The sequence below is a fragment of the Magnolia sinica genome, chromosome 5 (genome assembly GCF_029962835.1).
Source record: "Magnolia sinica isolate HGM2019 chromosome 5, MsV1, whole genome shotgun sequence".
NCBI classification, from domain to species: Eukaryota; Viridiplantae; Streptophyta; class Magnoliopsida; order Magnoliales; family Magnoliaceae; genus Magnolia; species Magnolia sinica.
In genome coordinates this window covers 90,257,690-90,401,868 of record NC_080577.1, presented here as the reverse complement: position 1 = coordinate 90,401,868, position 144,179 = coordinate 90,257,690, and the positions used below count along the sequence as shown (strand labels likewise).

Genomic DNA, 144,179 nt, shown 5'->3' with positions numbered 1-144,179 from the left:
GGACAGATAACGGCTCTGTCGATGCCATCGAAAGGTCTTCGATGCCATCGAGGTGATCTTCGATATCATCAAGAAAATCAAATAATATAATATATTTCTTACCGAACATATCTGAGTTACCTTTCGATGTCATTGAGTGGTTTTTGATGCTATCGAAGTGAAAGCTTCGATGTCATCGAATGAGACCACGATAACATCAAGAAAATTAGATAAAATGATTATTTCTTATTAGACATATCTAACTTTATGTTCGATGCCATTGAAGATGTAATACCCCGAACTTTTCAATACCCGAGTATTGAAAGTTTTCGAGTGTTATAATAAAATTTAACTTATTATATACATATGTACGATACCAATCCAGCTATGCTAACCTTATTTCTATTCTCCAACGTGATTCTGACCATTAGGAATAATCTCCATTCAAAGATCAAGCCATCTGACCTATCTGACCATTGATTTTAAGATAGGATCATCATATACCTAAAAATTCTCACTTGTCTATCATAACCAACTGCTCAGTCAAATATGCACTGCTAGATAGAGACATAATTGTCCACTTTGATTTTGGATCACCCGATCATAGTCAACTAACTACTTGATCTCTACATCTACTCATGGACACATCAAGTTGATATTATGATCCATTCATCTTCTTCATTACTTATGAATATGCTTAACCCACCATTAAAACTACAATCTGAAAAACTTACAAATGTGAACAAGACACTCGAATCTAACAATATACATGTTTTACCCCCTAATCACTCTAGAAACCCACCTTGTATTCTTCTGTTTACAAAATTGATTGTACATATACCTATATACATTGTTAAAGTACCAATAATCAAGTTTTCTTATTCTAAAAATGTCATCTAACCATCTATTATGCGGTTTGATATATGTACATTCTCTAATTAATTTAATGAATAACTCTTTATTCATAATGATTTAGATATAAGTCCTTTTATAATAATTACTTAGAAACGTGTATATAAACATGTAAAACCATTAGATTTTTTAAAACTCTCATGTCAGCAATAATTACGAAAATGCCATTAACCTAGACCCCTGAATTCTACATCATGTGGTTCCCATGATCTGTTTGATGTGAAATTTTATACCATACCTATGTATTATAAATTAACCATACATGTCAAATTTTGGACCTTAGATCATTGTAAAAGTTACCTAATTAACAAATCAACCCCTTAATCATTGATTTTGGTATCCATCGAGTGAAGAAATCTCGTGAGTAGTCGTAGTAGGATATTTTCCTTCATATGAACAACTTGGATTACCCATAATATGAACTAAGTACAAAATATGAAGACCCCACTTTGGTAGGCTTTTTCTTAGGCGCGAAGTTATCCTTTTAAGGCCTATCAACTCTTTATAAATCTGGACCTTCTGATTTAACCACTTCCTTCTGTTCATCGCAACTCAAATTTATACCACACTATGGTCTCTTATGACTATGAGGTATATAAAATTTAGACCCCGATTTATGATCTTGCACCGTTAAACACTAAAGCCAATTCTTTCATTTTATTACAAAAGGTGATATTTTAGATCTAGGCCTTTTCCACCATCGATCAACCACCAATTTTTTTCCAACCGTTTACCTATCCCGACTACACATTTCCTCCAAAATTAGGCCCTGATCATTAAGTGTGGATCATTAATTGAGATCAAGTTTATTTTGGCACCCGTTAGGAAAAATTTCAAGATTGGCCAACCTAAATTTCAAATCACCGAGAAAATCATATACCCCAACCCTATTCGATGACCTTGACACAAGAAATGAATTAGATTTAAAGAAATATTATCAAAAGAGGAAAAATTGAAAAAACCCAATCCAAGTGTGATGTGAAGTACGCCCCTCACACACCCACTCCTTTTTTAAAAGGGGGCGTGTGTTCCCCTCTCCATTCACACACCCACATTTTAAACGTCAGAGGAGAGAGAGAGAGAGAGAGAGAGAGAGAGAGAGAGAGAGAGAGAAGAAAAGAAAAGAAAAGGAAAGAGAAAGAAAAGAAAAGAAAAGAAAAAAGAAATAGAAAGAAAAGAAAAGAAAAGAAAGAGAGAAAGAGAAGAAGAAAATGTGAAGGCCAGGATAGTTACACGCCGAGCTATCACCGAGGCTGGTTTCCTAACTTTCTTATCTTTCTATCCTCCTCTTCCCTTTTCAAATTTGATCTATCCCTCAACAATAGAATTCCATTTTCGAGTCAATGATAAGAAGGGCCTAAACACAATAAGTTAAAAACTTATCAGCTTAAGCAACATGTAAACCTGTCTAAGGAATTGTTTAGGTCGAGTTTTCCTCAACTCTAATATGACATCTAAATCAATTCAAACTAGGCGGATTATAGTATAACCTAATTGTACGCCTCTAATCACTTAACTTAGTAAGAGTCTACATCACTACCCAAGGTAGGGGATTCTTTTAAGTTTATATTAATTTGAGTTGGTATGATTTATTTTGTTCCCTCACATGCATGCTTTGAATCCTCCCTGCAAATATTTAATTTACTACCATCAATTATTTATCCTTTGAAAATAATGGTTAAAGTGTGATGTTAATTATACATAACCTTTCTGAATTTATGTGAGGATTTTTCCTTTAAGCTACTTTAATTTAAGTTGGTATGGTTTAATTTTCTTTTCTTATATTTTTATGTTATTATGTTTTTCTCCCTGCGATCGTATAATTTTACCACCATCAATTGTCTATCCTTTGAAAATTATGATATGACTTTAATATATGTGATCCTTATGAATTTATATGGGGCGGTAGATGCAAGCCTTGCCTTTGCCTTGTCAATTTTGTTGAGTTAGTCCTTGCTACTCTTTTCATTTGAGTTGGCCATTGCCACTCTCCCTTTTACTAAGTTAGCCATTGCTACTCTCCTTATTATTGAGTTGGCCATTACAATTTTCTTCTTTGTTGAGCTAGCTATTGCTACTCTCTTCTATATTTTATTAGCCTTATGCTATCTACCTTTATGGCTTAGGCATGTGTCTTGATATTCCAAAACTCCCACGATTCAATTTACAATCTTTTAATGCAAGTGATGTGTTGAAGGTATCACAACTAGTGATTCAATTATTATATCATGGACGTAATACGCTCTGGGCAAAGACCCTCTTGGTCGACGCGTAATTCCCTGGGTTTTTGGGTGGTGATGCACAAATCAATGTAAGTAATTCACAATGCGTGTTAATCACTTCCAGGATTGGATGCCACGAATAGTCATTCCATGAACCAATCATGTCACGTAATTCATCTGAATCATGTGTTGTGCCGCCTCGAGGTGTTCACGTAAATCCACGGTAGCGTTGGACATGCCGGCGAATCTCCGTAGTGTAATAATACTGGGCTAGCCAGGTTTTCTATGAATTATATTCCACATTATAATGATTACTATATATGATAAGCCGCACACACTTTGTTAGGCAACACTTTGCTAGGCATGCATTCATGTAAATTGGTTACGCATGCTGATACCTCTCGTAGTGGTGGAATACGAGATGTATCAGAACCCTTACATTACTTTTATGAATCTCTTGAATTATTGTTAATCTTAAAGGATAACCATCACTATGAATAGGGCACTGACCCTCTCAAACCGTACAGATGATGCACAGATCGAAGACCTAGAGGACCATCTCCCTATGAAAGATTATATGAAAGAAAAAGAAGATAGTTTTATGATTTAGTTTTATACTTTCACTGCGAACTTAATAATGTAATAAGCTCTCATTGAGAGGGCATTTGACTATTTATTGAATTCTTTTACTCTGATGAAATAATTAATACTGTCAATTTTATTCTCGTGAATGTTACCTTTATGAATGTATTTGTATGTGATTATGATGAAAAAAATATATAAGGTACGATTTTTAAAGCATCCAAATTATATATGATTAACACCCGGCTTTCTCGAGCACGAGTCTAAACTCGGACCGTGAAAATTCAGGATGTTATGGAAGACCCCTAAGGTTTGCTCGATGGGATTGAGCATTACTCGAAAACTATTATTTTGGGCGTATGTTTTCATAGTAGATTCGCACATCTTCTAACCTTACTTATCACGTTCCAATTAAGTTCCTAAGGCTAATGAATTATTAACAAGGTTTATCTATTAAGCCAAGATCATGTAGAGGTTCAAGGGTTGTTTTGGGTCAAGGGTTAGGGTTAGCAAGGCACCTCATTTACATGTTCTTTGCTCTTTGACGCACTTGTCATCTTGTGTCTTTGGTCTTCAGCTTCCAAATGCTCAACCAACTATATGTGACACATGGACTCACATGATTGAAAAACAAGATACACAAATCAGTACACTAACAAGGACCATTGTTAAGTTTAGGGATTATTGTTGAACTTAGTCCAAGAATCTCCGTTATGCATTTTCAACAAACGGTCACCATTGAGCTTAGTCTAAGTATTTCCTTTGTGCATTTTCCTCAGGTGATCATCATTGAGCTTGGTCCAAGGATCTCTGTAGTGCATTTTCAATAGGATTCCCATTATCTAAGAAGCTTCTTCCCGAACAGTTAACGTAGGTCCCACGAGATGAGAAAAGAATGCCAGAGGTTCGTCAAAGAGTCACCGAAGAGTGTGCTGACCCCACACAACTACCTTATAGCTGTCAAAGGGGTGGTGGTCCTCTCCTTTAAAAAACTCAAAAAAAGAAAAGAAAAAAGATGGGTTCGGACGACCTCTTAGCCTTAAAGCTATTTGAAAGTTCATCAAACTATCTTTCTAACAAGCATAAGATCATCTCACTTGGACATGTAGCGAGGGAGTTATGACAATTTTTGTGGGATCATTCTCACTCTCATTTTCAGGTATAATCTCTATGTCATGATGAAGTTTAGGCTCACTTTTGAGCTATTAAATGGTATCCAAATGAGATGATTAAATTTATTTGAAATTTCATCAAATTATCTTTTGTGGGAGTTATGACCGTTTTGTGAGATTACTTTTGCTCTCTTTTCTAGGTATGATTCATACCATGATGGACTTTGGGTCCACTTTTGAGTAGTCAAATACTATTCATTGGACTTATAATGAGGGAGTTATGACTGTTTTTTGGGATCGTATTTACTCTCTTTTCCAAGTATGATTCATACCATGATGGACTTTGGGCCCACTTTTGAGTAGTCAAATACTGTTCAAATGAGATGATTCTATCCATTTGAAATTACATCAAATTATCTTTTCAACAAGCATAAGATCACCCCAATCTGACTTGTAACAAGGAAGTTATGATCAGGTTTTTTCGATGGAACACCGTGGATTAGGATCACCGATGGGACATTGTGGATCATCGATGTGACATTGTGGATCATTCTCTATTTTAATATATTGATTTCTGTGCATCGATTTATCAATCTAAAGACTATCCTTTTTTTATGCATAGAGATTATAAATCTGTAGATCCATTATTTCGATTATAAATCTATGGATCCATTATTTAGTACTATATATAAACCATCCTTTATTTCTAATTAACAACCTATAGATCTATTATTTCAGATTGACCTACAGATCCATTATTTCTAATTATGAACCTACAAATACTTTATTTCATATTATAAACCTACAAATCCTTTATTTTGGATTATGAACCTACAGATCCTTTATTTTGGATTATAAATTTATAGATGCTTTATTTCATATTATAAACCTACAGATACATTATTTAATATTATAAACTTATAGATGCTTTATTTTGAATTATAAATTTACAGATCGTTTATTTCGTATTATAAACCTACAAATCCTTTAGTTGGAATTAGAAATCTGTAGATACTTTATTTCTTATGATAAACCTGCAGATCTATTATTTTGTATTATAAATCTACAGATCGTTTATTTTAACCCCACAGATCCATTATTTTCGTATTATAACCTACAAATGCTTTATTTTGAATTAACCTACAGATCTTTTTATAAACTCATAGATCTTTTATTTCAAATTATAAACCTACAAATATTTTGAATTATAAACCTAAAATTTTTTATTTTGTATTATAAACCTATAGATGTATTATTTCATTATTATAAACCTACAGATCCATTATTTTATATTATAAACTTACATATGCTTTATTTCGAATTATGAACTTGCAGATCGTTTGTTTCGTATTATAAACCTACAAATCCTTTATTTCGGATTATAAACCTACAGATCCATTAGTTTATATTATAAACCTACAGATGCTTTATTTTGTATTATAAACCGATCCATTATTACGAATTATAAACCTATAGATCCATTATTTCAAATTATAAGCCTATAAATTGTTTATTTTGTATTATAAATCTAGAGATTCATTATTTCGTATTATAAACCTACATATGCCAAATCCTTTATTTTGGATTATAAACCTACAGATACTTTATTTCGTATTATAAATCTACATATGATTTATTTCGAATTATAAATTTACAAATGTTTTATTTTGTACAAACCTACAAATTAATATAGATGCTTTATTTTGTATTATAAACCTTTATTCATTAGAAAGAAGATGATGATCTCTGTAAAGATCATTATTAATCAATTAAACATATATTTCAAGCCTTTTTACATATTCATTATCAGGTTCAATCAATTTATTCGATCTGACAAATCTATCACCTAATTAGATTGTCACTATTATTCAGCAATTACTAATTTAGACTGAGAAAGTAATTAATTTATAAAAAATGAGGTTTCCTTTTTGTGTCTAATGTGATAATTGATTTGTTTGATTGATTGAATTTTAAGATGCACGAAAAGAAAATTTTCTATTGAGAAAAGAGAAACTTCTTTACATCTAAAAGGCAGATACTAATCTAATGGAACCCTATTGGTCTTGGAACATAAAGAAATAGGAAGAAGATGATCTCTATAAAAATCATATTTTAAATTGCATAACAAACCATATGTTTGATATTTATTATGACCACAAATCATCTAAGGATCTTTGGAACGCTCTCACTAAAAAATACCATAATAAAGAGGTTGAATTTAAAAAATATGTGGTAAGTCATTTTAACTGATATATGATGGTTGATGGCAAATCTATTGTAGCGCAAATAGAAGAATTTCAACTCCTCTTTAATGAGGTATTACAAGAGGGCATTAAAGTCAATGGACAATGCTTGGTAGCATTAGTTATAGATAAGTTACCACATCTTTGTAAGGAATTCCAGAAGGACCTTAGGAAAACTAATGGTTTTACTATGGAAAAACTTATTGTGGACATACGAATTGAAGAGGCTCATCTTCAAGATTATAGAGGTGATGGTCATCCTAAGGTCCATAATGTTAATACCAAAATTCAACATCACATTCTTAACATTAAATCTTATTTTAAAAAACTACACAAAAATTTCAAAAAAGTTAATGCTAAGTTGGGATGTTGACACTCGAAAAAACCACACAAAAATTTCAAAAAAGTTAATGTTAAATTGGGTTGTTTTATGTATGGCACTCCGGGCTATTTTGCTAGAAATGCAGACATCGTAAAGGAAAAGTTTAACTCCGAGCCATATATAGTGGAAGCAGATAAAGCTAATAAAGCTAATGAAGATAAAAAATTGGTGGCTATGATCATAGAAACATACACTGTCGATGTAGGAGCTACAAGACATGTTGGGTCGGATCGGTCTTGGTTCAACACGTATGTACCATCTCAACATCACCAGATTATTCATATGGCTAAACACAACAACTGCTAAAGTCGCTAACAAATGTAACGTGACTCTTAAGTTTACCCATAGACGAGAACTAACCCTTAAAGATGCATGTCCCAAAATTGAGGAAGAATTTAATGTCTCATCACTTGCTAGATGAGGATATTATTAAAGTTGTTATCGAATGTAAGCAAGTTATTTTTTCTAAGAATGAAAAATTTGTAGAAAAATCTTATAAGGTAGATGGTATGTATAAACTATCCGTTGACTTGAATAAAGCTTCTTTATTTTTCTGCTTATTTTATTAGTGTACACAATGCGAATCTTTGATATGGTAGATTTGATGGGGTTTTCCTCCTCAGTTCAGAGGAAAGATAGAGCAGCTGGTTGTAAAAAATGGATATTTCACAGTGCTGCTTGATCGGTCGAAGGGTGTTGCTCGACTGGTCGAGGACTGCTCAACTCAAAGTCCAGCGACCGGGTTTTTTTATTGCTTGACCAATCGAGGGCCTGGCTCGACCAATCGAGGGTCCGCTCGACCAGTCAAGAACCCGGCTCAACTAGTCGAGGGTTACGTAGATTCAGTCTAGATTTGATGTGGACTGCGTAAATTTGAGGCAGTTTTCGCAGAGGTGCAGAAAGGGAGTTGCCTAAACTATAAATAGGGGTCTTTAGGGCTATTCTAGTGCATGTTAAGGCTTCTTAAAATGATTCTAGAGGAAGAGAGAAAGAGAGAGAGAGAGAGAGAGAGAGAGAGAGAGAGAGGAAGCTTATAGAAGGGAGGGTTCTGCTCGTAGAGGTGATCTACTAAGCAGTCGACGTCTCAGTGCTTCTACGTCCTCGTGATCGGTGAGATCTCTCTATTTTCTTTATTCTCTCATTATTCATCCACTCCTGCGTGAGTGAAGAAGGTTTGATCCAAACAGTAAGAGCTGTATCGTAGCCCGTACCATTCCTATGCCTTCGCGGTCCTCCCGGTCGAATTCCGGCAACCCGTGATCTGTTATCAGTGTTTGCGCGCAATCATGGGTCATGTCCTGTAAATCAGAGTCGGCTCGACCCAAGACTTATATCATTGTGACCACGCCATCACTGCGGTTCCAACGCCACGACTCGCGCACCGATCCGATACCCAGGTCAGAAGATGTGGGCCCGCGTTTAGTTTGAGGAAAACGCCACACGTTGCAAATACCGAGAGAATCTCTACGAAATGTCACATCAATCCATCAATCAAGTACAAGCAACCGAACCCATCCCTCTCTTACACAACCTTACCTAAAGTCAACTCTCTCCCTTACACAAATACACATCCATCACCCATCACACCCCATCACTCACACATCCTTCTCTCCCATCACCCCCCTCTCTCTCATTCTCTCTCTCCATTTTTCAAGCAACTCCATGAGAGTCCAACGTCCATGGCTTCCATGAGAGAGCTAGGGTGGCCCACCTTCCTACCTCTTATCTCCACTATCCAATGATCATCTCCACCGTTGAAATGCATCCCTCGGAGCTCTAAGATACGTTGATGGAAGAAGAGATCTAAGAAGATCAAAGGTGGGTGATCTTGTATTTACCTTTTTTGTGATTTAAGGGCCCACATTGGTGGGACCCATCTTAATGTATGCTTGTATTCAAGAGGGGCCCATAGTGGTGAGGCCCCTCCGTCATTGCTAATCTCTCTCTCCCTTCCTCTTTCTCTCCCTCTCTTTCTTTCTCTATGATTAATGGCCCACATATGATGTGTGTATTTTATCCACGACGTCTGACAAGTGGGCCACCTTGATTCCAGTTGGGGCCTACATGACCGGACAGTCACATAGGCCCGGATGAAAGGGAAAGACGAATATCAGCTTGACCGAAATCCCGTGGCCCACTGCGTGGGACCACCATGATGAAGGTGCATCATCCAGCACCGTCCAGCTTGGCTGGACACTCGACAGACGTTGTATATATATATATATATATATATATATATATATATATATACCCTTAACAGGGCTTACCCGTATGTGTGGGGCCCCCATGAGGTACCCACCCCTTCTTGGAATTTAAGGGCTGGCGTGTGCTGATCAGCAGCCACACCCAACCAGCGTACATGCGGATGCCGTCCATCCTATTCTGATTGGGCCGTCCATGTGTTGGATGGCCAGCAGCAGGACGCTGCCTTCTTAGCGTCAACAAGTCCCATGGGCCCCACGTGATGTATTTACACATCCAAGCCGTTCAGATGGTGGGACCCACTGGCTATTAACCACAGCAAGTTCTGTGGGTCCCACGTGTGGCTGTGTTCTATCTAAACCGTCTAACCATTGGCAAGCTCGTTTGAAGGCATGAGACTAGCTGAGGCAGACTCAAATCTCTGGTGGGCCACCACGTGGGCACCCACCCTGATGTATTATTTCATCCACACCGTCCAGTGATTTGGACGGTGGTCGCTGGACGTGGGTAGGCTGCTGATTATGTTGATATTATATATATATATATATATATACATCTGGCTTTCAATGGTGTTAATATATTATATAATATATCATATATATCATGTGGTGGCCCCACGTGAGACCCACCTGTTATGAAGTAGATTGGCTGATGGAACTCACACCAGCTATATACCTAATCCATGACGTCAGCCATTTCGTGGACCCCACGTTAATGTATGTACTATGTCCATAACATCTTGGACGGTGCAAATAGGCCACACGTGTGGGATCCACACCGTCCAGATGGGACCCACCTCTGATGCGTGTATTGCATATCCACACCGTCTGTCCATTTTGTCAGATCATGGGGACCACAGTGATGTATTTATTCTATATCCATTCCGTCCATCTGTCCAGGGCGGGTAGGGCCCACCTTGATATTTGTGTTTTATCTATGCCATCCATCTCCACATGGTAGGCCATGCACATGGACCCACCTAGATGTATGTGATGGACGGTGGAAAGCCACCTAGCATGTGCTGTCCATACGTGGGCACCACATGATATATGTGTTTTACCTACACTATCCGTTGATTGGGACAGTGGGCCCCACCGTGAGGCATGTGTTACATCCAAACCATCCATCTGGACAGGTGTGGGACACCACCATGATATTTGTGTTTCATTTCATGCTGCCCTGCAGCGTGTCCCCACACACGTGTGGAACCTACCATGTTGTATGTACCGTGTGGGGACGGCCTTGATGGACCGTCCAGATCATGGACTCCCCCATGACGTATGTATTATATACACACCATTTGTCCATTTATGGTGGGACCCACCCTGATGTAGTGTTGTATCCACTCCGTGCATCCATGGGTCCCATGTGAGGCCACCTTGATTTATGTATTCTATATCCCCACAATCCACTTAACTTGGATAGTGGGATGCCACACCATCATGTATTTGTTTCATCCGCACCGTCCAGATAGTGTTGGACGGTATTGGACAATGTTTGGATGGTGCCATGGGCTCCACTGCGATGTATGTTGTACCCACGTTGCCCATCCAGTTGGGGGCCCATTTGCTGTGTATGCGGGGCCCACCTGTCATGTATATAAAGCCCATTGGTGCGGCTCATGTAATGTGACCGACTTGATGTATGCGGCCCATTGGCACGGCCCATTGATGCGGCCCACTTGATGTATTTGAGGCCCGCATGGAGGGCCCACCTATTGTGTATTTATGGCTCAGCCCATTGTAACGTAATTCCAGCGCATATGTCATGGCCCATTGTGACATGTTTCTGGCCCATACGATTAGGCCCATTGTGATGTATTCGAGCCCATGGGACATAACCCATTATGATGTATTTCTAACCCATTTAGTAAGGCCTAATGATATGTTATTCCGGCCCATATATTGAGGCCCATTTGATGTATCTGGGGCCTTGGAGTTAGGCCCATGGTGATATTTATTAGGCCCTTGTGTGAGGCCATGGGCCCATTATACATTTGGCTCTATGTAGACCACTGCTTGGGAGCAATGTTTGATTAAATGGCCACATTGATGGGCAATGATAGTTTAATGTCCATATTGTGACCTTCCCTTAGGCCTTGTTCAGCCAATCATCGAGGCCGATTCCGATTGTTGAGGCTAATTTCGATTGTCGAGGTCGATTCCGATTGTCGAGGCCGATTGTATAGCCCGATTTCGATTGTCAATGCCGGTTGTATAAGCTGATTCAGATTGTCGAGGCCGAATATCAAGGCCGATCCCGATTTGTCGAGGCCGATTGTATAGGTCAATTTCGATTGTCGAGGCCGATTCTATAGGCCGATTCCAATTGTCGACGCCAATCCCGCTTTGTCGAGACCGATTGTAGAAGCCGATTCTAATTGTCGACGCCGAGTATTGAGGCCGATTCCAATTGTTGAGGCCGAATAATAAGGCTGATTCCGATTTGTTAAGGCCGATTGTATAGGCCAATCCAGATTGTCGAGGCTGAGTATTGAGACAGATTCCGATTATCGAGGCCGATTCTGATTTGTTGAAGCCGATTGTATAGGTCGATTCCAATTTATCGAGGTCGATTCTGATTGTATAGGCTGATTTCGAATGTCGAGGCCAAGTATCGAGACCGATTCCAAGTGTCGATTCTGATTGTTGAGGCTAATTTCAATTTTCAAGGCCGATTTTGATTGCCAATGCCGATTATCGAGACCTATATGATGTATATGTGACCCGTAGTTGAGGCCCATTGTGATGCATTTGAGGGCCAGACGATGGAGTCCATTGTGATGTATATTAGGCCCATCGTGATGCATATTAAGCTCTTGAGTGAGGCCCATGGTGTTGTATATTAGGTCCTTGTGTGAGGCTGTGGGGTCCACTATATGTTAGGCCCTATGTGGGCCATCCCTTGGGGGCAATGTTGGTTAAATGTCTACATTGTCGAGGCCGATTGTTGATGCCGGTTATTGATACTGATTATAAGTATGTGACAGCATAGCATCTTGATACATACCCATACTCATCATTTACATATTTGTTATGAGATGTAATTGACCATTGCATATGTCATTGGGCAGGTTGTTATGAGACTCCCTAATAGGCGGAGATTGTCTCAAATGAGCGCACGGTATGCGTAGGATTAATGCATGACCGAATTGTATGACTCATGCATCTTGCATTGTATTTTGTAAGTACTGTACGTCCTATCAATATCGGGGTCGTGGCCACCACAAGCATATCGTGGATGGCCAAATGGGACACCGAAAATATTTGGTTCTAGCATACGGGCGCCATAGATGTCCCTAGGTGAAAATCCCTAAACTCCGTGGCTAGGAGACGCCCAACGTTGAGAACAAGTGGATATATATGAGCGCATGAGGGCTGTATACCAGTAGGCCACGTCTCCCACTATGTCGTAGTCGGTTGGGAGGGGGTGTGACCTTACCCGCCTGAGTGAGAGGGTAATGTTTAGGTTGAGTTTGATCAGCTTGAGGAATAAGTCCATTATCGACGAGTCGGGCCCGATATTGGCAGGCGAATAGTGAGGTCTCTTCCACTTACCCAGTTGTACACTCGAATAGGGGCGGCAAGCTAGCGTAGAATGTAATAGACCCCGGTGATTATCCCAGAGAGGAACTGTACTGATTGTGGACTTATTGAGCAGGAGTTGCATGCTCATTCATTCACTATCCACTCGGGCTGGTGGTGCGCAACTATTTGTTATGTGTACCTTCACAAGGCCAGGATTTCGATTGGGCGTATGACTAACTGTAAGTGTTATGGTCTCATGCTCCTTTGGTTGTCAAATTTTGTTGTGTCAAAACTCTATTTGTGTCTTGTGTTTGTATGTTGTTATATATGTTTTAGACACTGCTTCACAAGTGCTTTAAGTTAAGTACAATGATCGACTTCAAGCCAAGTCAAGCAATGTACTGTAAACATCAATGTTCAGAGCTACATCAATAAAGAGTACAAGACTCAAGTACATTTTAAGACTCAAGAGTAACTCAAGTTGAAGTTTGATGTCAAGCTTTCGAAGATCTCGAGATCAAGCTACATCAAGTAGAGATCTCAAGCTTTGTAAAGTTCAAAGGTAAAAAATCATTTGATAGAATGGAGTTTCAATGTCCATAATTCATGTCCCAGGTATGATTAACCTTAGATTGACCTTAGGGTAGGTCATTTCGGATACATAATTCAAACTGTATGTTTATATATGAATTCAGTCTGTTCTAAGACTAGTCCTGGACCTTGTTCGACTAGTCCTAGCACTGGTTTGACCAGTCCAAGAAATTCCACGACCAGTCCTAAGTTGCCAAAGATTTTCAGAATTTTTTAGTTAGCCCACGACCTGTCCTGGAGGTCCTTCGACCGATCATAGGTGTGTTCATGAATCGAACTTCGACCAGTCGTGGGTCCTCGACTCAAACTACAGCAACCTACTCATGTGGTTTAAGACCAATCCTAGGTCATCTACGACCGGTTGTAGGTGGTCCACGACTAGTCGTATACACCCCACGATCAGTCGTAGAACAGTTTTCAAAGATTGCGCTTAAAAATTCAAAATGCTGTTGAAGTTACGACCAGTCGAAGTTTCCCTAAGACCAGTCGTAGACGTGATTTTTGCTTCTATAAATTGAGCATGAATCTCAGAATTTCATAACTCAATTCAAAGAAATTCAAGGCTCCACTCTGAGATAAGTTAGTGTTCATTTTAAGCCACTTTGTGCATAATTAATATTTCCTTTTGTTAACTTATTTTTATTTGATTTTGATCTACATTCCAATCTAATTTGAAAAGGGAAAATTCTGTAATTCCTTCTTCTTGGAATAAAAATCAAATAGAACTAGCCCATTTGATGTAATTTAAAATCAATTAGAACTTAGAACTATTTTAAGTGAGTATTGGACATTGAATGTTGATTCGAACTTCTACTCCGATTAGTTCTTCCGGGCTACTACGAAAGGAGAAATCCAAGTATTTTACGTTTATATAAAATTTCTATTCTTTTGGTTTTTGTTTAAGATTCGCCAGAAAAATCTCATTGTGTGGTTATCTAAGGAGAGCCAGAAAACTCAGTAAGTGTGGGTTTTTGGATTGTGTAAGCCCAAGTTAAAAAGACACAATTGTGAAGGTTTTAGGTGAACCTGTGAAACCTATTTTGTTAGTGAATGCTAATATCCCCTGTGTAAGGATATTAGGAGTGGAGTAGCATTCTGTGTGGCTGTTGTGACACAGTTGGTGTATACACAGGCGAACCACTATAATTCTTTGTCTTGTGGTTTGAATGCTTGCTTAAGTTTTATATCTTTTATCATTCAAGTTTGTGGGATGTATGTGTGGATGTGAATGTTGTAAAATTTACATTTCAAGCAAGTGTGTGGAATGTTGTAATAATTTAGATTTAAATTCCTGCAGTTTATTTCAATTCCTTGCTATTTATTTATTTCTCTTCAGATTGAGTTTTTGATACAAAAGACATTCTAGAAATAAGGTTGTCCTGCCATAAACCCTTGGTTTTTATGGTGTAAGGTTGTCCTTAGAACTGAATTTGTATCAACCTCTCAATACTTGTTTATTAAGGTTGATTTTATTTCAGCATTGTGAATTGATTTATTTTATTTGGCTATCTCTTTATTTTATTCCGCTGTTATAATTATAATTTGAAATAGTCCTATTCACCCCCCCCCCCTAGGATGTATAACTCGTTTTAAGTAATATCAGAGCCTAATAGCTCGCTCTTATTTCTTTTTATTTGGATTTATTTCCTGAGCTAATGATCTAAGCTATATAAAAGATGTCAAAGTTTGGTAGCCTATCAGTCACTAGGCTTCCACCCTTTGATGGATCCAACTATGCCTATTGGAAAGCTAGGATGAGGATCTTTCTCAAATCAATGGATGAGAGTGTATGACAGCCACAATGACTGAATGGAATTCTCCTACCACTGAAGTGACTAGAATCGATTGTTCAAAATCAATGAGAGTAATTCCTTATTTCTCTTCGACCACCCTTCAGAAAAATGAGAGTAGTGCCAATGCAAAAGTACTAAATGCAATCACTTGCGCACTATCACCAAATGAGTTCAAAAGAATCATATCATGTGATACTGCAAAGCAAGCTTGGAATATATTAGAAATGACACACGAGGGTACTACAATTGTCAAAAAATCTATAGTCCAACTCCTCGCAACCAAATTTAAAGAAATTCATATGGAGGAAAATGAAATGTTTATGGACTTTTATACAAGATTAAATGACATTGTAAACTCAATGTGGGGTCTTGGCGATAAAATCCCAGAAAGTAAAGTGTGTGCAAAGATACTATGCTCTCTTCCTGAACGGTTCAACTCTAAAGTAACCGCGATCCAGGAACTTTGTGATACGGACAATATGAGGGTAAAAAACTAGTTGGTTCTTTACAAACCTATGAATTAAACTTTAAAGCTCCTAAAAGTAAATCCATCGCTCTTAAATCTTCTAAAGGTATTTCTCAAGAAAACTTGGATTTAGAAAATTCTGAAGACGATATGGCTCTTTTAGCGAAAAAGTTTTACAAGATTTTCAAAAGCAAGAAAAGGATAGATTTTCAAAAATCAAATGATAAGAAGAGATCTAAACCTAAATCTAAAAATTGAAAGTCTTTGAAAGATAGTCAATGTTACAACTGCCAAGAGTACGGGCACTTAGCAAAAAAATGTCCTAAAAAGGACAAAACAATAAAGAAGGGTATGTTGGCTATTTGGGATAAAATGTCTGATCCTGAAGCTTCTTCTGAATCAAAAGATTCTGAAACTGAGTCGGGCAATGAAGTTAAAGCCCTTATGACTCTAGCCAAGTTCACTTTTTCAGATCATGATGATTCAACTAGTGAGGAAAATCTGAACGGTGAATGTGAAAATGAAGAGGATCTTCAAGATGCTTATAATGCCCTATACAAGGAAAGTTGTAAAATTGTTGTCAAACTTAAACTTCAAAAAGAAAAGTTTTTTAAAATCAAAGAATGTTTTGAATCACTTGTTTTAAAAAAATCCCAAATTACAGATTGTTTTGAAAAATCAAAATGCAATTTAGAATTCAAAACCTTCCTGATTGAAAATCTGAAATCTGAAAAATGAGAAACTTAAAAATGAAGTATTTTCTCTTCTGAGTTTAAAGGACAAATGGAGATATGCTCAAGGTGATCCAAAGTTAGAAAAACTATTATCCGGATCAAGAAAATGTGGCGATCAATTCGGGTTGGGCTATGATAAGAATATACCTCCTAAACAAAAGAATACTCATCCTAAGTTTGTGAAAGGAGAGACCTCAAACTCAAAAGAGAAAAGTATTTATCATGGTTTTTCTAAAAATACAAAAAAATTTCAAAAACCTAAAAGCAGCTATGTCAACTTTAAAAATCAGAACCAAAACCCACTAGCTGAAAAGATAGTTGATTTACTCAAGGAGCTCTTAAAATCTAACTCAGTAGGTCATTTTTACAACAACAGACAGAAGAAGAGCAACTATACTCCTAAACCCAAAACAGTTCTGAAATGGGTTTCTAAAGTTGTCTGCTTGGTTGCCCACACTGCTTTCAAAGCAACAAGCCATTCAAAGTGGTACCTAGATAGTGGATGCCCCAGGCATATGACAGGCGACAAGGCTTTATTCACCGATCTAAAAGATATGACTGATGGGTCAGTCACATTTGGTGATGGTAGCAATTGCAAGATTATTGGCAAAGGTACGGCCCAACTCTATAACCTCCCTTTATTTAAAGACATTTTATATGTTGAGAGGCTAAAACACAACCTGTTAAACATATCTCAAATATACGATAACAACCATAGTGTGAAATTTTTCAATCAAGGTTGTGAAATAATAAACAAAAAGGGTTCTATTATATTAACTAGTCGCAGAACTTTTGAAAACTGCTATATTGTAAGCGATGGTAGCTCATCTATTCAATCGTGCTACATGGTCCATACCGAGGAGACAGATTTATGGCATAAACGCCTTGGACCTGTACACTACTGGAATTTATACAGATTGAGCAAAGGAGAACTAATTAGAGGTCTACCAAAGTTGTAAAAAGTAGGTAAAATATGTGGTGAATGCCATTATGGTAAACAAACTAGGAGCTCTCACAAAAAGGTGAACTCCGATGCCACATTAAGACCATTCGAGCTGCTCCACATAGATCTTGTAGGACTAACCAGAATGGAGAGTTAAGGTGGCAAAAAATACATCTTGGTTATCGTAGATAATTATACCAGATTCATTTGGGTAACGTTTTTAAAGAATAAATCAGAAACCCTTGATAAAGTGAAAAAGATCATCAAACGAATCCAAATTGAAAAAGGTTCTCATGTCAGTAAGATCCGTAGTGATCATGGATCTAAATTCGAGAATATTAGTTTTGAGAAATTCTGTAGCGATCAGGGAATATCGCATGAATTCTTTGCGCCCAAAACACCATAACAAAATGGACTTGTGGAAAGAAAAAATAAGTGCTTCAAGAAATGGAAAACGTAATGTTAAATAGTATGAAGCTCCCTAGAAATCTTTGGGCTGAAGCAGTGACTACCACCTGCTATATTATTAACCGGGTTTATACTTGTAAATGACTTATGAACTTTGGTTTAATCAGAAGCCTACTGTTAAATACTTTCGAGTTTTTAGCAGCAAGTGTTATATTTTACGTGATCGTAAAAATTTGAGAAAGTTTAACACTAAGAGTGATGAAGGGATCTTTTTAGGATACTCTTTAAACAGTCGTGCATATCGTGTATTGAACAATAGGACTGGTGTGATTCAAGAGTCCATTAATGTGGTCATTAATGATCAATTGAATACACCTGCCCCTAGTCCAGATAATGATGAAGTTCTTTTAATTAACAAACCAGATAATTCATTAAATCAAGTTAATTCTGAATTAAGGACTGTTAAAGATCATCCAACTACTCAGATTCTTGGAAACCCTCTCACTGTATGCGCACTCGTAGACAATTAGAAGACATATGTAATTATATATGCTTTACATTCCAAATTGAACCTACTAACGTAAAAGAAGCTCTTTTTAACGAAAACTGAATAGTTGCCATACAGGAAGAACTTAATCAATTTGTTCGTACTCTGGTATCTCGTTCCTAGACCTAAAGATAAACACATTATCGGAACAAAGTGAATTTTCAAAAATAAGTTTGATGAACTTGAAAATATAATTCGAAACAAGGCAAGACTGGTTGTACAAGGGTACACTCAAATTGAAGGCATTGATTACGATGAAACCTTTGCCCCAGTTGCTCGCCTTGAATCAATCAGACTTTTTATATCTATTGCATGTTATAGAAAATTTAAGATTTATCAAATGGATGTAAAGAGTGCCTTTTTGAATGACGATTTACATAAAGAGGTATATGTTGAACAACCTATAGGGTTTGAAGACCCTAAGTTAACTTATCATGTATACCGTCTTTAAAAGGCTCTCTATGGTCTAAAACAAGCTCCTAGGGCATGGTATGAGAAATTGACTAAGTTTTTACTCAGTCATAATTTTCAAATGGGTAGTGTCAATAAGACGCTTTTTGTTAAGGAACACAATAATGATATTTTAATGGTTCAGATATATGTTGATGATATTATTTATGGATCAACTTGTACTAACATGACTATTGAGTTTGCAGATTTAATGAAATCTAAGTTCGAGATGAGCATGGTTGGGGAATTAAATTATTTCCTAGGATTGCAAGTAAAATAACAACCTGATGAAATTTTTATTTCTCAAACCAAGTATGCTTTGAACTTGATTAAAAGGTTCGGATTTGAGAATGGTAAGAATTTTGATACTCCCATGAGTACAACTTTAAGACTCTCAAAAGACTCTACAGGTAAAGATGTAGATCCTAAATTGTATCATAGCATAATTAGCAGTTTACTTTATTTAACTGCTAATAGACCTGATATTGCTTTTAGTGTTGGTATTTGCGCTAGATATCAGTCTAACCCTAAAGAATCTCATTTAATTGCTGTTAAGAGAATTATGCAATACGTCGCAAGTTCTGTTAATTTGGGTCTTTGGTATCCATATGATACTAGTGTTCAGTTGGCTGGGTACTTAGATGCTGATTGGGCTAGTAATATAGATGACAGAAAATCAACCAGTGATGGTTGTTTTTATATTAGAAATTATTTAGTTTCTTGGTTTAGCAATAAGCAAAGTTCTATATCGCTTTCCACTGCTGAGGCTGAATACATCGCAGCAAGAAATGCATGTACTCAGCTTGTTTGGATGAAACGTATGTTAAGCGATTATGGAATTGCACAGGTCTTCATAGTTTTATATTGGGATAATTTCAGTGCAATAAATATTTCTAAAAATTCAATCCAACATTCACGTACCAAGCACATTGACATTAGGTATTATTACATTCATGAATTAGTAGAAGAAAAAATAATATCTGTGGAATACATTCCAACCGAGACTTAACTTGCTGACATTTTCACTAAACCGCTCGACAAAAGTAGGTTTAATAAATTAAAGTTTGACCTCGGTATGTGCAATTTATATTAAATATTCTTGCATAATTGTAACATATTATATATATGTTTATATATTTTTGTAGTTAAATTTTTAAATTCGCTGAAAAATACAATTTTTGGCCAATACTCGACCAATCGTGGTCATACACGACCGGTCGTGTATTTCCCAAGACCGATCGTGGAGCGCGTTGACCTCTTTAATTTGGAGAAATCTCTCTTCTTCCTCATTTTCACTTTTCTCTCTAACAAGTCGAGCTACGACTAGTCAAACCCGAGTGTTCGATTCAACCAAGTCAGAACATTTTGCTTGCCTTTCTTGTAGATTATGGTTTATTTTCTTCAATTTCTTCATTAGAGTAGTTGATTTCAAGTTTGCCTTAAGCTTTTTGGAGTTTTCTTCTCCATTTGCTGATCTAGAAAAATCCATCTCTACTTCTTTGAGATTTCTTGTTTTTATTCAAGAATATGGACTCTAGAGGGAAAAAGAAAAATACTAGAGGTCCCTCGTCATCCAGATCAACTCCTATTGCAAAACGCCGTCTTCGGTCTCCTGAAGATGATCCAGCTTATGCGCGTGATTTGCATCTGCGCAATGTCATTATGGAAAAAGCCATTGATTTAGATCATATCGCTCGTTTCGGTCTCCTTCGTCTTCTCTAATCTGTAGGTTGGGATAACATCCTACGTTGGGGCGGAGCGGCATACCAATCCATTGCGCAGAGCATGTTTGCATACATATTTGAATTTTCTACTAAATAATTAATTTTCTCTATTGCTACTAGAGAAGAGCCTTTTCCTATTGATCGTCATTTAATTTCAAGCCTTATGGATATACCTATTAATGATAATGGTATTCCACCTAGCACTCTAGCTGAGAAAGTTTCTGAATCTAAAAAACGTATTTATACTAGAGCACTTTGTAACATGGATGCTTAATGGACTCAGAACGAGAATGCCCTCACAACCAAATATTTGTTACCCAGATAAAGAGTTTTGCATCGTATCTTTACTTCTAATCTGTATTCTCGTTCTGGTAACAAAACAGAACTAACTGTATTCATGTTTCGTATCTTGTATTCTATCATCACTGGTGCAAATGTTTGTCTACCCTCTTTAATATGTCATTCCATCATTCAGTTCTATATCCATTCAGGTCATAGTGATCTTCCTTTTGCTTACTTAATGACTATGTTAACTACTCACATGCTAGTCGTTATGCCTGTTGGAGAGGCTCTTATCCAACATCTTATTTTCAACAACTCCAACTTAAACAAAATGAAGTTGCGATTGGCTGAGGGCCAAGTAGATGTTGGAGAAGGTGGAGCAGCAGGTGTGAATGAAGAAGAGGGTGATAATCTTCCTCCAGATGATGTTAATATGGATGATATATTTGATGAAATAGAATCTGATTCTGAAAATGATCTTGACTTTGTGCCGTTTAGCTTTGATGAGAGATCGCGTTCTCTTAAGGAACAGGTGGCTGAAATACATGTAACCCAAACTTCTCAATTTGCTTGTATGCACAAGTATATACGGCGCGTTACTAAGGGTTTGCATAAAATTGATCCATCTATTCCTGCTCCTTCAGGATTTGACTGAATGTTTTTATTTGTTGGTCTGTAATAACTCATATACTATTTTGCTTTATCTCAGTTTGTATGACTGTTTTTATTTATCTTTGGACTTGATTGGTTTTTGATATTTGGATGTATGGACTTTATTTCATCTCTTGCTTACTTTACTCTCCTAATTATCATTATTATCCTTATGTTCTTCCTTTGTCATTTTGTGATAAAAGGGGGGAGAAGACTTTTTGAAGCTAATTGGTTATGGATTAAGTAGCATTTTTTTTATTTTGAATATCTATGTGTGCTACTCAGGGGGAGTACTAAGTATAAAGGAGTATAGAGGAGACTTGCCTCTTAATGAATGTGTGTGCGTGCTAGTTTATGATAACTGGTGCATGATTCTTTGTTGAACATGTTGTGCTTTTCTTATTCTCTTTGAGAGTGTTTTGTCACAAATTTGACAAATGGGGAGATTGTAAGTGCTATAGTCTCATGCTCCTTTGGTTGTCAAATTTTATTGTGCCAAAACTCTATTTGTGTCTTGTGTTTGTATGTTGTTATATATGTTCCAGACACTGCTTCACAAGTACTTCTAGTTAAGTACAATGATCGACTTCAAGCCAAGTCAAGCCATGTACTATAAACATCAATGTTCAGAGCTACATCAATAAAGAGTATAAGACTCAAGTACATTTCAAGACTCAAGAGCAACTCAAGTTGAAGTTTGATGTCAAGCTTTCGAAGATCTCAAGATCAAGCAACATCAAGTAGAGATCTCAAGCTTTGTAAAGTTCAAAGGTCAATAATCATTTGATAGAATGGAGTTTCAATGTCCATACTTCATATCCCAGGTATGATTGACCTTAGATTGACCTTAGGGTAGGTCATTTCAGATACATAATTCAAACTGTATGTTTATATATGAATTTGGTCTGTTTTAAGACTAGTCCTGGACCTTGTTCGACTAGTCCTAGCACTGGTTTGACCAGTCCAAGAAATTTCACGACCAGTCCTAAGTTGTTAAAGATTTTCAGAATTTTTTGGTTAGCCCATGACCAGTCCTGGAGGTCCTTCGACCGGTCGTAGGTGTGTTCACGACTTGAACTTCGACCAGTCGTGGGTCCTCAACTCAAATTATAGCGACCTACTCATGCAGTCTACGACCAGTCCTGGGTCATCTACGAACAGTCGTAGGTGGTTCACGACCAGTCGTAGACACCCTACGATCAATCGTAGAATAATTTTCAAAGATCGCGCTTAAAAATTCAAAATGTCGTTGAAGCTACGACCGGTTAAAGTTTCCCTAAGACCAGTCGTAGACGTGATTTCTGCTTCTATAAATTAAGCACGAATCTCAGAATTTCATAACTCAATTCAAAGAAATTCAATGCTCCACTCTGAAATAAATTAGTGTTCATTTTAAGTTACTTTGTGCATAATTAATATTTCCTTTTGTTAGCTTATTTTTATTTGATTTTGATCTACATTCCAATCTAATTTGAAAAGGAGAAATTTTGTAATTCCTTCTTCTTGGAATCAAAATCAAATAGAGCTAGCTCATTTGATGTAATTTAAAATCAATTAGAACTTAGAACCATTTTAAGTGAGTATTAGACATTGAATGTTGATTCAAACTTCTACTCCGATTGGTTCTTTTGGGCTGCTACAAAAGGAGAAATCCAGGTATTTTACGTTTATGTAAAATTTCTATTCTTTTAGTTTTTGTTTGAGATTCGTCAGAAAAATCTCATTGTGTGGTTACCTGAGGAGAACCAAAAAACTCAGAAAGTGTAGGTTTTTGGATTGTGTAAGCCCAAGTTAAAAAGACACAATTGTGAAGGTTTTAAATGAACCTGTGAAACCTATTTTGTTAGTGAACGCTAATATCCCCTGTGTGAGGATATTAGGAGTGGAGTAGCATTCTGTGTGACTGTTGTGAAACAGTTAGTGTACACACAGGTGAACCACTATAATTCTATCTTGTGGTTTGAATGCTTGCTTAAGTTTTATATCTTTTATCATTCAAGTTTGTGGGATGTATGTGTGGATGTGAATGTTGTAAAATTTACATTTCAAGCAAGTATGTAGAATGTTGTAATAATTTAGATTTAAATTCCTGGAATTTATTTCAATTCCTTGCTATTTATTTATTTCTCTTCAGATTGAGTTTTTGATACAAAAGACATTCTAGAAATAAGGTTGTCCTGCCATAAACCCTTGGTTTTTATGGTGTAAGGTTGTCCTTAGAACTGAATTTGTGTCAACCTCTCAATACTTGTTTATTAAGGTTGATTTTATTTCAGCATTGTGAATTGATTTATTTTATTTGGCTATCTCTTTATTTTATTCCGCTATTATAATTATAATTTGGCATAGTCCTATTCACCCTCCCCCTCTAAGACGTAAAGCTAGGCCGTTTCATGAACTTGAGATCAGGAGTTTACCACATTGAGTCTGACTATCCAAATTTAGGTATGGGACTGGTTTAGATAGAAGTCCCTTATGGTGGACCCCGTAGCCTGTGATACTACGTATTATCATCCCGACTTCACTCCAACTTGATTATTTCATTCGCACTACATATGACATTGTACCCGCAGCATTTAGCATTTTGAGTTACCATGTTTCTGCACTTATATGACCATTAGCATTCATTCCTTGCATCGCATAGCCTTGGTACGGCTAATGACACTCATGATCTTACCAGTATATTTTTGCTTACTTTGATATCGTATGACTCATGATCTTGTCAGTATTTCTGCTTACTCTGATAATTCATGATCTTGCTAGTATTTCCGACATTGTATTATTATGGCATTGTATTTATATGCTTAGCACTTACCTTGTGCACCCACTAAGCTTTTTATAAGCTTATGTACGATAGATGCATGCATGTGGCATTAGGTTGCAGCAACGTTGAGCTTAGAGCATGCAGCGGACCTTTGGAGTTTTGATTTTTGATATATGTATTTCCCTTTCAGCATTGTATTCAAATGATTATATTAGTGGATATGTGATGATGATGTTGTCTTTGTGATTTGGGTAAACTTGTGGTTATGCTTCTTACGTAATAAATATACATTGAAAAATCCTCCTTGTAGGATCCCATGATCGGAATCTGGCGTATGGGCGCTAGGAGCCGAGAATGGGGTACTACGGAGGCTGTAGGCATTGGATTCGACGATCAGGATTCCTGTGAATCCGATCTCCGGGTTTGAGCCGTGACACAAGCGGTGTGTGCTTGTGATCGGTTGTAACATTCTACTTCACAGTGAATTATTGGTCTAAACTAGGTCCTGTGGTTTTTACCTCTTCAAGGGTTTTCCACATAAAATCTCGTGTGGTGTGGTTTGTGCTTTGATTTATTTCATTGCTTTATTATATCTCATAATTCTAGTGTTTTTGGGAGGCAAGATCCTAAGGTTTTTGTACAACGCTCCCAACAAAGTGGTACCAGAGCGTTCAGGTTGGTTGAACAGAGTGGGATCAGTTTTGAATTATAGAAGGTGGCTCATCAAGGATGATCAGTCTCAATGGTTCTAATTGGTTCATATAGAAGGCTAAGATAGAGGACTTGCTTTATTACAAGGACTTATATAATCCAATTCTAGGCATATCAGTAAAGACAAAGGATATGTCAAATGATGATTGGAAGAAGTTGGACCGGAAGGCGATGGGGTTTATTAGACAATGGCTGGACGATTCTGTATTTCACTATGTGTCTACGAATACCTCAGCCGCTAGCCTAGGGCTGAAATTGCAAGGGTTGTATGAGAAGAAGACAGCCGGTAATAAGATTTTTCTGATAAGATGACTTGTGAATCTCAAGTTCAAAAATGGTGGTTCTTTGGCTAAGTACATGAATGAGGTCAGCAACATATTGAACCAACTCTCCGCTATGAAGATGGTCCTGGACAATGAACTACAGGCTTTATTATTGCTTAGCTCATTTCTTGACAGTTAGGAGACATTGGTGGTGTCTCTGAGTAACTCCGCACCAGACGGAAAGGTATCCATAGAACAGGTAACTAGTTGTCTCTTCAATGAGGAGACAAGGAGGAAGTCTCAGGGGTCTACTCAACAAGAGGCCCTTGTGACACAAGATCGGGGGAGAGAAAAGAACAGAAAAGGCAGGAAGGTCCGAGATAAATCAAGAGGCAAGTCGAGTATCAGGAAGGGTGCTGAATGCTGCAATTATGGTAAGAAGGGCCACTACAAGCATGAACGTTGTAAGAAGAAGAATGACAAGAAAGGAAAAGGAAAGGAGAAGGAAGATAAATCAGACTCCACTGTAGCCGCTTCAGATGGCGACATTATAATTATTTTTTAATAGATCGTAATGTTTGTCTCACGGCTATAAGTCAGGATACCGACTTGGAGATACACTCGGGAGCCTCGTTTCATGCGACTTCACGCAAAGATTTCTTCACAAGCTACAAGTCAGGTGACTTTAGAATCATGAAGATGAGAAATTTTGGTGTATCAAAGATCATAGGGGTCGGTGATATTTGTGTGAAGACTGATGTGGGCTGCACATTGGTTCTCAGAGATGTGAGGCACATTCCAGACCTTCGCCTCAACTTGATGTTGACGAGAAGGTTAGATGATGATGGCTATAAAAGCTGATTTATTAGTGGGCACTCGAAGCTCATCAAGGGCTTGTTGATCGCAGCTAGAAGGAAGAAGTGTTGCACCCTTTACAAGACAAGTGTCAGTATGTGCAAGGGTGAGTTAAATACAGCAAAAGATTCAGCTACTGACATGTGGCACAAGCATCTAAGCCACACGAGTGAAAAAATGGCTTCAACTACTAGCAAAGAAGCGGTTCCTCCTAGACGTCATAGGTATACCTCTCAAAACCTATATTGACTGTTTATCAGGGAAACAACATAGAGTTTTATTTGTTAAATATGCTTCCCATGTTAATAAAATGCATGCATTAGATTTGGTTTATTCTGATGTTTGTGGTCCTATGAGGACAAAAACCTTGGGTGGGGCATTGTATTTTGTCACTTTTATAGATGATGCATCTAGGAGGGTTTGAGTTTATGCTTTGAAATTCAAGAACGAGGTCTTTGGTATGTTTAAAATGTTTCATGCTATGGTTGAGAGAGAGATAAGTAGATCATTAAAGTGCATCTGCACCGACAATGGTGGTAAATACATTGGTGACTTCCATAAGTATTGTAAGTCCTTGGGTATACGGCATGAACAGATGGTTCCCAAGACCCCCTAGTATAATGGTATGGCTGAGTGAATGAATCGCACCATTGTAAAGAGAATCAGTTGCATGTTATCCCATGCAAAGTTGCCTAAGACGTTCTGGGGAGAAGCAATGCACACGACAGTGTATTTGATAAACAGGTCTCCATCAGCCCCATTGAATGGAGAAGTACCTGAGAAGGTGTGGACTGGACAAGATCCATCATACAGTCATTTCAGGGTATTTGGATGCAGGGCATCCGTTCACATACCAAAGGACGAGAGGTCCAAGCTCGATACGAAGACCAGGTAATGTGTGTTCTTGGGATACGGTGATGAAAAATTCAGCTACAGATTATGGGATCCGCCAAGAAGAAGCTCGTTAAGAGCAGAAATGTGGTTTTCTTTGAAGATCAATGTATAGAAGACATTTGTAAGCCAGAGAAGACCCAACTTAGTTCAGGTGAGCTAGAAGACATGGATCCAATTAAACCTCCTATGGTACCTGATAATGGGGGAGTACAGTAAGGTGTAGAGGATGAGAAAGTTCTTACAAAAGATGGACCAAGGGAGCAGCCCTCACTTGATCTACCTATTAAGCCACAGGTGAGGAGGTCATTTAAGGACAGACATCCATCCAAAAAGTACTCACAACATGAGTACATTATGCTCACTGATGGGGGAGAGCCAGAAGATTATTCTGAGGCCTTGGCCGATGAGCATAAGCGGGAGTGATTGAAAGCTATGCAAAAGGAGATAGAATCCTTGCATAAGAACCACACCTATGATATGATGAAATTGCCTAAGGGAAAGAAAGCTCTGAGCAACAAGTAAGTGTTCAGAAAGAAAATTGAGCAGAAGAATTCAAAAACGAAATTCAAGGCCAGACTTGTGGTGAAAGGATTTGTTCAGAGGAAATGTATAGACTTCGAGAAAATATTCTCACCAGTGGTGAAGATGACATCCATACGGGTGTTGCTTGGGTTGGCAGTTAGTATGGATCTGGAGATAAAGTAGTTAAATGTTAAAACCGTCTTTCTCCATAGTGACCTGAAAGAAGAGATCTACATGCACCAACTGAAGGAATTCGAAGTCAAGGGCAAAGAGCAGACGGTGTGTTGGCTAAGGAAGAGCTTGTGTGGGCTGAAACAAGTTCCAAAGTAATGGTACAAGAAGTTATACTCATTCATGTTCAAGCATGGATATGACAGAATGGAGTCGAACCACTGTGTGTTCACACGTAAGTTCTCATATGGTGATTTCTTAGTTCTGCTTTTATATATTGATGACATGCTCATCATGGGTAAAGACATCAAGAAGATTGACAGGCTAAAACAAGAGTTGGGAAAGTCATTTGCGATGAAAGACTTGAGCCCGGCTAAACAGATCTTAGGAATGGAGATAACCCGTGATAAAAGCAGCAGAAAGCTTTGGCTATCACAAGAGCGGTTTATTAAGAAAGTACTAGAGCGATTCAATATGAATGCAGCGAAGCTGGTCAGTACTCCACTGGATGGTCACTTCAAATTGAGCGACAAACAGTGTCCAAAGACAAAGGCAGAGGTGATGAGATGAGAAAGATACCCTACGGTCAGCAGTAGGAAGTTTAATATATGCTATGGTGTGTACACGCCCAGACATAGCATATGCTGTTGGTATTGTCAGTCGGTATCTTGCCAATCCGGGTAAAGAACATTGGGCAGTGGTAAAGTAGATATTGCGGTATCTAAGAGGCTCATCTAGGTTGACCCTATGCTATGGTGATGGAAAACCTGTGTTAGAAGGCTACACAGATGCAGATATGACAGGTGACATAGACTCCAAGAAGTCTACATCGGGGTTCATGTTCACGTTTGCAGGGGGAGCAGTCTCTTGGCAGAGCAAGCTAAAGAAGGTCGTAGCATTATCGACGACAGAGGTCGAGTACATTGTGATCACAGAGGCATGTAAAGAGATGCTTTGGATGAAGAGGTTCCTACAGGAACTTAGCCTAAAGCAGGAGCAGCACGTGGTTTATTGCAATAGTCAAAGTGCTATACACTTAAGCAAGAATCCAAGTCAGCACTCCAAGTCGAAGCACATAGAGATTCGGTATCACTGGATCAGGGATACTTTGGAACAGAAGGTTTTACAGCTTGAGAAGGTCCACATGGACGATAATGGGTTAGACATGATGACCAAGGCATTGCTCAAGGGTAAATTTGAGGTTTGTAGAAACTTGACTGCCTTGAAGAAGGTGAATTCCTCCTGAGTTAGAAAAGGAGAGATTTGATAGGGTTTTCCTCATCAGTTCAGAGGAGAGATAAAGTGCCGGTTGTAAAAAATGGATGTTTCACCGCGCTACTCAACCGGTCGAAGGGTACTACTCGACCAGTCGAGGACTGCTCGACTCAAAGTCCAGCAACCGGGTTTTTTATTACTCAACCAGTTGAGGGCTTAGCTTGACCAGTCGAGGGTCCACTCGACTAGTCGAGAACCTGACTCGACTAGTCCAGGGTTACGCAGATTCAATCCAGATTTGATGCGGACTATATAAATTTAAGGCAGTTTTCGCAGAGGTGTGGAAAGGGAGTTACCTAAACTATAAACAAGGGTCTCTAGGGCTATTCTAGGGCATGCTAAGGCTTCCTAAAGTGATTCTAGAGGAAGAGAGAGAGAAAAGAGAGAGAGAGAGAGAGGAAGCTTGTGGAAGCAAGGGTTTTGCTCGTAAAGGTGATCTACTGCACAGTCGACGTCTCGGCGCTTCTACGTCCTCGTGATCGGTGAGATCTATCTGTTTTCTTTATTCTCTCATTGTCCATCCACTCTGAAAGTGCCTTGGCTCGTGAGAATTGAGTTAGTAAGACAAGTTGGCCCCCATATAAAGATCATCAAGCATTTCCCTCAACTGGATGTCTGCTCCCAACTCATTAAAGGTAAACTAAGCCTCACATCCCATGTCCCAAAACACCTAGGTATATAAACCCTTAAAATAAGTGGAACAACATAGGTGTTTTAGTATGTAAACTTATTTTGCAAAACAGGAAAATTTCTAAGTTTTTAGCCTTTCTCGATATATCGATATCACATCGATGTGATTGAACACTTGTTATCAATGTCCTCGGAAAGTACTCGATATCATCGAATTGAGGACCTCTTGTGTCTAGCAACCAACTTGATCTTTGGACAAAATTCTCGATGAATTGATGGAAGATTCAATATCATCGGAATTCAAATTCCGATAACATCGAGACAGCTCGATATAATCAAATTCTGGCTAGTTTGTGTCCAGCATGCTATTAAGGCAAATCTCATATTTATCGATGACTCGAAGCGAGCCTCAATGCCATCGGAACTCAAATTCCGATGATATCAAAGGAGCTTCGATGTTATCGAATTCGGACCAAACTAGTCCAGCGGGCTCAATAAGAAAATCCTCTGGAAATGTCCGAGGAATTGATGATGTCTCGATATGATCGTAATTCAAATATTGATAAAATTGATATATGTTCGATATCATCGAAATGGATCAAAGAATGTCCAGCAAACTCTTTTGAAAATCATGTGGAAATGATCGATGTATCGAACAGATTGTCGATGAAATCGGAATTCAAACTCCGATGACATCGACGCACACTCGATGGCATTGATCCTCAGGCAAAAAATTTCAGGTATATACTTTAGTGGAGTTCGTATCATTGAACCTTGCTTCAATGTCATCGAAAGTATATGTTCGATGACATCAAAGCAGGCCCGATGATATCAAACTCGGTCAGAATCTGACATCTTTATTACCGTTGGGAATTTTTGTCTATTTAAGAAGACCTTGTTCTTGGTTGCTGCATTGAGAAAAAGAGAGAGAGCTTTGAGAGAATAACTACATATCATCTACCCTAAGCCCTTTTTCTTATGGGAGTTCATCCTTCAATACACCCTCATCATTGATATTCAATAGAGTGGATTGGGGAATGAACTTCCGCATTCAAGGATCATCCAGCTACCACCTTAATGGCAAATCTTTGAGCTGAGATCCATTGAATGGCTAAGACCTTGGAATCTCTTCATTGCTTTAATAGGTAATATTTATTTGAGTAGATTCCAAGATAATCTTGACCCAACCCGTCACCTTTATTGGTACATCATCAAGTGTTGTGAATCAAGGGAGCTGAAGAATCTTCATCATCAAGGAGGAGATCTTCATCCACGTGCTTAATGGAGCACACCTACTTATCTGTAAGTCATTAGAGTTCAGAGACCCTTTTGATCATTCCTTATATAAGTTTGGGTCAAAGGTGTTTCTTACCCCTTTCAAGTCCTCATAGGAGGCCTCCGACGGGAGAGTACGTGTAGGTCCTGTGTGTTGACCCTTGCTCTTGTGAAGGGCATAAACTTAGGTCCTTAGTGTAGGTCTTTGGCCTGTGTGGCCTAAAAGTTAGGTTCCTTGTGTGGATCATTTGCTCTTATGTAGGGCATAAACTTAGGTATTGTGTGTTTACTTTTACTCTTGTATAGGGCATAAACTTTAGGGTCCTTGTGTGAATCCTTGGCCTGTGTGACCTAAAACCCTAGGTTCCTTGTGTGGATCATTTGCTCTTGTGTAGAGCATAAAACCTAGGTGTTGTGTGTTGACCCTTACTCCTGTGTAAGGCATAAACTTATGTCTCGTGGAGACATGTTAGGTACCTTGTGTAGGCCCTAGAGTTAGCCTTATGTAGGTTGTATTGGTTTGAGGTAAACCTGATTTAAAACCTTTGTTAGTGATGTCACACCCCGAACTCAGAAACCGAGCTCACAAAATTCCTGATTGCCGAATCCGACGCCGATAGCCTCCGTAGAACCCCATTCTCGGCTCCCGGCACCCATTTGCAAGGTTCCGATCCTAGGATCCTAAAAGGAGGATTTCTAATATCAATTTAATTCATAATGAGCATAACCACAAGCATAACTCACGAATAATAACCACAAGAACACCATCATAAAATCCACTATGATCAAAAAATTTTAAGTACAATACATCTGAAATGAAATACAAGATTATGATGATGACAGAAACTACAAAAGCTCGACTACACGCTCCTACTGCTACTATATTACGGCTGCGTCCTAGCGTCACCTGCACGCATCAATCGTGCATAAGCTTATAGAAAGTTTAGAGGGTGGTGTAAGTGTGTGCGCAATATAAGCGTGCTCAGAATGTAAGATCAGAGTAATGCGGAGTCATGGTGATGAGTACATGAATGTAATCAGCCGTACCAAGGCTATGCTGTGCAAGATATGAATGTCATCAGCCATGACACGGCCATGCGATGCGAGATGCAACTCAAGCATGCCAATCCTCAACATGTATCAGTACAGTTCTCATTCTGGATAATCACCGAGGTTCAGTACACTCCAAATAGCACTGTCGCTCTCCTAGCCGCACAGTCCAAGTGAGCGTAAGAAACCTCACTATCCGCCTGGCCAATAGTCTGCCAATACCTATCCAACACATCGATAGCAGACCCATTCACGATCTGGTCAAACTTAGCTTAGTATTGCCCCCTACCCTCGGGCGAGTAAGGCCACACCCCTTTCCAACCGACTATGACACAGTAGGAGACGCGGCCTCCTGGTATTCGGCCCTCATGCGCTCATATATCCACTCAGTCTCGACGTTGGAGTCATCCTCTGGTACCGTCGGGTTTAGGGATTTTCACCCAGGGACATCTATGGCACCCCGATGCTTAGTAACAATATTTTCGGTATCCAATCCAGTCACCCACGATGTGTCTGTGGAGGCTTTGGCCCTCATGTCGCTAGGGCGTATAATGATCACAATCACACAAATGCAAGTGCATGAATCATACCATCAGACATGCAACAATCCTGCGCGTACCGCGCGCTCATGTAAGATAACTCCGCCTATCAGGGAGTCCATAAATCATCTACCCGAAGGCATGTGCAATGATCAGTCAATCCTCACATCAGGCATACATATAATGCATATGACCATAGATCATGAATCTATACTAAACATGTTATGTGGTGATGGGATCTGATCAAAACAAAGATGGGCCTAGACGGCCTACACATTACAGGTATGGGCCTATTAATGGGCCCTAGGGAGAGAGTGACAATGCGGACATTTAACCAACATCATCCTTACAATGTGGACATCAAACCATCATTGCTCCCAAGGTATAGCCCGCTATAAAATTAACACATATACCATGGTGGAATCACACTACAATGGGCCTTGTATACGTCCTATTAGGCCTTGACCCATGGGCCTCCAGTACATCAAATGGGCCTCATACATGGGTCTCGTGTGTATATATATATATATATATATATATATCAAGGTGGGCCTCAACGACGGGCCACAAATGCATTAAGATGGGCCTAGTCACATGGGCCTTGCATACATCACAATGGGCCTCATAATATGGGCCTTATACAAATCAAGGTGGGCCTAGTATGTATCAAGGTGGGCCTCATCAATGGGCCTTAAATTATCTCCAAAATGGTTGGACTGTTGGATTAAACACATGCATCATGATGGAGCCCACACTAATGCAGGGTATGGATTACAATACATACATAATTGGGTTCTAAGTAGGACTCACCATAATGTTTATTTTCCACCTAGCCTAGGGCCCAACATAATGTTTATTTTCCACCCAACTGTTCATAAGGTCACGTGGACTAAGGTAGGGCCCACTGTAATATTTATTTATCACTCAATCTATTCATAAGGTCACGTGGACCAAGGTAGGGCCCACTGGAATGTTCATTTGCCACCCAACTGTTTATAAGGTCACACGGTCGGGGGGGCCCACGGTGATGTTTATTTGCATCCAACCTGTTGATAGGGTCATGGAGACCTAGGGCCCACCGAATGTTTTATTTGACATCCAACCTATTAAAAGGTCACATGGACCTGGGAAAACTAGGGCCCACTGAATGTGGTTCGCAAATCCAGCCCACCCATTATGTGTGTCCTACTTGGGTGAGGGTTCAGACTAAGTTTCAACCGCATTCAATTTTCAGGTAGGCCCCACCAAGTGTTTTTATATGTTTAGGCATGTCTTCACATGATTTTAAATGGTGTGGCCCACCTGAGTTCCGTACACAGATGATTTTTGGGGCGGCCTCCTGGTTCGAGGGGACCCACCAAATGCATGGAGTGGATGTTCGAAACGCATCACGATGGGGCCCACAGCTAGACCCGTGAGGCCCAGCCCGCTGACCGTCTGCCAGCCACAGGCAGCGTCTGCTGCCTTCTGACAGCAGCAGCACTGCTGCTGCATGTTGTTTGTTTTTTTTTTTTTTGAAATCAAAAATCTCATGGTTTTTCCCATGTAGGGCCTGCATTGGGAGGATCCATTCCACCCATTGGATCCCATGGCTCGATACCGTCCAAAAGAGACCAATATCCAATATGTTTTGACGAGTAGGACATCACAGCGGGTTTTCAACGGTCTCAATACTGTTTCCTATGGTATGACCCTACAAATAGTCGATTTGGCCCCATCTTCCGGCTCAACGCCTAAAATAAGTTGGGAAAGAGGATGGACGGCTTGGATTAAATACATACAACAAGGTGAGGCCTACATGAGTGGTGCACACATCAATATTAACTACACCCACATCCATTCACATCTCACTGTTAGCCACCCACGGCTGGGCACGTACAGCATGGTGGGTCCCACATGGATGTGGCCCACCTGATTGGATTAATCAGATTTTTGTGTTTTCCCTTACATCTGGCCCGTGGGTTATGGGGTATTAGGCGGGCCCACTTGACGGATAGCATGGATAAGATATATATACTTCATGGTGGGGTCCATTCGAGTGGGTCACACGGCCAAATCAACTTAAAATGAAAGAGAGAGAGAGAGAGAGAGAGAGAGAGAGAGAGAGGGAGAGAAGAAGAGATAGAAGAGACTGTGATGAAGAGGAGGGACCCTGCCACTATGGGCCCTCCATTGATACAACACATACAATAAGTGGGCCCCACAACAAGTGGGCCCTTAAAATTAAAATAAAAGATGGATCACCTACCTCTAAGCCTTCTTCTTGCTCCTGTAGGCTTGTAAGCTCTTATGCTCAGCTTTTAACGGTGGATGATGGAGTTTCTATGGTGGGGATGAGGGATGAGAGGGTGGGCCACACTTGTTATTTGGGAAGGCTTGGAGAGGCTTGGACGTATGGAGTTTTTGGGGTTGCTTGAGAGATTTGAGAAATGAGAGAAAGAGAACATTAAGAGTGATGGATGGAGTGGTGGGTGTAAGGAAAAGTGATAGGAAAGTAAGATTGTGTTTGAAATTTGTGAAAAGAGATATGGTTGTGGTTGAAATTGGGAAAAAGAGAAATGGTAAGGTGGAGAGAAAGTGGACTTTTGAAAAAGGTAGGGATGGGTTGTTGTACTTGAGATAAGGCTTGTACTTGACATTAATTGATGGGACATATCGTAAAGATTTCCTCGATAATCACAATGTGCGACATTTCTTCGAAATGAACACAGGCCTACATCTCCTGGCTTGGGTATCGGTTCGGTACGCAAGTCGCGGCGTTGGAACTGCGGCGACAGCGCGGTCGCTATGATATAAGTTTCTGGTTGAGCTGACTTTGGCATGTAGGACTCGGCTTAGGATTGCGGGCAATTCTCGGATAGGATGCAAAGGTTGCCAGAATTCGACCGGAAGAACCGCAGAAGCCAACAGAATGGTACGGACTAGGACACGGGTCTTACAAGTGAAATCTGGTACACTCAAGGGTTGAGTGCGTCTGCCGAGAGTGGAGTAGGCATATAGTTAAACTACTATAAAACGACTATGTTTGATATTGTTATTTGCATATTCTCTTATTATGTTTGAATGATCACATGATACATGATTGTTTAGAACTGATAAGTATCACATCTCACACACAGTCACTTATTGCATCCATCATAAACTAAATTTATATACTGTTTAGATATTGAATAGTCTTGTGATAGGATTCTCTATTTGACTTGGAAGCCATTAAAGTTGAGTTGAAGATATCTTGATAAATTGTTATATTAGATCAAGATAATGGTAATAGGATTTTAAATAGTCATAAAATTTTATAAAGTCTTATTCACCCCCCTCTAGGACACTTTGACCTATTTCTACTTCTACTAGAGCGGTCATTACCGCAATTTCAAACTCCTGCGTGAGTGAAGAAGGTTTGATCCAAGTGGTGTGTGCTTTTGATCGGTTGTAACGTTCTACTTCATAGTGAATTGTTGCTCTGGACTAGGTCTCATAGTTTTTACCTCTTCGAGGGTTTTCCACGTAAAATCTCTCGTGTCGTGTGGTTTGTGCTTTGATTTATTTCATTGCTTTATAATATCCCATAATTCTGGTGTTTTTGGGAGGTGAGATCCTAAGGTTTTTGTGCAATGCTCCCAACAAGATTATGTCATATCAATCATAAATACGTAAAGAGGATGAGTGTGTTAAACCTAATTTCTAAATTAAGTTACAAATTTTCTTATGACAAGTGTGTGCATTGTAGTATGTCAAAATCAATTAGGAAACCCTTTCAATCTTAAGATAGGGATTCTGAAATCCTAGGCCTAATTCATTCTACTATTTGTGACTTAAAGGAAACCCAAACTAGAGGAGGTAAAAGATACTTTATTACCTTTATAGATGACAACTTTAGCTTTTTTTTTAATGGTTATCTTATTAGGTCCAAGGATGAAGACTTAGACAAGTTTAAAAATGCTTAAGAAATGATAGAGGAGGTGAATACACCTCTTTAGCCTTCAGCGAATTCTGTGAGTCTCATGGGATCATTCATCATTTCATTGCACCCTACAATTCCTCAGCAAAATATAGTTGCTGAAAGGAAAAATAGGACATTAATTAGAGAATGCTATGCTTAGTTCTTCTAGATTACTTAACAGTTTATGGGGCAAAGCAATTTTAAAAATTGCCTATATCCTTAATAGGATTCCTTCGAGTAAATGTGATAAATCTCCTTATGAGTTGTAGAAAGGTAGAATTCCTAAGTTTACTATCTTAAGATATGTGGTTGTCTAGCTAATGTTAGATCCTAAATGCACTAAGTTTTGGATATGCAATAAACAGTAAAGCTTATACGTTTTTAACTTTAGGTGACTCTACGATTATAGAATCTAGAGACGTACACTTCTTCGAAGAAACATTACCTTTTAAATAAGAAATTAGTGGGGGTGACCCTCAAGATCCAAATACAAAGTTGATTGGATGGTCAAGTCTAGAAGAATCCATAAACCCTGTTGTTGTACCAGGGTCAACAAGTCAAGGGTCACAAAAAAACTTACAATCTTACTTTTATTATTACAACATAGAGAGTGACCCCGTATCATTCCGGGAGGCTCTGTCATCTCACGATGCTTCCTTTTGGAATGAGACTATAAATTCAGAGATGGACTCCATACTAGTTAATTATACTTGGAATCTAGTTGACTTACTTAGTGGTATAAAAACTCTCAGTTGTAAGTGAATTTTTAGAAGGAAACGTAGACCTGATGGTTTTATAAGGTCGGATCAGTAACCAGGGGTTATAGACAAAAGGAAGGAATAAATTTCTTTGATATTTATTCACCAGTCTCTAAAATTACATCTATTAAAGTGCATCTTTACATAACTTAAATCATACATCAAATGGATGTTAAAATTGCCTTTTCGCATGTAAATCTCAATGAGGAAATCTATATGGAGCAACCCGAAGGGTTTATAGAGCCTGCTCAACTGTTAAATGTGTACTAGGTTAAATCCTTGTATGGCTTGAAGCGGGCTCCTAAATAGTAGCATGCCAAGTTTGACTCCATTTTAAGAGATGACAGTTTTAAAATAAATGAAGTGGATAAACGTATATATTATAAGAACAATGGAGCATTGAGTGTCATTATATGTTTATATGCCGATGATCTTCTGATATTTGGATCAAATCACACCATCATAAATCAAACAAAAACATTCTTATCCTACAAGTTCTATATGAAAAGAGTTAGGAGAGTGGCTAATATGATCCTTGGTATCAAAATTATAAGGAAGAATGATGAAATACTTCTTTCTCAATCTCATTATTTAAATCCATTATTAAAAAAATATAACATGTCATATTGTAAACCTGTTTGCACTCCTTATTATCCCACTTATCCTAATAAAGGAACAAGTGTAAATCAGAATGAATATGCTGGTGTTATTGGTAGTTTGATTTATGTAATGAATTGTACTAAACCGGATATAGCTTATGTTGTAGGAAAACTAAGTAGGTTTACTAATAATACCAGTAATGATCATTGGGAAGCTGTATGGAAAGTCTTAAAATACTTGAAACTTAGCAGTATGGTTTACATTACAGTAGACATCTGATGCTGATTGAAATTTTATTCCTAATGATTGTAAAGTAACCAGTGGCTACATCTTCATCATTGGAGGCGGAGCTGTAACTTGAAAATCTAAGAAGCAATCTATTATTTCTGACTCTACTATGAAGTCTGAACTTATAGCTCTAACAACCTTCGCTGCGAAACAAGCCAAGTGGTTGAGAAATATATTATACGATATTCAGTTTTGGAGTAAACTTGTACCTTTAGTAAAACTAAATTGTGACAGTAATACAACTATCAGACGAGCAAATAATTCACAATATAATGGGAAAATAAGACCCATAAGTCGAAAACATAGGAGGATTAGAGAATTACTCAAAGAAGAAGTAATTTTTATAAACGAAATCAGGTTGCCAGACAATTTGGCGAATCCTTTAATTAAAGGCCTTGCAAGGAAAAAATCTACAATACTAAGAGAGGAACATGCTTTAAGCCAATTAAGTAAATTACATGTAAAAGTTACCCAACCTATATGACTGGAGACCCCAGAAAACATGTTCAATGGAAAAAAATAAGTTACAGAGTAGTTCTTAGAGGTACTGAATTAAAGAAACTGAGTTTCCTGAACCATTCTTATTGAGGATCAATACTACTTGTGACTATCTAGAGGATGAGGTTAGATCTCTTAATGAGTTTTATAGTCCTTATGGATGAGACGCATTGTCATAGTGCGTCCTTAATAGACTCATCTATATGAGTGTAAAGGTTTGGCTACCTTTTATGAGAATTTGACTAACTCTCTAGAGCATTCATGAAAGTGGGATGAGCACTTGGCCTTAAAAGTGCTTGACATTATTTTCACTAGAGAGGTGGTGATCAAACGTGTGTGAGGCTTTGATCTTACCAATAAACAACATAGTTTTGAAAAGCTTGGTCCAGTAAGTATGTGTTAAAAGATAATTTCTTATTAAGACATGATTCAAGTCCATGAGACACATTTGTTTATAAACGAAAGATCAAATGCTCGCTTATCTTTTGTTGTTTTAAAAATAGTAAGGGATTATTGGTTTTAGCAAGAGTTTGAAAATTATAATAGATAATGAAATTTTTTTAGGAAATCATTTTGAACCTCCTAGGGGCTTATTCTTTTTCCTTTTTTTTTTTTTTCCTTTTCGTTTGACCTATCTTCCGCAGCTGTTGACCGAGTCTTCCACAAATATTTATTTGACAGTCTTTCGGATATATTTGTTTGGCTGAGTCTTTGGCACAATGGAAGTATTTGTTGGCTAACACCTGTGCGCCAGGTGTCTGCCACATCACCTTTCGAAATTCCTGTAAATAATAATGCGGAAAACCTATATAAATTACAAGCATTGTAGTCGGTTTTCAAAGCAAGTTTTTTTTCATATAAAAAACTCCAATTTTCTATAATATGTGAAGGGATATTCCAAGTATCAACCACCTGGTAATTGAGTCGGTCACTTTGAACCGAAAAGTGGTTGTCTCAAATACATTCATTGCAAGAAATCTGGATCGTTTATTTAGACCATCCAACATATTCGAATAGTCTTCAAGAAAGCAACATGGATCCGTGCTTCCACTAAGTATACTGCAGCTGATATGATTTAAGCACTTTTTCAGGCTTTCGATTCAGGTGCTTTCCTTCTAACTTATTCTACGAATTTTTAATCGCATTATTTGGTATTTAATTTTTATTTCTCTATTTAGTATATTGATTGATTTTTATGCATGGTTTTATCGGAAGATATGATAAGGTTGTCGACTTTGTAACTAGGAATTGCCAGAGAACCGTGACATGGCTTGTCTTAAATGCCAATGGCTGGGTTTTGTAGCTCTCATGAATGTCAAGGGCTGGTATTGGGTCCAATTTTTCTGGCCCTGGAATGTTAATCATATTGCTCAGTCCATAAGGAGGAGAGGTAATGTAGGCCAGGTAGTCCTGACCAGGGCTTGGGCCCCTAAACTCAGCCTAAGGAGATGAGCCAACGATGAATGGCCTGGTCCAGTTATTTGGCCCAGTTCAATCATCAACTCGACCACATGATGTGTGGATGAAAGATACTTGCGACCAGTTCCAACTCAATGTACATTTAATCATTTAATTTGAAAAATGTTTAGATGATCAAAATCATTTACAAGATGGGACTTGTGATTAAAGGGAATACTAACAAAATTTTATTAGATTGATTATTTTAAATTATTGATCATTTCATTTCAATTGTGCATGTCTGGGGCTGGAGCCCGAGAATCAGGTGGTCCACTTGTGTATTGGGCATAGTTTAAGAAATAAATGTACGGCTGGAAAAACTTGGGTGAAGGTTTCTTACGTGTCCAACTATTTCTCATATCATGGCCCAGCCACTGAACAGATCAGATTTATTTTGGGTCAACAACATCAATATAGATAGGCCCACCTGATGGACGACTTAGGACAATGACACGTGGTGTGTGAGACGGTAGCCTTACCCATGAGCTATTACCCTCCGACCCAAACCCACCCACTTAAAAATTCATTAAGCCTGAGCTAGCGTAGCAACTCGACAGGAACCATTTACTTGTAAACGGCTGACTGACCAACCCAACATTGATAGATTTGTATTGTGGAATTGATGAAAATGTTGTGTTTTTAAGAATTTTTAAAAAAAAAAAAACAAAACAAAAATAGAAGTTATTTTTTGAAAGTAAATAAATATATTAATTATTTTAACTTTCTATAAATAGTGTGTATAGCCAGTCGATAAGTGAAGGGATTTTTGCTTATGCAACCAGGGTTCAAGCGCGCGCGTGGCGTGGGCTGTAGGGCTGCTTGGGCGCTTTATTAGGCGCACTTAGTACTTCGCATTGTCGCAAGGAGCAAAAAGATAGTCTTTTTAGCACATGGTTTAAACTTTTTTGGTCATGATACAATTGGAATTGAATGAGGGTTTATCCTGATGATTTTATGACCTTTGTTGATTAAGAGTAATTGTGACATGATTATACATGTGGCACTTATGCCATGTGTCGCTTATGTGGATTAAGTTTTTCCTGTTGGATAACTGCTCCTGTCTGAATGGGTACAGAAATAACTCCCATATGACATAGAGTCATGTCCTTTCATGGAAAGGCAATTATTTGCTGTGAATGGGTATGGATTTCTTGAAGAGGCTCTGTAGCACCTCTTCAGGAAGAAATCCATAACCTTTCAGTTGATATAAATCCTGGATACTATAATCCAGAAGAATATACTCTTAATTCTTAACATTATATCATCTTCTGTACAATTATTCTCGATCTAATCTCTTACTGAATTTTTTCTGAATGTCTTAAGGCATATTGGTATCAAAACTAGAGATCTGTTCAACATTTAAATGTGCAAATTTTTGTGTTGAAAATTGGATTGAGAGTTCATTGTATCCTGAAGACAATTTGTAAATTTCCTTCGTTTGCACTTGCTGAAATTTTCAGAAAAAAGACAGCAAATTTGTCTTGAGAAATCGACTATTTAAGTCGAGCCTTGAACCCGATAGATCTGATCGTTTTCTTCTATCCTCCGTTGTGTATTGAATTTTTAATAGAAAATTGTATGTATCAATAATGGAGATTCAATACCATAACATAAAAGCATACCTAATTGGGAGGATATTACTACCAACAGGAATCTTGATCTTTCGCACTTCACACCTTTAAGATAACGTTCAATGAGATTAAAGTTTTCTCACTTGTGTTGGTGAGGGGACTAAGACATTTATATATATAGGAAAGAGGGATAGAAGCTTACCCATTACACTTTTCCCTCTAGGGTCTCAACATTGTAGGTTTCCATATATTGCTTAATAACTGAGTATAGGGATAACGGTTCAAGCGTCCCACCCCAAACCTATTTACAATGATTACGACAAAAGTGAGGCCTATTGAATTGCTAAATCTGAATAATCATACAGCCAAATCTAAATAAATGATCATGTGTGACCCACCTAATAGGAGAGCCTTTACCCAATCACTTAAATAGCTCACATTTTGAATAGGCCTAGCACAAACCTTTAAAATTTAGGTCGAAGCCAATCCCATCTTATAAGTTGTATTCCTTTTCTTTTACACAGTACAGTCCCATTATACAGGCACTGTAACTTATGATCTCATCATTTAAGCGCAGTCTCTTTATCACTGAGCTGTGGAATGCATCATATGGGCACGGCACTTTAACTTATGATGTCATCATTTAAACGGAGTTTATCTACCACTAAGTTGTGGAATCAACAACTCGCGTCATATCATATGGGCACTTTAACTTATGATCTCAACGTTTAAACACAATCTATTTACCAGTGAACTTTAGAATAGTTTGGGTGATAGACACATCCGCCTCGTCCATCAGATGACTTACCTCGTGTTATAAATCAGCCTGACCCAAATTTCAGGTGGGCGACAGTAGAAGGAAAATTTTAAGATCAAACGCTCATCCTTTTATGTGATTCGGGGCCATCATAGTTTCAAAACAGCCGGAAGTTTGGCCACACCTCTCGTTCACGCCAGATTAAGATCTGAATGGCATGGATTCCATATACAGAACCCTGTGGGCCACACAATCAAATCGAGGGTGGACTTTATCTCTCAACCTATTCCCTGTGATGTGGTCCACCTAATACGAGGATCGGCCTGATGTGCCGGTCCTAGGGGTAATATGCTCTGAAGCTTCTGATGGACGTGTTGGATTTCATGCATGCATCACGTGGGTCACACCACAGGAAAAAGTGGTGACTCAACGCACACCATTAAAAACTTGGTAGGGTCCATAGTAATACCCATCCAAATGTTTCTTTTCCATCCAACCCATTGATAAGGTTGAACAGACCTGGATGAAACGAAAATATAAAAATAAACTTGATAAAACAAATTATGGTCCACGAAAAGCTTTTAATGATCATTCACCAAATTTTCCAGTGGTGTGGTGCACCTGAGAGTTATATCTGCTTAAGTTTTGGAATCACTTCCTAAAATGACATGGAAAAATGGATAGACGGCATTGATATACAAAAGCAAATCAAGGTAGGCCCCATACAGTAAGTAAAACACCCACTAAGGTTTTACCCGAATAACACCTAATCCGCATGAGGCCATGTGCCAAGGACCCACCACATCCAACGGAAACGCATCACGAAACAGGCACTAAGGGCCTGTTTGATTTCAAGGGAATTGGGAAATACCCTTGCAAAAGTTCATTTTTACCTCTTCTCCTATTTGGATTTTCAAATGCAATTTCGCCTCGAAAAAAGTTGGCTTGCATTTGTAGACCCCACTGTGATGTGTATGACATATCTACACCGTCCATCTATTTTATCAGAAGATTTTAGGGCGTAAGTTTAAAATTGATAAGGGATAAACAAAAATATCAGCTTCAGCCAAAACATCTAAGCGCCACAAAATTTTTATACGGTAAACACTGAATTTCCACTGTTTCTTGTGGTGTGGTCCACTGGAACTTTTGATCTATCTTATTTTTGAGTTCAGGACCTAAATGAGGCTGACATACAGGATGAACGGTGTTGATACATCATGGACATCACAGTGGGCCCTATATTCCTTTCACAGCCATCCTTTATTTTAACGCCAAAAGGCTGACATCAGCGCACAGGAAACGAGGGGCAATTCGCTGGTAAGTAATTATTACTTGTTTGCCAGCTAATTCTCATTTACTTCACAAATCAAACAGGTCACCTCAATACTTCCATTTCTCGAGAGCTTACGTCAGATGCTATCCATCTGACGCACAAGATGTCATACACGTTCTAAATATAGGCCATTACCATCACTCTTTCTCTCTCCATTCCATACATATCCACTCCACGAAACCTTCGCCCAAGGAGATATCCAACAGCAGTTCTCTGCACACGTGTCTACGTGTCACGCATATATGAGATTCGGTCACTGAGTGGAGCAAATTGTCCAAATTCCCTGGCCCAGTTATCAGGTTGGTCCATCCATCAGATGAACCCAGCATGCAAAAGCAAACAAAAAAAAAAAAAAAAAGATGGTTAGTAAAAGGTCTCAAACTCTTCGGTCCAACTGAGATAACTTTCAGCCTTTCATGTAAGTGGAACATCCAACCCGTCCAATAGATTGGACGCATCATGTGGATAACCTTTGACAAAAATCAGCCACATCTGCTCATCAGACGAACAACAATCCTGTTTTCCTATTATCAATGGTTAGAAATTGTTTTCTATGGCGTAGCCAACCTGATTAGGATATGATGCTGATTTTTGTATTAGGTAATCCTAATGGTGGGTCCAACCTATTGGAAGGGTTGGATGTAGTATTCACTTGATCAGTTGGACTGGGTGGACGGTAACTTGTAGTCCAACGAGTAGGACCAGAGAGAGAGAGAGAGAGAGAGAGCGGTAGTCTATTTTGGGCCAAGGCATGTTCAACGTGGCCCTCGCCTGATGAACGGCTCAGATCACGCACACATCTACAACAATGGCACGTGGGCCAAGAATCACCTCATGAACCATTTCCTGGCGCGAGTCTACTTGCAATCCCTTCTCTTTATATTGCTCACCACCCTCACACCAAAACCATTCACAAACGCTTAGAAGCAAAACAGAAGAAAAAGGTCTGTAATGGCTATGAAAATGGATGGCTACGATGTTCCTGAAGGAGTAGACATCAGAGGCAGATATGATAATGAATTTGCTAGGATCCTCACTAGGGAGGCCCTGGAATTCGTGGCCCACCTACAACGCGAGTTCCGTAGCCGTATACGGTATGCGATGGAGTGTCGGCGAGAGACCCAGAAGAGATACAATGCAGGAATGTTGCCAGGGTTCGATCCAGCCACTAAATTTGTGAGAGACGGGGATTGGGTTTGTGCGTCGGTCCCACCGGCAGTCGCTGATCGGAAGGTGGAGATTACAGGGCCCGTCGAGAGGAAGATGATCATCAATGCACTAAACTCCGGAGCAAAGGTTTTCATGGTGAGTAAGTTCTGTAAGTAGTTTGTTGGTCAGGACATCGTTGATGTGAGGATTGACTCATCCACCGTTCATGGCATGCATGCACAGCAATCTGGGTCGTCCAGATTGTTGGTCCTGTTGAGGATGGAGCATGGCCTGAAAATCGTGCTGATTAGATGATCTTGACCATCTGATTTCACGTGTTGTGTTTGGGCTGTGATTATTTTGTTTTAACCGTTTGTTTGATAGATATCGGTTGGACTGTTAGGATCATTCGATCAGTGTGATTTTGGGACCATACATCGAGCTTCTGATGACCTTGAGCACCAACCAGAGGGCTTTTGGCCGTTGAATGTCACCCTTTAGTCGGATCTTTCTTCGTATTTCATTTTTAACATCAAAAGTTTCAAATCAATGGCTAGGATCATCCAACTGGTTTTCTGATGTACGCCATCCACTGTGTGGCCCAGATGATGAATGGTCCGTTGATAGCCCTATCGGTTGGCGCTAATCGCCTTACGAGACGCGCTATAGGCGGGCCGTTACGCTGAAACACTCGTGAGATGATCCTAGCTGTCCAATAAAGCAAGTTTTGCTCCGTGGCCCATCTACACCAGGTCCTCACTGTAAAGATCCATAGCAATCAGGACGGGGCCGGACTGAGTTCAGTCAGGCTGTGACCGTGGGGTCCACTTTGATGTGTCTTGTATATCCACGCCGTGCATCTTTTTTTCTGGCTCATTTTAGGATGCGGGCCCAAAACTGAAGCAGATACAAACCTCAGACCGGCCACACCGCAGGAAACAGTTGTGATTAAATGCCTACCATTAATAACTTTCTAGGGCCCACCGTAATGTTTATTGGCCATCCAACCTGTTGATAAGGTCAAACAGACCCGGATGAATGGAAAACATATTTCAAGCACAAGAAGTTTTTAATGGTCAATCACCACTGTTTCCTGTGGTGTGGTCCACCTGAGATTTGGATATGCTACAGATTTGGGCCCACGTCCTAAAATGGGATGGAGAAACTGATGGATAGCGTGGATATACAACACCTATATCAAGGTGGGCCCCACCGCCTGACCAAACTCGGTGACCGCGGTGCAATGGATTTTAGACCTCGTTATCGTGAGTAGAGATACCAGAGACTGGTGACCCGGGGGCCTAAGTCATTTGCTACAATTGGCCCGTAATACATGGCCCACCTTGAAAATAATGGGCCTGATGTCTGGCTCCTGGTCTCCATTTCAGCAGCCAATCTTGGATTGCTGAACTGGAGGCCTGATTCATAGCCACTCTACTTTTCCATGGTTGTAATGTCACTTAATCCAGATCGTCCATCTCTTGGGCCTTACTGTATATGGCCCACAGTACAAAGAAACTCTACCTGACAAAATTGCGGCCCTCAGATAGTGGAGAAAAAGAAGGTTTATCGAATTAGAGCGCGTTTTGCACCGTGGCCATCCATGGTAAGGCCCACCAAATGGATGGTCTCGCTTTATCGATTTTACAACCCATGTAAGCGTTGAACCATCTACGAATCAAGACAGATTCATTGTACAACAAGCCTGGAAGCTCCTCTTATTTTATCACTAACCATTCATGGCTGCAAAATTAATGAAGATGATGCTATCATGCCTGATCCATCTCTGCAGTTGTATTTACTTATGATAGTTTTATCAGCTTGAATTGACGCATGAAAATGGTGTTTGCAGGCAGATTTTGAAGACGCGCTCTCACCATCTTGGGAAAACCTCATGAGAGGCCAAGTCAATCTAAAGGATGCAGTTGATGGGACCATAAGCTTCCATGATCAAGCCAGGAAAAGGGTCTACAGACTCAATGACCAGATTGCCAAGCTCTTTGTTCGTCCACGAGGGTGGCACCTGCTGGAGGCCCACATTCTCATCGACGGCGAGCCTGCAACTGGCTGCCTTGTCGATTTTGGCCTCTACTTCTACCACAATCATGCTAGGTTCCGTGCCACCCAAGGCGGCGGGTTTGGACCCTTCTTCTACCTCCCAAAAATGGAGCATTCAAGGTAATTGGCACTGTTTTCATTATGACAGTAATGATAACCTACAAAACTACGCAACATTTTATGGTGTATATCCGATCATCCAACTCAACACGGCCCACTATCTCAAGATCATTCCACAATGCATGGTGGAAGATAACACTTATACTGAACAGATGATGGATTTGTAGTTTATATACCTGATCATTTGGCTTAGCACTAATAGAATTATGTAGCGAATGGTATCCCCTTACAGGGATCTTTGTCATTGGCAGGGAAGCTAAGATATGGAACTGTGTCTTCGAGAAGGCGGAGAAGATGGCGGGAATAGAGAGAGGGAGCATCAGGGTGACAGTTCTGATAGAGACTCTTCCGGCAGTGTTTCAGATGGACGAAATTCTCTATGAGCTAAGGGATCACTCTGTTGGGCTCAATTGTGGTAGATGGGATTACATATTCAGCTATGTCAAGACCTTCCAGGCCCACCCAGATCGCCTACTTCCCGACCGTGTTCAGGTCGGGATGGCCCAGCACTTCATGAGGAGCTACTCCGACCTCCTTATCCATACATGCCACAGGCGCGGCGTGCATGCCATGGGCGGCATGGTATATAACTCCTCCCTAAATTTCTTCAAAATCTATACTGACCCAAGTTGCAAACTAGAAAGAAACATAATCATGTTCAATGCCTCAAGAGGCTTCAAAACCAATGGCATGGATCTTGGTTCAACTATGTATATGTGTCCTCTTGTGTATACGAATGTATGCGCTTGGGTGTACATATACATACCATATTTCAAAAACATGAAAACTCAACTGGACTCAAGCCTGGCCAGGTTGGGTCGACTTGATATTGTTCAGCTGTTCGAATCTCACGCTTTGCATGTTTATTGTTTTTATTATGAAAAGCAATCACCCAATGAGTGACTTGGTTTGAGTTGTGACGAGTCGATCAAGTCAGACTCGACAAGTCTGCCCGAGTCTCGACTGAGTCAAGCTCAGCAGCGAGTTTCAAGGCGACTAAGCTCGAAAACCGTCGAGTTACATAACATCTTAAATGAGTGGAGCTAGATCATTCACCGTCGTGTAGATAACTAGTCTGTATGTCTGTATTTAGGTATGTGTGTTGGTATGTGTTTGTTCATGCATCTATATGGTTGTTTGTACCACTGAATTTATAGATGGTGCATGCATAATATAGTACATGCACATATTTGGTATGTTGGCATAACAAAAGGTTTTCTGCCTTCTCAGGCAGCTCAGATTCCAATCAGAGATGATCCAGCAGCCAACGAGGCAGCCCTAGATCTGGTTCGAAAGGATAAGTTACGAGAGGTACTTGCAGGTCATGATGGCACGTGGGCCGCTCACCCTGGCCTGATCCCAACCATCATGGAAGTCTTCATGAACAACACCGGCGCTGCCCCCAACCAGATTCAAACTATGAAGCGGGAAGACGCTGTGAGTTTAACTGAAGAAGACCTCCTAGAGAGGCCTAGAGGAGTGCGGACGATGGAAGGCCTACGACTAAACACCCGAGTTGGAATTCAGTACTTGGCAGCCTGGCTTACTGGAACTGGGTCAGTGCCTCTGTACAATCTCATGGAAGATGCTGCAACTGCCGAGATCAGCAGGGTACAGAACTGGCAGTGGTTGAAATATGGGGTGGTTTTGGATGGTGATGGTCTTGGTGTTAAGGTGAGCTTGGAGCTATTTGGGCGGGTGGTGGAAGAAGAGATGGCAAGGATTGAGAGAGAGGTTGGCGCGGAAAGGTTTAAACACGGAATGTATAGAGAAGCTTGCAGGATTTTCACCAGGCAATGCACTGCTCCTACCCTCGATGATTTTCTGACTCTAGATGCGTACAACCGTATCGTCCTTCATCATCCCAAGGTGTCCTCAAAGTTCTGAATGGTTCCATCATCTAGAAGCCTATAAACTATATTGTCTGCCTTGTTTCTGTTACTTGCTGCTGTCTGTGACTACTGTCATCGTTGGTTGTGGTATGTTTATGTTCTCTAATAATATAATAACTCTACATTTTCATGGTCGATAATCTCTTTGTATACAACGCCATTACCTTAGGACATTTTTTCCCTCACAGTTAGTCTTCACAGCATAGGTTAAGAGCCGGCAAATTTGTCAGAAAAATGTAGCTGCTCGGCAGGTAAAGGTTGAGATTTTACTGCAAAAGGGAAGGAATAGATTGCACCCACCTCCTTTCACTTCTTTTAATGCGTGCTGCCCGCACCAATCTCTTTGAGTGTAGCTGCACTGCAATATTTCTAATAGGGAGATCGTGTGACAAAGGCTCTATGGGGGCCACTCTGTTGACTCTATGACATCCACTCCCTACATCTGTTCTACAAGCTCATGTTAAGACATCAGCCCACAAATAAGCAGATCAAGGACTTGAGTGGACCACAGAAAGGGAAACAGTCAGGTGGATCTCCCTCCCTCACCTGTGCATATCCCCACCTTTCCCTCTGCTTCACTTACTCCCCAGTATTTCTCCATTTCCTCTATCTAATCTCTATCCCCTCGCTCCAAGTGAGTTAGATGTGCCATACCCCTACCCCTAGTTGATGATATAGCGCCTTACTCTTTGAATATTTATCTATAAATTAAATATAAACGTACCTGAAACTCATGCATAAACCATATTTACCATTCAATCACTAAACATGCCCTAAACCATAACTACATTCGATTGTGCACATGCCCTTTGATTTTCACTCACGTCAGTGAGCCACCATTAATATGGGTCATCCCCCAAAAGTTGCACTAATTGGATCTTCCAAACTGCTTGATCAATGCGGTGCTTTTGGATAGTTAGCAGAGGCCATTAATTGGACAGTTTTAGTACCATTAGCTGAGTTCAATTTTTGGGCTATGATCTCATTGAAGTGGTGACAAGGCACCAGCAATGATAGGATATTGGAGATGGGTTGTAGACTGATACTGTCACCATCTATATGTTCATTATCGTGGTTGCTGCGAGGCTGGTCATATAGATTCCAAAGGATAACAACTTCTATTTCATCAAAGATAATCAATCTAATAAGAACGGCATACCTGCTGTATCAGCAGGATGTAGTTCTTTCTGGCTGGCATAACAGAGTCCTGGTCTGTTCACTGTTCCAGAGCCATCTCAGCATTGGGCAGCTCACCTGCCAACATGTATGCAAAAGGGCAACAAGGAAAAGGAGAAAACAACACCCACATGAACAAAAGAACAAGTACAAAAGAACCAAGATAATCCTTTATTTTCATAAAGTATAAACTTCCCTGATTTTATTCTATATGATGTTTCTTCTTTCACTTAGGAAAATGAGTATAACTAAACTCCAAAAATCGTGCTTCCTCTTTTTGAACTCTCAATGCCATCCATTCAAGATTAGGTAAGGCTTTTAATGGTAGGTCTCAGTAAGATTTCTTAAACCGCAAACAATCATCATACGAGCCTCTTAGCAATTATTCTAAATTGCCAGACTATATTTTAGTAAGAAAACTATGGTTAATGATGTTGAAACAAAAAGAATATCTTGATAGGCAATATTGGAAACAAAAGGAATAGTTGGATTCTAATGCATCAAACATGAACACCGTCCTGATACTGGCATTGAATACAAGTGGAGCTGAGCAGGCGGATCATGATCTGAACCGTTGATCTGATGGGCCCCATGGCCCCCATTGCAGACAGGGAATGCCCAATCAGTCCTCCAGACTGGTAGATAACCGTTCAATCAGTGGCCTACCATGATTAAGGAAAAACAAATCCAGCAATACCGTAGGAAAAAGGCCAAAGATTGGATGGCTAGAAACTCCCATCCTGGAAGATTTTTTATGCAACCACCGAACATGGGGTGTCCCATCAGAACAACAGTCTAGATCACTGAACCATGGGTCACGCTTGTATGGAACAGGTACAGCATGATATCATTCACATCCTGATGATAAACTCAGTACTGATAATTCCTCTTGAAATAGTATCAATTTTCCCAATTGGGAACTGACAATGCTCACAGGAATTATTGCATCTCATCCCCCCTCCCCCCCCCCCCCCCCCACCCTCCCCCCAACTAGTTAAGAAATATTACATTGAAAACCCAGATGCACATTGTAAGTAATGTAATTCAACAGAAAAGAATGTTTAATGTAGAACACTGCCAACATTTTATACATTACAGACGTTCTGGTTTAACATTCAGATTCAAATAACCAAGCAGGTGCTGTTCGAGTAGTTTTCCCATCCTACAAACTTTGTTTTGCAGATTGAGGATCATAGATGACACAGCCGCATTTCCTGAATGTCAGCATCAAGCTTGAGCAGTGACTTTATGGATCAAGTAAGCAATACCAGCTGTGACAAATCCCAGAAGCGCCCCGACTACAACCTGTGATGAGTCCATGGAAGTACATATACTGAGGAACTCTGGGAGTGGAGTTGGATTAAATAGTGGTACTGTAAAGTATTTGAAGCGTTTCAAAATACACATTTCAAAATAGAATAAACCTTTCATGATAATAGGGTAAATAGTTCAGTGATGATGCTGGTGACCTATGAATCACATGACCCTAACCAGTTTGGTGATGAACTGCCCAACTAACATTAATAATTTAACAATTAGACCCTGTTTGGATGCCTGCAAAATGCAGTTATGCTCCAATCGGTTGCCACCCAATATGTAAATCAGCAAATGAGATGACAACATGTTCCTGCAAAAGTCACCTCATTTATAAATTGGGGTCTATCCTACCTGCATTTACGTGATTGCTCAAACACAACTGCTGCTGCAGCCATAGATGAGATTCATGAGATGATATATTGGTTTCCTAATGCCTAAATGGGGAAGAGTCTGTAATTGCAAGAAAAAATGGCACTGGATCATTGGCTTCTTTTTTCTCTATTAACTGCAGATAAATACAAGGGCCATAAAAACTAAAGATTGAAGAAATTTTGACTCAACTATATCCTTTCATGATAACTACATATTTATTTATTTTTTCTTACATTTTAATGAATCGGGTATTCAGACCTCACCATTTTGAGCACGGACCCCATTTTCAGGAACTCAGGCCCAAGCATGCTAAACATATCCTTTAGCCGCAGACCAGATAATTCTGCCGTCCTTTTATCTTAACCCGTAATCTATTTACCTATCTGAACATGTTGTGTCCGATACCCAAAATTACTGAAGAAATTTTACAAATTACCATACGATAGTCACTTTCTCATATTATCTGAATATCCTGTGTATCATATGTGAAAGTACTGAAGGAATTTTACAATTTGAGCTCCTAATCACAAGATATCAGATGAAGGGACTTTCCTGAGGGAATTTTACAATGCAAAGATTGAGGTACCAAGATCATTTTTTATTTGTTTCTTTATTAGTTTACTTCATTTTGGGGAGTGTGGGAAGGAACTTCAGTTTGGCTATTTTGCCTTTTGCCTCAAATCCCCAAAAGCACAGCCTAGCAACCTAACTTGCCTTAGTTCCAACATATAAATTTGCACGAGGAAGAATAGACAGATCATGAAAATTGAAGCATGAGCCTAATGCAGCATTATTCGCTAACAAATGTTCCATTACAAAAATACTTTTTAGGGTTAACGATAATCTTTCCCAAAAAAAAATGATAATCTTATTAGAATAATACCAATGATGATGAGGTGTCATCTGAGCAATATAATACAAAATTCTCCCCACTCAGTAATGCCATTATAAATCTTAATAGTGTTCCGGGACTTGGAGAACGAAAAATATTTTTCTATGCACTAGTGCCCTTGTTTCCATTAATTTCTTGTTGAGAAATGAGGTTAGAAGGGCTTTCTTGTTATACTAGTACTAATAAGGTCTTTTTTGTAATACGAGTACTAGTAGGGTGTTATTTGTAATTTTTCCAAAGTTGCTTATATAAATAATAAGGGAGACTGACGCACCTAGTGTTAAGCTCTCCAAAAACTTCTCTTTTCCTCCCTCTTTTCTTCTTCTTTCTTCTCTCCTCTTTCACCTCTCTTGCTAGTTCTCTTCCTTCTATTTTTTTTCTTGGTATCAGAGTGCCGGGAAAGCACTTGCATTCTTTCTACATTAATTGGAGGTTTCTTCAGTGGGACCCACTGCTAATGTCATCATTCTGTACAACTGACATCAACAGTACACCGTTGGATGGTCCCATAAAGAAGAAAAGTGTGAGAATTAGAAGAATTATGATGATTTTTTCACAAGTTTTGGGTAAGTATTTGGTGTTGTTTTTCTTGAAACAGAGAAGTCTCGAAAAGGGGGCTTTTAAAAAAAAAAAAAATTTATTATGCATGCCTTTTTCCTATGAGAATTTTGTGGAACTTCTCTGCATTGATTCCATATGGTTGACCAGTTGCCACCTCCAAAAACAAAAATTATCACATTCCGTTGAGATTTGAGAGATTTATGATGACATTTGTGAAGGAATGGTGTTGTACAACCCTTTTTGGATCAGATTTTTATTTTTATTTTATTTTTTTTTAGCTTCTTTGAAATTCTAGATAGCACTTTTGCTATACTATGGAAAATATAAGGAACTGTTTTCTGTGGGAAGATGTCGACTACTAATGGTTTAGAGGTTACTTCCAATGTTACCGGATTCACAAGTTCCATATCCACAATAGGTGTTTATGGTGACAAACCTAGTTTACGGATCACAATTGTAAAGTAGGACGGCACTAATTTCCTTTAATGGTCTCACAATCTGCCAAGGTGTATATCTGCGGGTGAGGAAAATTAGGGTATTCAAATGGCAAATAAAGGAACTAGCTACTGATGATTTTTCGTATGATAAGTGGGAGCAAGAGAACTGGATGGTGATGTCTTGGCCACTTAACTCTACACAACTTCATATCAATAGAGGATTCTTATTCCTACGGACAGCTACAGAAGTCTAAGATAAAGTTAGAAAAACTTATTTCCAATGATTATTGCTCGTGTTTATTAGTTACGCCAAGAGATTGCTACTATTTCTTAGGGGTAGAAGAGTTTGGCTATTTATTATTCCACTCTTCAGGGTCTATAGGAAGAATTGGATCATTATCAGTTATTACAATGGGATACTAATTGATAGGGAGAGACATCAAAAACATGTTGAACATAATAAAATATTCGATTTCTTAGCCAGTTTGAACTCTGGGTATGAGTTGACAGGTGAAGATTTTGGGGAGAGATGAGCTTCCATCATTGAACCAAGTTTATTCCTTGGTTCAAAGTGCAGAAAATCGGAAGAAAGCCATGCAACCAATTTCTTACAACAACAATCATTTAGTTCTTGTAGTCTCTTCTCATTCCTCTGAGGGTAGAAAAAGATCTAATCAGAAGAACTCTTCTCGTTCCTCTGAGGGTAGAAAAAGATCCGATCGGAAGAATAGAGAACCTGATGAGAAGTTGAGATGCGACTATTGTGGAAAAACCCAACATACAAGGGAGATTTGTTGGGATCTCCATGGTAGACCAGGAAAGTTTAACCATCCTTGACGGCTTCATTCCTCCAATCTCGTTGTCGCTACCCTTGCTCTTCCTGCCTCAGGTACCACCTCTCTTCCTCCACATCTGCCCTTTCTCTGGGCAGCCCTCATTGGCCTTGGACAGTTTATTTATTACAGATTTGGAATGCCTTCATCGTCTACTTTTCCAAGTAGAAGGTCTATTTGCTTCTACTTCATTTACACAGTTAGGTATACATGCGTCTGCTAACCTTTTCTGTTATTCCTCATCCAACCCATCCTGGATCATTGATTTAGGTGCATCTAATCAGATGATAGGTCTATCATCCATTTACACCCTGATCCATGGCTCAAGTGGTAGAGTGAGTGAAAGATACCTCGTTTCAACACTAAGGTCATGGTATCGATTCCCTAGTGGGGGGGGGGGGCTAACAGTGAAGTGTGGACTGACAGTTATGGTGTACTAACAAACTAACTAAATTTTTTTAAAAAAAAAGGGTCTATCATCCATTTTTTTCCTCATATAGTCTATCATCTAGAAAAGATAAATTGAAAATTGTTGATGGATCCCTATGTTCTATCCAGTGTTTCAAATAGCGCCTGTAGCGTACGCTACGTAGCGTAGCGTAGCCGTAGCATTACGTATTGTCCCAAATAGCATAAATCCCCTGTAGCGTACGCTACAGCTATGTAGCGCGTAGCGTTTATAGCGTAAGCTACAATGTATTTTTTTACTATTTTAGTTTTTTATTATTTTTTCAGGTTTTCTTTGTTTCTAATGTTGAGAAATGTGACACTTGTATTGTACTTGATACTTTTAACCTATGGGATTTTTATTTTTTTCATAATTGTGACTTGTGGTTTCAATTAGACATTATTAATTAAAGTGATTTGCTTATAAAGTTGTTGATGTGATAATTATTTGATTTGGCTTATATATATGGATTGGCTTCTGATAAATGATAACTAATAAATTTTTTGAACATGCTTATAATTGATAAAAAGAATCGTCTTTTAGGCATTTTTATATTTTTTTTCTTTTTTTATTCACAATTTATTATATTTGTCCTATTTTTAATTAAAAAATAGAAGTATCGTGGAGCTTACGCTACACGCTACGTATTTACACTACACGCTATAGAGGGTTGAGCGCTACACATCATGCTACCGCTATTTAAAACACTGGTTCTATCATTGGAAAGGGTGATATCAAACACAGTTAGGTATACATGCGTCTTCGAACCTCGTTTGTTATTCCTTATCCAACCCAGCCTGGATCATTGATTTAGGTGCATCTAATCAGATGATAGGTTTGTCATCCATTTTTTCCTCAAATAGTCTATCATTTGGAAAAGATAAATTGAGATTTGCTGATGGATCCCTATCTTCTATCTTTGGAAAGGCCGATATCAAACTTAATGATCACTTGTCTCTGTCTTCTGCTCTTCATGTTCCAAATTTATCGGCAAATTTATTGTCTGTAGTAGTCTCACAAAAAAATTGAACTGTCGTGTAACTTCCTTTCCTACCCACTATGTTTTTCTGGACTTGGTGACAAGGAAAACGATTAGGAGTGATCGTGCAACGGATGGTCTCTACCTTCTAGTATTGCTAGTTCTTCTTCAACTTTACGGTCAAGTAATAGTCTTAGTAGAGATAATAATGTTGCCCAGGATAAATTATGGCACAATAGTTTAGGGCATTTGTCTTTTCAATCATTAAAATTGTTATTTCCAGACTTGTTGAAGTCAGTTGTGAGTCATAATCTATAGTGTGAAGTTCATGAGTTGTCCAAAAATTGTAGATCAACTTCTCTCCAAGTTTAAATGGAAGTTTGATTCCATTTCATATTGTTCATTATGATGTGTGGGCACCTGCTACCATTATATTCATCGACAGCTACCAATATTTCATTTCTTTTGTAGTTGATTTCTCTTGCTACATGTAGTTGCATCTATTGAAGGCTCATAATGAAGTACCACAAATTATTAAAATATTTCATAAGATGGTCTCACCCAGTTTGATAAGAATATAAAAATATTTCGATCAAATAATGCCCGAGGATACTTTCAAGATGAATTCTGGGGCTAGTTAGGTATGGGATTATACATCAAAGCTCTTGTATGTACGCTCCTCGACAGAATGTAGTGGCAAAACGGAAAATTCGTCATCTACTTGAAGTTACTCGGAGCCTCTTAAGAAGGATGGACGTTCCAAAATGCTTTTAAGTTGATGCAATGCTTACGACCACCTATCTTATTATCGTATGCCATTCAGGATATTGAGGTTAAAGTCCCCACCTTAGGTCATTTGTCCAAATCAGTCGTCTTTCATTGTTCCACCTCATGTCTTTGGGTGTGTGTGTTTTATTCATGTCTTGGGTCTAAATCGGACCAAGTTAGATCCAAAAGCTATTTAGAGTGTATTTCTACAATATCCCTCCACATAAAAGGGAGACAAGTGTTTTGATCCTGTGTATGAGAAACATTTTGTCACTATGGACATCACCTTTTTTGAGTTCATGCATTGTCTCGTAATCCTGCATCTCTTCAGGGGGCTCTTAGTGAGTTAGAAGAAAGGCATTTTTTTCCAATTTACCCCCTTTCTTGTCCCTATTCCTTGCAATCCATCAACTGTTGTCCCATTTAATACAAGGCAACCTACTAATATTGCAACCGATGCAACCAAACACTCACAAGCAAAGGAACTGCAAGCATACATAAGACACAAAAATGGGTGATCACTGAGACATGCCCACTCACTAATTCTGATTCCTTGCAACCAGGTAATCCTACTCATTTGTTTATTTCTTCTTTATCTAAGGATAGTGCTCCCATTGCCTTAACGTAAAGGGAAGCATTAGTGTGCTTTGCAACCTATATCTAAGTTTGCTCCATAAGCAGTCTTGTCTCCTTCCTATTATTCTTTCTTGTCTTTGGTCTTCTGTTTCTTTGCCTTCCAGATTCCATGAGGTGATCTCCGATCCAAAGTAGCATGACGCTATGGTGGAAGAGATGTGGGCATTAATAAAGAACGACATGCAAAACTTAGTAGATTTACCCAAAGGAAAGGAGCCAGAGGTTACAAATGGGCCTTCACAGTAAAACACAAGGCAAATGGGTCTATTAAAAGGTATAAAGCTAGACTTGTCGCTAAGGGATACATTCAAACATATGATATTGACTACAGAGAAATGTTTGCATATGTAGCCAAATGAACTCAATACGGGTTCTATAGTCTCTTGCAGCCAATTTTTCTTAGACTTGTGTCAATTAGATGTGAGGGATATGTTTCTCCTAGAAGACTTGAAAGAGGGAGTGTATATGGCTCACCTACTTGCTTTCAAATTCCCCAATAGAGAAGGAAAAGTCTGTAGATTGAAGAAGTCTACTTATGGGCTTAAACAATCTCCTTGGGCATGGTTCGAGAGGTTCAGTCAGGCAAAAGAAGAGTGGGTATTCCCAGAGTCACTCTGTCCATAATCTTTTTGTGAAATGATGGGGACAATCGGTTACGATTTTGATTATTTATGTGGATGATATTGTGGTACATGAAATGATACCCAGCCCCCATGAGATTAAAAAATTAAAGGATTTTGAAATATTTTTTATGGAGGTTGCTCGATTAAAGAAAGGTATCTTTATATATTAGAGAAAGTACACCTTAGACTTACTAAAGGAGATTGGTAAGCTAGGCTCCTGACTAGTAGACACTCCTAATGATCCTAATCATAAGCTAAGCTCAAGCGAGGGGGAATTGTTACCAAACTAAGAGATGTATCAGAGCTTGGTTGGCTGGTTGCTCTATCCCCTCTCACCCGACCTGATGTAGCATATTTAGTAAGTGTGATGAGTCAGTTTATGTAGGCCTCATGAGTTCCTTATTTGGAGGCGGTTGACAAAATCTTGAGATATTTGAAGACATCCTAAGAAAGGTCTTTTGTTTGTAGATCATGGCATTTATGCATAGAAGCCTACAAATGCAGATTAGGTTAATGGTGTAGATGATAGAAAGTCGACTACATGATATTGTACTTTTGTGGGTGGAAATTTGGTCACATGGAGAAGCAAAAAATAAAATGTGGTGGCTAAGTCCAGCCTTGAACCAGAGTACAAGGCTATGGCACAGTAGCAGAGTTATTATGGCTGAAAATTCTATTGCGTGACTTGAGAATCAAAGCGAATGCTAAATCCTTCATACAAAGGGGAGGAGCGGATGTAGCCAAGTGGCTCAAGGCAGTGGATTGTGAATCCACCATGTGCGGCTTCAATTCCCGTCGTTCACCTATCATTCCTTTCCTTTGATTACTCCTTTTTCCTTTTGTAAAGACGAAGAAACCTTTTGGATTTTTAATATTCTTATTTACAACAACGAAGAATCAAACTATCGCTATATTTATTCATTTTCCTACTTCTTCCAAGAGTAGGATAACCCCAAGGGGTTGTGGGTTTTTTTTCTACCAATTGAGGCCATAGTGTGCCATAAAGGCCATTACGGACAGTGTTCAAAATGTTGGTATCACATTACGTAACGCATCCTTGGGATATAGATACGTATCGGTTATCACACGGGATATACAATTTGTATCAAGTAATTTATCACATTTTTTGGAAAACATGGGGAAACATTGGGGAAATGGTTGAATTTTTCAATGAAACTTCAGGAATTGTTAAAAAATACCTTAATACACACACTTAAATCATAACATCTCAAAAAATAAGAGCACATCATAGGTTTCCTTTGTATAGGGTCCCCCATAATAGTTTGTTACGGGAAAAATACAGTTTTTTTTCCAACATTACTGGGCAAATACAAGTTTTTTGGATTTTTTCATTCAATAAAAAAAGAGATTGTAATGGCCATTATGGGGGGCTGTAACAGCCATCACGGCCCGTATTGTAAAGGTAAAGGTGGTGGCTGTTATGGCCACCGTTACCGTTATGGAATACCTTGATCGGGGCCCTCCTATAAAGTTGTTTTTTGATAACAATGCAGCAATTAGTATAGCACAAAATCCAATTCAGCATGATCCTACCAAGCATATTGAAGTTGACAGGCACTTCATTTGTGAGCAAGTTCTCTCTCAAGACCTCTGATTACCATTTGGAACAACTTACAATCAGCTAGCTGAGATTCTAACTAATGTAGTTATCAAGGCGAATTAGAATATGTTCTCGGCAAGGTAAGCATGTATGCTCAGCTTGAGGGGGATGTTGAGAAATGAGGTTAGAAGGGCTTTCTTGTAATACTAGTACTAAAAAGGTCTTTTTTATAATATGAGTAATGGTATGGTGTTATTAGTAATTTTTCCGAAGTTCCTTATATGAATGATAAGCAAGCTAATGCCCCCAGGGTTAAGCTCTCCAAAAACTTCTTTTCTCTATTTTTTTTTTCTTCTTTTCTACTCTCTTTCAGCTTTCTTGCTAGTTCTCTTCCATTTATTTCTCTTCTAATCTACAAAATTCCCAATACGCATGTCTTCTTAGTTTGTGATTCAATTAAACAACAAAAAGCAAATAGAATTTCCTCACCAAAAGCAAACATGAACGTACTTCAGCACCCATATCTAACACAACAGCCCTCCTATGAATTACGTTCCTACACCAGATCATGGGGCCAGTGGAATGCATTTTTCAGCTTCAGATGGTTGGGTTGGCCCAAAGGGCCTCAAGGATTGAGTGTTTTCACCAACTTCTCAAGGACATTTCATATTGAAGGAGTTACTAGCAATTTTATTTCCTGACCTTACACAAGTGGCCTGAACCATGGAGGATGTTTATTTTTTATAAGATTCATGACCTTGACTCTTGGCTAAAAAATTTCCCAAACAGTTTGTTTGCCCATTTTGGTAAAGAGGCAAATAATTTGGTGGATACCTCAGCCAAAAGGGGTACCCCTGGCTAATATTTAAAGTGAGGATTCTTTTCTGTTCCTTTGATGTTTCTTTCTTGCTTGAAATTGAGGATATATAACAATCTACACAAAGGCCAAACCCAATTCATTCAGCACAAAATCATTGTCACATGAACACATTGATTATCATTCAAGTAAAATAGGAACATCCATGGACCGATAAAGTAAAAGCAGCATCCCAAGTAGGTGTTTAATTTTGGTCAAAGCAATTGACAACACAAAATATTAATGATGTGGTATTATAAAGTACAAAATAGAAAAGACAAACATTCAGCACCAGGCCCAGTTTATAATCCCACAGTTACCAGGTTCATATGCCAGTTTTTTTTATTATTATTATTTTTATTTTTTACGAGTACTTTGTAACACCACAGTTACCAGGTTCATATACCAGGTAATGATTACTTATTAAACTAAGAGAAAGCAAAGAATAAAAAAAACATCAATTAAGATGAAAAGATGAGTAGTTTTCTAGTGATCCTCTAGTCACTCCCTCTTTGGCAAGAGAACTGGCAATCTAGTTAGCCTCAGAATAGTAGATAATATGGCTCTCCTGTTAAAATATTAGAGAATCAGAAATCTCAAGTATTAGGATTGTTCGCCCATCTCATTATTATTACTGTGTTTCGAGGTGAAAATAATCAAAACCTAGCTTGGACACATTTAAAATTTAAATAGATGTTTTTTTTTAAATGATGGTTCACCAATTTAGAGTATGTTTCAATTACTTCTGACTTGTGACACCAAAAATATTAGATGCCTATAAAAGAACGGATAGAATCAATACCAGAATTCTTTTCAGAACCAATAAAGATGTAAACTTTGATCAGTTTCATATGAAGAGGCCTAAGGCATCCAACAGACCTGAGGAGGAGTATGGCCAAGAACTTCACGCAGTGGTCTTGTGTCAGCCAAAGGATGTTCGGCCGGAAGTTCAAATACAATTTGATTCAAAACCTGCAAAAGATCCAGTTTGGAGAATATGAAAATGAAAATAGATATGAATCAGACGCTTTCTCAAAACCAGATTGAAAGTCACCAATGACAAGTGAACTTCCAGCAGTATTCCATGCGGTAAGCATAAATCATATCTAAATTCTAGTGCTTTCCTGTCCCAGTCATGCAAACTATTATGATGTGTCATGTGGTTTAGACTACAACATGGACTCAAGACACCAACTTTCATTATGAAATCAATTGCTTCCACCTTAAGGTAAATAAATTTTCGCAACTCATCAATTTTCAGGGGCTTTTTCATTCTTTGAATTCGGAGTTTTAAAGAAACCACAAATCACTTAATACTATAATATTTATTTCTCAATTTAAGCTTCTTGTGTCCAGAGGATGCCATTATCTCTTCAATTGTGAGAACTAGGCCCAAGGGTCAGGCCCGAGCTTGAAATCTAGGCCAAATGTTTGGGTCAAGGACGACCAAGATGAATGGCCCAGCCACCCCGTTGGCCCAGTCTGACAACCAAGTAATCCAATGTTATAAATAAAGAATTTATGGTTCAAAGACACTTGTTGGACGCCCTCATTCAACGTACATGTGTAGTTTAAATACACTTACTAGAGTCATGTTTCAATGATCTAAACAATCTATATGAAGGGACTCATCATGGATGGAGTATACCCCAAATGAATTTTTTATTGGACTATTTCAAACCTTTGATCATTTGACTTTTTATCTTACAGGGTCGGCCTTAGCCTGGCCTAGCATGTTTGCCAAGGCTAGGCCAAGGCTTAGGGGACCTAGGCCTGGCTATGACCAACCCTAGCTCGACCCTAGCCTTAACCCAGACCTCATCTAGCCCTTTTTCAAACCTTTGATCATTTGACTTTTTATTGGACTATTTCAAACCTTTGATGATTTAACTAGAATGGGGTTTCTTGTGCTTTAGAAAGTATATATACATATGAATGAACTATGAATAGAAAATGGCAAGATAAAAAGTTTGCCTTTTTTTTTTCTCTCTTGTTGCATTGGATTTGTTAACAGTTGGGTATGGGCCAATGGCCCTCTTGGTTTTGGTTATGGGCCTATGGTCCACAAGTTTTTTAGTGTTTTTAGTCTTAGGATATGCTAGACATAAAGTTTATTGTAAGGGGTATTTTTTTCATATTTGCTTTTTATTACTTTATAAAAGAGAAAAGATGGTGGGAACATGCAACGCTAACCCATTCATTTTTTCACTCATCTCTCTTGTTTTCTCTTTCCTTCCTCTTTTTCAATCTCTATACCAATCTACATGGTATCAGAGCCCGGTTAGGAGTGGTTCGAGCCCCACAATCTTCTCCAATCCACCCACAAGTTGTTGGATTTAACTTTGGAGATCTTTCAAAAACACAGGAGACTGATCAGCCTTTAAGGGAAAACAATTTTCTTTTTTTTGTGTGTGCAGAAAATATGTTGTTTTCTGCATCGTTTTTCAAATAGAAGGAAAACACCCTTAAGAAAAAAGAGGATAGACACCTTGACAGATAATGAAGGCTTGTTGATTTTTCATGAGGTGATGTTTAAAGTTGTCTTTTATGTTGGTTTCATTGTATAAATGCAGTTTTTGGTTGAATATTCCTACTTGGAAAGTCATATGCGATGTGGGAACTGCTGTAACATGAACTAGAGTTAATTTGGGCCAGAAATTTCTGTGTTATGTGATTTTGGACATGTGTGTGGATCTGGCGTTTAAAATTAGGGTTCTTCATTGGTGTTGAAATAAGCTTATTGTGGAATATATATGGAGCCCAAAAGTGTAGTTGGTGGTTCCTCGCCTCTTGGGGAAATGAAGGGTCCCTCCTTCAATGCCTCAATAACCTCTGTCAAGTTGAACAGGAAGAATTATCTTTTATGGCCCAAGTTTGTCGAGGTTTTTCTCTTAGCCTACGAAAATTATCAATATCTCACGAATCCCAAGCCGGAGTAAACTGACCCTAAATACAGACAATGGATGCATGACGATGCCCAGATTCGATCTTGGTTACAGAATAGCATGGAGTTTAAAGTGAGCTCTAATTTGGTGTTCTTAAACATGACAAAAGATGTCTGGGATACTGTGAAGAAGATGTACTCCTCATGACAAAATAATTCTCGTGTATCAATTATATGAGGAGATCTTCTCTTTTCAAAGTGGGGATAAACCCCTCGATGAATACCTCCCAAATTTGAACTTTTCACGTATCATCCTATTACGTCTGATGTCACCCTCATGAAGAAGCTGCGGGAAGATATGAAAGTAGTCAAACCTTTATCTAGACTACCAAATGAGTATCAATCGGCAAAGGATCGAATTTTGGGAGGAGCCTCTATTACTTCAGTGGCAGAGATTTATGCAAGACTTCAAAGAGTCCCCTTGGCAAGCAAATTTGACAATGTTAATGTTAATGCATCTAATAAAACTTCATTAGTTTCTTCTCCCAGTTATTTTAGTTCAGATGGAGGTCGTGGTAGACGTATTGGGCATGGTGCTCTCTGTGGTTGAAGAGGTGGTAGATTCCCAGGGGCAAGTAAAGGTGGTTGAAAAGACCATACGTATACTCATTGTGGCCTGACCAATCATACTATGGACTTTTGTTGGGATCTTCATAAAAATTCCCTAAGGGCTAATCAAGCTCTTATGGTAGAGGATGCTTCTTCCAATGGTAGATCCACTACTCTTGCTTCGTCTAATCCTGGCGGTGAACAGATCAATATTTCATTATCACGAGATGAATATATATATTTTCTATCTTCTAATAGCTATACATCCAACAACAACGCTACCTCCATCTCTACAACTACTTTGGCTCAATCAGGTAAATCATGTCTTTTGTCATCTTCTACCTCCTCTCGGACCATCGACTCTGGGACATCCTACCATGTTTCTGGTAATCGTAGTCTCTTTTCTTCTTTTTTTAATTGTGTTTCTTCAAATACGTCAGTTACTTTAGTTAATGGTACATTGTCTAATGTTGTTGGAGTTGGTATCGCTCAACCTAATGCATCAGTCTCTATGTCATCAATTCTATATGCCATCAGTTCTATATGCACCCAAGTTTTTATTTAGCCTTTTATCTATAAGTACACTAATAAGGTCCTTGAATTGTTCCGTATTCTTCTTTCCTTCTTATTCTGTGTTTAGGGACCTCAAGACAGGCAGAACGATTCGTGGAGGTCGTGAGAGGAATGGTCTGTATTACTTGGAGAGAGAACCAGTAGGTGTGGCAATGCTTCCTTCAGATTCGGCAATTCAATGGCATCATCGTTTGGGAAATCCACCTATCCAAAATCTATAGACTCATCCCATCTCTTCCCAAGATGTCAAAGTTGGAGTGTAAAGCATGTGAGCTGAGTAAACATCATAGAGTTCATTTTTCGTCTAGAATTGATTCAAGAAGTGATGTACCATTTAAATTAGTTCATAGTGATGTGTGGGGACCGGCTCGAGTCCCAAGTTAGTTAGGTTTTAGATACTTTATTCTCTTTATTGATGATTATTCTAGGATGACGTATTTATATCTAATAAAGCATAGGTCAGAAGTCTATCATGTATTTTTTTTTTAAAAAAAAAAATTTATACTGAAATAAAGAATCAATTTGGTGTAAAAATGTGCATGTTTAGGTTAGATAATGCCTTGGAATTTGTTTTTAAGGAATTTTAAAACCTATTTACAAAGTAAGGACATTATCCACCAAACCTCTTGTGCTTATACACCCCAATAAAATGCAGTGGTTGAATGCAAGAATAGACATTTAGTGGAAGTGACATGAGCCTTGTTACTAAGAATGAATGTTCCACAAATCTTCTGGGCTGATGCAGATCTTACTGCATATCATTTGATCAATAAGATGCATTCATTAGTTTTAGATGGCAAAACACCATTCTCTATGTTGTTTCCTGATCAACCAGCTTTTCCTATTCCTCCCAAAGTATTTGATTGTACTTGCTTTACTCATATTTGGGTCAAGTCAAGATAAACTCTTGCCTCGTTTAGCTAAGTGTATTTTTCTGGGATATTCTCGTGCTCAAAAGGGTTATCGGTGTTATTCCTCAACTCTTAAAAAGCATTTTGTGACTATTGATGTAACCTTCTTTGAAGATGTTCCGTTCTACGTTAAAAATGAGCATACTATTGACACCAAATCTATAGAAGCTCCCAAGGTATTTCTTTCAGAATTTGATGTTGAAATACATCCGTCACCTTAAAAGGATTTGACATAGACTTATTACAAGAAAAAAAAAAGAGAGAGAGAGAGAAAAGACCAAGCATTACAAACTATTCATCTTCAATCCACACAATCAGCTACTGCACCTAGTGAGGTGCTTAGTTCTTCTAAGTATCCTGAGGTTGCAAATGATCGTCTTATTGCAGTCCGGAAAGGTAAACATTCTTGCGTTACTCATCCTATTTCCAACTTTGTCACATTTACCTATTTGTCCACAAATTATCGTAAGTTTTCCCTACCTAGTCTGTTGTATCCATTCCTAAGTCGGTCCAGGAGGCATTGTCCAATGAAAATTGGAAACGAGCTATGGATGAAGAGATGAAAGCCATGTACTCTATTGATACTTGGAAGCTGACTAATCTTCCTTCAGGTAAGACTCCAGTCAAGTGTAGATGGGTGTACACGATTAAGTTCTTGCCAGATTAGTTACTAAGGGATATGCTCAAATTTATGGGATACACGTTGTAAAGCAAGGTTGGTTCCTAAGGGATATACTCAGATTTATGGGATAGATTATATGGATACATTTTTCCCAGTAGCTAAGCTTAATTTAGTTCGTGTTGTTATATCACTCACTGCAAATCATGATTGCCTCTCTTTCTGTTGGAGGTGAGGAACGCGTTCTTGCATGGAGACCTACACGAAAAAGTTTATATGGAGCAACCTACCGGGCATGTCGCTCAGGGGAGGTCATTTAAAGTACAAGGGTTAAACAAGTCAACATATGGGTTGAAACAATCATCATGGGCTTGGTTTGAGAAGTTTAGAAGTGTAGTTATATCGTTTGGATTAAAAATAAGTAAAGTAGATCACTCAGTCTTCTCCAAGCACTCAGCATCTGGCTACATTCTTCTGGTTGTGTATGTCAATGATATTATAATGAAATGTGATGACTTTGAGGGTATTAACAAGTTAAAGTCATATCTTCAAACTCCGTTTCAAAAAAAAAAAAAATCTTGGTATTTTTTGAAATTTTTTTTGCATTAAAGTGGCAAGATCGAAAGTTGGAATAAATTTATTTCAAAGAAAATATACTTGTGACCTTTTAAAAGAGACAGGGATGTGGGGAGCCAAACTAGTTGATACTCCAATGGATCCCTATCTCAAGCTAGAAGCTGAAGAAGAAGAATTGTTAGAAGACCCTGGTATATACAGGAGACTTGTTGGTAGACTCATCTATTTGGCCATCACCAGGCCTAATATTGCATTTTTAGTTAGTGTGGTGAGTTAGTTCATGCAACGTCTGAGGACACCATACCTAACAGCAGTTGATGTTCTTAATATCGATAATATCGGCCGATACTATCGGTATCACAAGGCAGCAACAAAATCACAAAGAAGATACCAAAATTTTTTTAAAATATATACCTTTCATGCAATATATCATTGATATCGCAATTTATCATCAATATCAGTGATATATCGCACGATCTCGCAAGTTTTGTGTTGTTTAAATACCTTATTCCATCGATATCTATCAATATCGACAAATATCGACGATACCGACAGGAAGTTCCTTCCCTTCTCAAAAGAACTCGCGATTTTTGGAAAAAAAATCCCTATTTTCCTTCGAAACTCTTTCTTCTAAGTTGCTCTTAGGTGGATTTCAGTCCACCTTGCTGAAGATTTTGGGAGTAAAAGAAGCATTTCAAGCCCGGAATCAACATCTTCATATATTTATAAATGTTATGCATTATATTTGAATATAGTTGCCTTAATTCAGACAGACAACACATAGCTTAGGACCCTATACAAAGGAAACCTATTATGTGCACTTTTTTTAGATGTTATGATTTAAAAATGTGTATTAATGTCTTTTTTAACAATCCCTGAAGTTTCATTGAAAAATTCAACCATTTTCCCAATGTTTCCCCATGTTTCCCAAAAAGTACGATCAATTACCCGATACAAATGATATATCCCATGCGATAATTGATGTGTATCTGTCTACCAAGGGTGCGATACATTGCGCAATAACGATATTTCGAACGTTGGCAACAGTTATGAGGATCTTTAGGTACTTGAAATGTTCCCCTGGGAAGGGTATCCTATATAGAGTTCATGGCATCTTCTGGTAACCGATTATTCAAATGCAGATTATGCAGGATCGAGACATGATTGAAAGTCGACTACAGGTTATTGTATCTTCCTAGGCAATAATGTGGTTACTTGGAAAAGCAAGAAACAGAACGTGGTTGCCAGATCAAGTGTTGAAGCTGAATATCGGTCAATGGCAAATGCGACTTGTGAACTTATATGGTTGAAATCTCTTCTCGAAGAATTGGGTTTCGAAGTTCAAGCTCTAATGTCTTTACATTGTGACAATCAAGCTACGATACACATTGCCCACAACCTTGTTTTTCACCAGAGAACGAAGAATACAAAAGTTTATTGCCATCTCATTCGAGACATCTCAGGGACAAATTGTGTCACCTTATATTTCATCACATAATCAAATCACAGATTTATTCACCACGGCTCTTGGAAAATCTCAGTTCGAAAAACTTGTTTCCAAGCTAGACATGCAAGACATTACGCTCAGGCTTGAGGGGGAATGGTAACAGTTGGGTATGGACCCATGGCCCTTTTGGTTTTTATGAGCCTATGGTCACAAGTTTCTTAGAGCGTGTTTGGCCAGTTGCATTAGGTGGGATTAGAAGGGATGGAACTAAGTTTAAGGCAATGATGTATGTTGTCGGTGGATGTGAAGGAGTTCCACCGTATTGCAATATCCCGGGACGATTTGGGATATTTGTTTGGATGGGTTGCAATATCCCGAGACGATCTGGGAAATATGTTTGGATGGGCATGGGATTCGGTAATCCAGCAGGTGTAACAGAGGGGAGTGTTTGGAATGGCGGAAGTTTATCCGGGGAGTCCTGCTTCAGGCCAAAAAAATCCACGCTGAGGGCACATCGGACGCCGGTTTTCTCAGGAAAACGGTCTACTCCTCGACGGTGTGCGGAAAACGGTTCTTTCGAGTAACGATGCTCACTAGTGATGGCCACCAAACTGCCATAAAACACATCTTGAAAACACAGTTGCTCGTTTCTTACATTTGCTCTCTTTAACACCCCTCATTTCCCAAAACCTTTCTATTTTAACATCTCTCTCTCTCTCTCTCTCTCTCTCTCTCTCTCTCTCTCTCTCGATGACCACACCATCATTTGCCGTCAAATCCTGCACCGTTGAAACTGTCGATGGCGCCAAGCTCACCCGAGTCTTCAAGCCTAAGGACCCCATGGACAATTTGGTAATTGTGCTTGTCCATCTGTACTCCGTCTTGGGTGGCTGCCAAGGCCTGCTAAGAGGGATAGCCGTTGGTTTGGCAAAGAGAGGGTACACGACCGTTACCTTTGATATACGAGGTGCTGGTAGGTCTACAGGAAGAGCTTCTCTCACAGGCTCTGCTAAAATCCGCAATGTAATTGCTGTCTGCAGATGGGTATTTGTTTATATGTGGGATGGGATCGATGATGGCCAGTGACCGAGCAATGAATCCGAGAAGGGATTTCGCAATCCCTCCCTTTTCCTCTGAAATCGCCGACTCCATGACACGGACTGATATCCACCGCCATCCAAACAACCTAGAGATAGGGTTAGGAGGGATTTTACAATACTATCCCTCCTAATCCACCTAAATTCCGTGGGCCAAACACGCCCTTAATGTTTTTGGTTTTGGGATATGTTGGACATAAAGTTTATTGTACAGGGGTATTTTTGTTATATTTGCTTTTTATTGTTCAATAAAAGAGAAAGGGGGCCGGGGACGTGCAACCCTAACCCATTCCTTTCTTCCTTCATCTTTTCTTCTCTCTTCTCTCTTCTTTTCTCTTTCCTTCCTCTCTTTTTCAATCTCTATATCAATTTACAATATTAATTTTGGAGGTATGATGCTCCTGGTGGTGTGATTCAGGTTCAGCCAAAAAATCTAGGTTTGATGTGAATTCAACCCCAAAACTTGGAATCAAGTATTAAGTTGCATTGTTGATTCATCTGTTTTGCAATAGATTTGGTATTAGAGCAAGTTTAATTCCTTCGGATAGATTGATTTCAGCAAACACAATAAATTCACAACATCATCTGATTAGGACTAATTGTTTATATGGGAAGGCCTTTGAGATGGTAATCAATGGAAACAGTATTGAGAACTTCATCTCCAAAAAAGCGGTAATGAAATTGTCTTTGTTGGGATATTTTCCAAAGGGTGAAATGCATTCAACTCTATGAATCTGTTAAAGTATTCCTTTGACGAGAGCATTTTGAAGATGTGAGGTGAATTATTAGTCTGAGGGGCTGCTGCCATATTCTTCTTCAAAAGCCTCGGATACATGACCAAACATCATCCCTGGTGTGGAGAAGAGTGTTTACTCATTTAAAACGAAGAGGAAGCTGTTCATGATGAAGTCGATCACTAAAAAGATAACAACTCCTACGAAGCCTAAAAGATGTACAAGAGAAATCGACAGACAAACAGAAGAAAGCATCAACAGATGAATCTGTGGATGGATATGCTGATGGATCAATTGCTAGATTGAGCAGAATCACAGGATGGATTTGTTGATAGATCGACAGCTAGATCAGAAAGAGAATGGAGGGATATGTGGACGGGTCAAGAGTTGAACCGATGGGTGAATCAATGAATGATAGCATAACATAGGAAGATCTTCTAACTGTTCCAAATCCAAAATTGGATTCCGCCCATAAATCTCAATATAGTTACCCAAAGAGTCATATTGAACTCTGATGGGAATTTCTCTTGAGGCAATGACACGCTGATCGAGTTGCCACCGGAGTCACAAAGTACTATTGATTGACAATTAAACCGATGGATTGGTTAATAATGAGTTCAGAAAGTATGAATACATTAATCATGCCCAACAATTTAAACTAGCAGTTCAAGGTCCAAAAGTGAGACAGGCACAACAATAACAACTGTGTCAGACTAACAACATGATTGTGTCGCCCTTTTCTTAGAGTCCAGCAACAATCGGGCCAATCTGACAGTTGGGCCTCCATCATCAACTGCCAGCAAAGCCAATGGTGATATGACATAAGGCAGGCCAAGCTGATTGACATGTGTGGCAGTTCTAACTCAAGGACAAGTTTCTTCTCAACTGGGAAGGAATGAGGCAGTCTAAGAGTGATCATGATCATGATCATGATCATGATCAAGATATATCATCATTGGGGCCATGAAACTATCTAATCAGTTAGTGGACCCCACATCATGGTCCGATAATCAGTGGGCACATATGGTCCACACTGTTGGACTTTGCGATACATTTAGTAGATTTTTTATAGAATAAAGAAAAGAACAGATATTTAGCAATAATCAACAGGTACCCTTATTTCTGTCAGTTACTTATGTGCCACTTTTTGGGTACTAATGATGTTTAAATGACACAGAACTTATCCCGTTGCAAACCTATTAAGTTAGCATCCAAACAAGCCCAAAGCATATGATTCAAATGTAAGCTGAGTGACTTTGACCAATTTACAAAGGGTTATATCGTTGTGACAAGATTTAATATTTTAGACATTATTAAAATATGGGATAAGGACCAAAGCCCCCCTAGTATTAACTTGTGGATTAGCCTCTCTGTGTTATTATCTTTGTTCCAACTAACCCCTTGGTTTTGCTAAACAAGCCTAAAACACCCCTTGCCGTCCAAAGCCCTTCTTGAAAAATTGTTCCCCTCCAACTTAGAACGCACGTAAGACAACCATGCCCATCCATACCTGCTATCAGGTTAGCCTCACCATGAGGAAAATCTACCTCAAAGATTGGTTTATATTAGTTGCAATTTGATTGACAATCTAAATTGATCCATCATCTTAGCACATGTACTGTGGAGAGATGCAGCCATATCTTGGTTCTTCCAACGCTGAATATGGTATGTATAGACGTGGATATAGCTACATGAAAATTGAAGCAACAATCAAGCGCACCTCCATAACTATTAAAAATAAAAAATAAAAAATAAAAATCAAGCACATCTCCATACATGGACACATGCTGACATTATTTGGGTATGGCGCAGCAGAGCTGTGAAACCTCTGGGCCAACCATGTAAATTACATAACCCAAAGATCTGGCTGGTCCAGTAATTAGGCAAGCTGCATATATTCGTTGTATGTGGGCCCTTGGAAAGCTTTTTCAAGCTTTCAATGGTGCCTCACACCTGATGAGTTAGACAGTCTCATTTGGGCCAGGTAGTCTATGCCAAAGGCCCAACTGGATTCAAGGCTCTAGTGTTCCATTCACTATTTTGGAAGCTTGACACGTGCAGAGGAGCATGTAAGCATAGCAAAACTCAAAAAGAACTATCAATGAAGCATAGAATCAGGACTATTTTAAGAATACGTTGGGGTACTGATTCAGTATACATGGCAATATTTAGGGGCCGTTTGGATTGGAGTAAATGGAGGTAAATGGTTTTTAAAGTGTATTTGGATGGAAGTAAATGCATGTAAATGGAATGAAATGGGAGTAAATGTGCATGTAAATGAAATCCTCTCCACGAGAGAGGATTTGGAAGTAAATGGGAGGCAAAATGCCTTTTAGAGCACCTTGGAGAGTCGCATGTGTAAACAAAGGTGCCGCTATGCACATGTACGCCATACACGTGTCATGTTAATGATACTCCGAAAGCATGGCCATCTAAATGGATCCAAACCGTCCAAAGGATGGCCACCTAAATGGACGGTTTAAAAACGTTGGCAAGTTGCTTGTTTGTGATCCTTACATTTGTGGCCTACCTGAGGCTCGAAATTTCCTCATTTTTTGCTGAAGTATATATTTCAATGAGCTTGTTATAATCATTTCATTAAATATTGCATATGTACACTAAGATGGGATATTATAGCATATTTGGAATATCATATATATTCCTGTGAATATATTGAAAAATTCAAATGCATTTCGATTCCTCCCATTTACTCCCATCCAAACAAAATATTTGGATTTCAAATGCATTCCATTTACTCCCATCCAAACACAGCAGTGTAAGCCATTTACTCCCAATTCATTTACCTCAAATTCCATTTCCCATTTACCTCCATTTTCAAGCTCCCAAACGAGTTACAGTAATCAATCACGATGGTTCAAATTTTAGGCCCTATTGAGGATATCACATATACCAAAATTTGTACTGATCAGAAAAACCTAACCATTTAATCTTTGGCTAATGGATCGTTAAAGTTAGTATGGGCAGCGGTAAATATTCAATGGGTGAAATCTCATGCTTACTATTGTCCTTACAGTCTAAATTTTGGTCCGTCATCCGTCCACATGGTCTAGGACCATCCCATATGCATGCCACTTGAGCAGTGGACAGCAGTTTAATGTGTGCCACAAGGGTAATACAAGTGATGGAATGGGAAAGAGCTAAGAGGGAAGAAGTGAGAGATGCAAAGGGTTCCTAAAAGGGCAGAAATGGAAAGAAAATTTAAACATCACTGACGGTAGCATTTTCTATTGATGACAGGGGCCATTTAAAGATGTTTTTACAAATCCAGGGGTTGCCTGAGAGGAAATTAGAAACAGAGGGTCATGAGTCCTAATGTTCCACTTGAGGGGGGCAGTGGATCCTTTTCCCTTAAAATTTCACCAAACAGATGGTTACGATTAAAATTACAGATTGATAGGTTTAGATTGGGGTTTCTTTTGCTTTGGAAAAAGCATACATGTATAGACTGTTTTGAATGTGTTAAGAACCTCACTAATAAGCTAAAAGCCCTAGGACAGATGGACCGTGTCAAGCTATGCCCTTAAACTATTGTGGATCGTAACAAAAATGAATGACAAACAGTGAACAAAAAGAAAAAAGTTTTCTTCATTTTATTAATCGTGTCTCGGATTAATTTTGGGGGTATCACGCTCCCATCATTGGTGAGATTCAAGTAAAAGCTTAAGGTTTGATGTGACTTCAAACTAGGTATTAATGTGAGCTGCCTTGAGTTAGGTATCTTGCAACAATCTAATTGCATAGTGCATTTAATGTCAACAAAAATCTCAGAATGCTCTCTTGCCTTCTTCTTTTTTTTCCTTTTTTTCTTTTTCTTTTTTGAGGGTGGAAAATCATGTATGTCTGGCATTTGTATTTCAGTACCATATAGGGTTCCTAATGAGGTCCTCATCTAGGAATTTTTTTCCTATATGGCCATTTTGCAGAAGAAAGACACCCTTGAGTGGTTAGAAAAGTTAAAATGGAAACTTGGATCGAGAATCTTGACTGAGGAAAGGATTGGTAGGGTTGAGACCACTTTCATCAAAATCACATTTTTGTTGTACCCCAAAGGCAGACTTCCTAGAGGTAGAAATCATTCTACCTAGATGGAGTTAATAAAAAAAACAAAAATGCCACATGGTAATGTTTGTAAAGGTGAAAAGGGATGGTATTGGGATCTTCGAACATGCATCATTATTGCAAAGATATGCCTTGATATTTCTTTTCTCACTTTATTGGGGAGAGTTAGAAATAATGGTAAATATTAAATAGCGTGGGTGTGTGCATGGGTGGGTGTGTGTGTGTGTGTGTGGAGAGAGAGAGAGAGAGTTTTGCTAAGCTCACACGTGTGACAATAAAGCTTACATACACGCTACATGTGCCAGCATGGCACGATAGGTCCAAGATTCAATCAATCCATCTGAATGGCACCACTATATTATTATCATTATTTATTTATTTGAGAGATAACAACAATTTATTAAAACGCCCACCAAAAGGCAGGAAAAGAATGCAACGCAACTCTTTCACGCCAAAATAGATGAAAAAGAAGCAGCCTTAACTGCAGATACATGAGGAACCCAACCCTCAACAAAACCTATAACTGTCTTAATCACCCTGACCACCAAGGACCTCCCTTTTTGAAACACCACTCATTCCTCTCTTTCCAAACAGCCCAAAAAATGGCCAAAAAGAGGAGCCTCCAAATAACTTTGCCAACTTTCCCACCACCTCCTCCACAGGTTTGTCCACTGATCAGGTGGGCCATAGTTTGCAAAATTATGGCTCTGAAAAACTTACTGAAGCTTTCTAACCAATCAATATGTTTCCAATATGGTATGGGGCCCACGTGTGTGTGTGTGTGTGTGTGTGTGTGTGTGTGGGGGGGGTACAAAACTAGCCCACAAACCTTAGTTCAAAGGTTATGTAGACAATCCTAAAAAGAAGTCTAACCTATATTTCTATTACCAATATTTGATTACTAAAATTTATAATTAAAAAAAAAAAAAAAAATAGTTCATCCATCTTATAAATAAAAAAAGGCACCCCTTGCTGAATGGAAATGCTATAGAAAGGTATAACTAAACATTCAAAGTAGTAATAAGAAAGAAACAGGAAATGTCCATGAATAAAAGGTTTCTCTCCCCGGGGCAGGTTGACAGGAATTGTAGAAATCCAAAGAAACCTGCATACAAAATGGTCAACAAACTCTCTCCCCCACATAGAATAAGGATTTAATTGAAGGAAAAGAAGAAACTCATGTTGGAAGTTCTGGCATAAGTTTGACGCCAGTGCCAACCTGACGCAACCACCCTCCTTATCCAGGCTGGGGTCTGGCAATGAGAGCATTGAACTCCCATAGGCACAATGTAATAGACTATTACATAGGTTTATTACAATCAAGCACTATCTAATGGTCTATTACATAGGTTGATTACAATCAAGCACTATCTAATAGTTTATTGTATAGGTTGGTTACAATCAGCAAGTCATGTGGAATTATCACATAAACTGTCATATGCTTGAGTAGACCAAAATATGATAGGAAAACTAGGGAAACACAAATTATAGATACAGGCCTGTTAGGCAATTTGCAGAGAAAGAAACATCAACAGCCAAACCCTTATACCCAAAATTAACTTTTAGAGAGATGAGAACAGAAAACCTAAAGAAATTCAGAAATGGGTCATGTAGGAGGTGTGCACAGCAGGAAATTACAGAAAAAGCTTGAAGCTAATATGCATTACACCTGGTTTGAAAAGGATCTGTTTTCCAAACCAAGTTGAGGCCACATACAGTCATAGAAGGTTCAAAAATCAGAGATTGAATATTGGAGATGATTAACACTTTCAAGGAAGAGAGAAGGTCAATTTATTTCAACAGAAAAAACAGCTAACCAGATCTTTAGACTAGCGAGGATATTAATTTGATTCTCCATTAAAAAGCTCCTGAGCAATTCCAAATATGAATGAAAGGAGACAAGTAGCAAAACCAAACCTCTGCTTGACGTCCAGCATGTAATCTAACACCAGATGAGTCATACATCACCTGCCAACCATTGTCCCTCATAAGATATCTCCAGCATGAAACATTATTTATTATAATGGAAATTAAATGGATAAAATGTATTTACCAGTCGGCAGAGACAACAATTAGTATGATGCAGTTGACCCAAGTTTTTTTGAGACGATGATGAAATTTCATTAAAAAGGCCAAGGCCAAAGAATACAACAACAACAACAAAAAAAAAAAAAAAAAGTAAAACTGAAACTATGAACAAACTATAAACAAGCCACTCTGAAAAGAAGGCTCAAAGCTACCTATGACACCATTCTTCTACATAAAAAGAGCCCTTTTAATCAGAAAACGCACCTCTTTTTTTTAATTTCTGAAACAACACTCGTTTCTTTCCCACCATATAGTCCATCTAACCGCTAACAGGCCTAAACTCCATCTCTTTTTCCAAACTTTCCCATCCCCCCGCCATGCCAAGGGATAAAATGATCTTCTATTGACCTCGGGAACACCCAAGGCACCTCCCAAAAGACTGAAGAAAATGATTCCAAATTTCAGAAGCAAAGGAGCAATGAATAAACAGGTGATCCACCGATTCCGCATCCCCGAAGCACAACAGGCATACATTTGGGAGAATCATATTCCTCTTGCAAAGGTTGTCGATCATTGACACTCTATTCCTCCACACTAGCCATCTGAAAGCCGCCACCTTCGAAGGAGGCCCGTACCTCCATAGATAGAACGTTGGAGATATCCCTCCAGATTCGACTCTTTTAGTTATGAGACCATAGAGAGATCTAACTAAAAAAGACCCAAGACTTCGCTTTCAAACATAAGATGGAATCCGCTTCTGGTAACTCTGGAGATACCTTTGGTAACAGTTGCATCAGCTGGACCAAATCTTCGAATTCCTCATCCGTCATATTCCTTCTGAAAGTAAAAGCCCAAATTACCTCCTCCCCTAACTGAAAAACAATCGCTCAACATCCCGCCCTCTTCCCTAGCTATCTCCCCCCCCCCCCCCTCTTAAAGTGATGGGGACATCTCGTGCACATGCACGCCCCCCCTACGCACGGAGGAGGGCCCCACCATTGATCTGGATCGATGATGACGTTCAGGGAGGGCCTCCTAGTTAGAAGATTACATTTTGGTTCGTTGGAGTGGACCCTATAGCCATGTAAAGCCTACTATGGGTTCTCATGATCGTGGCCCACTAGTCTAATTAATCTCATATTTTAGGTTTTGTTTATTATTGTCATTAAGAGTATCATGGATAGTTTAGATTACTTTGATTAGTTGTTATTTTGATTACTTCATCGCCAAGTAATAGGTTGCGCACATGGCGCAAGTTTTGGGGTATAGGGTTTTATTATAACTAAGCACCCCTTGTAGTATTTTTTTATTCATTGAAAATTTATAAAATTTCTACGTTTTCTTGCTCCTTTCCGAGTTATGAAAACCTAATTGGTGCGAAGCCCTCCCTTCTTCGAAGGGCTAACTACCATGGTGCGAAGCCACATCTATCCCGATTCGCCCCCACCTTCTTCCATCCATATTTCTCTTTTCCTACAATCATCTACGCTTCAAATCCATCTTTTATTGCAGCAGTTTTTCTCTTTACAGCAGATTTCCAGAAACTGTCCCTGCAGGAGGGCTGAAACTTTGGCGGAGCACCACACACAAACCGTGCAGCAGATCGAGCTGATATTTGGGGGTTTTGGAGTCCACCCCTGGCCAACCAGGGCAAAGCTAGTCATTTTCTAAATAGTGGGCCCCGCCCCACACACGTGCGGCCGGGATCACACGCACGTGCGTCTGGGCCATTATTGTTGTCCACACGTGCAGTACTTCTTTGGTTCGTCTCTTTCCTCTCTTTCATTCCTCTTTCACCCAAAATCCCTAAATCTAACCCTAGATTGCATTATTTTCAATTTATTTGCCCCTTTTTCTAATCCTAGGGTTCTTTGAACTGAAACCTTTGAATCCCTTGAATTAGGGACTAATTGTTGTGCATGTATGGATGAATTTACTTCCCTTTGAGTATCGTTTGGTCCATAATTTTTAGAGATCCAGTCCTAACATATGTAGGCCTAGACCAGCATAGATTCCCCTCGCTTGAATGTTTAAACTTTTGTGTGAGACGTGGAATTTTTTATGTGATTGTTTCTGAATTAGTATGATCTAAAGCCTAAGATCTTGCATATCATAGTTAATTTTCATGTCCTGCATCAAATTTGGTATCAAAGCTTGAGGTTTTTATAGGGAAATGCATTACATGTTTAGGGTTTAGTTTATTTGTGTCCATTATGCATTAAGCATCATCATATAGAATTGTTTAGAGGTCCACAATTTCTGATATAAGCTGCTAAATTTTCTTCTATCAAAAAATCTGCATATCTCTTTGCTGGATTTTTTGTTAACAGATTTATTTTGACAGCTATATTGCTAAATTTTGGTAGCGTTGTGTAGTTTCCCTCATATAGAGTCTCATAAGATCATTTAGCCCCATTTAGACGCATATAGTTGTATTAGGAGGTCTTTTAGTTGAGTTAATGGCTGTATGCCTAGACGTTCGGGTCGTGGTTTTGGCTTGCACCCTACACTAAACATGGAGCAATTACAAGAGTCAATAAACAAGCTGACCCAGCAGTTTGAGTCTTTGGGTAAGCGCTTGGAACAACATATGGACCAATGCTTTGAACAATTTGATGTGCGCATTACCCAACTAGAGACCTCCGCCAAGACAAACCCCATCATTGGGGAAGATGCCCAATCTCAGGCAGGTGGCCAGGAGGATAGACCAATGAATGGAGGTGGCCAGGGAATTAGTTATGGGCGTGCACTACCTCGTGAGAGACATCAAGACCACTATTTTGAGTGGTACACGGCCTTGTGGCTAGAGAGAGTACACCAGAGGCTAGTGTAGAGTTACCCACTGAAGCCATTACGGTAGTGGATGAGTTTCGTAATGTATTTCCTGATGATCTACTGGATGAGTTTCTCCCTATGAGGGATATAGATTACACCAGAACATGGGACACCATACTACCTATAGCCGAGTTTGCATTTAATGGTTCTATCGATAGGTCCACAGGTCTTAAGTCCTTGTGAAGTCGTTACTGGTTATAAATCTAGGAAACCTATTAATCTTGTCCCTATGTCACTGTCCTATAGGCCGTCAAAGTCTGCAGAGTCTTTTGCGCATCACATTCATTCATGGCATCAAGAAATCAGGCAGAAGATCATGACTAGTAATGAACATTACATACTTTCTACAGACCAACATAAACGTTTCAAGGAATTCAATGTAAGAGACTCTGTGATAGCCTGCATCAAGCCAGAGTGGTACCCTCAGGGAACCGTTCGTAAATTACACGCGCATAGCACTGGACCATTCAAAATTATAAAACGAAACGGTCTCAATGCGTATGTGGTAGATCTTCCACCTTCTATGGGAATTAGTTTCACATTCAATGTGGAAGACCTAGTTACATTTAAGGGACCACCGATACATTGTCCAACCTATCACCTAACCATCTTGATTCCCCAGACCTTTCCCTTGATCCATGGCCTCTTCCCGACCCATCTTCCCAGCCTCTACGTCCCATACCTACCCTTCCCAACCCATTTTTCCAACCTCTACCTCTCATACCTACCCGTCCTAGCCCATCTTCCCAGCTACTACATCCCATACCTATCCTTCCCAACCTATTTTCTCAGCCTCTACCTCCCATACCTACCTGTCCCGACCCATCTTCCCAGCCTCTACCTCCCATACCTACCCTTCCCACACCTAGAGAGGAAATAGAGGATATTCTGGACCATCAGATAATATCCACGTCGGACGGCGGGTTTCAGAAGTTCTTAGTCAAGTGGAAGTCACGTCTAGCTTCAGATAGTACGTGGTTCGCTGAGGATGAGCTTCAGAGACTTGATCCTTACATCTCAGAGCGGTTCAGGAGTTTTGTTTCGCCAGTGGAGAAACCTTCGCAGCCGGGGAGAATTGATGGGGACATCTCGCGCACATGCACGCCCCTCCTACACACGTACATACGGAGGGCCCCACCATCGATCTGGATCGATGGCGACGTCCAGGGAGGGCCTCCTAGTTAGAGGACTGCGTTTTAGTTCGTTGGAGTGGACCCGATAGCCATGTAAAGCCCACCATGGGTTCTTATGATCGTAGCCCACTAGTCTAATTAATCTCGTATTTTAGGTTTTGCTTATTATTTTCATTAACAGTATCATGGACAGTTTAGATTACTTTGATTAGTTGTTATTTTGATTACTTCATCACCAAGTAATAGGTTGCGCACATGGCGCGAGTTTTGGAGTATAGGGTTTTATTATAAATAGGTACCCCTTGTAGTCTTTTTTATTCATTGAAGATTAATAAAATTTCTGCGTTTTCCTGCTCCTTTTCGAGTTCTGAAAACCTAATTGGGTGCGAAGCCCTCCCTTCTTTGAAGGCTAACTACTGTGGTGCAAAGCCACATCTATCCCAATTCACTCCCACCTTCTTCCATCCATATTTCTCTTTTCTTGCAATCATCTATGCTTCAACTACATCTTCCATTGCAGCAGTTTTTATCTCTACAACAGATTTTCAGAATCTGGCCCTGCAGGAGAGCTGAAACTTCGGTGGAGCACCACACAAAAACCGTACATCGGATTGAGCTGATATTTGAGGGTTTTGAAGTCCACCCCTGGCCGACCAGGGCCAAGCTGACTATTTTCTGAATAGTGGGCCCCACACACGTGCGGCCGGGATCACACGCACGTGCGTCTGGGCCATTGCGGCTGTCCACACATGCGGTTCTTCTCCAGTTCGTCTCTCTCCTCTCTTTCACCCAAAATCCCTAAATCTAATCCTAGATTGCATTATTTTCAATTTGTTTGCCCCTTTTTCTAATCCTAGGGTTCTCTGAACTGAAACCTATGAATCCCTTAGATTAGGGACCGATTGTTGTGCATGTGTGGATGAATTTACTTCCCTTTAAGTATCGTTTGGTCCATAATTTTTAGAGATCCAGCCCTAACATGTGTAGGCCTGGACCCGCATAGATTCCCCTTGCTTGAATGTTTGAACTTTTGTGTGGGACGTGGAATTTTTTATGTGATTGTTTCAAAATTAGTATGATCTAAAGCCTGAGATCTTGCATATGATAGTTAATTTTCATGTCCTGCATCATAAAGCCTCGATGATTCCAAACTTTCACTTTCAAGGATGCAATAGTTTTCCACAAGAAAGACGATCAAATACAAAGATGAAGCTTTAGTCCACAACCCCCCATCCTCTACCCCATTCTTTCTAGCTATAACCTCCCTCCATCCAGCTTCTCCCTCTAACCCAGACCTCCAAACCCATTTTTCCAACAAGGCTAGGTTCATCTCCTCTAACTTCCTAAAACCCGCACCCCCTTGCTCCATTGGTTGCACACTTCTTCCCAATTCAAGGGAACTAGAGGTTTCCAGAGGTTTACCTAGAGTTGATACTAGAGGTTTTTCAGAAAACAAATTAATAATTTGCTCGAATTTTACCAAAAAATTGGTAACTAATTGAAAACTCAGTAGCTATTAATCAACCCCTGCAATCTGACCACAATTTCCAGCAAGATAATGTGAATACCCACAAGGTATTCAAAAACAGTTACATAATGGCCAACACGATATCCAGCAAGACAACTTGAATCCCACAAGCAAGGTATTAAAAAATGGTAATGTAACAGCCATAACGGCCATTATATGTAACAGCTATAATGGCCATTACGTAACAGTAATAGTGGTAACCATTACACATTACGGGGCCATAACGGCCATTACAGGAAAAATTGGCCCATAACGATCCATTCTAGGGCAACGGCCATTACAGCCCCTATCATAACGGTAGTGGCCGTTATGGCCACTGTTACCCTTATGGAATACCTTGCCCACAGGTATAACTGATTTCAGGCTTCCAGCTATAGGATGAAGTTTTCTAGCAACCCAATCAAAATTCAACACACATCGGAATTTTAGAAATTAAAGAAACAGAAAAACCATACTGGACTTAGGCTGGCCACAAAGGAGAGAATGTCTAAATTCAATACAGAAATCAACCCACACCCCACACCACACCCCCCCCCCCCCCCAATTGCTCCACCCATTTCTCTCTCGAAAGGAAACCACAACAGGAAGTTTCAATTGTCCCAAAAAACAAGTGCATTGGCAATCGTATCTAAATAAAGCCAATATAATATATATACCTTTAACTAAAACCTAAGCTGGCTTTATCTCAGCCCTTGATTACGTAAATCCTGGCCCTTCTAACTCCCTAATCTACACTCCTTTATAAAGAAACCCTATGTAGATACTGACAATAAGTGGGGCCCACGTGAAGTTCAATAAATTTATTTAAAGCCTTCCAAAGACTTGGGTAAACAAGCCATTTTCACGATCAAGCCTGATGTCTTGCTGATGTCAGCTATTCAGTGATGTTGGGGATGACATCCGCCCTTCTTTTTGCCCTCCATAGCTGTTGTACAGCACTTCTTCCATGGCTGTTTTGAAATCTTCCATTGCTTCAACTACTCAGCTGTGAATAGAGTGCCTTTTGGGACAGACTTGGGCGCACATTGGAACTTGGAGTTCCCCACATCATACTTCTTTTTAACTAATGAAGAAAGAAGACAATGACACCAAGCTTCCCATAATGAAAGAAGAATGCCTAGCCTGTGAAATCGTTGGACAAGGATGTGGCTTGGCTTTACAAGCCATTTACCTGCTCTTCTTTATTTCTTTCTTTCTTCTTCTTCTTTTTTCATTTTTTTTCTTTTTTGAAAATCAACGATATATATTCATTATAAGATAAGAGTATTACATAAATCCCGGCCCACTTTGGAAGCAGTGTTTTCAATAGCACTGTAGCATAACGTGCAGCGTACACTATGTAGCGTAGCGTAGCAAAAACGTTATGTGGCGTACGCAAGTAGTGTAATTCCCTGGTAACGTAAGCTACAGCGCATGTAGCGTATGCTACACGTAGCGTAGCGTAGCGTAGCGTAGCGTAGCGTAGCGTAGCGTAGCGTAAGCTACCTGAAATCTCATTTTTTAAGTGTTTTTTTTTCTATTTTAGTTTAACACCTATTTTAAAATGGTGATGACTTATACCAATGAAACATGGCACTACATTAAACTATCCGGACCATCCAAATTGTGGTCCATATCATAGATAGAGCACTTAGATAAATCCGGACAATCCAAATTGTGGTCTATATCATGAATTTGTAGTGTTTCAAAAAAAAAAAAAAAATTTCAAGTCACACTTAATGATGTCTAAAGAGAGAGAGAGAGAGAGAGAGAGAGAGAGATTTTGCATGGAAATAAGTGGTTGATGATCCAGATTCGTGTTCAAGAACTCATAGAAATTATGCATTTTGTAAATTTTATCATATTTTCTATTATTTAATTAAAAATATTAAGGATTGTGTAGCTTACGCTACACGCTATAGAGGGCCAAACGCTACGCTATATGCTACACGCTATTTAAAACACTGTTTAGAAGTGACCTTCCCATCACTCACGGAAAGCCCAAACTCTAACTAGATACATGAAAGATAACCAACTAATGAAACAAACCATTTCTAGCTCTAACTTGCTGGATAAACAGGGTTTCTCGCATTTCCAAATTATAAACATTCCCAACTCCCCACAAGGGCCTCCTCTGAACAGCCACAAAATTCGTCATTTACCCCTTCATTCTCATTTATTTGTACCCAAAGAAACATTTTTATTGTGATTAATGCAAAAATCGTGATCTTACTGGGGCCATTCATGCTTTTGGGTTCTAAAGAGATCAGTCCCAGAATTTGAATATGTGTTGGCTTGGTATTACAAATTAGCATAGCTACAATATGTGGTTTTGAATCTAAAGGTTATAAAATCAGCCAAACTAAAACAAAGTATATGGAATGCAATTGTAACAACAGGAGTGGAAACAACGACTTAGTTAAGATTGCTGCCTATCTGGGGTCAATAATTCATGAGAGTGGAGAAAACGAGAAGGATGTTGCACATAGAACTAGAGTTGAGTGGATGAAGTGGAGATGCGCCCATGGAGTTTTATGTGATCGTCGGGCATCCCAATCAAATTGAAGTGGAATTTTGTAAGATAGTTGTAAGACCAACAATGCTTCATGGGGCAGAATAGCAGTCAAGGAATAACATATTCATAGTATGAGTGTAGTTGAAAGGAGGACGTTGGGATGGATGAGTGTCAAAAAAAGGATAGGATTAGAATTGAATAGATTCAAGGGAACTTCAGAGTAGCACCAATAGGTAATAAGATGAGGAAAAAGTAAATAGATGGTTTGGACATACGCAACGGAGACCAAGAACTGCACCAGTTAGGAGTGAGTTGGTTTACGTAGAAGGCTCTATCAGGAAAAGGGGAAGACCCAAAAGGATGAAGGTGGAGGTAGTAAGAAAAGATTTGTTGACCTACGGTTTAACCGAGGATATGGCCTTGATGGAGGATATGGTCCTTGGTACTAAGAAAGAGTTATGACCTATGGTTTAACTGAGGAATGGCCCCAGTTAGTAGGGACAAGGCTTAAATGATGCCGATGATGATATTCACTACCACTACATGTTGACGTGTTGACTTGAGTGGATTGTTAGGATATATCTTAAGGGTTGGGCAGTTTTTATGGAATGATCTATGTGATTAGGTAGTGCACAATGTTCGCAGTATTGGTATCGCGTTACATATCGCACCCTTGGGATACATATACAAAATCGGTTATCGCACGGGACATATCGTTCGTATCAGGTAATTAATCACACTTTTTAGGATATGGGGAAACATTGAGAAACTTCATGGATCATTAAAAAAGACTCTAATACACACTTTTAAATCATAACATCTCAAAAAAAAAGTGCAAATAATAGGTTTCCTTTATATAGGGTCCTAAGCTATGCATTGTCTGATTGAACTAATGCAACTATATTAAAATTGAATTCATAACATTTATAAATGTAAGAATACATAAATGAAAACCGAAAAAAAAAAATTCATTGAAAAGCAAAAGAAGAAGTAGAAATTGAGAAATATAACTAGAATTATGTGATTGGTTGTGGCATAGACCCACATAGAGCTGTGTGGCAGCTCGTAATCACGTCTTCATCTCGACGGGGCTAAGAATAGTATTGTTGCTCCACAAATCGACAGTATTGTGCCTAGGTCATAGTAGAATGGTACCAGTTAAGATACTCCCTAACATAACGTTGGTACTCATTCTCTCCGAACTAAACCAATATGCCCATCCGTAGGTACTGCGTAATCATCACAGTCTATGGCTGATATGAATCTGGGATGGGCATGGATGGAGCTTTGGGTATTCATATTGTTGCCCGTATGCAAAAGTGAAACTCCTGACCGTATTCGAAAAACGATGAGCCGTAATTGCTAGAGTCGCTCCCCGCATATCCACTAGCTCCATATCTATACCCAGACTATGACACAGAACTCGAGCTACTCTCCTATGTTTGTGATCCATATTCTTGTTGTGTCCTAGAACTCAAGCTCCCCTCCCTCGTCCGTCATCCAAATCTAGAGCCTCTGATACTCCTACAACCGTGCGTGTCCCTCATGGATATCGCCAGTAACCGCTACTCTAATTATGGTAGTTGCTCGGTCTTCTCCTTTTCTTGTAGCTTCTTACACGTGTATGCTTTGTTAATGACAAAACAGGGTCATGGTTCATCTAGATGAGAACCATGGTTAGTCTCCTGGGTGGCATGATCAAAATCCCTCTCTCAAGTAAATGGGCTAAGAGGCCTCTGAAACTCGCTCTTGTTGCCACCATCCCCGTCGGCATCATCACCATCACCAGACCCAACATCGCCAGTAACCGCTCCTCTAATTATGGTAGTTGCTCGGTCTTCTCCTTTTCTCGCAGCTTCTTACACTTGTATGCTTTGTTAATGACAAAACAAGGTCATGGTTCATCTAGATGAGAACCATGGTTAGTCTCCTGGGTGGCATGATCAAAATCCCTCTCTCAAGTAAATGGGCTAAGAGGCCTCTGAAACTCGCTCTTGTTGCCACCATCCCTGTCGGCATCATCACCATCACCAGACCCAACATCGCCAGTAACCGCTCCTCTAATTATGTGTCCCGCATGATAATGATTTTCGTGGGCTGCCCTCCAGACTCCTCGGCAATGGGTTGAACGCCTCATCATGAGATCTTTGTTGCTTCACATGAGCGTTAACATCAATCCCTTGTTTTGCTGCCTCCGCCACCACATGCAACTCCGGTTGCCCATCCGAAGTATCTAACCTAACTCACTGGTAAATTAGGTCCTCATCGTCCTTAACATATGCATGTTGTCCGACCGCCATCATGTCTAGTATGTCCTCTTGTGCCTTTCTTCTTCCTTCGGCGCGGAGCAGCCTCTCTTGTAGCTTCATCTTCTAGTGGTAATACACTACCTTCTGAAGCCTCTCATACTCCAATTTGTTGCACTTATTTGTGTGGATGAGGGAGAATGTGCCCCAATTCATTTCACAGGGTGAGGAAGACACCACTTGCGCTAGCGCGCGGACAGTCAACCGCTAGAAAACCTCACAATTAATCCTATACATGGCCCACCATTCGCCTGTGAATTATAATTTTTTTTCATTAGTTTCAAATTTGCTAAATAATGATCAAAATGAAAAATTACTCATCGAATGAGAAAATGGCCCCAAATGCAAGAAAATCTTGATTTTGACTATGGGTTTTTCTCCCAAATCCAAGCAAAGTATGGACCAGAATACATCCACTAACAGGTTAAAAGAGAGAAATTCGAATAAAAATAGAAAAAATCGATTTTTGGGAAGGGCGGCATGCGTTTCCTGTGAAGTACAGATATCGTCGATACTTCACAAGAAACGCATGCTGCCCTTCTCAAAAATTGATTTTTTCCATTTTTCTTCGAATTTCTCTTCTAACCTCTTAGTGGGTGGACTCACGTCCATCACTTGCTTGGATTTGGGAGAACAACTCATATTCGAAATCAAAATCAAGATTTTGTTGCATTTGAAATCATTTTTCATTTGATGTGTAATTTTTTATTTTAATCCTTTTTTAACAAATTTGAAACTAATGATTTAAATTATAATTCACAGGCAAATTGTGAGCCATGTATGAGACTGACTGTAAGGTTCTCCAATGGCTGACTATCCATGTGCTAGTGCAAATGGTGTCCTCTTCACCCTGTGAAAGGAATTAGAGCACATTCTCCCTCATCTAGACAAATAAGCACAACAGGTTAGGGTAAGAGAGGCTTCAGAAGGTAGTGTATTACCACTAGAAGATGAAGCTATGAGAAAGGTTGCTCTGCACCGAAGGAAGAAGAAAGGCACAGGAGGACACACTGACCCAATGGCGGTCGGACAACATGCATATGTTAAGGACGATGAGGACCCACTTTACTAGTGGGTTAGGTCGGATGACTTGGATACTTCGAATGGGCGACTGAAGCCACGTGTAGCAGCGGAGGCAACGAAACAACATATTGATATTGACACTCATGTGGAGCAGCAAAGATCTCCTTGTGAGGCTTTCGACCCATTGATAAGGAGTCCAAAGAGCAACCCGTGGCAATCACTATCACACAAGACACGTGACAGGGAGACATTATCTGACACCGAAACCGAGACAGAGTGATGTAGGGGGTGGGTCCAGTGATGGTGATGACGGCGATGATGGTGTGAGTGATGGTGACTCTGGTGACAGTAACGATGATGGTGATGATGGCGACAGGGATGTTGGCGGCAAGAGCGAGTCTCAGAGGCATCTTAGCCCATTCATTGGGGGAATGGATTTTAATCATGCCACCTAGGATACTAACCATGATTCTTGTCCAGATAAACCACGACCTGTCACGTCCCTAAATCTAGTGTTGGTAATCCATGATTATTATACACCAAATTTTGGTTGACAGCTTCCGTAGAACTCCGATTTTGGGACTTCCAACTATTACATACTAAGTCCCATAAGTGGGGCTCCACAAGGAGGATTTTTGAAAGTAAAGACAACATACACGTATCATTTCTCAAAATTTCATCATATTCAACATATGTTACTGTGTACAACTGAGTACATCAAGGCAAAATCAAAACATAAACCATGTCATATTTACTATACTTGATGTACATATTCAGGGTATTACAAAAAAATATATACACTGATATGTACAAAACAAAAAGGACAACTGGAGTCTGTAGCCTCTACTCCTGCAGCTCCCTACAGTCACCTGTAAAAAAATAAAAATAGAAAGGAAAACTTGAGCTATTAAGCCTAGTGAGTGCGTGTGCAGTGAAAATGCATGTTTCATGTCATGCTCATATAATGCACAGGCCTGCTGGACTGATAACAATAAAATAAAGATACAATGCATTATGCTACTTTTTATGTTCCAAATCATTTTTATATACAGAGGTGGGACTTCTACCCACTTGTAACGTACATACTCTTTCAGCGTTTCCACAACTTTCCACGTTTCTCAATTGGATCACCAAGGTCTGAAACAGAGGTGGGACTCACATAAGATTGCTACCCACTTGTATAGACTTTTTCCACCGTGGTCAACTATAAAGGTGGGACTACATAGTTCACGGGCCGAACTAGTCTAACCCACTTGTGTTGAACCTCACTATTTGCCTAATAGCGAGAAGTCATAAGTCGCCTGGCAAAACGATAGCGAACAATTTACGAGCTCATCACACACAACCTATCTTTGCTTGCCCATAAGCAGGTCAGGTCAAACCTCTCAACCAATCAACACGCGTCGGTGGGAGTCGCTGCCTACTTTGGTATTTCGGCATTCTAGCACTCTGTTCTTCCACCCAATCTAAGCATTGGTTACTCCTAATGGTACCAATCGGGGTTTAGGGACTTTCAACCACGGACCCTCAAATCATGTCCTATCAAATTACACATTTTCGATATGGTATCCAACTCAAGTCATAACAAAGTATGTTTCATCGCATTTACAATCACCATATGCGTAAGTCCACACACAAGCACAATATGTCATGGTTTTCAAGGCAAACATAGGACGACCTTCCTCATGTGGTCTCTTCATACATTTAAGTTCCTCATAGGGGTCTCATGTAATACATCCTATATTTAGACGGTTTACATACTCATCATAGACACATTGTGTGTCGCAACACAACCCACTTGATCACCATATCATGATATGAATCATTCACTCTCAATCATATAATGATACAACAACTATGAATCATGCATATGATATGCACATGACTTAGCCAATTTAAATCCAATCCAGGATTCATTCCACTATAAGACTTCATGCCACAAGCATGCTTTTTCTCAAGAATTAACTACATCAAAAGGATGAAGGATAATTCTTTCAAATGTTTTATCAAACAAGTAGTGGGTAGACTTTGTAAGGGACAGAGAGAAACCGTTAGTTTATAAGGCCCTTTGATATTGTTGAACGAGTTGGCACCGTAGCTTATCGTCTCGCTTTGCCACCCCAATTATCTGGAGTTTATAATGTTTTTCACGTCTCGATGCTCCGTAAATGTGATCCGAAGATAATAGCACCTGTTATTGACTGGCAATCCTTAGCAGTTCGGGAAGATGCATCCTATATCGAGCAGCCAATCTGTATCATGGTTAGAAAAGAACAAGTTTTTCGTACTAAAGTCATCCCCTTAGTTACAGTCCAATGGGGTTATCATTCTGTAAAAGAAGTAACCTGGGAACGGGAAGCAGAGATACGCAGTCGTTACCTTCATCTATTTGATTCATAAGTACGTATAAGTATGATATGGTTATTGTTGTATTGTATTGTTATAACCGGATATGTTTTGAAATTTCGATGACGAAATTTTTTTTTTAGGAGGGGAGAGTTATAAGACTCGAGGCCCCAAAATCTAGTTTGTACACTGGATAGCCATTAACTGGAGGTCCATTGGCCTTGAGAATGTTTTGACTTGATCATAATGTTGTTCTGTTATCGAGCTGCAAGCCGTATTTCAACCCGATGTCCGAATTTTAATATACAGACTTAAAATTTAACGATCTGAGAAATGACAACTATGTCCTTATTTTATCTGGCAGAGCCTCACCATCGAGTTTTCAAAATCCGTTAGGTCCGAGAGCCTAACCGTTGTGACCGTAGTTAAGTGAAGAAATTATTGGCGAAAACGGCATGTCAATAGGACACCCGGATTGTAAGTTATGAATACATATGTACATGTATATTTTGATAAAATAACTCAAATGACCTCGATGTTTTTTTTAATCCTTGGAATACTTTAGTTCAAATTACTTAAATAACATTGTTATATTGTTACCATAAGCTTAAACTTCTTGAAATCATCACAAAACATCCCATAACCCTCCTTTTTAGACAAAAGCCAATTTAAAACTATTTTTAAGTCCATAAATATGAAAACCCTCTTGCAACATTCCATTTCCAGCACTCTCTTTCTTGTTGAGTGTGAAGTTGAGAAGAAGAAGAAGAAAAAGAAAAGGAAATAAAAGCTAAGGTTGAAAGCCAATCCTCTGATAGTTACAGGTGAGTGCATCGATTAGGAGCACGCATATATGTGCGTTGGGGTTTCCTTGAAAACCCTATTGCTGAATTTTCTGATTTAGGGTTAGGTATTGCTAGATTTGATTTCGGGGCCTCGGGTCTTATACGAGCACATCTTGTCATTAACAAAGCATACATGCGTAAGAAGCTACTAAAAAAGAAGAAGATCGAGTAGCTAACACAATCAGGGTGTGCCGAATCGGTTACGTATCGGCCGTATCGGCCGATACGTAACGGTAACGGTGCGAACAGTTACCCGTTTCGGGGCCGTATCGGCCGATACGATTTTTTGTACCCGTATCGGCCGATACGGGCCCGTTACGGGGTGTAACGGCCATAACGGGCCGTTACGGGCCCGTAACGGTAACTTTTTTTTTTTTCATTTTTAGCTCATTTTTTGCTGTTTTTTTGAAACCTTTTGCTTCCAAACTGTTTTTCACTCCTTCTATTACTAATTTCGACCAACCTTAGCTAGGTATTTGAGATGAAAACACATTATATCATAGATTTTTTTGAATCAAAGCTCGGTGGGCCATTTTTCAGAAATTCGTCAAAAATAGGTATTTATACTTTTTTTAATATGTTTTGCTGTTTTAATCATGTCATATGATGTGTTAATCATAGTAGAACATGTTAATGTACATTTTACAGATTTGGGGTGCCATTTAATAATTTTTTAATATTTTTTTCTATTTACGCATGAATTTTGGCCCCTTTTTTTAAAATTCGAAAAATCAAATTTTAATGGTTGTTTTGCTGTTTTAATCATGCCATTTGATGTGTTAATCATAGTAGAACATGTTAATGTGCATTTTACAGATTTGGGGTGCCATTTTATATTTTTTAATATTTTTTTCTATTTACGCATTTATTTTGGCCCTTTTTTTGAAAATTCGAAAAATCATTTTTTAATGATTCTTTTGCTGTTTTAATGACATCATATGATGTGTTAATCATAGTAGAACATGTTAATGTGCATTTTACAGATTTGGGGTGCCATTTTATATATTTTTTATATTTTTTTCTATTTACGCATTTATTTTGGCCCTTTTTTTGAAAATTCGAAAAATCACTTTTTAATGATTCTTTTGCTGTTTTAATGACATCATATGATGTGTTAATCATAGTAGAACATGTAATGTGCATTTTACAGATTTGGGGTGCCATTTTATATTTTTTTTATATTTTTTTCTATTTACGCATTTATTTCGGCCCTTTTTTTGAAAATTCGAAAAATCATTTTTTAATGATTCTTTTGCTGTTTTAATGATGTCATATGATGTGTTAATCATAGTAGAACATGTTAATGTGCATTTTACATATTTGGGGTGCCATTTTATATTTTTTTTATATTTTTTTCTATTTACGCATTTATTTCAGCCCTTTTTTTGAAAATTCCAAAAATCATTCTTTAATGATTCTTTTACTGTTTTAATGATGTCATATGATGTGTTAATCATAGTAAAACATGTTAATATACATTTTACATATTTGGGGTGCCATTTTATATGTTTTTAAAATATTTTTTTCTATTTACGCATGAATTTTGGCCCTCAAAAATAATTGCAAACACCTAAATGTAAGATATTTTCATATTACATTCATTCTAATATATCTATCATTGATAGTAGATAGTTAGAAAATTAAATATATGAATTTTGTAGTCAAATTCAGGTTATCTGGTTCATAAATTCATCAGATAGTCCGATACAACTTCTCACCAAAGAGTGGACCGTTACACCACCATAAACATGTTCCAATTTATAAATGAATGCATATTTGGAATGCTTAGAATATTCCGGATTTAATCCATATTTTTTCATATTTTTTTGACAAAAAAAAATTTTTGCACCGTTACGGGCCGTTACGCCCCCGTATTACCGTTACGCCCCCGTATCCGTATCGGTTTTGGAGGTCACCGTTACGCCAACCGATACCGATACGGGACACCTTGAACACAATTAGAGCGGTTACTGGCGATATCTATGAGGGACGCGCACGGTCTTGGGAGTATCAAAGGCTCTAGATCTAAATCACGGACGAGGGAGGGGAGCCCGAGTTCCATGCCACAACATGAATATGGATCACAGACACAGTAGAGTAGCTCGAGTTCTATGCCACAATATGGGTATGGATATGGAGCTAGTGGATATACGGAGAGCAACTCCAGCAGTTACGGATCATCATTTTTTTACTATGGTCAGGAGTTCATTTTCGCATACGAGTAGAGATATGGCCAGCGGTATGATTACTAGCCACTGCGCAACTCTATGTAGGTCTAAGCTACAGCTAGTCACATCATTCATAAGTATATTTCTCAATTTCTACTTCTTTTGCTTTTCAATGAATTGGTTATGTTTTCATACATGCCTTCTTACATTTATAAATGTTATGAATTCAATTTGAATATAGTTGCATTAGTTTAGTCAGACAATGCATAGCTTAGGACCCTATACAAAGGAAACCTATTATGTGCACTTTTTTTAGATGTTATAATTTAAAAGTGTGTATTAAAGTCTTTTTTAACAATCCCTGAAGTTTCATTGAAAAATTCAACCAATTTCTCAATGTTTCCCCATGTTTGCAAAAAAGTGTGATAAATTACCCAATACAAAAGATATAGCCCATGCGATAACCGATACGTATCTGTATCCCAAGTACGCGATACGTAACACGATACTGATACTGAGAACATTGGATGCAACTATAATCAAAGTCAATAAAATTTATAAATGTATGAAGATATGAATGAAAATACAAGCATTACATTCAAAAGCAAAAGAAGTAGAAAACTAGAAATATACCAGTGGATTTTGAAAAAAATATTTTTTTTTAACATTTTTAATTATTTTTAATTAAAAATATTTTTTTAATTCCTCGAATTGGTAAGAATGTGTAGATCAAGTTATATACATGTTTGATTTCATGTTTAGACACTAAGATTGCAACCAATTTGGAAATTTTTGAGAAATTTTCTTCTTTTTTTCTAATTTTTCGGAACTCAACCCATCTCCCCAAATCTCGAAATCAAAGCTCTAAATCCATAATTTTTCATGCAAAACATGAAGAATCATGAATTTTTTTACCATTTGATACTATTTACAACATATAAATACGAAAAAATGAATCAAAATTAAAAATACGCACGTTTTAGAATCCAGCTCCAAGAAGCTTCCAATCGCAATTTTGGAGAAATTTTGAAGATTTTCTTCCAATAAACTAGTGTGGACTGGTCGAAATCACCTTACAATTTATTGGGAAGAATTTTTTTAAATCTATTTTTGTGAATTTTTAAGGATTTTTCTACACAAAACAATGTCGGTTTCTAGTTACCCCTTTTGATATCGTACTCGGTATATCGCACGATACATTAAGAATTTATAAAGGGGAGTATAAATATAACGCATGACACCATGAAAAATGGATATTAAAGTTGGGTTTCGTATTGCCCAGCTGGGTAATAGATATATCGTGGGATATATCGGTGATATTGCAAGATATTAAAAACATTGGTTGCATCAGTTCAATCAGACAACACATAGATTAGGACCATATACAAAGGAAACCTATTATGTGCTTTTTTTTTTGTGAATTTTTTATTTCAAGTGTATATTGGTGTCTTTTTTAACAATCCCTGAAGTTTCGTTGAAAAATTCAACCAATTTCCTAATGTTTTCCCATGTTTCCCAACAACAATGATGAATTATGCGACACAACTGATATATCCCGTGCAATAACCGATATGTATCTGTATCCCAAGGGTGTGATACATTATGCAATAATGATACGGAAAACATTTGTATCAGTCCGGCGAGACAATATCTTACCAAGCCAAACATTTCTATCCATTAGAGTTTTAGCGGGTTTGGAGTTATGCATTATGAATTGTTCTAAAATCTTTTGGACGTAAGATGCTTAAGAAAGACCTAATAATCTCTTAAAACGATCTCTGATAATCTTAACTTCTAAGATGAAGTTAGCTTCTCCAAGATCTTTCATCTCGAAGTTTGAGGAGAACCAGACCTTTGTCAACTACAACAATTCCATGTCATTGCCGGCTAAGAGAATGTTGTCAACATACAAGGACAATATTATGAAAGATCTCCCAAAGCACCTAATATACCCACAACCATCCTCCCCACTCATTGTGAAATTGAATAAGGAAATTGCCATGTGGAATCACTCGCTACCTTGAAGACTGTTTCAGCCCAAAAATAAATTTTAAGAGTTCATAACTTTATGAGGATTTTCTTTATATTGCATATAGATTTCCTTGTCTAGGTCACCATTGAGGAATGCAGTCTTTACATCCATCTAATAAAACTCGAGGTCCAAGCAAGCAAAGATAGCTAAGATCATGCAAATTGAAGAAAATTTCAATTAGTTAGAAAATATCATCATAATCAACACCTTCAATTTAGGTAAACACCTAGCTACTAAACAAGATTGGAACTTGTCCATCATGCCATCTGCCTTCCTTTTTAAGTTTTAGTACCCACTTGTTTCTTATCGCCTTATGACTAGGTGGCAGATCAACAATTTCCTAGACATGATTCTTCACCATGGGAGTGATTTTGTCTTTCATTACGACAGACCATTTAGCAGGATTAGGAGAAGCTAATGCTTCCTGATAAGAAGCAAGTTCATCATCATCAATAACAATGCAAGCGAAAAAAATTCTCTCAATTTCAAAGAATCTTCGAGGAATCCTTCCTCCCGTGCTTCATTGCAATTCAGGTTCAACAAGAAAAAATGTTCCCACTTTCATCAACAATTGGAGGAATGCTCCCACTATTTTGAATTGCATTAAGCATTTCATAAAACTCAAATCAAGTTTTTGCTTCTTTCTGCTTAGGAATTTATCCTCAATAATAGTCGCATCATGGGATTCAATCTCAATCTAGCCTCCACAGTCCTCATGTGCAATAACATATGTTTGCTATGTAATTTACATAGATTATCAACAGGAACAATCACATGACCCAAAGATTCCCACGGGCACAAGTTACCTAGAGAACACTTCTGGCTTCCTACCAATCCATAACTCATAAGGAGTTTTGAAGACTGACTTAGAAGGGACTCGATTCGGCACATAGACAGTTATAAGAAACGTGTCTCCCAAAAGGTGGTGGAGAAATTGGCATGTGTCTTCATTGATCTAACAATGTCAAGAAGAATCTTGTTCCTTCACTTTGATACTCCATTCTGCTGATAAGTATAAGGCATTGTGTACTACTGAATGACACCATTACCAACACTTATGCAAAAGGCTTTGAATATTTTAAATTAATAGTCTCCACCTCTATCAAATCTAAGCACTTCTAATCTTTTGGCCTAATTGATTTTCAACTTCATCTTTATACTTCTAAAAACAATCAAGTGCTTTCAATTTATGAGATATCCATATCTATATCAAGAGTAATCATCTATGAATGTGATGGAGCATTGACAACCATTCCAGGAAAATACATTCATAGGACCACAGATGTCAGTGTGAATAATATGCAGAAGCCTTTGTGCCTTAGCAATCTTGAGGAAGGGTTATCTGGTAACCTTGTCTGATACACAGTACTCACATAAAGATAGGTATATTTTGGTTAACTCACATGAAGATAGGTTTATTTTGGTTAAAGAACCCCATAAACCCTCCTCGGCTAATTGAGTCATGCAATCCTTACCAATATGACCTAACCTAGCATGCATTTAATGGATTCGAAAATGATGGATGCATCAGTTAAACCAGTATAATTTAATTACGTAGATGAAGGAACAAAGGTTCTAACACCCAACATAAACAAGTCTCCATATAAATTGCTCCATACAATGAAAACATTGTTTTTCCTAATAGACATTATTCCCGTAAAACCTTCTCCAACAAAGCCAAGAGATTGTAACGAGATTCTTCCTCATGCCTGGAGCAAACAAAGCATTTTTTAAATCTATTTTTGTGAATTTTTAAGGATTTTCTACACAAAACAATGTCGGTTTCTAGTTACCCCTTTTGATATGGTACTCAGTATATCGCACAATACATTAAGAATTTATAAAGGGGAGTATAAATATAACGCATGACACCATGAAAAATGGATATTAAAGTTGGGTTTCGTATCGCCCAGCTGGGTAATAGATATATCGTGGGATATATCGGTGATATTGCAAGATATTAAAAACATTGGTTGCATCAGTTCAATCAGACAACACATAGATTAGGACCATATACAAAGGAAACCTATTATGTGCTTTTTTTTTGTGAATGTTTTATTTCAAGTGTATATTAGTGTCTTTTTTAACAATCCCTGAAGTTTCGTTGAAAAATTCGACCAATTTCCTAATGTTTTCCCATGTTTCCCAACAACAATGATGAATTATGCGATACAACTGATATATCCCGTGCAATAACCGATATGTATCTGTATCCCAAGGATGTGATAAATTATGCAATAATGATACGGAAAACATTTGTATCAGTCTGGGGAGACAATATCTTACCAAGCCAAACATTTCGATCCATTAGAGTTTTAGCAGGTTTGGAGTTATGCATTATGAATTGTTCTAAAATCTTCTGGACGTAAGATGCTTAAGAAAGACCTAATAATCTCTTAAAACGATCTCTGATAATCTTAACTTCTAAGATGAAGTTAGCTTCTCCAAGATCTTTCATCTCGAAGTTTGAGGAGAACCAGACCTTTGTCAACTACAACAATTCCATGTCATTGCCGGCTAAGAGAATGTTGTCAACATACAAGGACAATATTATGAAAGATCTCCCAAAGCACCTAATATACCCACAACCATCCTCCTCACTCATTGTGAAATTGAATAAGGAAATTGCCATGTGGAATCACTCGCTACCTTGAAGACTGTTTCAGCCCAAAAATAAATTTTAAGAGTTCATAACTTTATGAGGATTTTCTTTATATTGCATATAGATTTCCTTGTCTAGGTCACCATTGAGGAATGCAGTCTTTACATCCATCTAATAAAACTCGAGGTCCAAGCAAGCAAAGATAGCTAAGATCATGCAAATTGAAGAAAATTTCAATTAGTTAGAAAATATCATCATAATCAACACCTTCAATTTAGGTAAACACCTAGCTACTAAACAAGCTTTGAACTTGTCCATCATGCCATCTGCCTTCCTTTTAAGTTTTAGTACCCACTTGTTTCTTATCGCCTTATGACTAGGTGGCAGATCAACAATTTCCTAGACATGATTCTTCACCATGGGAGCGATTTTGTCTTTCATTACGACAGACCATTTAGCAGGATTAGGAGAAGCTAATGCTTCCTGATAAGAAGCAAGTTCATCATCATCAATAACAATGCAAGCGAAAAAAATTCTCTCAATTTCAAAGAATCTTCGAGGAATCCTTCCTCCCGTGCTTCATTGCAATTCAGGTTCAACAAGAAAAAATGTTCCCACTTTCATCAACAATTGGAGGAATGCTCCCACTATTTTGAATTGCATTAAGCATTTCATAAAACTCAAATCAAGTTTTTGCTTCTTTGTGCTTAGGAATTTATCCTCAATAATAGTCGCATCATGGGATTCAATCTCAATCTAGCCTCCACAGTTCTCATGTACAATAACATATGTTTGCTATCTAATTTACATAGATTATCAACAGGAACAATCACATGACCCAAAGATTCCCACGGGCACAAGTTACCTAGAGAACACTTCTGGCTTCCTACCAATCCATAACTCATAAGGAGTTTTGAAGACTGACTTAGAAGGGACTCGATTTGGCACATAGACAGTTATAAGAAACGTGTCTCCCAAAAGGTGGTGGAGAAATTGGCATGTGTCTTCATTGATCTAACAATGTCAAGAAGAATCTTGTTCCTTCACTTTGATACTCCATTCTGCTGATAAGTATAAGGCATTGTGTACTACTGAATGATACCATTACCAACACTTACGCAAATGGCTTTGAATATTTTAAATTAATAGTCTCCACCTCTATCAAATCTAAGCACTTCTAATCTTTTGGCCTAGTTGATTTTCAACTTCATCTTTATACTTCTAAAAACAATCAAGTGCTTTCAATTTATGAGATATCCATATCTATATCGAGAGTAATCATCTATGAATGTGATGGACTATTGACAACCATTCCAGGAAAATACATTCATAGGACCACAGATGTCAGTGTGAATAATATGCAGAAGCCTTTGTGCCTTAGCAATCTTGAGGAAGGGTTATCTGGTAACCTTGTCTGATACACAGTACTCACATAAAGATAGGTATATTTTGGTTAACTCACATAAAGATAGGTTTATTTTGGTTAAAGAACCCCATAAACCCTCCTCGGCTAATTGAGTCATGCAATCTTTACCAATATGACCTAACCTAGCATGCATTTAATGGATTCGAAAATGATGGATGCATCAGTTAAACCAGTATAATTTAATTACGTAGATGAAGGAACAAAGGTTCTAACACCCAACATAAACAAGTCTCCATATAAATTACTCCATACAATGAAAACATTGTTTTTCCTAATAGACATTATTCCCGTAAAACCTTCTCCAACAAAGCCAAGAGATTGTAACGAGATTCTTCCTCATGCCTGGAGCAAACAAAGCATCCTTGAGAATCAACAACTGTCCCATGCGAGTTTGAAGTCAATACATACCAACTCCATGCATGTCTTTTGACGCATTGTTTCCCATGAACAACTTGTAGCTTCCAATGGCAATTGGCTGAAAAAAGTCAAAGCCTCCCCTATCCTTTATCAAAGCTTTCTTGCACCTAAATCTAATATCCATCCAAGGGATGATGTGTCAACGATTAGGATTTTGAAGCAAACAAAAGCACTGCACACTGATAGGGTCATGGGAATTACTATCTTCCTGTCAGGGCACTGGTCAACAAAGTGTCCAAGCTTTCCACAAACAAAACATAGAATATTCTTCTTCCTATGCTTTCGTTTATGATTTCCCTTCAGAGATTGCAAAAGACTAAATTTTTGAATTGAGGAGATTTAGGACCTGAATCACGCACAGATTAGCTCTGATACCATGTGAAATTGTGTGAAATATGATAATCAAGAGAAAGGAAGAAGAGAGAGGAGAGAAGAGTGGAACGGCTTGACTTCTCAGCCCCTACACATCCCCACTCGCCTTATTAGGGCTTTCACTTGAAATGTTGAAATTACAATGCTACCCCCTTGCTTAAGTAACTTAAAGAGAGACATAATAATGGGCCTAAAACTCTACCCAAACTTGTACATTAGGCCTAACAGCCCATAGAGCCCACACATGGGACGATTTTAACATCTAACATTTAACAGTGTTAGTATTAAACACTAAACACAACTTCATAGAAATCCTAATTTATTCAATTAGAGGACTTCTAGAAAGAATGAATCGTGATGTTTTAAGGGAGACCTTCAATTAAGAGAAACTTATAAAAAAAAAAAAAAATCAACCATAAATTTTCGAAGGTGCAGGGAAGAAGTATGCAATTGTGAAATTAGGGTTTCTGTTTGAGACAAAGTGAAAGGGCGTACAACACATGCAAAGATTGCTGCGATGGAAAACAACGATCCTCCAAACCCATCCTGGAATCCAATAGCAATGGCAAGAGCAGAAACTGTGGCTGAATGGGATGATGGCATCCCTCCCGATCCAATTAGTTGCTTAGCATCCCAACGCCTTTCCTTATACCTGCAAATCTAAAACAATTATGATTCTTAGGAGAATCTATTTTAAATAATAATAGCAGTAATAAATTTAAGAAGGTTATTATTTAGGAGAAGCACCTCGAAACGTAAACTAATTTTGTAAAGTGCAATGATGTATAGAAAATGCACACCAAGAAAATCTTAGAATGATCCTTCAGTTTTTCACTGATCATCATAAATTGGGCAGGCCAACAAATGTAGTTGACGAATATAATTCAGAATTTGCAACCTTTTTGTCTGACATTCTAGGAAGTAATGAAGTACTAGTGACTTAGGCTCGTCAATTGGCTATAGTCCGTACCCATGGCTAGAGCAACCAGCACTGCAGTAGAGAGAGAGAGAGAGAGAGAGAGAGAGAGAGAGAGAGAGAGAGAGTGACACAGAGTTGACTGCATGGTTACCATGCAGTCAAGCTCTGTGGGCTCCACTGTGATGTATACATGTTACCTAAGCTGAGCCATCATGCTGACCACAGACCCCAAAAATCAGGTCGGTCCATGAATCAGGTGGGGCACACCCAGGGAAACAGTTGGGAGGGGTACACCCATGTTGGTTTTGTATTTGCCCCCCATGCTGTGGATACAAAATCTGGGCCATTCAGCCCCTTCATCTTGCCTGGAAGAAGGGTCACACCAAAAATCATGTCATTTTGCAACTCAAGAGTGGGCTGCAATGTAAAGAAAGGGTGGGTGTCCCCTCCCAACTGTTTCCCTATGCTAAGGGCCACCTGATTCATGGATTGGCCATTTTTGGGCCCCGGGCCTAAAATCATGGGGACATACGGATGGGCTGGATATGATGCATGCATCATGGTGGGGCTTAAACAGCTTGATTGCATGGTAAGCTATATGCAGTCAACTCTGTGTGATCATTTCCTATGGCTAGAGCAACCACCACTAAAATAAAATCGGCTAATAATGAAGTATTGGCTTAGGCTTGTTAATTGGCTATAGTTTGTGTTTGGACAGGACATTTAGTTCAAGTCGCTATCCCCAGATCAAGGGGGGAGTACGTCAGATGGAATAAATTCTTAGATGTACTACTGTATTGCCAAGGGTTGGGCCCACTTTTTACAGGTTAGTGGAATATTTATGCCCAAAACCCCAATTCCAGTCATTTATTTGGTACCTCCCAAGGACTGGGAACTGCCATTCTAACCCTTCTCGGGGGATTCCATCCACAAATGCAAAGTTTATGGCTAACCGATATTGATCACCATCATTTAGCTATTGCATTTATTTTTCTTGTTGTTGGTCATATCAAGTAAAGACTCTAGGTTTCAGCAAGCCACTGCTACATCCATTTCATTAGAAATTGATGATCTTTTAACAATACATTCTAAAGGATGGCTAGTCCAAGATGCTGAACAAAGTTTGATTTTAGAAAAGCACCATCATTATGGGAATGTACACGCGGTAGAAAATTTGCATCAATCCATTGAGATAAGGTCATACTAGAGCAACCACCACTACAGAATTGTGTTCCTATAAGGTCAATCTTACCATAAGTTATGGTAAGGTTGGGCTCTGTGGGCCCCGCCACAATGTCATTAAGGGTACTAAACTTGCATATGCAAGTAAAACACATAGAATTTGACATCTCCAACATGTGCTACATATATCTACTCACCATATAAGTACTCATCCGGACTATATCAGCAGCAAGGTTCAAAACTTAAAACTCAACCCAAACTCAAAGAGAGTTTGATTCCAAATAAACTCAAAACTTGGTCAGTTTGGGTCCAAGCCTAATGAGTTTCTTGGATAGTCAATCAAGTTTTCTGTAGGGACTCAGTTACCCCTTTAACTTCACCCAAAGGTGGAGAAAGACGACTGGGCATTTTTTTTATATACTCAAATGATTTCTAAGCATTTACAAGAGAGAGATGTAAACAAATGTGTTTATCCAAATTCTTCCCTGAGTTGTTGTAATTACATCTACATGCTTTCATACACTTCTCTACAACATAAAACTACTATAAAAAAAAAAGTGAACTTTCTCTACTGTATGTTATTTTCAAACAGTATGGAGGAAATACGCAATGCTCAAATACATGAAACGAAAATTTGGTCCAACGCACAACCATATAGGAAGGTTCACATTGTCAGTAACAAAAAGTCCCATGTTCATTATTTTTCATTTCCACCTCCCTCTCTGTGCCACTTCTGTTGAGGGAGATAGAGGAGGGAGGGAGGGACAGTTAGAGGAAGGGACACCAGAGGAAAGTGAGAAACAGACAGTGGTAGGCATGGAGGGACATCACTCCCTCCCTGCCCCACCTTTATTAAGAGAGAGCACATTTTTTTTATTCCGAGTTGCCCTCCCACCCTTGCTCTTGCCCTACCTTTGTGGACAATTACTGAAAGAAAAATAGGATCAGGAGATTTAAGGTTGCAGGAGTAACTGTTTTGTGAAGAGAAATAAGGTACATTTTCAAAAAAGGTAACATCTTCTGGAATATACCATTTTTTATTCACAAGGCAATAGGACTTTAACCCTTTTGGGGAGTTGGAATATCCTAAGAGTACACATTTCATGGATTGAAGACCAACTTATTGGGGTTCAAATCAAGCACATGAATGAGAAACACCCATACAAATACCTTAGGAGGTGTAGAAAAAAGAGCAAGTTTCGAATTTTTTAAAGGATAATTACCTTCAAGAATCTTGGTAAGAATCTTATTGATCACATAGGTTGCCATGAAAGCCTCATCCCAATAAGACTTGGGTACAAACATTCCTACCAGTAAGGATCTGCTTACTTCTAATCTTTCATTCCGCAATGTTAATTTGTTGCAGGTTGCAAGGACATGATGACTGGAATTCTATGCCATGCTCCAGAAACTATTCTGCAAATCATGTAGGTATTCCCGGCCATCATTGAAACAAAATTATTTTATCTTGGCATCATATTGGCTTGAAACCATCTTATGAAAACCTTAGTGATAATAGGAACCTTATCCCTATTTTTATGAGGTGTATCCACATATATTTAGAATAGTAATCAATGATGAATAAAATATCTGAAACCAAACAGAGACGCTGCACACATCAAAGTGAATAAGATAGAAGGAACTAGTGCTTTTATTTTGGCTGATAGGAAAAGAGGCTCGACAATGTTTCGCAATTCGACAAGTTTCACATTAAAAGTTATGGATATTGTCCAACTTATTCGAAAACAACCAATGAAGAGATTTCAGGGACAGTTAATCTAATCAAGTATGCCATAAGGTCACTCAATTCTTATGCTAGTAATAGACTCATAAACCAACATAGAGGTAACCCTCCCTGGATCAAGGAAATAAAGACCAAAAGTTTCACAACCACCACCAATCGTCTTCTCCATTGTTGGATCATGGATAGCACAGTGAGAGGGATAAAACATAACATAACAAATTAGTTGCTTAGTTAAGGCACTGAAACATAACAAATTTAAAGGAGAAGAAGGGACATGAACTTCTGAAGACATGGACAAAGAGTCTGAAAGACAATAGGTTCCCTTTCCAATGGCCTTAGATAAGGACCCATCTGCAAGTTTCGTATTGCTGCTTGATGGACATGGAAGAATATGAGAGGTAACCAATCTTCATACCCATCATTTGATCAGATTCTCCTAAATCAATAATCCAGGATGTAGATGTAGATTGAGAGATGTGATTGGCAGATGAAGATGTACATAACTGCTCCCTGGTGCAACAGATGGAAGAGGAGCTTTAAGAGCTGGCAATTGATGTTGAAGGTCACTGATGGCGTTGTCCCATGAATAATCTGGAGTAAAACTGTTTAAAGTAGGATCACTGGAACCTCGCTCCCCCACAACTGTAGTCATATTGCCCCTCAGTTTTGAATGGATTTATCTTGGGCAAAGACTTGTAGTGAGGATCCAACATTGTTCTCAAAGGTGTTGCATCTACTCACAGTAAATGCATCTCAACTTATCTCTAGGAAGATTGTATCCTTTCCCCTATCCTTGTCCTTTGAATAGCTTAGCAATAGCTTAGCATCGACTGCCACAACACGCATACCATTCTGAAGCAACAGAACTATTCCCAATAGTGGTTGCCCGACAACCAGTCTCTCCCCAGATATAAGTATACATGGTTTTCTAAAGGGGGCAAGGAATCTCTCCCACAAACCTAAACACGCTGTAGCTCAAAATCAGGATGGAAATTTCATAATTGTCCCATTTGTTTCTTGGCAACTTCAGGTTTGAGTGTAATACCCTAATGATGGTCCCAACTCTTCCCATTTTTTACATAGGCACACAAACTATTCCTCAACAGTCTTTTGTCCTACTGAAGGTAAGCAAATTCTGTGTGAAATTGATAAATATGGGCCAAATCATGTCCATAAAAGTACTGATGAGGGCATCCGAGCACCTACACGAGTTTATCGGAGGAGAAGAGTTGAGGCCCCAACCCCAATTTCATTATGGTTGGATGATCATTACATGGAGCCCAGTAGACCCAACTCAAGTTCTTAGCCACGTTAAAGACCCCACATGCATGATTGTGCATTTTTTAAGACTCCACATTGGGAAGATGCATGTGGGTTGCTTATTTGGAACTGTTGATACATCTTTAGACTGTTTGGACGTCACCCAATCTGACCTGGACCACATTTGAACGTTACAAATGTTAGACCATGCCAATGGATATCTTGGACACATTGGTTTGGTGATCTGAACCATTAGATATGTTAGGAAACTCGGGTTTAGGTGTACGGACACTCTAGTCTGCACATCTAAGCCATGGACACATTGGACCACATTCATCCAGGCCATTGATCACGTGTGGGATGTGTGGACGTACCTGTTGCACGTTGGAGATCATCCTTGTGCCATGTAGCACATCTTTATTTTTGCTTTATTTTTCAATTTTATTTTAGGTTATTAGAGATTTATATTTTGAACTTGACCGTTAATAGATTTGGACGGTCAAGAATAGCCCTAGACTAGGTTTTCTTATATATACTTGTTTGAGACTTGAGACTTGAAAGGATGGACATACTGAATGAAATTTCTCCACATTACTTCTTTTGAGCCAAAAAACTTCTTGCGAATGGAATTTGGTATGAAGCCATCGGAGTGATTCAAAGTTATCTTTCTTATTCTTATCAAGGTATTTCTTTCTTCTCTCTTTCTGAAGCCTTCTTTTTCCACTGAATATTTTTTCTCTTCTTTCTCAAACCCTAACTCCACCATCATCGATCCAACTCATCACCAACCAAACTAACCTAGCCCCACCACACCGTCCGTACGACTGTATAGGCATGCACATTCATTGCACGGACCTATCCGTATAGCCGAACGATCTCCCACTCATTGATTCTCTCTCTTCTTCTCTATTTTATAAAACCCTAACCCTAACCCTAGCCTTATATAAAACCATAAATTCCCAATTTCTTGATTTCCAAACCCTGATCCATTCAAACCCTAGCAAAGCGCAATTGAATCCTTGAATCCTATGCTAGATGGAAAGCCTACCTTCTATTGGGCCATGTCCGATCAATAGCCTTAAGGATATATTTTGCGGGATTGTGATGTGGTCTTGAACTTGAGCTTAATTGAATATTTGATTTCTCTAAATTTGTGGTAGATTGGCTTTATTTTATGCTTTGTTTTACTATGGTAATCCGTTAATTAATTTATTTGCATCATCCTAGTTTAGGCCATCCGCCTTGCACTAAGTATGTCTTGGCAATTGTATCCTAGATCTCATTTGTTATCCTTACAAACAATAACTCTTGACTGATATTTGGTTGCATCGAGTGCAACAAACATCGCATGATATTCTCACTTTCCCAATCATCATGGGACGGATCATCAATGGGTGGTTCCTTCTTGTTTCCCATTATAAATCCAAGTTTTCTTGTAACAGCCCACGCCCACACTGTATGATATTGTCCGCTCTGGGCACAGCCCGCACGATTTTGTTCTCGGGGTTCTCCCCCAAAAGGCCTCAAACAGTATAGGGTGACAACTCCACAGATAACCATCACAACTTCCGACAACTCTTTCGATGTGGGACAAGGTTCCACCTCTCACTAGGTACACAGTAGTCTACCAGCCACTGGTAGCTCGCCCAGACCCTAATATCCCCCACCGAGGGCAGAGCCGTCCTCTGCTCTGATACCATTTGTAACGGCCAACCCCAACAGTATAATATTGTCCGCTCTGGGCACAGCCCGCACGGTTTTATTCTCGGGGTTCTCCCCCAAAAGGCCTCATACAGTATAGGGTAACAACTCCACATATAACCATCACAACTTCCGACAACTCTTTCGACGTGGGACAAGGTTCTGCCTCTCACTGGTACACGGTAGCCTGCCAACCATTGGTAGCTCACCCAAACCCTCAGGTCCCGCTCACATGTGACCACAGTGACAGGGCGTCACATTTCTTCTGGCTCCAGAAAACATTTTGGCGGGATTATGACCATCTTAGATAATTTTCGCCATCTAATTTAATGGCATTTATCACAAGACTAGGATAATCATTGTGTCCCCCTGTCAAATGGACTTTCTGATCATTTTCTATCTTCCAAAAAAATGCTAAATTACTTCGAATAGATGCAAATATCAGTTTCCTTATTGAGCTCATTGACTATGGTGTTGGGATCCGTGAACTTGCCTGCCAATGCTAATGGGCCCAAATGAGACAATCAAGAAGAATGAAGTCTGCAAACATCGCCAGCAACCTAGATGAACATAGACTAATCTGTCAATGACGTAAGTGGGGTACATAGGTCCTACCGCTGATGCAGGTGGACACAGGTAGATCTACTAAAGATAGTAGTTGGGTTTGTCGTTCTACTACCAATGTAGGTGGAGCCTAATAGTCTATTGGTGATGCTGGTGAGGTCCCTGGACCTTGCTGCTAACACAGGTGGACCTAGACAGGTCTTCCAGTGAAAGTAGGTTGGTCCATGGACCTTGTTGCTGACATAGGTGGACCCTGATGGGTTGAATGTTTGATGAAAGTGGGGTCCGTGGACCCTATTGCAAACACAGATGGATGTCAGAACAATTGAGGCTACAAAATGGGTCCCTTTAAGCCCTTAGATGATGATAATAGGGTTGTGATCCCTTTTCTTCGTCATAAGAAGAAAAGGACCTCAAGGGTCCATCATATTTGAATGGTGGACTCTCAAAGCAAAGAAATAAAAGAAAGATGAGAGAGGAAGAGGAGACAAAAGATTTGAGAGGAAGAAAGAAGGAACTTACTCAAGGATCCATGATACCATGTTATTTCATGATATTAGAGGAGGAGGGAGAGAGAGAGAGAGAGAGAGAGAGAGAGAGAGAGAGAGAGAGAGAGAGATGCCCTCTCCCACTCAATATTTTTATTTATGATCAGAAATGTTTACAAAAATAGAAACCAAATATTACAAAAGATAAAGAACAAAATAAGTGACAAAAATCCTTGGTATGGTACTTCAAGAACATGGACACACGGTGACTTTCATTTACAATATATATGATATAAAATACATTTAGAACACGCCCAGAATCTCTAGGCGTCCATCTAGGTCACACTTTAAAGTGTTTCAGGCATTCCACATGCAAGTGTGCCTAGTGCCTTTAACAACACTGCTTCCTACAAATTTCCATCTACCTTAAATCAGTCTTCCTTCCAATAGTAGTGCAGCGCATAAAAGCACTAATCCCACTCAAAAGTATTCAAGTTGCCTAGCCCATGACAGCCTTACACATGTTAACATGACAAACAGAGACAAGGAGATCAATGTTCCTACCAGAATCCTCAACAACTCTTGACCAAACATCTTCAAAGTCCCCAGTTATCACTTCTATACTCGTATGTGGCGTCCCATCTTCTCCTAATACCATTGATATTAATTTACCCATTGCTTCATGTAAGGCTGCTCGCAATTGCACCAATTATCCTCTTTGTAAATTATTCTCTCACCATACTTCATCTTCTTCAGTTGCCCCTTATTTTTTGTTATATCCCAAGGAAATCAATGAGAACAATTACCCATCCTTCCAAGAGTAAGGCTATGGAGGACAAAATGACAATCCTATTAAAAAAATCACAGGCGGGAGATTATAGCGTGTTAAATGGGTATCGATATTGCCAATGTATTGCCAATATTTTCAACTGTGCAAATTCCAGGTGTCACTTGTATTGCCATATATCGATATCGCCAATGTATCGCCAATATTTGGACCGTGTAAATTCCAAGTGTCACTTGTATTGCCAATTATTGGTGATATTTCAATAATATCACCAATGCATCGATATCGCCAAAATTTTGTTTATTAAAAAATTTCCATTTCAATTTTTTTACAGGCGCATAGTTGTATACAGTGTTTAATTTGTCGACGATAATATTGTGATATTATCATTATCGCAACATGGGTGATATCGAGACCACAATCTTTCATTTCCTATCTGGTTGTTGACTATTTCTTGGTGAAATATCGTGTGTTGTCAATATTTTGAAATATCAATGGATGTTTGGATGGAAGGTTGGATAGTTGGATGGATAGATAGGTTGGTTGGACTAATTTCTTACGACAGCACATGTTTCTAAGCCCCCATTCAATGGGAACTTATTATGTATACATTCTTTTTGTAATTTTTTTAATTCCTAAATATGCAAAGATGTGTATTTTAGCATCTCTTGAAGTTTCACTAAAAAATTATATTGTTTCCCCGCATTTCTGGCCATCAATGATATTATCGGCGATATTGATATTGCTTCTGTATCCCCAACCATCGAAACTTGTAACAATACCAATACTTTGAACACTGCTCTAACTTGGGGGAAACAACTTAACATGCGTGAAATCCATCAAGTACATTAAGTGCATCACCCCTTGTTTATCCTTGATCCAAAAAACAAACTGATTCAACACTCAGGTGGGCCACCCCATATACCTAAAAACCTTCAAATTCACGTGATATGGCGTACCTAAGTTTTGGAATACTGTAATTTTTGGGTAATTCTTTCATCCTAATGAAGAACATCAAATGAATGGATTGGATGGCTATAAACAGCACAATAGGCCCTACACAAAACCAATGGTGGGCGTCCTGTCCCAACTTTCTCCTCAGGTGTGGCCTACTCAAGCTCTAGATGGGCATGATTTTTGCGTCCCAAGGTAAGCATGATGAAGCATACCTAATGGACAGGGTGGATCTCACGAAAGTTCCACCCACGTCGCTCTCGGTGCAAGAGTTACTTAGCACGAGGTACGTAGTGTGGAAAGTTCCACCCACGTCGTTGTCTGTGCAAGAGTTACCAAGTGTGAAGTGCGTAGCGTGGCTCATGCAGTCTTTAGTACTCCTAGAATATTCATTTGCATTATGTGGGGGTATTCAGATGTTGATTGAGCAAGTTCTAGAGATCATTTATCCACTTTTGGCTATGTACATATCTAGGAGATACTCTTGTTATGTGGAAGAGCAAGAAATAGTTTGTTGTTGCAAGCTCCAGTGCTAAAGTAGATTTCGGGATATTGTGCATAATCTGGCAAAAGAAACTGATGACGGAATTAGGTTTCCGTTGTTCACTTCTAGAGAAGGTGGGATGTGATAATCAAGCTATGATCTATATTTCTTTCAATCTAGTCTATAATGAACACACCAAACGCAGAAGTAAACTGCCACTTTTTATACATGAGAAGATTACTACGCAATAGACATCCACTCTTTTCGGTACAAGGATCAATTTGCAGAGAGGTCCACCAAGGCACTTCCAAGCACCAATTTTGGGGGAGTGTCAGGAAAGAAAAGTGCTTTTTTTCATGTATTTTTCTTAGCTATTTTTCCCATTACTAATTTACCCCTGGTTAAGCAAGGCAGTTTGATCTTTTTATATGATACTTATAAATAAGAGGCCCATCCAAGTACCTCACTTTTCCACTTCCCTTGTCCCTAGTAACCTCTATGTGATCCAGATTATTATTTATTTGGTGGACCTCAAAATAAATGGGTAGTACCCAAAAACCCCCCTTGTCCGGCGAATCATAGCCCCACAACCGTTGGCTTTTCTTCCCCAATTAATGCTGAATGTTGCCCAGACCATCCATTTGCAGGGACGAAATTGGATGTGAACGATCACCCAGAAAGAGAATTTTCTGGCACAACTCATCTGTAATGGGGCCCTCCAGCTAACAATTTCGATCATGAAAAGGTGGGCCCACCTGCACGATCACTAGGCTGAACAAAAACACCATTGCAATATCAGATGATGAAGTACAATGCATGAATTAAAGTGATTTTCTATTTGGAACTAAAACAAACAAGATCTCCGTCGAGATCGTTGGTGTGCGGTCATCACAGTGAGGCCCATCATATTAACGGTCCATGTAGTACCTCATAAAACAATTCCAGATCTGGTTTCTACTCAAATGAAAGAATCGAAAATTACAGAAGGCATAGAGAGAGAGAGAGAGAGATACCAAGTAGTAAAGAACTTGATGCCTTGAGCGAGGATAAAAGCGGAAAGAGCTGAGAAGAGAGGGTAATTCCGGAATATGGAAGACGAAGCAGAGCTCGCCACGTGGCTGTCCATTGATGATGATGAAGAAGAAGCTGTAACGCCATCCATCCTCCGGCCTACCTAACGATCGATCGAGCTTTTTCTCTTTGAATTTCAGTCCCTTTCTTTAAAGATCGAAGAAGAGAAGACAATACAGCAGAGAGAGAGGAATGTGAAGAAGAAGAAGACTGTTTCTAATATCTATAACGATCTGCTTCGATTTCGGTGGAGGGTTTTTCTGGAAATTTTAGGGCAGAATGGGGTTTTTACGTGCAACTAACGGTCTTTCTTTCTCCTCTCTTTAGCTCTCTGTATTGGCGGGTTAGCGTTGAAATGAATATGCTTTGCTTGTTTGAACGAAGCTTTGGAATATGCTACCACTGCCGTAGGACAACGGGTTTTTGGTCCTGGTGACCCCACAAGGTGACATGGTTGTGGCAGTGGTCCGTACAAACTAAAAATAAAAATTGTAATCCTTAACGTACTTTTTCACCCTTTGGATGGCAAAATTACTTAATGCTCACATACCGCATTGGCCCATCCAAAACTAAAATCCAGCCCATTCCTTGGCCAATTTAATTAATTTATTTTAATCAAATAGCCATGAACCGACAAAGGTTTTTCTAGTTTCATTTTCGAAGCTCTCTATGTATATAATTACATTAACATTTTGCATTAATTATAAACTATTTTCTCCTTAATGGTTCATTTATGGTAAGTTTTTCTCTTAAATTTGGAGTTGACAACATGAAATTAAAACCTTTACATGTGGATGGGATGGATTTGTTTCAAGATAACCCAATGAACCCCACAAAAAAATGTGAATGGGTTCAAAACATATGGCCATTTTGCATAAGTGTCATTTGGTCGTTTCCTTCTTCCTTAGTTTTTTCACAGGAGTGGGGGATGGTTTTTTGCACTCCATTTTTCTTCATTCTTCGTTCATTGATTTATTTTATAGTTATTTTTTAGATTATTTTAAAAAAAAATTGATATAAATGGTGAGAGTTTGAGAAAATGAAAAAGAGGTGGAAGAATACTGCAATTGGTGAATATTTATAATGAAATGATGTTGTAATTGATTAATTTTATAACAAAATAATATTGTAATACATGAATTTTGTAATAAAAGAATGTTACAATGAATAAACGTAATGAAAATTGGAATGGATGGATATTTATAATGGAAGAATGCCAAGATGAAAGTATGATGTAATGGATGAATGTTGTACAATGAATCATTGATATTTATCGTGGATCACCCATATTCATTGTGAATCGCCGATATTTTCATTGTGGATCATTCATATTCGATATAAATTATCGATATTCACTATGTATCGCTAATATTTAGTGTAGATCATCAATATTCACTATAAATCACTAATATTTTCACTGTGGATTACATATATTTACTATAGGATACCAATTTCATGAAAACGGTCATAACTCCCTTGTTATATGTTTGGTTTTAGTGATTTTATGCTCATTGGAAAGGTGCTTCGATAAAATTTTGAATGGATTTTGAATCATCTTATTTTGACAGCATTTAATTGTCCAAAAATGGGCCCAAAGTTTATCATTCATTGTGGCATGGCTAATATTCACTATAAGGTACTTGTTCGACGAAAACGGCCATAACTCTCTCGTTATATGCCCGATTTGGTTGATCTTATGCTTATTGGAAGGTAATTTGATGGAATTTCATGTAGATTTAGAATAATCTCATTTCAACACCATTTGTTTGTCTAAAAGTGTGCCCAATGTTCATAATTCATTGTAGAGTATTGATCTGACAAAAACGATTATAACTCCCTCAGTACATGTCCAATTTGAATGATATTGTACTCGTTGTAAGGGTAATTTAATAAAATTTCAAATGGATTTGTAATCACATCAGTTGAACACTATTTGATTGGAAATGTAATTTGATGAACTTTCAAACGGTCATAATTCCCTCGCTACATGTCTAATTTTGCCTACAATAAATGATGAAATTTGGACTGACTCTTAGGCAATCAAATGATTTTTAAATGATATGATTCTAAATCCATTTGAAAATTTATCAAATTACCTTTCCAACGAGTATAAAATCACCTAAATTGAACATGTAACGAAAGAATTATAGTTATTTTTGTCAGACCGATACCCGATGGTAAATGATGAACTTTGAGCCTACTATTGGGCAATAAAATGATATCAAAATGAGACAATTCAAAATCCATTTGAAATTTAATCAAATTACCTTCCCAATGAGCATAAGATCACTTAAATCGAACATGTAATAAGGAAGTTATGATCGTTTTCATCAGACCGATACCCCATAGTGAATATTAGTGATCCTATAGTGAAGATGGAATTTGGGCCCACTTTTAGGGAAAAAAATTATGTTAAATTAATATTATTTTAAAGTCATTTAAAATTTTATCAAATTATCTTTCCAAGGAGCACAAGATCATCCAAATCAGATATGTAACGAGGAAGTTATGATTATTTTCGTTAAACTGGTATACCATAATAAATATCTACGATTTAGTGGAAATATCTACTATCCACAGTGAATATTAGTAATTCATGGTAAATATTGGCAATCTACACTAAATATTAACGATTTATAGTGAATATCGATAATTTACATTGAATATCGGCAATCTACAATAAAAACATCAACGATCTACAGTGAATATGGGCAATCCACAGGAAATATTAATGATCAACAATACAACATTCGTCTATTATAACAAACTTCCATCTTATCATTCTTTTATAAAAAAAACTCATTAATTTAAACGTTCATCATATTCATCAACTACAACATTCTTCCATTATAAAATTTATGCGTTATAACATTATTCTATTACAAAATTAATAAAAAACCAAAGAAGGAAGGAGAAAGGCAGAAAGAAAGGAGCCAAAAAGTATTATCCTCCTCTCCTGTGGAAAAAAAAACAACGAAACCGTCAAATGTCCATCATGCGGAAGAGCCACACGTTTTGAACCCATTTACACCTTATGTGGGGTCCAGTAGGTTGTCTCGAAACAAGTTCATCAAATCCACATGCAGGGGTTTTAATTTTATGTTATTGGCCCAAGTTTGAAGGCAAAACTCATTGTGGATGGACCACACATGAAAAAATACTTTAGAATTAATGCAAAATGTTAATATAGTCGTTGGTAAACATAAAATTAGAAAGATCACTATATTATTTACAGTTATTCGATTAAAATGAATAAATAAATAGCCAATGAGCCGATATGCATTTTCATCATCTAGAAAGTGAAAAAGTGAATTCAAGCCTGTAATTTCTTATTTCCAATCCATATAGGTTCCTACCACGAAGAAAGCACATCCAGTCAAGGTACCATAACTTGCCGTATTGAGTCATCTTTTCCAACAACATGCACATTTCTTACAACATAAGTACTACCTAGACGGTAGGTCCCACCATTTTGATCACCTGAGACAAAAATCAGGCTGTTTATATCATCAGGTGGTCCACACCATCTGAATAAATTGGTAACCGACGGTCTGAACCTACATCCAAGAAAGGTCCACCTGGTTATCAGCTCGGCGTGACTTATGAGAGAGGTGGTATTTATAGTGGGGCCTACCGTTTCCATGCCACTGATGTCCTGGAGAAATGGCATCTTAGCAAGAGAAAGATGGTGCGGTACCACCAGTTACCACGGCAGATTTGTATGGGAAACGTTGGGACTATAGCCGTTAGATGATTGAATGTGGGTCATGTTTTAATGATCCAAACCGTTTATATGATGGACCTTATCATAGATGGGTTACAACAAAACTCTCGCATCGGAATCCATCGATCACTGTTGCTCTTTTTCTCTGAATATAGACCGTCTATTTAACCCTTACTATTTGGGCAACTGACTTCTACGATCTTTCAACATTGAGATTTTGGACTCAGCCATCATCTATGATTTTTGAGGCAGCCATATGTAGAACATGACCCGAGAGCCAATGGCTATGATCCCGTAAGTATGGAGGAATTGTCTGATATGTGGCCCACATCCTAGCACTGTAAACGGGTTGGTGGGGCCCATGGTTTGGTAATTCAGACCATTTGGGATAAGTCTCATCCAACATATAGATCAATTACATACGACAAAGAAGAGAATCCATCAACAGTTCGCATTTAAATGAAAAAAGGTCCTGATTTTGGTTGGGATCTTTCAATCTTGGATATTTTTCAGGAATGCTCCAAACACATGGAATTCGGATATCTCTCATATGTAATATAGCTGGAATGAACACGTGTTAGAGATCCAGGCCATTCATCATAAACATTCCGTTGGCCCATTAAAAGAAATGGTACACTTTTCACGCTGGCCACCATATAAGAGACTAACAGAGTGCTCAAGGGACACTCGTGTGCTACCAGATGATGAGAACAGAGTGGGGTTTTCTTACCTACATCATGCTCCCAATGAGATCTACCTATGAACGGCTTGAATCTCGCATGCGTGTGCTGCAGGGAACTGAATTCGGACGCAGATTGCGTCCTACCCCCGGGACGGTAATCCGTCCAGGCAGGGCTCCATGGGTCCACCGTGATATAAGTGTTTTATCCGCACCGTTTATCGCTTTCCTCATATCATTTTAAGTTATTTATGTAAAATTGAAGCAGGTCCACAGCTCCAGTAGACCACACCTGAAGAAGCTGCAGTGATAATGACAATCACTGTTGAAATTTTTCTAAGGTCACCTTGATGTTTTCTTTATCATCCAACCTGCTAATAAGGTAATGTAGACGGACGAGGATTGCGTCCTACCCCCGACGGACGGTAAACCGGGCAGGTCTCTATGGAGCCCACTGTGATGTAAGTATTTTTATCCAAGCCGTTGATCACCTTTCTCAGATTATTTTAAGGTATGATCCAAACACCAAGCAAGGTACAGGGCTTAAGTGGACTACAAAGTGAGGATTTAATGTCCACCATTAAAAACTCCTTGGGAGCTGGAGAAGTTTCGGATCAAGCTGATATCTATTTTTTCGCTTCATTCATGTCTACATGGGACGTGGATTGCACCAATCCGTCAGGGCGGGGCTATGTGAGTTCACCATGATGTAAGTATCTTATCCATGCCCTTCATCGCTTTCTTCGTATCATTTTAAGTTATGCATGTAAAATTGAAGCAGGGCTACCACTCCAGTGGACCACACCGGAGGAAGCTGCAGTGATAATGACACTCACTGTTGAAACCTTTCTAAGGCCACGGTGATGCTTTTTTATATACCTATTAATAATAATGTCATGTAGACCTATTAATAATAATGTCATGTAGACGTGGATGAAGTGAAAAAACAAATATTAGCTTGATACGAAACTTCTCCAGGCCCCGAGAAGTTTTTAACGGTGGACATTAAATCCTCACTTAATGGTCCACTAAGCCCTGTACCTTGCTCAATGTTTAGATCATACCTTAAAATAATCTGAGAAAAGTGATTAACGGCTTGGATAAAAATACTTACATCCCGGTTGCCACATAGAGACCTGGGGGTAGGATGCAATCCGCGTCCTCAGTGGATGGTTTGGATTGAAGGAATCGTACAGTCGGACTCTTGATGCCCGATTAATAGGACGCGGACTGCGTTCTACGCCCGCCCGTCTCCAGCTGGGAATGGGCAGGATCTTTGAGTGGCCACAGTGGTGTATGGTTCTTATCCACACCGTTCATCCATTAGTTCGTATCATTTTAGGATACAGGTCCAAAAATGATGCGAATCCAAGACAGACGTGGACTACACAATGGGGATTAAACTCTTACCGTTGAAAACTTCTTGGGGGCTACAGAAGTTTTAAATGGAGCTGATTTTTATTTTTATTTTATTTTATATCTTCATCCAGGTCCATATAACTCTATGAATAGGTTTGATGGAAAATAAACATCATAGCGCTAGAAAAGTTTCAATAGTGAGAATTATTATCACCCGTGCTTCTTGTGGTGTGGTCCACTCAAGCTTTGTATATATTTCATTTTTGAGATTATTTCCTAAAATGATAGGAAAAAAATGAATGGACGTTATAGATAAGACCTGTACATCATGGTGACTACTCAAAGCCCCTGTCCGATCCCAGCTGGAGATGGCGAGGGTAGGACGCAATCCGCGTCCGGACGAATAACTCCCATGCCCGGTTAACTGGCGTGGGTACCTGTCGTGCAGGACGAGCGCTGCCGCTCCTCCAGCTCCGAGTTGTACGAACGGTTCAAAAGATATCATAGTTACATCCGCCTCACAATGATGAATTTATTACATCACACTGTTTATCTATTTTTATAGATCATTTTAGTGTACCGTACAAAAATTGAATCATATGCAACCATTATTAACTTGAACAGACCACAAATAGCAGCTAAGATAATGATTTTTACCGTTAAAAATTTTGCAGGGCCTACCATAATGTTTATTTTTCATCCAGTCCATCCATAACTTTAAAATGATCAAGATAAGGAGGAAAAACAGATTTCATATTGAAATATCTGTGAACCCAAAAAAGGTTTCAATGACAGACGTCCAATCTCCTACTATATTTCTCAGTGTGGTTGACTTGATTGATAAATCCATCTTATTTTTAGTCTCAAGATTTAAGACCACTTAGAAGAATGGACAGACACTTTGGATATAACACATACCTTATGATGAGACCCACGGTACTTGCTGACTGACGTACCTACACTGGTGTGTGGTACACCAGCCAATCCGCTTCCCGTTGTTCTTCTGCTTCCATCAATAAAGGTGGGGTGTACCTGTCCTCGTTCAATGGGTGGGACCCACTAAGCTGGTGATGAGATAGCCTGTAAGATGCTCTGATGGAGCAATCCTAACCCCAAAAGCGATTTTGGGTTATCATTCAATTCTAGATACATGTGGGCCCATCTCAATGATGGATACTAAGTCCATGGTCACGTACTTGAACATCGAGTGCATGGACGAGAACATGAGTTGAACTGTCTTAGTCGTTCTTAGTCACTGTTGAACCTTTCCACGCGCATAGTTGCATTTGAGCGGGTGGGCTTTCACATCACATATCTCAGCCGTTCATTGGGTAGGGTCCACTTGTTTCCTACTAAACAAAACCCACAATCATGAGATGGTTATAAGCCATCACCGAGACTATCTGCCGCGAATACTCTTCTGCATCCACCTTTCATGGCACTAACCTGAAGGTTTGGATCATCTAATCAATACGAAAATTTCAAGGTAGGCCATGATGATTAAACTGGAGGTAATGGAAGGTCCGGAATATGCGATGCGGATGCAAACCAAGTTAAAATAGAAATACGTGGATTGAAAGATTCTCATGTACTTAAAAGGAAATACGTGATCGTGATGATTTTGCCATTAATAAATTAAACATGGGAATCATTGATCGAATGCAATATGTTGTTAGGAGAGAGGTAATGGAACTTCTAATCGTTACTAGGGGTGTACACCGAGTCTAACCGAGTCTAGATGGCCTCAACTCAACTCGGCTCGGCCAATAGCTAACCTCAGCTCGATCTCAGGTTGTCTGGGTCCTCGAGCCTGACGGGCCAGCTCGGCTCGATTTGGTCAGTAGCTCAGGCCAATTCGAACCGAATTTGAGTCAAAATTGAGCCTCTACTACATTTTTCATAAACATAAGCAGTGAACAGCAGAAACCGTTTACAAGTATTTCATCAAACAGTTTATAGGCAACATCAAAATCAAAGAAAATTTGTATTCGTTTCATATACATACCTTCCTTGCCACTAGCCGGCACTCCGTTGAGTCATTTCATCAAACACTTGGTGAGCAACATCAATATCGAGTCATCGAACTACTTCGATCCGAGTTCAATTCGAGTTGGGGTTCGATCCGAGTTGAGTTGAGCTCAGGCAAACTTGAACTCGGTTCGAAATTTTTCCGATCTCAAAAAATCGGCTTGACTTGGCTCGAACTCAGCTTCGAACCGAGTCGAGTGAGCTAACTGAGCTAACTCGGTTCATGTACACCCCTAATCATTACACTTATTTTCTTAGCATTGTTGTGTAATTATTGTATATTTTCATGGCATTAGCTAATCAAATGAAGACAATGTGAGGATACAGAATAAAGTAATTTGTAATCACGTTTTCTTTATAGTATTATGGTAATTATTGAAACAAACTAGCCTTTAGCTTACTAAATCATTACTCTAAAAGTCTAATCAAGTCAACAACTCTTGTTACGGGAAAAATGGATCGACCAATAAGATAAGGTCAGGTCGGAACGTTGTGCACTTCGTCAAGTCGGTCAACGACAGATACAATTATAGACTCAACCTCTAGCCCCAGACAGAGTATGAAATGAGGTTAAACTCGGCATCTCGTTAGTCCTCGAGAGCAGGTCTGAAAACCCATTGATCTGCTCGACGCCAAAAGGAACTCAACTACTACTCGCCAAATGAGTCAAGTCGGTATAACCCCAGGTCGGCATACTACCCCCAGGTCAAGTTGACCAAGACCACATCGGCCTTGGCCTCCTACTGTACATCTTTGCTGATTCCGAATAAAAAGATTTTATTTAAGAAAGATCCACCCGAGATCTTCGCCAAGGATTTCGGGAGATTCCACCACGCGTTTGGAATCTGAATCCCTCTACAATACGTCTCTACTAAATAGGGAGATATCTTCTACGTCACCGCCTCTCCTTAACTATAAATAGGAGCATCTCTAATGGTAAAAGGTACGCATAACTTTTCAACCTAAAACCCTATGTTCGACTAGACCTAGCTAGACTATCTGACTTTGGCATCGGAGGGTCCCCTGCTGCAGTCAGGGTCTTCATCTTTATCTTCTCTTACAAGTACCAAGCGGTCTAAGGAAGACGTCCAGTTTTTTGCATCAACAGTTTGGCGCCATCTGTGGGAACAACATCAAAAGAAGTTCTCATCACCTACAAGGGTTTGACAATGGCGAAAGAGAGAAAGAAAGTCCAGACCACTGCTGTTGTGCTCAGCCCTGCGCCACCAGAACAGTTTGTAGATCATCGAGACTCATCTTCCCAACTTCAGGTCAATTCCGCGCCCGTAGGCCAGACATAGCAGTCCCGGAATCGGGGTGGTCTATTTGTCTCTCTTGTGCATCGAGTCGAAGCCTTGACTAGCAATCTCGATCAAATAAGGCGGTTGCTGGAACGACAAATCCCTCCCCCTAATGAAGGGGTTGGGGAAGTTGTCGCTAGGATGTACATCGAGTCGAACCGAGTCAAGCTGGCCTTAGCTCGACTTGGCTCGGCCACTGGCTGACCTCAGCGCGAACACGGCTCGGCTCGGTCCTTGAGCCTGACTGGCCAGCTTAGCTTGGTTCGGTCAGCAGCTCTGGCCGAGTTCAAGCCAAGATCGAGCCGAGTTCGCCATTGAGGCATTTCCACAAACACTTGGACTGCACCTTCAAAATCCATCGATTTCCAGTACAACAAGAAAGGCACAAACCTCTTGATCTTGGAGAGCTTGGTTCCTTGCACGAGCGTTTCAGAGCAGAATCTTCTACCTGATGCTGCGAAGATCATCGAGAAGAACAAGATCTGCAAGCGGAAAGTCAATTAGGGTCAAAATCTTCTAGCTGAGCTTAGTTCCTTCCATCTGTAAATCTCATATGGAGAAATCCCCTTCATTTCTAGCAGGTCTCTCTCTCTCTCTCTCTCTCTCTCTCTCCATCCATTGTCTAGAAAATCAAAACTCGAAAAGAAGATTAGGGGCGTGCCGGACAGGGCGAGTCGAACAAGAGGGAGAGACTAGAGAGAGAGAGAGAGAGGGAGGAAAAGGAGGAGGAGCAGAGATTAGGGGGGCTGGGCAGCAAGGGAAATAGGTTAGGGTTTAGGGGCGCTAGTCGTGTGAGCAAGGGAAATGGGTTAGAGCAGTAGGGTTTTTTTTTAAAAGGGTATATATACCCCTGCACTGAGTTGAGTCGAGCTGAGTTCGAGCTGGATTTGATCCAAGTTAAGTTGAGTTGGGGCAAGCTTGAACTCGCTTTCGAGCTCCAAAAATCAACTCGACTCGGTTCGAACTCAGGTTCGAGTTGAGTTGATTCGAGCTTTTTCGAGTCGAGTTGAGCAAGCTAACCAAGCTAGCTCGGTTTGTGTACACGCTTAGTTGTCGCTCGAGCATCCACAAAAATCTCTACACCATCTTGAGCACTCGTCAGCTCCCGGGGGAACAAACAGGTTGGTGAGACACCAAGGCTAACACCCTCTCACGCTTCAGGCAATGCTGCTTTGGCTGCCTCCGACTTACGCCACGAATTAAAAAAGAAGAGATGTGACAAAGCTCTCGAGGTCAAGGCGATAGCCGAAAACAAAGATCCTTGGGAGGCCGAGCTCAATGAACTGTGGGGCTAGATTGACGACATACGACATGCTTACCGCACACACGCTCTGACCTCAGTAGAGGCAATGCTAGAAGAAACTGAGCCCCCGTTTATTGCTGATATCATGCACGCATAACTCTCCACCCTAAAACCCTATGTTCGACTAGAGCTAGTTTGCCTATCTAACTTTGGCATCGGAGGGTCCCCTGCTGCAGCCAGAGTCTCCATCTTTGTCTTCTCTTATAGGTACCAAGCGGTCTAAGGAGGACGTCCAGATTTTTGCATCAACAACTCTACTTTGCATTGAAAAAGTATTTAGTCTTATCGGAATAATTCCTTAAATACATAATAATAATGAATATATATATATATATATATATATATATATATATATATATATATATATATATATATATATATAAAGTAGAGTTTTAGCCTCTAGCTTAGGGGTTAACTACTAATACATAGTTTTTTAACCTTGCATTGCCCTCATTTGTTGACAAAAATGATAATATGTAAATACACCTCGTTTTTCATCCATACCAGATGTTGAATGATCACACTAAAGTGAGCCCACTAGTGTTGCCTGCCGGTATTTGTTAAATTAACAGCTTGATCAATCTTTATTTTTGTTAAATTAGTAATTTGTGTAGTTCATGTACAAATGAATAATAATATTCTCCCACTTACGTTGTATGAATTACAATTTGTTTGAGATTATAGGTTGTTTTATTTAAAATGCACTACAACAAAAAAGACCTTTACCGCTGTTCAAAAGCGCTGGCAAAGGGTGTGTCGGTAAAGATTTTTTTGGTGCTAATCATTATTTACCAGCACTTTTTTCGATTGCCGTAATTGAGTAGCCTTTTCCGGCGCACATTCTACTTTTACTGGCGCATTCTGTTGACCATCGGTAATTATTGAAAAAGCGCCAGCAAAAGTCGAAAAAATGCCTGCAAAAGTCTATCCAAGTGCTTGTAAAAGTATCTCAAAGCATCATTTTTAGCCACATTTAATCATGGAAAAGCACCAATAAAAGTCTATAAAAGTGCTGGTAAAAGTTTTTCAAAGGGCTATAAAGATTTGAGAGGCCACAATTAAAAGTTGTGCAATCTGCAGCACAGGCCAGTAAATTTTTTATATATATTTCAATTGGAACTTGTATTTTTTTTAAAAAAAAAAATATTTGAAACTTAAAAAAATATTACAATAAAATTAAAACTGAATATTAAACCAAAAATATATTACTTCACAATTTTAAAAAATATAATATTTACAACAATAAGTTGAAAATGGTCTTGAATGCATTAAAGACAAAAAAAAATAAAAAATCCTCTATGTGGTCCTCTCTTAGTTGGCATTAAAAGGCTTTTGCGCTTGTGGGCTTAAATTTAGACACAATTGATCAAATCCCGCACACATAAGGATAAAAGGTATAAAAGTAGCATTCCATTGATAAAATCAATGAATTAAAAAATAATCCATTAATTGTAAAGTTGAAACAATATAACAAAGCTTTCAATGGCTAGATGGGCGAAACATGTTTAGGTCAAATTAGGACAGTCCAAGCTCCCTAGTTATGCCCTAAGTGATGCCTTGCGTGAATTAAACTATCTCTACTATTGATATTCATACGGCCTGCAATTGAAAGGTCTTTTAGGCAATTGGGCAGCTTAATCAAAAGGAGTTGTCACAGTCCACAGATTAACACGCACCAATGCGGCCGATTGAGTTTTAAATACAGAAATAGGGAATGATTGCTCCTCTATTAGACTAAAGATAGATTTTCCCACCCAAAGGGGGAAAACCTTTCTTGCATTATTAAATGCAAAGGGAAATTAAATTGAGATTTTAGCTAAGGGAAAGAAACCATGATGCAAGGATCAAACCTGCACTGTAAAACAATTGACAAAATGTAACTGCCAATGGATCTTTCAACTACAAAATTCAAGAGAAAAAGAAGTAATATAAAACAGAATGTAAGAAAAAAAAAGATACTATCTTTTATTTTTCTAAAGCAAAGAACATATAAAACCTTCTAATAGAATCTGCAAGAACATGTAAGCCCACCGAGTGGTAGTTCATATCTTCAGCTTTCTTGTAAACAGAAAAAAAAAAAAGATGCAACCTTCATAACAACATGCAAGCGACGAGAACAAGGAGCATTTATTGCTAATATGTCTCAGATGAATTCAGAATTCAATGATACAAGTAGAAAAAAAATTCAATGCAACTAGAAACTTATATCTAAAGACTCGATGGATATCCAAGCCTAACCAGCTGCTGGTTTGGGTCTTCAAGAAAAAAAAAACAAAGACCCGGTAAGACCACAACACAATTAGCCTAAGTACAGTTACTATAGGACAGGACCTGACCTGAAATCAATCCCTTGACAACCATGATTCAGGAATCGTATCTAGCCAACTCGATGAGTCATGTTGACTATTGATCAAGTTGGCACGCCAACTCAGTGAGTCTAGTTGCCTCTCAACTGAGTTAGCAAGCTGAGTCAACGGGTCTTGTTGATTCCAGACCCAATACTCGGCACTCAAGTTCTAGTAATTGGATTCTTGAAATTAAAATAAAATAAAATAAAATAAATTTAAAAAAAAACATACCTTCTTCTTCTTCTTCTTCATAAACTAAAGAGGTAGATAAAAAGAGATGGAAGAGATATAAGTATCGAACTAGTAGTGTATGAACTAGATATTTTTATACCTGAAAGGTCTTCCAGCAGAAGGGTGAGAAGAAATAAGAGCGAACCACATTGTCCAAACATAAATACTGCAACATGGATGGTCCATAGACTCCATACTAATTATACTTAGAAAGTGATTGGCCATGCCGGCAGATATCTTCCTTTTTCTCTCTCTTTTTTTTTTGACCCACCCCACAATATTCATAAATAATGATCAGAAATACATAATATCTTACGAGGAATTAATGATATCGAACTTAGAAAGGGAATTGACACCCTAAAATCTTGTGCTCACCACTCAACAACTAAAAAAAAAAAGAGATAACAAAACATATCATTCAATGTTGAAAACTTGAAATGGAGTTTTGCAATGCTTTTTTCTTTGGAAGAGCAATGCATATTAAGTTATTAACAAATATTTTGAATAAGTAGAACAAATATGTTAAAGAACAGTCAATGTCAATTCTTTTGGAGAGGATGTTTGGTTCTTCAACTCAATCATTCTTGAAGTAGGTATTGCATCTTTCAAGCATAGTTGAAAAACTCGGCGACTCGACTTGTAACTTTAGTGAGTCACATAGTACATCAAAACAGAGAATTCAAGTTAGCAAGAGCCTCAAGTTTCAACTTACAAAGGGTTAGAAAAAATTTACATCATACAAAGTAAACAAGAACTAATTGATTATCTTAGCCTAGATTGATTTCCAAAAAATCATGAGTCATTTCATCTCCTGCATCATCGATTTAAGCCATATTAATATAAAAAGAAAAAATAATCAGGTCAGCTAAAAAATATAAAAGAGAGAATCAACTAATGAATACAATCCTATCAAGTTATCAATAGCCATTGTTTAGGGTTGCGGAGTAACCCTGAAATGGATCCTATCCAATACTTCAGCATCTCCATTATCCCCTATTTCATAGCATTCTCTGTGTTAGTCTACCGTATGAGAAGAAGACAATGAAAAACATCACTGGGATCACTCAAACCATGAGATGTCGCTATGAATTTGAGGAGCCACTCACCGAATGTAGTCCTCACCTCTGCCAGCTCGGCCTCTAACATTGCGGCCTTGGCCACTGCCTCAACTCGTTCCCTTTTAGAAGCAAAAAGGCATGACCTCATCACCTATGAACGCTCCTTCCGTTGAGCCTCATTCAACCGGATCTTTAGATTAGCCTGCTCCTCCCCATATTTCTCTAAAGCCTCTCGGAAGGCTCCGACCTCAACTATTTTGTACTAGAGTGCCGCCTCTGCCTGTTTGCACTCTTCAACTACTCGCCTCACTGCTTGGCAGGTGGACAAGAGAGTGGGGACAAGCTGAAACAAAGAAGAACATGTTAGAAAGCATCAATAGTTTACAAATGGACATGCATGGCCAAGGGGAAGAAGTCTACCTTGTAGCAGTACGTGATGACATCCCCCATAAGAGTCACCAGATGAGTGTTTACCATATCGGTGATCTACTCCTCTGGGACATGCCTGGCCGTCCATGTTGTGAGGTTGTTCATATAATACCTAGGAGGCAGAGGACCTGACTCCTTGGCCTCATCAGCTCGCTGGCTTGAGGTATCACCCTCCTCGGCCTGAGCCCGTGTAACAACCCGAACTTTTCAACACCTGAGTATTGAAAGTTCTCAAGTATCACCATGAAGTTTAACTTAGTATGAACATGTGTATGATACCAATTTAGTTATCATAACCTTACATCTATTCTCCAACATGAATCTAACCGTTGATAATGATCTTCATTCATAGATCAAGCCATCCGACCGTTGATTTTAAGATAAGTTCATTATATGTCCAAGTACTCTCACTTGTCTATCATAACCAACCGTTCAACTAACTATCCACCGATAGGTATATATATCTGACTATCCACTTTGAGTTTCGGCCACCCGATCATAGTAAACTAACTACTTGATATCTGCATTCGCTCGTACACTAATCAAATTGAAATTCTGATCCGTTCATCTTGTTCACCACTTATGAATATGCTTAATCCACCATCAAAATTACAATCTTATAAACTTACACATGTGAACAAGTCATTTGAATCTAAAAATATACATGTGTTGCCTCTTGATCACTCCAAAAACCCACTTGTAATCATCCATTTACAAAACTGACCGTATACCCACTTACATACATGATTAGAGTACTAACCATTAATTTTTTCTATTTTTAACATGTCATTTGACTATCAATTATGTTGGTTGATATATGTATATTTTCTTAATTAATTTGGTGAATAATTCTTTATTCATAATGATTTAGATATAAGTTATTTTATAAGAATTACTTAGAAACGTGCCTATAAACATGTGGAACCATTAGATTTCCCAAAACTCTCATATAAGCAATAATTATAAAAATGCTATTAACCTAGACTCTTGAATTCTAGATCACGTGGTTCTCACAATTCGTTTGATGTGAAATTTTATACCATGCTTACGTATCATAAATTAATTGTATATATCAAATTTCAGCCATTAGATCATTGTAAAATGACCCAATTGACAAACCATCCCCTTAACCGTTGATTTTGGTGTCCATCGAGTGAAGAAACCTCGTGGGTAGTCGTAGTATGATATTTTCCTTTATATGAATGACTTGGATTGCTTATAATATAGATCAAGTGTGAAATATGAATATCCCACTTTGGTAGGCTTTCCCTTAGGCACAAAGTTATCTTTTTGAGGCTTATCAAATCCTTATAAATATGGATATTCTTATTTAACCACTTCTTGTCGTCCATCGCAGCTCAAATTTGGACCACACTTTGGTCTCATATGACTATGAGGTCATATAAAATTTAAACATTGATTTATGATCCTACACCGTTGAATGTTGCAGCCAATTCCTTCCTTTTGGTACAAAATGTGAAAATTTAGATTTAGGCTTTTCCACCATCGTTCAACTACCAAAATTTATCCAACTGTTTACTCATCCTGACTACACATTTCTCCCAAAATTGGGCCTTGATCATCAAATGTGGACTATTAATTGAGATCAAGTTTGTTTTGAAACTCGTTAGGAGAATTTTTAAGATAGGCCAATCTAAATTTCAAATTACCAAGAAAATTATATACCTCAGCCATATTCGACGACCCTGACACACTGGATAAATTAGATTTAAAGAAAGATTGCTAGAAAAAGTTACATTGGAGAAACTCAATCTAGGTGGAATGTGAAACACACCTATTCTCACACGCCCACTCCTTTATAAAAGGAGGAGTGCGTCCCCTTCTCCTCTCACATGCCCATGATCTCACGTCCAAGAAAGAGAAAGAGAAAGGAGAAGGAAAGAGAAAGAGAAAGAGAAAAGAAAAGGGAAAGGGAAAGAGAGACAGAGAGAGAAAGAGAAAGAGAAAGAGAAAGGGAAATGGGGAGAGAGAGAGAGAGAGAGAGAGCCTAGTCGCCCATCCTCCTCCTCCTCCACACGTGTGGTGTCTAAGGCTCTCTCCCCTATATCGAGATGTATCTAGGGTTTAGATCTAAGGCTGAGGTGAGGGATTCTTTTAAAGCTTACACTAATTTTAGTTGATATGATTTATCTTATTTTTGCCTACTTTCATATTATTATATTTTTTCATGCAATTTTATCAATTATTTATCCTTTTGGAAATTATGGTTAAGGTATGATTTTATTTATACGTAATTTTTATAAATTTATGTGGGGTGATGGATACAAGCCTTGTCCTTTGCTAATTTTGAGAGCGATGCGTGCTTCCACTTTATATTGAGTTGGCCTTTTGCTCATCTCTCTTTATTTTTATTAAGTTAGTTATTTGCTACTCTTCTCTTTTATTAAGTTAGCTTATTGCTACTCTTTTCCTTTATTAGGTCAGCCTTGTGCTACCTTCCTTTATGGCTTGGGCATGTGTCTTGAAATTTTAAAATACTCATGGTTCGACTTAATTCTTTATTGATGCAAGTGATGTATTATAGGCCTCATATATAGTGGTTCATATATATTATCATGAACGTAATGTGTTTCGTGTAGCGGCCCTCTTAGTCGGCATGTAATCCCATGGGTTGGTGAGTGATGCATAATCAATGTAAGTAAATTATTATGCGTGTTACATCACTTTTTGGGATTGGATGTCGCAAATAGTCGCTCCATGAACACATCGTGTCATATAAATCTCCAATCGCGTTGTTGTGTCGCCTTGAGATATTCGTATAAATCCATGTTAACGTCGGACACGCCAGCGAATCTCTGTAGTGTGAGAATGTGGGGCAAGCCGAATTTTCTATGAATTATATTTCACATTTTGATGATCACTACGTATAATGAACTGCACGCACTTTGCTAGGCATGCGCATACTGAAGCCACTCGTAGTGGTGGAGTACAAGACGTATTAGAACCCTCACATTATTCCTAAGAATTTCTTTAATTATTGTTAATCTTAAAGGATAACCATCATTATGAGTAGGGCATTAACCCTTTCTAACCATATAGATATTGGAGGTGAATTACAGGTTGATGATACGGCCGAAAATCATTCTATGGAAGATTCTTTCGAAAAGAAAAGAAGAATGATAACACCACGAATTGTTTTATTTATTTTCCGCTGCAAACTTTGATAATGTAATAAGCTCTCATTGAGAGGGTATTAAAGAATTATTGCACGCTTTTTATTCTAATAGAATAATAAATATAGTCGATTTTATTCTCGTGAATGGTTACCTTTATGAATATAATTGGATGTGATTTATCTAAAAAAAAAAGAAAAAAACAAAGTGCGATTTTGAAGCATTCAATTTTTACATTATTTACACCTGAAATTCTCGGGAACGAGTATGTACTCGGGCTGTTAAAATTCGGGATGTTACAGCCTAGGGCTCCTTGGCGGGGAGAGCCTCCTGGGCCGAGGCAGTTTCCTCCAAATTTACCACCTCCATAGCCGCCAGCTGGGGAGGAATTGTCGAAGTTGGAGCGCTAAGAGCTCCTTCACCCGTAATGCCCGGGGCCATTGGCTTCGCCATAAGCCCTTCAGCGATGGGCTCCAACCTCGTCTCTAGAGTTGTGGAGGACCCCGCTCGCTTCGCTGGAGGTATGACGACCCTCCTCTTCTTTAATGACTTCCGAACCATCTTAGCCTCAAAAGGGGGTCGAGTTCTTTTCGCAGGGCATTGGAGGTCAGTCATTTTTGCATGGCAAGGCACTCCTAGTTTTTTTAAAAATAAAATCAGTCTGATAACCTTCAAGGCGATTCTACGACCTATTATCTACCTGATGGGGCGAGTTGGGAGAGTCCGAATTGGTGTAGGAGGTGGGACGTGATCAGCACATTCCAAGTCTTGTGAGCAGCACTCGTCACCTTTGCTCGGTTCACCTAACGGAGCTGAAGGTCGGAGAGCTGGAGCTGAGTCCGAGAAAAACGTATAAAAATGATCAGTGGTGAGTAAACAGAGTTACAAAAGCCAAAGAAATTTATAAGTCCGTTGCTTAGCAATGTCCAACTTGGAATGGCGAATTTGGTGGGAACCCAAGATCGCAGCCCGACTAAGTCAGCAACTGGAGCCTCCCACTCTTCGGAGGCCCAGAACCATTTGTCCTTCTAATTTTTGTTGGAGGTCGGATTACCGGTGATAAGGGTCTAACCCTTATTCGGCCATGTCGAGAAATGGTACCAACTTAGATGCTTTGGGTTGACCTTCGGTTGGTATAAGTACATGAATTCCTTAGCCATCAACTCGGCATTTACAAGTTGGAACCAGAGAATGTAGGTCCTCAGCAGAGCTCTCCAGGCATTTGGAATGATTTGGCCTGGAACCAGCCTCAAGTGAGAAGTGACCTCTCGCACGATCAGATGGATGAGGAGGTGGATGCCACATTGCAAGGTGACCAAGAAGATGGCCACCTCGCCCTCGAGAGGATCGCTAAGGACTTCACCGGGCTTGGGGGCTCGGATTACCACGGTGTTGGGTATTTGGTATTCTGACCTAATCTGAAATAGGTCAACCCATCTCAACCTTGACCCAGAGGGGCCAACATCTACTAGCTGCTTAATGGAGGATTGAGTTGTCGCCCTCTCCGCAGGAGCAGGCTCCGTCGCCCGGCAATGACCCAAGGGTATCAGAGATGGCAGATTGCAGGGAACTCCCAAATTAGAATCTTCACTCTCCAGTCTCAGAGTCACCCTGGAAGGCTCTGGGCTCAGGCTGTTTGTTCAATATGTCGGACATGTCCGATAGGGGTGCACATCGAACCGTCGGAACTGTGTTACCGTATTGGAACCATTGGATCGGTCCGGTTTGGTCCGGTTCTAGACACCACCGGTTCCTGTTCCGGTTCCAAAAATTTGAGAACCGTTAGATACGGATTGGTTTCGGTTAAGGCCCTGTAGAACTGAACTGAACCATGAACCGAACCGTTGATTTGAACCGTAAATCCGAACCGTGACCCGAACCGTAGATCCGAACTGTCGATCCGAACATTTTCTTTAAAACAAAAAAAACCCTAAATATCTAATCTCTTTACTCTCTAGCTTGACTGCTGCCGCCCCTGCCTGCCTTCTCTCTCGCCGACTGCGCCCCTGCCCTTGCCCTCTCTCTCGCCCTCTACGCCCCTGTCCCTTTTACATAGTGCCACTGACATGAAGCAATGTTTGGACAAGAAAAGATGGAGTAGCAGGGGGGTTGCTCATCTTCTGTTGTTGTACTTTATCTTAGGGCTGTTGTATTCTTTTTCTAGGTTTTTTTTTTCTGTTTTCTATTTTGTTCTTCATGTTTTTTGCTTTTTTTCCCCCCTTTTTTGTTCCTCTTTTGTTTCTGTTTTCCCTTTTAATAAAACATCATCTTTAAAAAAAATAAAAAATTTACAATTACATGAAGGATTTCAACAACTTCTTTCAACACCTAAGAAGCAATATCTAGATTGCCGACTCCTAATTCATCTGGTGTTCAAACCATGACTTCATCCAGTCAAGGGATTGAGTTCAAGAAAATATATACAAAGCTATATCCTTTTTTTTTTCCTTGTAGTTGAACTAAAATTTTTCCACAACAATACTTTTATCAGTGGTCAACCATGGATTTTTTTTTTCATTGCTGATTTTGGTTTTTGTTGCTGATTTTGAGGAAGGAAGGCACATTTACTCCAGTATTTTAGATTTCAAGCCTCATAACTAATCCAGAACCATGGAACCGATCTGGAATTGAACCGTTTTTCACGGTCCGGTTCCGGTTCGGTTCTATGGAGCTAATGGTCTGGTTCTGGTTTCATAATTTGTAGAACCGTTAGGAACGGTTCGGTTCCGGTTTCACCCCAGAATCGGACCGAACCGACCCGTGTGCTCCCCTAGATTGGTGAATGCAGGAAAAAGAAGAAAGTAGGGGAGGAAGAAGGAGAGGAGCTCGCCAGAGTGGGATTTCCGACTTATCGAAAATCGCCTCGTCCAGGAAGTCTAAAGGAGTAGCAACGAAAATGGGAGTAAATGGTCAGGATACTAGGGTTTTTTCCCCTTTAATAAAGATCCTCGAATTGTAATGCCCTGAAAATCGGGGGTCGAGCACAAACTCGACTCTCGAGTTCCAACGTATCACTTATGCAACATAGATAATGATGATTAAATGTTGTCCATATAAAGTTACCACTAGCCAAAATAAGCTTTCATACCTACTGCTGGTTACACGCCGTGTGGTAGTTTCAAATTTGGAAGATCCTAAGATCTCTGATTTTGAATGACTTCTACGATTTGATACGTGGCTTTAGAGTACATGTATACTCCTAAAATGTACAAAATAAATATACATGTGTGTTCCACTATACAATCATAACGAGTGTAATGATATCTAGTCGGCATCCATGTAAGCTCTGGGTATCGAACCAACCCTACTTTTAGCTTACGCAAGAGCTATAGTTGTTAGTAGACCCTCCTCATCATCCTCTTGCCTTAGGTTATCGTCGCAGTACGCCATCATCTCGAATACTACATCGGTTCTATGTTTGGTGTGTAAGGCACTTTCATTCGTACGTGGTAGTGTTTTCAAGATTAACTCGGTGGAACAATAAAAACATAGGTTAACATGTTAATTCAGTCAAGTAGTAATGCTAAAGCAATACAATCGAACATCCCTGAGTACTCTTAATGCAGTAATGGTATGTATAAATGATGCATGCTCTCTTCCCTCAGTGATCATTATCTAACGGTAGTGCATATCAGTCACGTACTCTCTACACGTCGTCAAACGGCACATGCAATGCGTGCATGAGTATGATTAACCAAGTTCATGTTAGTCCTTTTCATACGTATTCTATGGTATGCTAAGGTACCTCCCTTATATCAATTCCCAACTGATGATCCATTCTAGGGTCGTTAGTCATAGACAATCTCATTCCTATTGGTTGTATGATTTCCTACATGCAAGTCATATTCCTTGTTGTTTAACTTCCAGTATTACTTGTGTGTAAATCCATGTTAAGTTGATATTCTTCAAATGCTCATATGCTACATGGTTGAAATTGTTGTTTCATTACTATTCTAAATTGCTGATATCAATATCTGTTGTAGTGGAATGTGTTTGGGACTATGAATAGTCCAGGAAATCGGTAATCGACCTTGAGATTGTGGCTGAGGCTGCTTTCACCACAAAGGACGTGTTTTGATGAACCCCAGTCGTATTAGAGTTGTCGGCAGTGGTTTGGCCACACGGAGTGTTTGCGCACTCTATGTCGTTCAACCCAACATGCGCTCGTGCTAGTCGAGCTCGTCAAGTAACCCGATAGTCCGATGTATGTTCACCATGTATGAACGCTATTGTTTGAATCTAGGGTACCAAATTTACCGATGAAATCCTGTTAACCGTTGTACCTTGATCCACTAAGACTCATGAGCCGGACATGGTGGTATGGGACACCGTGGTCGAGCTGTCGGCTTACGCTGGGGTGATGAGCCTCCCCGTAGTGACCAGTGAGCAACCAAACTCGTGAGCCGATTATGGTGGTATGGGACACTATATTCGTGCTGTCGGCCTACATTAATTGGTGATGAGCCTTCTGTAGTGACCTCGAGCATACCTGGATACCGCATTAAGGTGACGAGCCTTATTGTAGTAATGAAGGTATGATAGGCGTGCATTGATTGGTGATGAGCCCTTTGCAGCGACCTAAAACCATATGATCGTCTGAGATGTCTAGGACTGACGACCCTAGAATGGATCTCTGTTTGGATGGTGATATGAGGAATGTACCTTAGCTTCCCAATCCTGCCATATGAAAAGGACTAATAACAACTTGATAATCATGTTCATGCACCGCATTTGCATGTGCCTGGAAAAGGTGGCGCACTTTGAGGCGATGTCATGCGTAACGTAAGATGAAGATGCTGAGGGTGTACGCGCGAGGGCACGCATCATTCTTCATACATCCTTACATTAACAAGAGTACTTAGGACATGTTTGATTATTCTGCTTTATCATTACTGCTTGATTGAATTGATAACATGTTAATCTTTGCTTTATTGTTCCACTGAGTTGATCACTCACTCCCACGTTCTGGGGCGGTGTTAAACACCCACCAGACTTTGTCTTAGTTGCAGATGTTGATAAGACCTCTGAGGCAGAGCAGGAGATCGAGGATGATGAGGCTGCATTTTCTTTCATGCGGTTTTTAGGCGGGTTCTAGTGAGCCTTGTTCTGATGCGGGGAATTCTGGGATTTCTTTTTGGGAATAGATGATGTAATTTGATACTTGTAATTTTGATAGTAACACTTGTAAGTATGACCTGGTATGTATATGTATTTCAGGGATTTGCATATGTACACATATATTTCTTTAAGTCTTCCGCTTGCGTTCTTCACTTATCCCTGAATTATATTTGCAATTTGGCTTAATCTATTCCATGTTTTATGTACTCATGCAGATAACATACATCCATCATTCAATATGTTGCATAAGTGATGTTTTGAAATTCGGGAGCTGAGTTATGCTTGACCCCCGAATTTCAGGGCGTTAACTGACCTAATCTGAACTAGGTCAACCCATCTCAACCTTGACCCAGAGGAGCCAACATCTACTAGCTGCTTAATGGAGGATTGAGTTGTCGCCCTCTCCGCAGGAGCAGGCTCCGTCGCCCGGCAATGACCCAAGGGTATCAGAGATGGCGGATTGCAGGGAACTCCTAAATTAGAATCTTCACTCTCTAGCTCAGAGTCACCTTGGAAGGCTCTGGGCTCAGGCTGTTTGTTTAATATGTCGGATATGTCAGATAGGGGTGCACATCGAACCGTCGGAACTGTGGTACCGGACTAGAACCATTGGATCGGTCCGGTTTGGTCCGGTTCTAGACACCACTGGTTCTTGTTCCGGTTCCAAAAATTCGAGAATCGTTAGATACGGATTGGTTTCGATTAAGGCCCTATAGAACTGAACTGAATTGTGAACCGAACTGTTGATCTGAATCGTAAATCCGAACCGTGACCCGAATCATAGATCCGAATTGTCGATCCGAACCTTTTCTTTAAAACAAAAAAAAAACCCTAAATATCTAATCTCTTTACTCTCTAGCCCAACTGCTGCCGCCCCTGCCTGCCCTCTCTCTCGTCGACTGCGCCCCTGCCCTTGCCCTCTCTCTTGCCCTCTGCGCCCCTGCCCCTTTTACATAGTACCACTGACATGAAGCAATGTCTGGGCAAGAAAAGATGGAGCAGCAGGGGGTTGCTCATCTTCTGTTGTTGTACTTTATCTTAGGGCTGTTGCAGTCTTTTTCTAGGTTTTTTTTTTCTGTTTTCTGTTTTGTTCTTCATGTTTTTTGCTCTTTTTCCCCCCTTTTTTTGTTCCTCTTTTGTTTCTGTTTTCTCTTTTAATAAAACATCATCTTTAAAAATAATAAAAAAAAATTTTACAATTACATGAAGGATTTCAACAACTTCTTTCAACACCTAAGAAGCATTATCTAGATTGCTGGCTCCTAATTCATCTGGTGTTCAAAACATGACTTCATCCAGTCAAGGGATTGAGTCCAAGAAAATATATACAAAGCTATATCCTTTTTTTCCCTTGTGGCTGAACTAAAATTTTTCCACAACAATACTTTTATCAGTGGTCGACCATGGATTTTTTTTTTCATTGCTGATTTTGGTTTTTGTTGCTGATTTTGAGGAAGGAAGGCACATTTACTCTAGTATTTTAGATTTCATGCCTCACAACTGATCCAGAACCGTGGAACCGATCCGGAATCGAACCGTTTTTCACGGTCCGGTTTCGGTTCGGTTCTATGGAGCTAATGGTCTAGTTCTGGTTTCATAATTTGTAGAACCGTTAGGAACGGTTCGGTTCCGGTTTCACCCCAGAATCGGACCGAACCGACCCGTGTGCACCCCTAGATTGGTGAATGCAGGAAAAAGAAGAAAGTAGGGGAGGAAGAAGGAGAGGAGCTCGCCAGAGTGGGATTTCTAACTTATCGGAAATCGCCTCGTCCAGGAGGTCTAAAGGAGTAGCAACGAAAATGGGAGTAAATGGTCAGGATACTAGGGTTTTTTCCCCTTTGATAGAGATTCTCGACTTGTAACTCCCTGAAAATCGGGGGTCGAGCACAAACTCGATTCCTGAGTTCCAACGCATCACTTATGTAACATAGATAATGATGATTAAATGTTGTCCATATTAGTGCATTAAACATGAATGAGATTATACCAAAACAGCATATCATACTTCAGAGACAAGTGAATTTTACAAGCGGAAGACTGTATTAGATGTATAAGATATATGAACTGTAGTAGGTCTCCGAAGTATGATAAGGTTATTAGGTTAAACATGTACATGTATACTCCCAAAATGTACAAAATGATACATGTGTGCTCCAAAATACAATCATAACGAGTATAATGATATCTAGTCAGCATCCCTGTAAGCTCCGTCGATCAGAACACGGTCTATATAGACACGCCTGATAGCTGCATATAGGAGAAACCCTCCTCATCATCCTCAAAGTTCGGCTTCGCCTCGCAGGCTACGCCATCATCTGAACCTACAACAGGGTCTGGTTGGTATGTACAACACTGTCCAGTAACGTGGGAGTGAGTGATTAACTCAGTGGAACAATAAAGCAAAGGTTAACATGTTATCAATTCAGTCAAGCAGTAATGATAAAATAATACAATCGAACATCCCTAAGTAATGTCAGTCACTTCCTCGTGCTCTCTATACATCGCCAAACAGCACATGCAATTCGGTGCATGAGTATGATTACCAAGTTCTTATTAGTCCTTTTCATACAGCAGGATTGAAAAGCTAAGGTACCTCCCTTATATCAATTCCCAAACGATGATCCATTCTAGGGTCATTAGTCCTAGTAAATCTCATACGATGTTACGGTTCTAGGTCGCTACAAAGGGCTCGTTATCTTATCAGTGTAGGCCTAGTTTATACTCTGGTTGCTACGGAAAGATTCATCGCCTCAACGCAGTCTAAGAGTACACTCGAGGTCACTACTACCCACACCCTACCAACTGACAGTCTATTTTTGAATGCTCATCACCAACCCGACTGGGGACCACAGCTAAGCTGCGCAAGGGTAGGGCGACAGCTCGAATACAGTGTCCCATACCACCGTATTCGGCTCACGAGTTTGGGTTGCTTACTGGTCACTACAGGGAGGCTCGTCACCCCAGCGTAGGCCGACAACTCGACCACGATGTCCCATACCACCATGCCCAGCTCATGAGTCTTAGCAGATTGAGGTACTAAGGTTAAAGGGGCATTTTATGGTGAGTTTGGTACCTTAGGTTCAAGTAGTAACGTCCATACATGGTGAACATACATCGGGTCAATCGGGTTACTTGACGAGCTCGACTAGCATGAGCGTACATCTAATTAATCGACATGAAGTGCACGAGCACTCCGTGTGGCCTAACCACTTCGACAACCGAAGTACGGCTGGGGCTCATCGAACACGTCCTGTGGGCGAAAACAACCTCAGCCACCAAATCAGAACCTGTTACCGATTGCCTGGACTATTTCATAGTCCCAACCACACTCAGTACTAACAAGAGTTCATGTGAGATAATCAAGCAGTAAGTAATTCAAATCCTACAACCATTTAAGCATTTTATGAAATACAATATAAACATGAATTCACACATATGTATTTCATAAGTAATCAGACAATATAACATAAGGTACATAGAGAGATTTATACACATAATTAAGGTAGTTGAGAACCTTATTTCAACGCTCATATACAATACAATTCACCAATTACTTACTCATATAGACAATTTATCAAACACTTATACTACACCTATCGACATATATGACATATGTTGATTTTTAACATATACTTGGACAAATCCTTCCGACAAGGAGTTGTCACATACACCATCATCATGCACTTACATCCCATAGCCACGGTAAGCACAAATCATTCATATTCATTCAGTCATTTCGACAAACACTTAAACTACACCCTTCAATATACATGACGTACATCGGTCATAACATGTATTTAGGCGGATCTTTTCACCAAGGAATTGTTACAAATGCAACTATCCCCTATCCATGACAGATAATTATGGCAAACACGAATTCCAATTCTACACGTATTCAATCATTTCCACAAATACCTAGAATACACTATAGTCAATATAGTTCATATATATCTGAAGCGCGAAACAAACGACGCATTTGACATGTGAAATAGCACACACGTCAGTAATAAATCATTAACCGATATTGAAAGGCTTGAAAACCATAACCTATACGTTTATAGTCCGCACCTTTCGCCGGTAGACCCGTACCGAGCTCAGTTTGAACACTACGTCTTTGTCTACGGCACAACGGCTACCTGAATCACGAAATAGATTAGCTATTTCGTCGATATCTCTATTTAGATTTCTAAAATGAGATTAGGGTTAGGATTTCTTACCCAAATCGAAACCGAAACAAGTTGAGTAGCGTAGTAGAGAAGCGAAACGGCGTGTGGAGTTGTGGGAAAAGATCCCAACAACAATCCCCAAGAATCTCTCCTCCTTCCTTCCTCTTTTCTCTCCTTTTCTTTCTCTCTCACCTAGGGTTTCTAAGAAATTCGTATGGATTGGGAGTGAGGGGGTTTAAGGGCTATTTATAAGCTCAGAATCGATGTCAATGGCCCCAGGGCCAAGGTATACTTAGGTTATATCCAAAGGGCGTCTGTTTCAGCCTAACAGAGCACTTCTGGTGGCCCCTCTTCTGCGTGTGGTCGGAGTTAAGCTCTCTGACATTGGATCTAGGTTAGGTTGAGTTTTCGTTACGATCGGGTTTGCAGATCGACCGTGGCAGATTAGTTTTAGTTTAACGGTCACGGTCACTCGATCAGGGTCACAAGTACACCGACATGTGTGGGACATTTCTCCTGATCCGAGGGTGTATTTGGGTCAGATTCTGACGGTCTGAATTCTTATATTTGGCGTGCAAACGACACGACTCAGATGACTTAAACTCGGATTTTATTTCTAAATATTTTCACGTTTCTCATACACTTCGCTCCAGGCTCAAGTTGTGCATTTATAGACACAATTAAGACTTGATTTTCGAGGGGGTTGTCAAGTCCAGTAATGCGGTCATAAATGTATAGTTTCACGGTCATCGGACACTCGACATGCGGTCTAGGTCCGATACGAAGTTTCAAGGTGCTTCCGGAGCAACTGGGTTTAGAGATTTATCCTAAGTTTTAGGGTATTATAGCGGTATCGATTCTACTCGTTTTGGGTTTTGCAGTTTGTATTTAAAGTGATTAGGGCCCATTGCATAGAGAATCTAGTTTCTAAAGGATTTGGTCCTATTTGATTTCTGCCTGAGGTGGTACTTGGGCCTTTGTAGTTTGTATAGAGAGTGATCCAAGCTATTAATACTTAACTAAATTACGCCCTAATTACAACAGAATAAGGTCCTAGGGCAGTTCTATGTCCAAGGACGTCCATTGCCAAGTTGGGAAAAATTCGGGATGTTACACGACTGCAGCAGTAAATGCCCGCATTTAATGCCGTAGTCGAGGAGGCACTACAACTTACGTTACTCTCCACGTGGCGTCGGCCCATTCGCGATTTCGGTTCGATTCCCAAGACTGGGCCATGTGCCTGCGCACCACTGGTCGAAAATCGAAAGGGCATCGTACCAGCGTACAAGCCCTTCCACATGGTGGCTTGCCATTTGAAGGATGACTCGACTTCCAAGGCAACGCCACGTGTCCACACGCTACGGGTAGTAAGCCGAAGAAACATCATGCAAGCCCACACCTCCTCGAGCGCACCGTCACTATCATTAGGGATCCTCCTCGATTTCCACACATGCTGCCCTTTTCTCTCCTACAATGATGACGAGTTGATCCGACCTCCCAGACGATTCTGCATGAGTGTCAATCCCTACCAACTTACTTCCCGAGCTTGTGGAACAAGCTCGGAAGTAGGGGGGCTACTGTTTTGGGTAAAAATTGGATTGACTTAAGGCGACCAGTGTAGGAGAATAGTAACCACAGAAGGTAACCCGGGTTGCACGACCAAGCATGATCTCCATGAATGGCTTGACGGCCCGACCACAAGCAAGGAATCCCATACCCACCAAGCTCTCTTTGCTACAACCAACGAGTTTCCACCAAGTTACTGTACAGGTCAATTTGATCCCAGCCAAACACTTAACTCTGAAAAAATCAATGTTGGGACGACATCGAACCTTAGACCTGGAGCTCGGCCTCAGCTGGTCGAGCTTGGCTATCTACTACAGCCTTCCCAGGTTCCGACCACTTAACTTTATCACTGAAGCCGTTCCGAGAACTGCGTGACGAGGATATCATCAAACAGCTACACTAACATTTTTTAAGTAGGGAAATTTTCCATCCAAGAAGTTCATCCCAAGGCTATAAATCGGGTCCGGATTTAGATAGAAAGGTATGCATTAAAACCCTGACACAAGTATAACTGGATTCTCTGTCTAGCTTTGGCATTGGAGGGTACCCTAACTTAGTCGCAAATATAACTAGATTCTCTGATGATAAAAATAAAACTGCATCGACAATGTTTATATGCCATCCAAACCATTCACGAGGTTATAACAACTCTGAAAAACCACGGGCACAAATGTTATCCCGATCCTCTGTGGCCCCAAGAAGATTCCAACGGTGGGCGTTCAATCTCGGTTGTTTCATGTGGCGTGGCCCACCTGAGTTTTGGATCTGCCCGATTTTTGGATTCTTCTCCTTTTGTGCGCTTTAGAAACGGATGGACGGAGTGGATTTGTCACAGCCATCTCTATGGTCCCCACGTAGCTTCCGACCCAGGATCTTCCTGGTGACACAGGCATTTCACGTTTCCATGATATGGAGGAGTTCCCACCTCCCCAACACCATTGCGTTGGATCTCATTTCTTCCCATGTATATAAGACGGCCTTCCCTTAGTTGGGCTCACTTACATCATCAACCCTGGCAACCGTTGATCTCCGCCCATCTCTCCCTTCTCCCCATCACCACCGTTGCCTTTCCTTAATAAAGCAATGCACGACCACCATCCACCTCCGCCAAATCCATGCTCATGCCCTCCGCCTCGGCCTTGATCAACCCCACCTCTGGAACACCTTGATTCGATCCTACACGTCCATTGGTGCGCCCCACCTTGCCCTTCTCGTCTACGGCCAGATGCCCTCTAAAGACAATTTCACCTTCCCCTTCACCTTCAAGGCCTGTTCCCTCCTCTCCGCCCTCCAAGCCGGCGCTTGCGTCCATGCCCACCTCCTCAAGCTTGGTTATGCTTCGGATATCTACTCCCTCAACACCCTCCTTCACATGTACTGTCAATGCGGCCGCCTCGACAACGCTCGTCAACTGTTTGACGAAATTCCCCAACGAAGTGTTGTGTCGTGGAGTGCTATGATCGCGGGATATGATCACAACGGGTATGCCCGTGAGGCCTTAGGAGTGTTTGTGGAAATGCTTGTGGACAATGTGCGGGCCGATGAGACCACGTTGGTGAGCGTGCTCTCAGCTTGTACCCGTTGCGGGTATTTGAATTTCGGGGAATCGGTCCACGCCCACGCAATCGTGAATGGGCTCCAGCTTGATCTCATCAGCTTGGCCACTGCACTTGTGGACATGTACACCAAGTGTGGCGCTATAAACTACTCTCTGAAGCTATTCGATAGAATGCCTGATAGGAATGTGCTATCTTGGAGTGCTATGATCGGTGGGCTCGCTATGCATGGGCTAGGAAAGGAGGGTCTCAGGCTATTCTCCCAAATGATAGATGCAGGAATTGAACCCACGCCGATCACATTCACACACATCTTGAGTGCATGTAGTCATAGCGGCATGGTTGAAAAGGCCCACAAATACTTTCAATGTATGAGGGATGTGTATGAGATTGAGCCGACGATTGAGCATTTTGGGTGCATGGTTGATCTCCTTGGACGTGCAGGCTTGTTGGACCAAGCTGTCGATTTCATCAGAACAATGCCCATGACGCCTACGGGTGCGCTCTGGAGGAGTCTTCTAGGCTCGGCTTGCACACACCGGAATCTCGATGTGGGTAAGTTGGCTATGGAGAATTTGATTGATTTGGATGATTGCATTCCTGGCGATTACGTCATGTTGGCCAACTTGTATGCACAAGTGGGCCAGTGGGAGGAGGTGGCCATGGTGAGGACCATGATGAACAATTTGGGAGTTAGGAAGGTGCCTGGTTATAGTATGATTGAAGTGAATGGTGTCATTCATAAGTTTGTGATGGGTGATAGATCACACCCTCATACAGAACTCATCTACCAAATGCTTGATGATGTTGTAGGGATTTCTACACATTGGATCTATGAGCATGAGAATGGATGATGATCCATCGGTATGGACGGCTGTGGATTTTTTTACACACCATCCAACAGTGGAAAAAAAAAAAAAACTAAAAAAAAACTGCTCTTTTAATCAAAATTTTCAGTAATCTACTTGCTACTAGGGTTGGCAATGCACTGGCTGCCCCCGCGAGGGCTTGGCCCCTAAACTTGGCTCGAGGGTGGGCTCAGGCTTAAATTCTAGGCCCAGAGTCCGGCAGAGATGGCCAATGATGAATGGCTGGGTTGAATTATCAGTGGATCAATAAAAGAACGAATGATTTGAAGATACTTGTGAGAGATCCCATTAAAATACCTGTATAATTTAAAAGCACTTTTGAATTTAGGGTCATGTTTATGTTATCAAAACCATTTATGTGATTTTATTTATTGCCATTACATTCGTACTAATTGAAATCATTGATTATGTCAAGCTAGCACATTCTTGGCCTTAAAATACTTTCAAATTTCAATATTTTTCTTGGAATATTATTGGAAAAATCTTGCCAAAAATTATTTACAAATAAAATTATATTTTATATATATATATATATGGCAAGATTTTTCCAATAATATCCCAACAAGTCATTCATTTAGATTTTCACACGTATCCTTGATAGCATAAACAAATGGGAGGAAACTATTTTCCCATAAAATAATGGGATTTTTATGAAAAAAAATTCAAAGTATTCAGATTTTACCAAATAATGCCTACAAGGACTGAAATTCGGGGATGATGGGTTTGGAGGGGTGAAATAAAGTACCAAACTAGCAAACAGGGCAAAGTAATTAAATGGTAAAGACTAAGCTAGGGAAATGGACGTACGGGAAAACACTTTTACGGTGTAAAGCGTATGCAGAGTTTTGCTTACATCTGGATCCTTACTCTTGCACCGGTGGTAGACCCTCAGGAGTTTCAACACCCGGTCAAGGGTTCGAGTATCCATAGGTGGTGAAATCCCACTATGGCGTGAGTGTGTGGGGGGGTGTGTGTGCGTGTGTATAAAAAAAAAGAAAAAAGAGAAAAAGAAAAAGAGTTTTGCTTACATCATGCACACCACACGTGCTAGTGCTAACATGGCACATAGGTGTGAGATCCAATCCATCCATCCAGTTGGGTCGACCTTCTACATGTTCTCCCAAAAATCAATCTGATCTACTCAGTATGGTGATCCAATATTGTAAGAAGGTGATCTCACATTTAAAAAAAGAAAAAAAAAGAAGAAAAAAGGTAAGGTGTGCTCGCTTAGCAAAGATCGGGGCTTGCAAGCCACAGCGCCCAACGCGATGTATCTGTTTTATATACAGGCTGTCCACTGTTTCCTATTGTGGGGTCCACTTGAGCTGGGGTGTGTGTGCGTGTGTATAAAAAAAAAGAAAAAAGAGAAAAAGAAAAAGAGTTTTGCTTACATCATGCACACCACACGTGCTAGTGCTAACATGGCACATAGGTGTGAGATCCAATCCATCCATCCAGTTGGGTCGACCTTCTACATGTTCTCCCAAAAATCAATCTGATCTACTCAGCATGGTGATCCAATATTGTAAGAAGGTGATCTCACATTTAAAAAAAGAAAAAAAAAGAAGAAAAAAGGTAAGGTGTGCTCGCTTAGCAAAGATCGGGGCTTGCAAGCCACAGCGCCCAACGCGATGTATCTGTTTTATATACAGGCTGTCCACTGTTTCCTATTGTGGGGTCCACTTGAGCTGCTGATCTACTTTAATTTTTGGTTTAATGCCCTAAAATGAGGGGACCTACTTTTTTATTTTTATTATTTTTTATTTTTAAAAACACACCCACAGACACCACATCGGCCTCTCTCACACATACGAATACACCACATGAGCACTATAAGCATGGTGCTCCTGCTTCATGGGGGACACTTGGACAGTTCAAACAACCAATTGAGACTGTATATTAGCGTCAACATACATTTCATGGCTTACAATGTGAAAATCACACTGATTGGATGGTCCGATCTATCTATAACTTGGCCCTTGTTTTTTTTTTTTTTTTTAGTCATTCATTTTTCTAGCCTTGGATGGCATGCTTAGGATTCTCTGATAAAAATGATTCTTTCGAATGATAAGAAAAGAAATCCATAGTGGCCCCAACCAAAAGATGACTCAAAATTTTCGGCAGGTGTATTTTTCCATAAATGATCGCGACCGTCCATTTTATAGGCTAGTGATGGGATGATTAGAATCGTTCTATCAGAGTGATTTTTACATGGTAAACAATGAAATTGTTATGGAACTATGGACAGCCCAGATCAGTTGTCCTCATCAAAGTGATTTTGGATCCTCTACCTTCATTCTTTACAAAGATGTAAAATCCAATCTAATTTATTAAACTCTAATTACAAGAAAGAGGTTTTCTACAATGTGCACCCACGAGCTTAGAGCTGAACATGAGTCGAGCTATATCGAGAAACTCACTCGAACCGACTTCGTTGAGCTCCATCTGAATCGACTCGCAATATGGTTCGGGTCAGGCCGAGCGCCAA

At 39.3% G+C, this 144,179-nt stretch overlaps 3 protein-coding genes across 3 annotated transcripts; 2 read left to right on the top strand and 1 right to left on the bottom strand.

The window, feature by feature from the left end:
* The first annotated feature begins 44,809 nt into the window (after positions 1-44,809).
* Positions 44,810-49,264, top strand: LOC131246281 (malate synthase, glyoxysomal). Its single transcript, XM_058246230.1, has 4 exons — positions 44,810-45,210; positions 46,907-47,232; positions 47,484-47,814; positions 48,463-49,264. Exons 1-4 carry the CDS (start codon positions 44,857-44,859, stop codon positions 49,117-49,119), a joined length of 1,668 nt encoding a protein of 555 aa, XP_058102213.1. The 5' UTR covers positions 44,810-44,856; the 3' UTR covers positions 49,120-49,264.
* A 2,040-nt stretch (positions 49,265-51,304) lies between these two features.
* Positions 51,305-111,195, bottom strand: LOC131246280 (uncharacterized). The gene is made up of 5 exons (XM_058246229.1): positions 110,765-111,195; positions 100,164-100,320; positions 76,031-76,081; positions 61,463-61,555; positions 51,305-51,605 (listed from the first exon to the last, which is right to left on the bottom strand). Exons 1-5 carry the CDS (start codon positions 110,911-110,913, stop codon positions 51,528-51,530), a joined length of 528 nt encoding a protein of 175 aa, XP_058102212.1. The 5' UTR covers positions 110,914-111,195; the 3' UTR covers positions 51,305-51,527.
* Positions 111,196-140,491: 29,296 nt separating this feature from the next.
* On the top strand, positions 140,492-141,676 carry LOC131247102 (pentatricopeptide repeat-containing protein At4g21065-like). Its single transcript, XM_058247542.1, has one exon. It carries the CDS (start codon positions 140,492-140,494, stop codon positions 141,674-141,676), a length of 1,185 nt encoding a protein of 394 aa, XP_058103525.1.
* Positions 141,677-144,179: the final 2,503 nt, after the last annotated feature.

Excerpts from the sequence above, each read along its gene's own strand:
- LOC131246281 (XM_058246230.1), top strand. The coding sequence starts at position 44,857 with ATGGCTATGAAAATGGATGGCTACGATGTTCCTGAAGGAGTAGACATC. Across the intron at positions 45,211-46,906 it reads CCGGAGCAAAGGTTTTCATG|GCAGATTTTGAAGACGCGCT; the intron begins GTGAGTAAGTTC and ends TGGTGTTTGCAG. Across the intron at positions 47,815-48,462 it reads TGCATGCCATGGGCGGCATG|GCAGCTCAGATTCCAATCAG; the intron begins GTATATAACTCC and ends CTGCCTTCTCAG.
- LOC131246280 (XM_058246229.1), bottom strand. The coding sequence starts at position 110,913 with ATGGATGGCGTTACAGCTTCTTCTTCATCATCATCAATGGACAGCCAC. Across the intron at positions 76,082-100,163 it reads CAGCAATCTTTGCATGTGTT|GTGATGTATGACTCATCTGG; the intron begins GTACGCCCTTTC and ends AATGGTTGGCAG. Across the intron at positions 51,606-61,462 it reads TTGGCCATACTCCTCCTCAG|GTTGTAGTCGGGGCGCTTCT; the intron begins GTCTGTTGGATG and ends GACTCATCACAG.
- LOC131247102 (XM_058247542.1), top strand. The coding sequence starts at position 140,492 with ATGCCCTCTAAAGACAATTTCACCTTCCCCTTCACCTTCAAGGCCTGT.